The 122,779-nt window shown below is 47.0% G+C and overlaps 15 protein-coding genes across 19 annotated transcripts; 4 read left to right on the plus strand and 11 right to left on the minus strand.

The window, feature by feature from the left end:
- Positions 1 to 25,846: 25,846 nt before the first annotated feature.
- Positions 25,847 to 30,222, minus strand: LOC112876602. Its single transcript, XM_025940745.1, has 3 exons — positions 29,394 to 30,222; positions 27,823 to 28,021; positions 25,847 to 27,146 (listed from the first exon to the last, which is right to left on the minus strand). The coding sequence occupies exons 1-3, from the start codon at positions 29,943 to 29,945 to the stop codon at positions 26,485 to 26,487; spliced, it is 1,413 nt and encodes a 470-aa protein (XP_025796530.1). The 5' UTR covers positions 29,946 to 30,222; the 3' UTR covers positions 25,847 to 26,484.
- Positions 30,223 to 32,547: 2,325 nt separating this feature from the next.
- Positions 32,548 to 33,528, minus strand: LOC112877691 (ethylene-responsive transcription factor ERF027-like). The gene has a single exon (XM_025942050.1). It carries the CDS (start codon positions 33,517 to 33,519, stop codon positions 32,893 to 32,895), a length of 627 nt encoding a protein of 208 aa, XP_025797835.1. The 5' UTR covers positions 33,520 to 33,528; the 3' UTR covers positions 32,548 to 32,892.
- A 532-nt stretch (positions 33,529 to 34,060) lies between these two features.
- LOC112875535 (protein-ribulosamine 3-kinase, chloroplastic) lies at positions 34,061 to 37,208 on the minus strand. Of its 3 annotated transcripts, XM_025939415.1 has the most exons (10): positions 37,019 to 37,208; positions 36,501 to 36,654; positions 36,292 to 36,382; positions 35,872 to 35,946; positions 35,698 to 35,786; positions 35,487 to 35,605; positions 35,201 to 35,341; positions 34,903 to 34,979; positions 34,690 to 34,774; positions 34,286 to 34,411 (listed from the first exon to the last, which is right to left on the minus strand). In XM_025939415.1, the coding sequence occupies exons 1-9, from the start codon at positions 37,152 to 37,154 to the stop codon at positions 34,694 to 34,696; spliced, it is 963 nt and encodes a 320-aa protein (XP_025795200.1). In that variant the 5' UTR covers positions 37,155 to 37,208; the 3' UTR covers positions 34,286 to 34,411; positions 34,690 to 34,693. The 3 variants fall into 3 exon arrangements, with proteins under 3 accessions (XP_025795197.1, XP_025795198.1, XP_025795200.1); XM_025939412.1 differs by lacking the exon at positions 34,690 to 34,774 and having other exon boundaries at positions 34,061 to 34,411; XM_025939413.1 differs by lacking the exons at positions 34,690 to 34,774; positions 35,872 to 35,946 and having other exon boundaries at positions 34,061 to 34,411; positions 35,698 to 35,807.
- A 190-nt stretch (positions 37,209 to 37,398) lies between these two features.
- On the minus strand, positions 37,399 to 42,106 carry LOC112877352 (riboflavin biosynthesis protein PYRD, chloroplastic). The gene is made up of 4 exons (XM_025941646.1): positions 41,148 to 42,106; positions 39,827 to 40,125; positions 38,877 to 39,429; positions 37,399 to 38,348 (listed from the first exon to the last, which is right to left on the minus strand). The coding sequence occupies exons 1-4, from the start codon at positions 41,454 to 41,456 to the stop codon at positions 37,581 to 37,583; spliced, it is 1,929 nt and encodes a 642-aa protein (XP_025797431.1). The 5' UTR covers positions 41,457 to 42,106; the 3' UTR covers positions 37,399 to 37,580.
- A 115-nt stretch (positions 42,107 to 42,221) lies between these two features.
- LOC112877351 (peroxisomal membrane protein 11-1) lies at positions 42,222 to 44,429 on the plus strand. Its single transcript, XM_025941645.1, has 8 exons — positions 42,222 to 42,369; positions 42,820 to 43,015; positions 43,135 to 43,209; positions 43,290 to 43,364; positions 43,461 to 43,541; positions 43,619 to 43,693; positions 43,795 to 43,968; positions 44,074 to 44,429. Exons 2-8 carry the CDS (start codon positions 42,824 to 42,826, stop codon positions 44,113 to 44,115), a joined length of 714 nt encoding a protein of 237 aa, XP_025797430.1. The 5' UTR covers positions 42,222 to 42,369; positions 42,820 to 42,823; the 3' UTR covers positions 44,116 to 44,429.
- Positions 44,430 to 44,973: 544 nt separating this feature from the next.
- On the minus strand, positions 44,974 to 47,499 carry LOC112877348 (U-box domain-containing protein 4-like). Its single transcript, XM_025941643.1, has 2 exons — positions 47,070 to 47,499; positions 44,974 to 46,917 (listed from the first exon to the last, which is right to left on the minus strand). Exon 2 carries the CDS (start codon positions 46,874 to 46,876, stop codon positions 45,218 to 45,220), a length of 1,659 nt encoding a protein of 552 aa, XP_025797428.1. The 5' UTR covers positions 46,877 to 46,917; positions 47,070 to 47,499; the 3' UTR covers positions 44,974 to 45,217.
- A 1,367-nt stretch (positions 47,500 to 48,866) lies between these two features.
- Positions 48,867 to 51,709, plus strand: LOC112877350 (dihydrodipicolinate reductase-like protein CRR1, chloroplastic). The gene is made up of 10 exons (XM_025941644.1): positions 48,867 to 49,099; positions 49,196 to 49,318; positions 49,445 to 49,519; positions 49,589 to 49,654; positions 50,013 to 50,108; positions 50,194 to 50,310; positions 50,501 to 50,593; positions 50,749 to 50,850; positions 50,929 to 51,015; positions 51,126 to 51,709. The coding sequence occupies exons 1-10, from the start codon at positions 48,980 to 48,982 to the stop codon at positions 51,156 to 51,158; spliced, it is 912 nt and encodes a 303-aa protein (XP_025797429.1). The 5' UTR covers positions 48,867 to 48,979; the 3' UTR covers positions 51,159 to 51,709.
- A 1,295-nt stretch (positions 51,710 to 53,004) lies between these two features.
- LOC112874761 (F-box protein At4g00755-like) lies at positions 53,005 to 57,034 on the minus strand. The gene is made up of 5 exons (XM_025938273.1): positions 56,749 to 57,034; positions 56,187 to 56,609; positions 55,890 to 56,068; positions 55,179 to 55,297; positions 53,005 to 53,496 (listed from the first exon to the last, which is right to left on the minus strand). The coding sequence occupies exons 1-5, from the start codon at positions 56,900 to 56,902 to the stop codon at positions 53,208 to 53,210; spliced, it is 1,164 nt and encodes a 387-aa protein (XP_025794058.1). The 5' UTR covers positions 56,903 to 57,034; the 3' UTR covers positions 53,005 to 53,207.
- A 420-nt stretch (positions 57,035 to 57,454) lies between these two features.
- LOC112874762 (F-box protein PP2-A13-like) lies at positions 57,455 to 60,473 on the minus strand. Its single transcript, XM_025938274.1, has 3 exons — positions 59,723 to 60,473; positions 59,184 to 59,302; positions 57,455 to 58,156 (listed from the first exon to the last, which is right to left on the minus strand). The coding sequence occupies exons 1-3, from the start codon at positions 60,047 to 60,049 to the stop codon at positions 57,727 to 57,729; spliced, it is 876 nt and encodes a 291-aa protein (XP_025794059.1). The 5' UTR covers positions 60,050 to 60,473; the 3' UTR covers positions 57,455 to 57,726.
- Positions 60,474 to 63,524: 3,051 nt separating this feature from the next.
- On the plus strand, positions 63,525 to 67,691 carry LOC112877185 (COP9 signalosome complex subunit 1). Its single transcript, XM_025941402.1, has 6 exons — positions 63,525 to 64,011; positions 64,577 to 64,897; positions 65,506 to 65,622; positions 65,710 to 65,795; positions 66,962 to 67,196; positions 67,278 to 67,691. Exons 1-6 carry the CDS (start codon positions 63,622 to 63,624, stop codon positions 67,458 to 67,460), a joined length of 1,332 nt encoding a protein of 443 aa, XP_025797187.1. The 5' UTR covers positions 63,525 to 63,621; the 3' UTR covers positions 67,461 to 67,691.
- Positions 67,692 to 71,790: 4,099 nt separating this feature from the next.
- LOC112875759 (ribosomal RNA-processing protein 17-like) lies at positions 71,791 to 74,401 on the plus strand. Its single transcript, XM_025939726.1, has 5 exons — positions 71,791 to 71,965; positions 72,026 to 72,248; positions 72,328 to 72,433; positions 73,636 to 73,756; positions 73,872 to 74,401. Exons 2-5 carry the CDS (start codon positions 72,070 to 72,072, stop codon positions 74,147 to 74,149), a joined length of 684 nt encoding a protein of 227 aa, XP_025795511.1. The 5' UTR covers positions 71,791 to 71,965; positions 72,026 to 72,069; the 3' UTR covers positions 74,150 to 74,401.
- Positions 74,402 to 75,347: 946 nt separating this feature from the next.
- Positions 75,348 to 78,269, minus strand: LOC112875758 (RHOMBOID-like protein 2). Its single transcript, XM_025939724.1, has 4 exons — positions 77,839 to 78,269; positions 76,902 to 77,065; positions 76,356 to 76,773; positions 75,348 to 75,705 (listed from the first exon to the last, which is right to left on the minus strand). The coding sequence occupies exons 1-4, from the start codon at positions 78,117 to 78,119 to the stop codon at positions 75,594 to 75,596; spliced, it is 975 nt and encodes a 324-aa protein (XP_025795509.1). The 5' UTR covers positions 78,120 to 78,269; the 3' UTR covers positions 75,348 to 75,593.
- A 2,655-nt stretch (positions 78,270 to 80,924) lies between these two features.
- On the minus strand, positions 80,925 to 85,734 carry LOC112876029. 2 transcript variants are annotated; one of them, XM_025940058.1, is made up of 3 exons: positions 85,262 to 85,734; positions 81,884 to 82,095; positions 80,925 to 81,789 (listed from the first exon to the last, which is right to left on the minus strand). In XM_025940058.1, exons 1-3 carry the CDS (start codon positions 85,583 to 85,585, stop codon positions 81,240 to 81,242), a joined length of 1,086 nt encoding a protein of 361 aa, XP_025795843.1. In that variant the 5' UTR covers positions 85,586 to 85,734; the 3' UTR covers positions 80,925 to 81,239. The 2 variants fall into 2 exon arrangements, with proteins under 2 accessions (XP_025795843.1, XP_025795844.1); XM_025940059.1 differs by lacking the exon at positions 85,262 to 85,734 and adding an exon at positions 82,824 to 83,942.
- Positions 85,735 to 88,621: 2,887 nt separating this feature from the next.
- LOC112875169 (mitochondrial inner membrane protein OXA1-like) lies at positions 88,622 to 92,871 on the minus strand. Of its 2 annotated transcripts, XM_025938910.1 has the most exons (9): positions 92,243 to 92,871; positions 92,051 to 92,141; positions 91,200 to 91,244; positions 91,034 to 91,092; positions 90,574 to 90,649; positions 90,304 to 90,435; positions 90,121 to 90,228; positions 89,236 to 89,290; positions 88,622 to 89,148 (listed from the first exon to the last, which is right to left on the minus strand). In XM_025938910.1, exons 1-9 carry the CDS (start codon positions 92,731 to 92,733, stop codon positions 88,880 to 88,882), a joined length of 1,326 nt encoding a protein of 441 aa, XP_025794695.1. In that variant the 5' UTR covers positions 92,734 to 92,871; the 3' UTR covers positions 88,622 to 88,879. The 2 variants fall into 2 exon arrangements, with proteins under 2 accessions (XP_025794695.1, XP_025794696.1); XM_025938911.1 differs by lacking the exon at positions 90,304 to 90,435.
- A 129-nt stretch (positions 92,872 to 93,000) lies between these two features.
- LOC112875168 (mitochondrial inner membrane protein OXA1-like) lies at positions 93,001 to 97,150 on the minus strand. The gene is given in 10 exon segments (XM_025938909.1): positions 93,001 to 93,591; positions 93,679 to 93,733; positions 94,523 to 94,630; positions 94,707 to 94,838; positions 94,982 to 95,057; positions 95,400 to 95,458; positions 95,568 to 95,612; positions 96,399 to 96,489; positions 96,586 to 96,860; positions 96,863 to 97,150. Coding segments are annotated over 10 exon segments (1,365 nt in total). The 5' UTR covers positions 97,076 to 97,150; the 3' UTR covers positions 93,001 to 93,280.
- Between the last annotated feature and the right edge of the window lie 25,629 nt (positions 97,151 to 122,779).

Below are 122,779 nucleotides of genomic sequence, written 5' to 3' on the forward strand. Positions count from 1 at the left end.
CGGTGTAGGAGGAGAATGGGGAGAGGAGGGAGGGAGAAGAGAGAAAGGAAGAAGGAAAAAGAAAAGTTGAGCCATTGACAGATTATGTTTCAATCGTGATTTTTTAATGTTGCACTTGCCATTTCGTGATGTTGCAACTGTGCTTTTAGGCTTTTTTCAATTAACCAACATGTTGCAAACGGGATTTTACCATGTTGCGGTTGTGATTTTGTGATGTTACGTCAAATTGTTTGAAATGTCGCAAGTGGTAATTTATGATGTTGCAATAAGTTTTTGGTCACGAGTCTATCTCTTTTTTTTTGGTGATGTTGCAATTGTTGCTCTGAAGATGTCGCATATTTGATTTGTGGATGTTGTTCTGATGATTTGACCGATGGAGAATTTTTATCAACACAAGTTTGAATATTGCATGTAACATGACGTCGATATTATGGTGGGTTTTTCATCATCAACGGATGGCTAAGAAGTTTTTCGTAAATGTATTTTTTGATATTATAAAGGTTAACTTTTTATGTTACATGCGTTATTTTTTGATTTGATGTTGCATATGTTACTTTTAAATATTGCAAAAAAGTTTAATATTATATGCAATATTTACGCACGTTGCGGTTGGAATTTTCACTAAGCTACAGTCCGATGCTAGCCCCACACGACGGACGTCCGGGCGCTCCGATCCCCGACGATGGAAGGACAGTGAAAAAAATTTTATCTACGCCATGGGATATGTGCATGCAAGTCTTCCCGGTGGCGTAGAAGCGCGTGAATGATCCAGCACAGGGACAACTTTTTTCATGCGACGATCGAGTCGTTAAGCCAAAGGGATGCCAAACTTCCTTTGGACAGCTGTAACGTAAACAGCGTCCATCAAGACTCCAAAGAGTTGACTGTCACTCCAATTTCTTTCACCCATCACGCAATGGCACTGCACGCAACGCAACTGTACTGTTATGAAGAAAACAGATTAGTGATCGATTTCTATAATTAATTAATTAGTTAGTTAACGATGAATAATATCATTAAGTAGCTTACTAATCACGAAAGGGTCAACCCGAAGGATGCGTCCCTTCAGCCATTTGGTCCCTTGGGCATGTATATAAACAGTGGCCCTCATCAATAGAATACAACAATTCACTCTATTCATTCTCTCTTTCACTTTTACTCTACAATATATTATCAAACACTTTGCTCTCTACCGACGCAAGGCAATGTATAGAGGCCGACGGGCCTCACCCTCCTTCCCTAGGTAGAATGGACCCTATTGACTTACACTCTTTGCAATGGACGATGGATTTCTTATCCTTCCGCTTGGTGATCGCTGGCAATGGACTGCACACCGCCCCGGGGCCTCTACTTCCGCACCAGGAATAGCCACTTCTTCAGACGCCATGGTCATCGTCCTGGAGGACGCCATGGCCGAAGTGGTCGTCATGGCCGCTGCTTCCGTGGTGGCCGCGGAAGGCGCTTGAACAATGGCCGGGTGTGACAGTTCGTGTACTTGTAATGCTAGGCAAATATTTTGTTAGTGTGAAATATGTGTTTGTTTGTATAAATCTTATGTGTGTTTATGTGAAGCTTTTGAAAATTTAAAGTGCAAGTAAAAAGGGGTATTTTGTAATTACAGAAAAACCTAGGGTTGTTTTTGCAAAAAGTATTTGGATTAGGGTAATTTCAAAATAAGTGAAAGGTGGTTTTGGTAAACATGTTTTTCTTATGTTATCCCTTGTAAAAATGTATGTTTATTTGAAAGTTTCATTTGAAATGTGTATGTTGAAGTGTGTAAAAATTTTTTTGGGTAAAGTGGTGAAAATAAGGGTGTTTATGTAATTTTATAAAAGTACAAGTCTTTTTATGCAAATGTTTGATTTACAAAAGTAACTTTCAAATTTACTCAGGACTAAAGTGTAAAAGTGCAAGTCATCATGACATGTCTATCCAATCATTATGACGAGTCTATCCCGTCATCACGACGTGTTATAAATGCTTGCATTTAGGTCCTGAATTTTATAAAGTTTCATTCTTTAGGACAAAAGCAATTCAAATCCGACTTTTGTTCAAAGATTCACGTGCAAAAATATAAGTTTTGAGTTTTTGAACTTGGGCCCTAAAGCAATGTTGTAGAGTTTGAAAAACTCTCCAACTTTCGTTTTGGGCATTTCTTCATTAGGATTTTAAATTAATGATAAATTTATGTGTTACAGAAAAGTCCCTGCAGTTTTCTAAATTACGCACAAGTCCTTGGGAAGTTCTAATTCTCCTTCTCCTCTATTCTCTTCTCGCTGGCGCCTTTATCCTTTTCCCCACCGTCAGCATACCTCTTCCTGGCTCCATTCCTATCCCCACCTGGTTTTTCCCCTCCCTCTCTCCTCTAGGCCGCAGCAGGCAGGGCGGCGTGGGGGTGCTGCTGCAGGCGGCGCTGGCTCGCGGGCGCTGGTGCGGAAGCCGGGGCGGCGGCGCGCAGCTGCGGCAGCAATGCGAGCTGGCGGCTCCAGGCGAACGGCAACGGCTCGGCTCGGGCGCAACGCGCGGCTCGGCCGGTGGGCGAGCGGCAGCGGCCAGGCGCCGAGCGGGCTGGCGGGCCCAGGAGCGGAGTGCGGTGACTCGGGCCGCGGGAGCTGGGCGCGCGGGGGCGGCTCGGCTGGGCGCGCGTGCAGGCAGGCGCGGGCGCATAGACGCGGCGCTGAGGCAGACGCGCGGCGCAGCGCTGGAACGGGAGCGCGCGGGCGCGTGGCGCGGACGGCGGGAGCACGCGCGCAGGCTCGGGAGGCGCTAGGCGGCTCGGCGCGTAGGTGGGCGGAGCGCTCGCTGGAGGCACGGCTGGATACGCGCGGCGCGCAGCGGCGGCTCGTGGCCGGAGCAGGAGCAGCTCGGGTGGCGCGCGAGCACTGGGCGACTGGCAGGCGGCACAGGAAGAGTGGATGCGCAGGAGCTGAGGCGTTGGAGCAGGGCCATCAGTGCAGGAGTGGAGCAGCAGCGTGTGCAGGTGCGGTGCTGAGAGCTAGGCGTACAGGCAGCACTGGAACGGCGCGGGGTGGCCGGGCATGGTGAGCCCGGAGGAGCAGCGCGGCCGCGTCTAGGCGACTCTTGGGGTCATGCGCGAGATGCGGGAACGCGGTGGCCGTATCGAGGACGCATCTAAGGTGTTCGACGAAATGTCAATGCGCACGGTACCGAAGAACGCGAAGGTTCTACTGCTGGGCGAGGCGTCAAGGGTGCAAGACGCCGTCGAGCGGATGTTGCGACGGTGTGCAGGGCAACGGTGTGCAGGTGCGGCACGACAAGGCCGGGGCGACGCGGGTCCAGCAGATGAGGAGGAAGAGGAGTAGCGAGGAGTGGACGTGCGTGCAGCAGAGGCACGCGCAAGAGAGCAGAGGAGCAGCAGCACGAGGCGGTCGAGGCGGAAACAGCGGCGCGGGCTTGATATGCAGCGCAAGACTGGCGGCGATGGTAAGCTGGCCCTGATGGCGTCACAGCAGGTGAAAAGGGCGACAGAGTTGCAGAACCTGGAGGTCCGAGCGGAATCGAACCGGCGCGTTCGCGAGTGCGAGCGGAAGTGTTTTGCCAGTAGCCGGCTCGGCTCGATTCCGCAGGCGTGTGCGCGTGCAAGGCAATAGGCCACGCGCGAGCTAGTTGAGGACCAGTGGTGGGGGAGTAGTACAGGAACAGTGTGCAGGAGATGCGACCGGACGCGGCGATCCTGCAGGAGGCTACGCGGGTGTGCCGACAGTGTTTCTACAGCACACACGCGTGAGCAGTGGAGGTTTAGCTCGTGAGCAGGAAAACCCTGGGGTTCGCGGAAAAATCGGTATAGCGAACCCGTTCGGCTCCATCGTCTTACTCCATGGTCCATGACATCCAGCAACTCCTTTCCCTCGTCGATCGCCGAGCAAAACCACAACACCTCGAAGAAACCCCTGAACCCCCATCGAGTCTCTTCGATCCCTGAATACCGTTACATCATCACCGTGGCAAAGCCGACTATCGTCGCCACGGATCACGTGAGGAATATCTCTCCGGTTACCTTCCACCCACTACAATTCCCGGCAAACTTCTTCATCGCCCACGGAATCTCATCATCGTCGAGCTCATCTTATCGCCGATTCTGTTCATTGCGGGAATTCACTTTCCGCCCATTCTCTTCCACAACCAAGGCTACCCCAAGGTTTGCCCTGATTCACTGAATCTTCCTAATGCCGGCGATTCCTTTGCCGGAATATCATCGTTATCTTCCTGTTCTTGTTTTCCCCGACCAGGGACTTGATTGCTTTGATTTAGAAAGTTCTAGGGTGTTTTCTGTAAGATTTCCAGAGTCTTCTTTATTCCAAATCCGTGAACTTCTACATTTCATAGAATTTTTTAAGAAGTTCATAAAAATGCAAAATCAGTTTTGTTTGAATCCTTAGGTCAAAATCTACAAGTTTTATGTTATGATCTTGAATTGAAATCTTTGATTTGTGATCTAGGTTGAATATTAGAAAATGAATGCTTTATTTGTACCTTGAGTTGTATGCATGTGTTGTAGCTAAAGGGTTAATCATAAGATATATGTCTTAGGCAGAAAGGTGTGATGTCTAGTTAATCCTTTCACACGAGTGTTCCTATCTCTGCCATCAAGACATTGTCCTTGTCTTGATTTCAGTCTTCTTAAGGTCCTTTTCATATAAGAATCTTTGTTAGTTCATGTGCATCTGTTGCTTAGCCAATACATCTCGGCAGCTATACTTCAATATCGGCTATCAGTTCAGCCACTAAGCATCCGTTTCCTTGAGTCTATGATGTTTCTGTGTAATAACTGTCAGCCGATGCACTTCTTTTGGTATGTTTCTACCATCGGCTGGTTAGCTGATCTGGTTGTTACCCTTCCAATATCGGTAACTGCCGATATAATTCTTCTATTCTGTCCTACATCGGCTGCACATAGTCGATGTATCGAAGGTGCACACACGACCTCAGGAATCTTGCTATCGGCTGATCCAAGCTGATTCTAGTTGTTCTTCCATATCAATCTAATATGGCCGATCAATTCTTAGTTTTCCCATCCTTATCCACACACTTCCATCAGCCGATTTATCGACTGAGAGATCGGCTATATGTCTATCGGTCACATACCCTCAACCACACTCCAATCGGCTACACATCTGTAGAACATGTTCCATCGGCACAAACCCATCAGTCACATCCCCTTTAGTCTAATTCCGCACTGGTGGTTCCATCAGCCTAGACCGAGTGAAGTGTTCTGTCCACCTAGTTCTTGTAACAGGTCTAACTTAGATAACCCCATCGGCTATACGTCACTCATTTATTGTGCTGACGTAACCAAGCTGATACAACCACACCTAGTTACCTAGGATAACACTTAAGCACATCTCAGTTAAGACATAACTGCTTTAGTAATCACCACTCTACTAAAGTAATCGATGCTTTCATCGATCAATTAGGAAACCGATGCACCTTTCGATCGACTAAACCTCTGTTGTTTCCAATCGGCTTTGTTGTAATATTCAACGAGTAGCCGATTCCAATTAGTTGTCCACCTAAAGCTCTATCTAAGTTTAGTTTAAGATCTTTTTGGTTGTTATGTGAATAGTGTGTTATATGAGTGCTGGATTGCAACCTTGTTATGAATTAAAATAGTTTTATGTGCGCACTTTGAATGTAATGTTGCATTGCATGTAGATACGACCACTTCTGCAAACGGTACCTACGAGATCTCCTAGAAGTCTGCAGAGGATATTCCTGAAGACCAAGTGAACGTCGCCAAGGGATTATCTAAAGCCCCGAACCAAAGTTCGGAAGATAAAAATACTAACATCCCTAACTTCAGTCCCACCAGTAAAGGCAAGCCCCGGACATATCCCACTACTTTATTTACACTGCAATCTATGTCTATTTATATTATATCTTGCATTAAGTCTAGGAGTTGTAATAAAACCCTAGATGCATGAATCTTAGAAACCAATGCATTGAACCCGAGTCCTCATCGCTTAGATGCTCTGCTAAATAGGACCGGTAAAAGTCGGGTGATTTCCTATCACTCGTGCGATATAGGAGTTGCTTGTTTACAATTCTGCAACCATTATAAGGATGATGGACAGGGTCATGTGCTGTATCATGACCTAAAGTTTACCCTGTCTGTTTTGATAAAAGCTTTAAGGTCGAAATGTGTGGTAGTGGTGGCTAAGCGTTTGAAAGTACTAGCCACATACCGCGAAATATGGTAAGCGGTAAGCCTAGTACCCGAATGGCCCGGCAAATGGACGCGTTTCCACCACTCAACTTTTATTTTATGTTTACACGCAACGATGTGTGGGAGTACGTTCTGCGTGGCAGACAGGAATACGGGTTTTGTAGTCGCGCTACAGACGTATGTCCTACACAATTGGTGTGCGTACGGTCCTGCAGTCGCTTGTGGTGGCTTCGGAACGCCCTGTTGGTATTCCAAGCGTGTGTGTTAGGTTTACCTTGTAAGGTTGAATCTCGATTCAGAAATCGTCCGCCTCTCACGATGAATGAGACTGCTTATCCCTTTTACCACATCGAGTAAAAAGTGTAATGTTCAATGGAATAATTTTGATGGATGAGAATATCTACATTGCTTGCTTAGTATAAGTGCTTACCTAGAGGACTAATCAAACTAGAATCTGAAAGCTAATGCTTTTCAGCTGAAAATAAACCCAGAACCTTTACAATGCCTTCATGAGTCTAGTTACGGGCTAAAGTATACCCAATCCCAGGTAAGCCTTGCTGAGTATTAGTATACTCAGTCTTGCTAGTGACTTGTTTTTCAGGTAAAGTCTCTGAAGCCCCTACTCTATTCTTCCCCTGTTGTAGGATCAAGAACACCGACTAGAGGGTGGGTGAATAGGCGGTTTAAAAACTAAAACCAACAACACTAGAGAAATTTAATTAGTAACAAAAGAAAGCCCTATGTCATGCTACTACTATGTCTAGAAAGGTTTGCAACCTAGGGTGACAAAATACAATTCAAGCTCTAGTAAAGTAAATTTCTCAAAATAACAACAATTAAAGAGAGCTAGAGAAATAACCAAGCTTGACACACAAATTTATCCCGTGGTGTCGATGACTTGCCGGTCACCCCTAATCCACGTTGAGGTGGATTCCAAGAATCAACCGCTCCTCTATCAAGAACTTCTTGATCTTGAGCCGGCTAGAAACAAGGAACCACTCCACACCTCGATTTCACTAGAGTTGCTCTTCACCACTCCGGTGAGGTGAGCACAAAACCTCTCACAACCGAAATCGGGGCTTCTCAACAATCTCCTTCAAGAAGCTCCACGAAATCACCTTCTCCAAGCCGTCTAGGGAGCGGCAACTCCCAAGAGTAACAAGCCAATAAACCTTACTTGAAGATTCCCTAGTGCCACAAAGCTCAACCTCTTGATGCAATGCACTAGGAAGCACTCTCACTCTCAAAAATGCAAATCCTTAGCAAGTGTGTGAGAGAGAGGGATGTCTTAGCTCTAGAGGGTCAAGAATGCAGTCCAAATGGCCAAGAGAGTGACCCAAGGGCCGGGCAATGGGTATATATAGACATCCCATCAAAAACTAGCCGTTACAGTCTTTTCTGCGAGATCGCGGACCGTCCGGTTTCAAAAACCGGACCGTCCGCCGTTATAAACCAGAGAGTCAGAGAGCATTTAATGCGTGTCAGAACTAGCCGTTACAGCCCTGGCGGACCGTCCGCACACAACCAGCGGACCGTCCGCAGTTAAGTGTTCCACAACTCCAGAGACATGAGGGTCTCTGGAACAATCCTGGAATTAGCCAGCGGACCGTCCGCCACCAAGTGGCGGACCGTCCGCCGTTCAACCTAGAGGAACAAGCAGAGACAACAATGTTTCTGGATCAATTTATCAGAGTGCCTGCGGACCGTCCGCTCCACAGAAGCGGACCGTCCGCTCCACAGAAGCGGACCGTCCGCATGCCACACAATTTAGACAGATCAGAGAACATCCTTTCTGGAACGAAAAAGAGTTACAGTGGCGGACCGTCCGCCCAGGAGAGCCGGACCGTCCGCCAGCCACCAGATAAACCCTCTAAGCCTTTCTGAAACGGTAGCGGACCGTCCGCACCCAAGGGGCGGACCGTCCGCGCTAGAGCAGTCAAACATGTTCTTTTTCAAAACCCGGCAAAGTGTAGTTAGCCCTCATACATGCATTTAGATATTTTGAGCAAAATGGCACTAGAGACCTGTCAAGCACGAGTACATGACCCCTCTTGATAGTACGGCTATCTACCCAACAAATCCGGTCACTTATCATCCACTAAGCACCTTGTGACCGGTAAAATTCAAAAGACCCTATTTTATACCTTTGCCTTGAGCCCAAACTTTTCTCATCGTCTCCAAAAATCCACACGTTCGCAAATAACTCTCATTCATCCGTGGATCAACCTATACTCATTTTCTCAAAAAGAATTGTTAATCCACAAACCGTTGTCATTAATTACCAAAACACGAATTAGGGGCCTAGATGCTTTCAATCTCCCCCTTTTTGGTAATTGATGACAACACTAAGTTTTGGAGTGATAAAAGTGTTCAAGTCAACTTCATACGCTAGGCATAACGAGAACTTGAAATTGAACTTTGGAAAAACTTACTCATTTTCCTTAAAAATTTCAGAATATGTATGAATAAGTTCACCAAGTTCAATGAGTAGAGAGAACTCCCCCTTGATGTGTGCGTATAAATTTGAATGAATATCCAGAGCACACATATTTATATATGAGCATTTTGACGGAGTTTTCCCTACAAGTGGAAATCGAGGCATACAAGATACACAATATATATGACATGAATTTTAGCTTGATTACCATAGCCTCACAACCACAAGATGAACATAAGTAAATAGAAGTAGCGTACATCAACATAGTTCATCACAAATAACAAGCCAAATCCATGCAAGATATAAAACATAAGTCCATCCAATAAAGTTCAACACAAAATAAAATATCAGTGGCAAGCGGAAGCAAAAAAGCGAATGAGTTCCATGAGAAATCCATGAGCTCGCCCTAGATCAAGGCACTCCAAAGTTCCTTCTCCCCCTTTGGCATCAATTTCCAAAAGGATCAATCCATCGGCGGTGGAGGAGGATGCGGTGGATAGAACGGCTGATGTGGATAGAACTCCGGAGGCGGCACTGGAGCCGGGAACACTGAGTAGAAGTGGTCAGAAAACCCGGTGAAGGCAGTGCTGAAGGTGTCAAAGCGCTGCTCTAAATGCTGCTGCCTATGCTCGAGCTGCTCAACCTGCTCAGACGAAGGCAAATCCTCAAAACGGGAGTCAAGAGCTGCAATATCTGAGTGTAAACTCTCCTGAACACCCTGCATCTGAGCCATCATGGGCTGGAACATCTGCTGCTGCATGTTCTGGAAGTTGAGATCCATCTGACTCTGCATCTGACTAGTCAACCCGGCAATCTGAGAAGAGAGATCTGCCTGCATGGATGTAAAATACCGATCAAAATAGCCAGCTGGAGGAGCCCACTGCTGCTGTGCGGGAGGAGGTGGTGGTGGCACGCCATGCTGAGCTGCAGCCGCTCCTATGTGAGCATCATCGTCACTATCGTCATCACCATCATGCCCCTGTGCTTCAGCATCTCCAGGGAACGGAGTCAACGGCCTCATAAGAAAGGCATGATCGTTCTTGTAGGGCCTGAAAGGAGTATGCTTGCACTCACAAATGCCTCGGAAAGAGGTCGTTTCCTTGATGATGGACATAATGTATGGAGCAAAATATAAGTTCATCTCCATATTGAGCTTTAAATCTGCAAGCTGATCCATGATGAGGGCAATGACATCAATTCTATTCCCATTCATGACATGAGAGATCACATTCCAATAGAGCCCTCTAACCTTGTCCTTGTTGCCACTCTTAGGCATGAATGTGACTCTTGCAATTTTATTGATCACTGCAGGATGATGCCTCATACCCTGAGTTCCCCCAAAGCTTCTGGCAATACCAAGATGTACAGGCTCATAGTACATGGGGTAGTCATTCTCATCTAGAGGATTTTCCAAGACTACATTCATGCTTTGCTCACTGGTGATGAAATCATAGTCCAACTGATTAGCTGCAGCAAACTGGGCAAATGTGGCAAAATATGTTCTTTTCCCAGTGGTCCACCAAAACTTGCCAGCTACCATATCAATTTCTACGGTGGCATAGAACTGGCGTATGACTGTTTCATTCCAATTACATCTATGTTGCAGAAAATTTGCTAACCCCATTTCCTCAAATCTGTCTACTAGATCAGTCATGACAGGATGTGATCTCATATACCCCAGGTCAATGGTTTGATGTTTGAACACAGTCTTTTTAACCAAATGACCGAAGTAAGCATCTTGTTGTACCTTGGTTCTGAAAAAGAGAATGTTGGTGTCACAAGGCATTTCGAACTGATTCACTGCTCTAGCATTAGCATAGCTCTCAGCAGTCCACTGTCGGCTAGGAAGATCTAGCCCCATCAAGACAGTAACATCATCTTCAAAATCCTCAAGATCCTCCTCTGAAGAATCATCACCAACACCACCCACGGAGGATGCAGCAGCCATGTCACTAGGGTTAGGAGCATAGTCCGAATCATCGGAATTATCACCATCCCTTTGCCTCTTTGATGTTCCAACCTTCTTGATTTTTGAAGCGAAAGCTTTGAAGATTTTCCGAGGTGGCCTGAGATTAAGAATTGACCATTAGAACAATAAGATATCCAATCCATAAGCATACAAGTCAGTTCTGATTCTTGCTGAAAAAATTTGCCACCGGCGGACCGTCCGCGTGACACCAGCGGACCGTCCGCCTACTGACAGCGGACCGTCCGCATACTGACAGCGGACCGTCCGCGACGCATGTGTTCAGCGCATGAACACAGCAGTCGCCCCAACCTTTGATCCATCCATAATTTGAGTTTAGATTCAAATCCACCAACCAAATTAATACTACACCATCTCCTCATCACTAGAAACAAAATGCCCCAACTATTTGCAAGAATCCATGGCCCAAAAATAGATCGGAGCCACTAACCCTAACTCTTTCCAATGAGTAAATCCAAGAACAAGAGTTAGGGATTCATTTAAATACCGAGAGGACATGATGAAGAATGTTGATAAGAGTCCGGGGATGTGCTCGGACTGTCCGCGAATCACGCCAAAAATCCTTGACCTTGAAGTCTTCCCCACGTGCTTGAGAGAGAAAGAAAGAGGGCTTTTGGAGAGTATGTCTCGGGTTGGTGAGAGGAGAGAAAAAGACAGCCCAATATAAGGCAACCCTGGTCGGCCCCATCTTTCTGTCCGTCCGCGGTTTCCAGGCGAACCGTCCGCTTCCAAATTTTGCTGCTGTCATCAGTTCTGCAGAGCGTCTGGTGACCAATCCAGATGGCTCGCGGACCGTCCGCATATTACACGCGGACCGTCCGCTTAGTAACACTGCGCCCCAAAATTAACACTGCAGTCCCTCTGGTGATCAGTTCACATGACCGGCGGACCGTCCGCATCTGACAAGCGGACCGTCCGCTTCATAACTTCTGCGGCCCAAAACAAGTTGCAGTGTCTCTGTTGAACAAACCTCATACACGGCGGACCGTCCGCCTCTTACCCGCGGACCGTCCGCTGAACCAAATTTCAATCTGTTCAGAATACAGCCAATTTTCACAATTCCAACTTCAATATGGGATCATTGCTCATATAAAAATCAAAAAATCTCAAATTTTGCATGAAAACCTTCCAAACTCTCATATGAGCAAGTTATAACAAGAATTCAAAAATAAATCGAGTAAAATCATGAAAAGTCATAAACGGCTCAAAAAATCCCTCAAAAATTCAGAAAATTGAAACAAGGAAAACATGGAAGAACCATATGTCACATGTGCTAGCTTTCAAGCCACATTTGAGAAGTCAATGATGTTTAACTCATTTCTTAACTTGCAAAACCGAGATTCATCCAAGGGCTTAGTAAATATATCGGCTAATTGATCATCCGTGCCAATACCATCAATCTTGATATCACCCTTGTTTACATGATCTCTAAGGAAATGATGACGGATATCAATATGCTTGGTTCTTGAATGTTGAACCGGGTTAGTAGCAATCTTCACGGCACTTTCGTTATCACACAACAAGAGAATTTCATCAAAATTCACACCATAGTCAAGAAGAGTTTGCTTCATCCATAACAATTGTGCACAACAACTTCCGGCCGAAATATATTCCGCTTCCGAAGTTGAAAGAGCCACGGAATTTTGTTTCTTTGAAGACCAAGAGACAAGAGACCTTCCAAGAAATTGACAACCACCGGAAGTGCTCTTCCTATCAACCTTGCACCCCGCATAGTCCGAATCCGAGAATCCAACCAAATCAAAGTGAGCACCCTTGGGATACCATAAACCAATATTAGGAGTATATTTCAAGTATCTCAAAATCCTTTTGACGGCGGTCAAATGACATTCTCTAGGTGCGGCTTGAAATCGTGCACACATGCAAACACTAAACATGATGTCGGGCCTAGATGCGGTCAAATAAAGTAAACTACCAATCATAGAACGGTAAAGCTTTTGATCAACCGGATTACCTCCCTCATCTAGGTCGAGATGCCCATTTGTGGCCATAGGGGTCTTGATTGGTTTTGCATCTTCCATACCAAATTTCTTCAAGATATCTTTCACATATTTTGATTGACACACAAAGGTGCCTTCCTTGAGTTGCTTGATTTGAAGTCCAAGAAAGAAACTCAATTCACCGATCATGGACATCTCAAATTCCCTAGACATCATTTCACCAAATTCTTCACAAAAACTTAGGTTAGTTGAACCAAAGATAATGTCATCAACATAAATTTGACAAACAAACAAATCCTTACTGGTTTTAGTGAACAAGGTAGTGTCAACCTTACCAATTTTGAATCCCTTGGAAATAAGAAAGTCTCTCAATCTTTCATACCAAGCTCGTGGAGCTTGCTTCAAACCATAAAGAGCTTTAGAGAGCTTATATACATGATTTGGCTTCTTGGGATCTTCAAAACCGGGAGGTTGCTCAACAAAAACAAGTTCACTAATTTTGCCATTTAAGAAAGCACTTTTCACATCCATTTGAAAAAGTTTTATATTGTGAGAGCAAGCATAAGCTAACAAGATTCTAATAGCTTCTAGTCTAGCAACGGGAGCAAAAGTTTCACCAAAATCCAAACCTTCGACTTGAGTGAAGCCTTGAGCCACCAATCTTGCTTTGTTTCCCACAACCACTCCATCTTCATTTTGCTTGTTTCTAAAAACCCATTTAGTGCCAATGACATTATAATTTCTAGGCCTCTCAACTAGGTCCCAAACTTGATTCCGGGTGAAGTTATTCAATTCTTCATGCATAGCATTCATCCAATCCGGATCTCTCAATGCATCATCTACACGGTTAGGTTCAAGAAAAGATACAAAAGAATAATGTTCACAAAATGAAGCAATGCGAGATCGAGTTTGGACACCCTTACTAATATCACCCATAATTTGATCTATGGGGTGATCCTTTGCAAGAATATGATGAGTTCTTTGAAGAGCGAAGGGTTCTTGAGTTGATGAAGAAGGTACACTTGATGAACCAACTTGATCTTGTACTTGAGAATTATCGTTACTAGAATCTTGAACTATTTGTTGTGCTTGATCATTTGAGATAGACATAGAAGGATTAACTCTAATAGAGATAGAATGACCATCATCACTTTCATCTTCTTCTCTTGGTCTAACGTCACCAATTGACATATTTTTCATTGCATTTCTTAAACCATCACTTCTCACATCATCAAGATTTTCTTGTTCATTATGAGACCCATTTGTTTCATCAAATTCAACATCATATGCTTCTTCAACAATACCATATGTTTTGTTGTAGACCCAATAAGCCTTGCTACAAGATGAATACCCGAGAAGAAAACCCTCATCACATTTGCTTTGGAACTTTGATAACCGAGTTCCCTTCTTGAGAATGTAGCATTTGCAACCAAATACTCTAAAATATGAAATATTTGGTTTCCTTCCAATGAGCAACTCATATGGGGTCTTGTTATGGAATCTATGGCAATACAATCTATTGGACGCATGACAAGCCGTGTTGATTGCTTCGGCCCAAAAACTATCGGAAACATTGTACTCGGAAAGCATTTATCTTGCCATGTCAATCAAGGTTCTATTTTTCCGCTCAACAAGACCATTTTGTTCCGGAGTGTATTTGGTTGAAAATTCATGCTTGATTCCTTTCTCATCACACCATTCTTCAACTCTTGTGTTTTTAAATTCACTTCCATTGTCACTCCTCACTCTCTTCACCTTGAGTTCAAATTCATTTTCGGCCCTTGTCAAGAATTTTTTGAATATGTCATAAGTATCGGCTTTGTCATGAAGAAAGAAAACCCAAGTATACCTTGAGTTATCATCCACTACCACAAGATAATAACAATTTCCACCAATACTTCTATAAGTAGTAGGACCAAATAAATCAATATGCAATAATTCCAATGGTCTCTCGGTTGACATGACACTTTTAGTTGGATGAGCATTTGCAACTTGCTTCCCGGCTTGACATGCACTACATAACTTATCTTTTTCAAACTTCACATTCTTCAAGCCAACTACTAAATCATGCTTTATGAGACGGTTGAGTTGTTTCATGCCAACATGACCAAGTCTTCTATGCCATAACCAACCAAAAGATGATTGAGTGAACAAACATGTAGACAAGTTGGCCTCTTTAGTAGCAAAATCCACAAGATATACATCCTCATATCTAAATCCCGTAAAGATGTGATTTTTTCCATCCAAGCTAGTCACTACTACATCATCTTTAGTGAAACTACATTTATATCCAAAATCACAAAGTTGAGTGACCGCTAAGAGATTGAACTTGAGAGAATCAACCAACAATACTTTTGAAAGAGAATGATCACTTGAAATTGAAATTGTACCAACTCCTTTGACTTTGCCTCGGCTATTGTCACCAAAGATAATATCACTATAGCCATCCACATTTTCATCTAGAGAGGAAAACATCATCGGATCTCCGGTCATGTGTTGAGTGCATCCACTATCAAGTACCCAATGTCTTCCTCCGGACTTGTAGTTTACCTACAATAAAGAAATAACTCTTTTAGGTACCCAAACTTTCTTGGGTCCTTCAACTTTAGCAACCAAGACTTTTGGTACCCAAATGGCATTCTTTTTAGCACCATCTATAGGTATTCCAATAAATTTTGCACTAACATTGCCATTTGAATTTCTCATAAGAATGTAACTTGAATCAAAGGATATGACTTTCATGTTGGTGCAATTCTTCTCAACATGACCAACCTTCTTGCATTTTTCACAATATGACTTACCACTACTCTTCACAAAGGTAGTTTTGGTTTGCACAAAAGCCTTCTTCCCTTTCTTAGGAATATATCCAAACCCTTGCTTGTTCAAGGTGAACTTTTGACTTGCCCAACAATGATTAAACATGGCTCTACTATCATAGCACTTTCTCAAATCATTAGTCAAGCAAGTAACCTCCTTTTTTAACAAATTATTTTCCATAATGAGAGATTCATTGCAAGATGAGTCATTAATTTTGGTGCAAAAAGAGCTAGTAGGACTAGAACCACAAGGTTTATCATCAATTAAATCACAACTCACACCAATGCTCAATGTTGCTTTTCTTTCATGATTAAGTAGGGCATTGTGAGCTTCCTCAAGCTTCTCATGAGTTTCTTTGAGATTCTCATGTGAAGTCTTTAGCTCTTCATAGGAATCTTGAAAAGAAGAAAACTTCAACCTCAATTCCTTTAACTTGGCCTTTTCTTTAGTCATGAATTCATCGGCATCATTGAGCATTTCAACAAGATCATCATATGAAAGTTCATCAAGTTCATCATCTTGTTGTACCTTTGCACCACCTTTTGCCATAAGACAATGTGGTGTGGAGAAGAGAGATGGAGCCTCCTTGATGGCGATCCCGGCAACTCCCTTGGATGGCTTGTCATCATCATCATCATCATCATCATCGGAGCTTGCATCAGAATCCCACTCAACAAAATAAGCTTGACCATTCTTCTTCTTCTTGATGAACTTCTTCTTCTTCTTCTCATCATTTTTCTTGTCTTTCTTGTTCTTGTCATCTTTCTTGTTTGGATAATTGACACTAATATGACCCATTTCACCGCATTGGAAACAAGTCTTGTCCATAAAAGGATTTTTTCTTGATGATTGACCTTTCTTGCCAAAATTCTTCTTGCTCATCATTCTATTGAATCTCTTGACAAAGAGAGCCATCTCTTCATCCGATTCTTCATCTTGGCACTCACTTTTTTCTTCCTTTTTGCTATCTTGAGCTTTGAATGCCACACTTCTCTTTTTCATATCAATTTCTCCCCCATGAGCTTCATCTTGAGATTTCTTGAACATGTCATGAGTGAGAACTTCTCCCAATATTTGTGTGGGAGTTGCGGTCTTCACATTTGACCTTACAAGCAAGGTCACAATTGTATCATATCTTTCCGGAAGGCATCTAAGAAATTTGTGGTTGAAATCCGCATCCGGTACCTCAAATCCAAGTCCCTTGAGGTCATTCACAATGTCATTTAGCCGGTTGAACATCTCGGCTATACTCTCATCCTTTTTCATGGTAAATTCACTAAAATTTCCCTTAAGCAAATATAACTTGGCCTCTTTCACACTTGATGTGCCCTCATGAATTTCCATGAGCTTTTCCCATATGTCATGTGCATTTGTGAGACTCTTGACTCTATTAAATTCGGTCACACCAAGGGCACTAAAGAGCACATTGACCCCTTGATCATTTAGTATCTCATTTTCCTCTTCTAGGAGTGTCAAATTTTTTGAGTCCAAAATGATATATCCATCATTTACCACTCTCCATATCTTTCTACTCATGGCTTTGATATGAGCCGACATCCTAGTCTTCCAATAATCATAATTGTTCCCATCAAAGAACGGTGGCTTCCCAACATGAATTCCATTATCACTAGTCATTGTTCTACTCCAAGATGGTTAAATCCGCAATTAATGGAGTACTTAGCTCTGATACCACTTGTAGGATCAAGAACACCGACTAGAGGGGGGGTGAATAGGCGGTTTAAAAACTAAAACCAACAACACTAGAGAAATTTAATTAGTAACAAAAGAAAGCCCTATGTCATGCTACTACTATGTCTAGAAAGGTTTGCAACCTAGGGTGACAAAATACAATTCAAGCTCTAGTAAAGTAAATTTCTCAAAATAACAACAATTAAAGAGAGCTAGAGAAATAACCAAGCTTGACACACAAATTTATCCCGTGGTGTCGATGACTTGCCGGTCACCCCTAATCCACGTTGAGGTGGATTCCAAGAATCAACCGCTCCTCTATCAAGAACCTCTTGATCTTGAGCCGGCTAGAAACAAGGAACCACTCCACACCTCGATTTCACTAGAGTTGCTCTTCACCACTCCGGTGAGGTGAGCACAAAACCTCTCACAACCGAAATCGGGGCTTCTCAACAATCTCCTTCAAGAAGCTCCACGAAATCACCTTCTCCAAGCCGTCTAGGGAGCGGCAACTCCCAAGAGTAACAAGCCAATAAACCTTGCTTGAAGATTCCCTAGTGCCACAAAGCTCAACCTCTTGATGCAATGCACTAGGAAGCACTCTCACTCTCAAAAATGCAAATCCTTAGCAAGTGTGTGAGAGAGAGGGATGTCTTAGCTCTAGAGGGTCAAGAATGCAGTCCAAATGGCCAAGAGAGTGACCCAAGGGCCGGGCAATGGGTATATATAGACATCCCATCAAAAACTAGCCGTTACAGTCTTTTCTGCGAGATCGCGGACCGTCCGGTTTCAAAAACCGGACCGTCCGCCGTTATAAACCAGAGAGTCAGAGAGCATTTAATGCGTGTCAGAACTAGCCGTTACAGCCCTGGCGGACGGTCCGCACACAACCAGCGGACCGTCCGCAGTTAAGTGTTCCACAACTCCAGAGACATGAGGGTCTCTGGAACAATCCTGGAATTAGCCAGCGGACCGTCCGCCACCAAGTGGCGGACCGTCCGCCGTTCAACCTAGAGGAACAAGCAGAGACAACAATGTTTCTGGATCAATTTATCAGAGTGCCTGCGGACCGTCCGCTCCACAGAAGCGGACCGTCCGCTCCACAGAAGCGGACCGTCCGCATGCCACACAATTTAGACAGACCAGAGAACATCCTTTCTGGAACGAAAAAGAGTTACAGTGGCGGACCGTCCGCCCAGGAGAGCCGGACCGTCCGCCAGCCACCAGATAAACCCTCTAAGCCTTTCTGGAACGGTAGCGGACCGTGTGCACCCAAGGGGCGGACCGTCCGCGCTAGAGCAGTCAAACATGTTCTTTTTCAAAACCCGGCAAAGTGTAGTTAGCCCTCATGCATGCATTTAGATATTTTGAGCAAAATGGCACTAGAGACCTGTCAAGCACGAGTACATGACCTCTCTTGATAGTACGGCTATCTACCCAACAAATCCGGTCACTTATCATCCACTAAGCACCTTGTGACCGGTAAAATTCAAAAGACCCTATTTTATACCTTTGCCTTGAGCCCAAACTTTTCTCATCGTCTCCAAAAATCCACACGTTCGCAAATAACTCTCATTCATCCGTGGATCAACCTATACTCATTTTCTCAAAAAGAATTGTTAATCCACAAACCGTTGTCATTAATTACCAAAATACGAATTAGGGGCCTAGATGCTTTCACCTGTCTTGGCCCTATGCTCTTCTAGAAGGTTGGTCCGCGGAGTGAGATCCGTCCCCGGCCAACAATGAAGATACTATGTGGTGTCGTGCCCGGGCTTAGCATGACATCCGTCTTGATGACGTATTGTAAATCCTCGCGTATGTTTTCCACTGCCAAAAGTCAAAACTTCCACAGTTTGTACTGTTTTCTCTAAGTTTAAAATTTCGTACTACTTTTGGAAACTCTTGTAATGTAATTCCCTATGATGTAAAATATGATGGTGACTGTATCTCTGGACTCACCTTCGTGTGAGGTAACCTTATTTGATCCTGTATCGGTGGTTTATCAGGACGCTACTCGACAGACCAAGGGATTATACCGTTTGAAGCACGTTGGAGCCCTCTGGAGTGGACTCGCGTACTTGAGCCGGTATAATTCAGGTTGGTTCTGCCACACCGGGGATGATGGATGCCTCACCATCGGACTCCTCGCCATTGGCGAGGACCCCTGCTCCACCGCCGGCCTCAAACACCACTGTTGCCTCCTCCGAGCGCACTCAAACGGCAACGCCACTGACTGTACACCCGAACTTCATCCTTGTCACCACGGTGCTACGTCGGGCGCACCGCCGTTCTTCAACGACGACGGGCCCTCGTCGAAGCCCGCTTGGCCGCCATCAATGGCGCAGCGCGCACGAGTGGCCCCTGCATGGCCGCCATCGGCGGTGGCGATGCCCGCGCCTCCACCGCCAGCGGCGCCGCCCTCAGCAGCGACCACCCTAGAGACGCGTCTAAGGTCACCCTCGGTGCCCGCCCCTGTGACGCCCTAGGCACTACCATCGCCAACTCCCTCCCTTCCACCAGTGGGGGCTTCCGCCCGCCGCCTCGGCCGTGTTGCGGCCATGCACCACTGCACTTGGAGCCCCGCCGCTCTGGGGCTCTGCTCCGGCCGTGAATCGGCCGGCGGTGACCGCGGCAGGCGCCGTTGCACGGGGGCGGACCGAGGCGCAGAAAAGGGCGAGGCTGCTCTGCAGCGCCGCAAGAGGAGGAGAAGGGCACAGGTACGACACGACGCGCTCAGCAGCAGGCGGCGGCCACCAATGGGAGGCGGTGGGTAAACCCTAACCGTCCCTCCGCCCCTCTATACAGGCCGATCGCGGCCAGGCGGCCTGGGCCTCTTCGGGCCACAACCGGCCCGCAGGCCGGGGCATGTCAAAAACCCGAGCCGCTTGTAGGCTGGAGTCGGCAGTGGCCAAGCCGAGCCAACTGCCAGCACGCCGAACTGGCTGCACATCGCCCCTCTCTCCCTCCCATGCAATCTTGCAATAAGGCACTCAAAGTTCTATCTATTTACATGTTATAAACTATACAATACTGCTGTTTATATTTGAGGCCCTAGATTGTTCTATTTTAATCCTCTGACTATTCAGTATTTGCAACTATCTGACTTGGGCCATGCTTGCAAAAATCATGCTATCAGCAAAAGATTTTATTAATGCAACTAATGAACCTAATCCAGAAGCTCCTATTTCAGAAGCAGCAAGTTTACGACCATGCGTTTTCTAAGGTACCATCTTCATTCTCATCTTAAGAACGAATATATGATGGAAGAAGACCCTAAAAATTTTTGAGTTTCACTCAGAGAGCGCTATAACCAGCAGCAGGTTATAATTATGCTAGAAGCAAGATGTGAGAGGTCTATACTCCGCCTTATGGATTTCAAATCTAGTGCAGAATATAATTCTGCAATACATAAGATTTGCTCCAAGCTTCAAGTTTTGCAATCAACCTATGAATGACGTAAAAAAGATTGAAATATTTTGTCTACATTTCTCCATACAAATAGGCTATTGCAACAGCAATACAGCCGCCACAGCTAGGATAAATATTCTGACTTGACATACGACTTACTTCAGGCAGAAAAATATGATGAAATCTTAACAAAGAATCATCAATTGTGCCCCGTGGGCACATCACCTTTACCTGAAGTTCACTATAATAGTCAGAACACACAAAGGAAATTTGGTGGCAAGAAATTCAAACAAAATTTTAAAGGGAAATGGAACAATAACAGGCAGAATTACAAGGCAAGCAAAGGTCATAACAAAGGAAAAATCACTCAAAAATATAACTCTCAAGTTTGTCAAAGGTGTGGTTGTCACAACCACAACACCAAGAAGTTCCACATTTCCAGGCATTTGGTTATATTGTACCAGAAATCTATTGGTAAGCAAATTCAAGGGGACAAGTTTGAAGCTTACTTCACTACTCGACCTACTAACACCAGTTGCTCCAAAGATGTTCCTACGGAACACAATGAAGATGTTCTTACGGAACACGACAATTGGAAGATCCCACCGCAGTTGGACGATTTATTCAGCATTGGCGATATGCTCATGGAATTCCAATCCAACGACATATTTGGAGACACCAACTAGTTTCCATTACCCCAAAAATTGATTACCTAGCCATATTCATATAATATTATATTGTAATTATTGTCGCAAGTATCGTAAGACATACGATACTAGATCAATAAAGTATGTATATATATAATCTATGAGTTAAATCTTTCATCTTATTATGATTTACTCACTATAAATTATACTACGGAAACAATCCTACTGGAGGAAAAAACTTTTAGTGGACAGTTGCACCACTAATACAATACTTAGGGAAATTAAATGTTTCCAAACTCTCACTAAGAGTAAAGGAAATGTCACAACCATCATTTGTCGCGATATCATAATTGAGAGTTCAGATCGAGCCACATTAATTCTTCCTGTGGGTACTCAACTAATAATCGAGGATGCACTCTTGTATCCCAAATCAACTCATACCCCTATTGAGTTATAAAGATATCCGTCGTAATGGTTTCCATGTTGAAACACATAACGACAATAAGGATGAATATCTATTCATCACTAAAAATGATGGATACATCAAGCAGGTGCTTGAGAATTTCCTTCAGTATCATCAGGATTATATTATACATACATCAAATCCGTACAACATTGTTGCATATAAGATAATTTTTCAAAATCTTGATGTCTTCAAGCCTTGGCATGATCACCTAGGTCATCCTGGAATTGGAATGATGCGAAAAATTGTTAGCAATTTGCTTGGTCATCACATGAATACTTCAAAATTTCCCAAATCTTCAGATTTTATGTGCACTACATGTGCTATGGGAAAATTAATTTTAAGACCCTTCTTATCTTAAGATAAAGGTTAAACCACTAACATTTCTTGAACGCATTCAAGAAGATATTTGTGGTCCTATTCATCCATTGATAAGTCCATTGAGGTACTTCATGGTACTTATTGATGCATCAACAAGATGGTCCCATGTATGTTTATTATCCACTAGAAACCATGCTTTCGCAAGGTTCATTGCTCTAATTATCAAATTAAGAGCACATTATCCGGAAAATCTAATAAAATCCATCAGGATGGATAATGCCGTCGAGTTTTCCTTGAAATCCTTTAATGATTATTGTGTGGCTCTAGGCATTAATGTGGAACATTATGTACCTTATGTACATACACAAAATGGATTAGCCGAATCTCTTATCAAGAGAGTAAAATTAATTGTAAGACCATTACTACAGAATTCTGAATTACCAACATCTTCTTGGGGTCATGCGGTCTTACACGCCGCAGACTTGATTCAAATAAGACCTACTGCATATCATACGGTTTCCCCGTTGCAGTTACTATGTGGGAATCAACCAAGTATTTTCCATCTGCGAAAATTCGGTTGCGCTGTATACGTACCGATTCACCACTGCAGCATACATCAATGGCCCCATAGAAAATTGGGGATGTATGTGGGTATAAATCACCGTCAATCATAAAATACCTCAAGCCTCTTATAGGGGACTTATTCGCTGCCCGTCATGCTGATTGCATCTTCGATGAGGATAATTTTTCGGCATTAGGAGGAATCAATATGTACCATAACGAATGCCAGGAAATAAATTGGAATGCCTCAAGTATTCGGTCTTATGATCCGCATAGTATAGAATCTGAACTTGAAGTTCAAAAGATTACCAATTTGCAAAATATTGCAAATAACTTGCCTGAAGCTTTTAGTGACTACAAAGGTGTCACAGAATCATACAATCATGTCGTTAATGTACCAGAAACAGTAGAAATTTTGACTCAAAATCTCCCAAATAAAAATAAGAGGGGAGAAGTATGGTAAAAAAGGATAAAACTCTAAAATAACATCCACAGAAACAAAGGAAGACTGCTTCCAAAACGGTAAATACAAATCAACATCAAGTTGAATGACACCAATTGAATATTGAAAATCCAAACAATATGGATGTTCAACAGATACACCATATACCTAGCACAAAATGTATACACAAATATAAGTGCTAGGACATCAGAAAACTTTGACTCAAATATTTTGCAAAATATAGAAGAGTCACAAAGGGTAAATAAAATTTCCACCAATTATATTGATTCTGAAGAATCATTCAATAGAAAGACTACAATTATGGATATTAATTTCTACTCTAAGATTGTAATTGGCCTTCATTCTGATCCAGAGAATAAGTCCATAGCAGAGTGTATTAAGCACTCCAGCTGGATCAAATGAAAGGATGCAATTGAGGCAGAATTGCACTCGCTCAAAAAACGAGAGGTACTCTCATCGGTTATACCTACTCCTCGTAATATTTTTCCCGTAGGATGAAAATGGATTTTTATCCGTATAAGGAATAAAAATAATGAGGTGGTGAGATAAAAAGCGAGGCTTGTAGCACAAGGGTTCACGCAGAGGACCGGCATCGATTTTGATAAAATATATTCTCCAGTTATGAGTGATATAACATACTTAATATTATTGGCAGCTCAGAAAGATCTATCCATGCATCTCATGGATGTAGTGACAACATAAATATTTATAGGTCACTAGATTTGGATATTTATATAAAAGTTTCTAAAGGCTTGATATTCCGAACAAAAATTATTCTCGCAACATGTATTGTGTAAAGCTTCAAAAGTCATTATACTGCTTGAAGCAGTCGGGAAGAATATGGTACATTCGACTAAATAAATTTCTTCTGCAGAAAGATTTTTCCAATAATGATGTTTGCCCATGTGTATTCATCAAGAAATCCTTAAGTGGATTTTATATCATTTCCGTGTATGTGGATGATCTCAATATCATTGAAAATATACGAGATATAGATGGAGCACGCAACCATTTAAAGACGGAGTTTGAAATGAAAGATTTGGGTAAAACCAAATTTTATTTAGGCTTTCAGCTTGAATATTCCCCATCAAGGATATTAGTAAATCAGACTGCATATATACAGAAAATTCTTCAGAAATTCAATATAGATAAATCATATCCATCAAAGACATCTATGGTTGTTCGATCTCTTGATATGAATAAGGATCAATTCAGATCAAAGGATGAAGATGAAGAATTATTGGGACCTGAAGTTCCATATCTATGGAGCGCTAATGTATGTAGCAAAATGCACCAGGCCTCATATTGCATTTGCGGCAAATTTACTGGCTAGACATAGCGCAACTGCAACTCCAACAAAACGTTATTGGACGAGAGTCAGATATCTCCAAAGTACATAACTCCAAAGTACACAAGATCTTGGTTTATTCTATCAGTTTGACCAAGATAAAGCTATAATCGGATATACACATGCTGCCTATCTATCTGATCCCCACAATACCAGATCTCAGAGAAGCTTTGTATTTTTACATGGTGGAACGGCTATATCATGGAAATCATCCAAACAAAATCTAGTAGCCACATCCACTAATCATTCTGAAATAACTGCATTATATGAAGCTTCACGCGAATGGGTATGGCTTCGCAGAATGATCAATCACATACAACAATCATGTGTTATTGGTTCAATCATGAAACCAACAATTATCTATGAAGATAATTCTTCTTACATTACACAAATGAATGCTGGTTATATAAAGAGCAATATCAGAAAACACATTGCTCCTAAATTATTCTTGCAAACTAAGTCATGTGATAATCTTGCAAATTTGTTCATAAAGTCTTTACCTACATCATTATTCCAGAAATATATTTTTGGAATTGGTACGAGACGACTTAAATATTTGCAAGCATCAGGGGGAGTAAACCTTTGATATAACGTGTTTATAATCTTCTGATTATAAAATTACACTCTTTTCCTAATGAATTTTTCCTATCAAGATTTTCTCGTACATAGGTTTTTAATGAGGCAATGTGCTATTAAGCAATCATATATGTCATATCAATATTTTATCCTATTTTCTCAAAAAGGGTTTTAAAGAAGTTTTTCCCATGACATATCCACACTTCTCCTTATTTTCCTCATAGAATTTTTCAAGGAGTTATTCCATTATTTACCGGACCACGAGAACAAATTGATCAAGTGGGAGTGCTACGAAGAAAATAGATTAGTGATCAATTTCTCTAATTAATTAATTAGTTGATGATGAATGACATCATTAAATAGCTTACTAATCATGAAAGGGCCAACCCGAAGAGGTATTGTCGGTGTTTTACTGCCACGCCCACCGAGGGATACCCCCGAGGTGGTGAGTTTGTAGGTAGGATGTCGCCGAGATCAGGAACTCGAAGGTGCAAGAAACATAAGGTTTAAACAGGTTCGGACCGCCGAGAGCGTAACACCCGACGTCCTGTGTGGTTTGTATTTTCTTAGGTGGTAATCGGATGATCTCCTGTTTGGAGGGGGTCCCTGTCCGCCCTTATACAGTCTGGGGGACAGGTTTACATGAAAGTCGTAGTCGGATCCAAGCCCAGGAGTCCTACTCGGATAGTTTCCTACCGTGTCCGATTAGTTTCACTACGTATAGGTAGTCCTACTATTACAATAGATGTAGGGCGTGGGCCATATCTCATCTCTTATCCTATGAAAAGTACGCCACGTGCATAGTTCCGTGTGTCCGAGTCTGACAGGCGTGTCTCTTCAGCCCTTTAGCCCCTTGAGCATGTATATAAACAGTGGTCCTCTCAATAAAATATAACAATTTACTCCATTTATTCTCCCTTTCACTTTTACTCTGCAACATGTACAAACCCACTAGCATTAGCATCCGTGGTGACATGAACATGGGGGATAATTGTGGCCAGAAGACCGGAGAGGAGAATGGCCGACATAGGAGCCCAAAAAAATGAACTAAGCCCAGCTATATATTATCTGTCAAGGCTCACCACAAGGCCTATGGACCTGGTGAACTAAAGCTCGTGGACTTTGCAGGCCTGAGTAAAACGACTGCAGGAGCACGATTTTGGATCGCCTATAACATCTTTCAGCTCCACGACATCACTATTTGTTGTTTCTTTGTCTGAACAGCCACACCGAGCTTCAAGCTGAAACAGTAATGGCCCAGGACGCTTATAATTTTTCTTTTTTTGAAATATTCCTCAGATTCTATTGCCTTGTAGCAAACGCTAATGAAACCTTTGCTGTTCTGTTCAGCACATATCCCGGTCGTGGTAGCAGTGATTTAATAAGCAACGAGTTCGATCACCATGTGAGACGCACGGATCACAATCCCAGCAAAAACCACAAAAATTTGAGCTGCTAGCTCCCTCGGACATGTACGCGCGCGCTCTTCGTTCTGTCCATGGCAGGATGGGACCTCGCCGTGTTAACGTCACGGGGTTTTCGCCCGCCGGCGGCCAAAACCCCGTGACGTTAACACTGCACCATCCACGATCGATGAGCAATTCCTAGTCTAGTAGCTCCATCTACGGCCGGCCGTCACCGTGCCACCAAGGCACCAGCTCCGCGACCAGCTCGTCCAGCAGCCCGTCCATGACGAACCCCTCCACCGCCGCGCCGACGTCCCGCTCGTCCTCGCCCACGCACATCCACCGCCGGCCCCGCTCCATGTCCTCCAGCGCCGCCTTCCCGGAGAGCATCACGTCCCTGATGCCCCACTGCGGCCCCGCGCCCCGCAGCCACTCCGCGGCCGCCCCCACCAGCCGGTCGTCGTCCGCCGGCCGGACCGTCCCGACCACCGAGGAGCGGAGGCGGTCGACCCCCTCCGCGAAGAAGTCGAGCACGAGCACCTGGGAGACCTCGTCTACGGCCGCCGCCGTGTCCTCGAGTTCGAGGAGCAGCTGCGCGAGCAGGCGGTATTCGTCAAGCTCTTCTTGATCCCGTGATTTCTGCTCGACGCACTGGTGCTCCTCGCCGTGGCGTGGCGCCGTCGTCGTCGACGTCGCGCTACTGGTTGTGTCCGTCGATGTCGAGCTGGTGGTCGGGAGGTGCGTGCTCGCGCCGACGGATTCGCCGGACTCCGAGGTGGTGGTGGTGGTGGTGAACCGCGCCTCGAGATCCACGGGGTCGACTGCCGCCTGCGCAATGCCGTCGTACCGCCGGATCTTGTGCGCCTGCTTCGTCGTCCCTGCAGTCCCACCGTACCATGAGATCCAAATTAAAATCGGCAGTTAATTGATTGGTTAAACTGTTTGTCCTCAACCATCTCAATGAAACGAATTTACTTGTCCTCGATCTCCCAGATTTACTGTTGCTGATGATGAGTTTGTTTAACCGGGACGATGCACATCGCAATTACCTAAGTTGCTACTAGTTGACCTAGGCATGTACATGGCATGGTACTACGTGATGCGACAATCGTCGCGATCACGTGGCATTGATCAGTCATCATCATGGCCTTGTACTACACTACTCTATCTCTATACTTACGGTGCCATGTTAATGCGTGATCGAGGACAACTATTGACTATATACACGAATGAATGCAGAGATCGAGAGGGAGGGAAAGGCTACAGCCTACAAACAAGAGTCAAAATACTAATAAGGTCTCCAGCCAAGGAGACCGGGTTCGGCATTGGAGTGCTACACCATACCGTGGCGGCACACTAACCGAGCAATGGTCTGTCCTATATGTGACGGTTACACAGAGCAACCTAAGCGCGTTAGATGATTGCCGGATAATGTAGTAGCTATGCATCTCGTGTAACTCTGTAATAAGCATGAACAGTGGTGGTAGCAGAATGAAACCGAGCAAAAACCAGGAGGAATCGAAGCAGCGGAGAGATAGAATTAACGTGGCTTACTGTGGAGAAGAAGATCCGGCGGTGTCGTCGTCGGGCAGCGGTGGAAGGAAGGCGAGCACGTGCCGGCGTCACTCCGTTCGTCGCCGTCGTCGTCATCGAAGGGGAAATCCAGAACGGACACGGGGCTCAGCTGTTGCTTGTCCTCCATCCCCAACTTGCTGCTGACGCGCCCCACCGCGGGATCGCCACCCGCCTGCATCTGCATGGACATAGGAAAAAATGGGTTACGTTCGTCCGCACGTCATCATTACCAATCTCGTTAACGCTGGCAGGCACTAGTAAGTACATGGTGGGCTACCGTTAATTGTAGTATATCTACAGCAATGGCAGGCGAAGGTGCCGACGACGGCAGAAAGTCCAAGATGCATGATTGTGACCGATCCATCGTTTTGTTCTTTGAGACCACTCCACGGGTTATTTGTCCGATCCTTTTTGGGCCTGTGTTAATTATTTGTACCACAAGATCGACAGAGGCGCCATGATCGACGGCCCAAAGATTGCTCTACTACGTATCATGCAGGATCGATCCTACAGTCACAGGCATGAGGCATCTATCTAGCCTGTGTGTGTGGATTGGCCGGACTGCGTATCCCAATGAGGAGCAGTAAAGCGGTGGAGCAATCAGGCCTAGCTGCTCTCGATCGATCTTTTGGAGCAGCGCGACGGTGATATAGAGTAGCTAATCTCCGTGTCCACTCCGTTGGGCTCACTTCCCACCACGCCACTGAATGACTCAAAGGTCCTACGACTGAGAGTGCTTCGTTCCCACCAGTATTCTCCTCAACTCAAAGTTCGTGTCTGAATCCAGCCTTCTACTGCCGACTTCACAGGGCAAAACAGCAACAGAGCACTAGCTTAGCTGTATTGGAGTACCAAGTGGTAGCAGTAATCTACGAGGGTATTTTTACCATGGAATGGAGGGCCCACGTGCCAGGGAGTTGACGCCGCCTGTCAGACTGTCAATCCATGGCTGATCACCTGATCAGTTGGCGAGGCACGACTATTTTGGGCTTCACCGACAAACACAAAGCAAGCCCATCCCATCACCGTCTCCTCCTCCTCCTGCTGCTGCTGCTCAAGTAATCGATCAAGTTCTCTACGCTACTCCGCGCCACATGTAAAAATTCCTAATGCCGGCTGGTTTTACACACATACTAGTAGATGAATGAGCTAGTGGAGAGGACTTATTAGAGGGAGGGAGGGACCCAAAAAATAAATAAATAAAGGTCCACATGAAGAATCATCAAAGAGGGTTGAGATTCTTTTCTGGTAGATACGATCTGCAGTCTTAAAATACCTCTATGATTTAAAATTTGCACAGCTTTGCTCGGTTGAGCTGGGTGGAAAGGAATGCAGCAAGCAGATACTCCTAGCTAGCACTGGTAATTTTGCGTTGGCCCACATTGTGCTTGTGCATGCATCATGGGGGCGGGGCACAGCGATGGATCACCAGACGGTTTCGAATTTATGCTCGCCCAACCAACAAGACGCACGATGATTGAAGCAGCATTAAACACGGCAGGGGCCGAATGAAGGGATCGGAGAGAGCAACTGGGCAGGCGAGCACTAACCTTGTTCCCGTCTGCCGTGGCGCCGGGCGCGGCGTCCGTGCAGTCGTGGTCCGCCGAGCTTGTTGTGGAGGAGGACGACGGCTTCTCGCACTCGAACGCGGGCGGGCACGCCATCTTCTCACCAATGGCGGCTATGTCCACCTCGGACTCAGCGGCATACTCCGACCCCGAGTCCGAAGCGGAGCAGCTGCTGACGAGCGGCGACGGGAACCCGCACGAGTCCCGGTCGTCGAAGAAAAGGTCGTCATCCTCGTCGTCGCGGCGCCTCCAGAGACCCTCCTTGATCCGTCGCGAGAAGCTCCTGGAGAGGCTGGAGATCCTGGCGAGCGCGCCGGGGCCGGGGCTCCTGGCGATGGAGAAGAGCGAGGACGGCGACCGCGAGGGGCTCCGCCGGAGGTCGGCCTCGACGAGGAGCCGCACGGGCGCCTGCAGCGCGTCGTCGCTCCAGGGCAGGCAGCGCGGGTAGGAGCGGAAGCCGTCGCTGCTGGAGTCGCAGCCGAGCTCCAGGAAGTCACGCAGCGTGAGCGGCCCTCTCGCCGCCGCCGCCGCCATCGGTCCTCTTTCTTGCTGCCGCGCCGCGTGTCGGCGACGGAATGCTGCCGCTGCTGTTGCTATGGATGCCAGTAAGGAAGAGGAAGAAGGAGCATGTGGGGCTGCGCTGGCGCGGCAGAGGCCAGTGAGGCTTGGTGTTCGTGGGGGTTTAAATGAGATGGATGGACGGATGGATGGATCGAGGTGGAGGACGGAGAGGGAGAGGAGTGGAGTGGGAGTGGGAGGGGGCGAGATGTGGGGTGAGGCCGGGAGGGAGAGCGATCTGCCTGTGCCTGCTTGCCCGGGGGCCGGGGCGGATGATGAATGGCCGCGCCCCTTGGTCGGTTTAAGTAGACGGGGTAGGTGCGAGCAGCTGCGTTTCCCTTTGAAGAAGCAAGGCAGCCGTTTCTTCTGTGTCAACTCCATGTCAACCCGGGCGTGGTCTTACTGAATGCACATCGAGTCCGTGTGCTCTCGGTTTCGCGATCTTACTACTCGGTTTCTGCAATGTACGCTGAACAACGACCCAATGAGCAAGCAGTGCAAGTTTACCTACTTGCATTGCATCTTGGGATGATCGGCTCTTCAGTATTCAGTGGTACTAGTAGTAGTCTCCACCCGGACACCCTACTTGCTGCAGGAGTACTAGTAGCTCACCGCTTCACCTGCTGGGTGCATGGCTTATCCTGCGTGCTATTAGGTGAACAGCAAACAAGTCCGAGACCCGACGTGCTCCAGGACATTGTTCGTTCACCCATTCGTGGAACCAAGACTTAATTAGACAGGAAGAACATTTATTATCTTCATCTGAAGTTACGTTTGCATGCAGAGTGGTTAGAGGAGGGCTTGGGGCCCAGCCAAACCAAACCACCACCGTTGCTGTCGTCGCTCGCAAGTGTCTTGGTTGCCGTCTACAATACACACACATCCATGTCACCCATTAATCACGTGCATGATTGTTCCGGCCAGCAGCACACGATTTTTCGGTGCCACGGCCCACGGCCTGTCCGTGCACGGATGGGCCCCCCGAATTCACTGCCGTGTCAAGCGTCACAAAACAAACCGTGGGAGACAAGAAGGATCCCTCCCTGGCGATAGATTGTGGTTGACAATTCCTTCCTCCGTGGCGCTGGCGTGTCCCGTCGCCTGTGCCTGCGTGGGACACCGGAGATGGCCATGGCGATCGAGGCATTGACCTGCGGGCAGGCGAACCTTCGGCGCTGTTTCCGGGGACGCACCCGTCGCCGTGAGCGTGGGACTCGGCGATTCATCAGTACGGATGCTGCTGCCTGTGTAGGACTGGTGCCATTAATCGCTAGATGCCCCTTGCCTGCTTGCTTGTCAAGTCTCGGCTCGTCTCGTTTATTTTAAGTTAATAATATCCGACCGATGTGCCAGTTTGATCTACAGTCTGACTCGCATTTAAAAGTCCAGGGATCTTCCGTTCCGAATCGATTCGTCGTCGTTCGTGGACGAATGCAAAACCAGCCAGTTTTGAATGGGCAAGCCGCAAGCCTCGATGTCAATCCATTCGCAACACTGGCCTGGCGAGGACAGAAGCCGAACCCACCACTCCGCTCATTCGTGTTGCTCAAAGTGGTGGGCAACGAACGCCGGTCACGGTCACCCACACGCGTAGCGGCGAGGCGCACCGACACGTCGCGCCGACCTGACCTCACGGCACGCACGCCGGGCCGCGCCCGCCACTACCACCGCCTACACAAAAGCACAACGCGTCAAGCAGAACAAGGATCAGCCAGGTTTATTTGCGCGGCCATTGCATAACCTTTCTCTGCTTCCGCGTACCACCACAGGCGTGGTGCTGCCGTACGCCGCCGCTACGAGGACTGGAGGACACCGGCTGCTGTACGCCGTCGCGCCCGGTGGGGGCATGGCATTCCATTCACTCCGTCGTCCCGCCTGCAGTGCAGTACAGCCACCAAAACCAAACCTTGCGTGCCCTAGCTACAGGAGAAGGGTCTCTCTTACATTTCCAACCAATAACTTTGCACTGGTACAGATTCGCGGCCGATCCAGTGAGATCAGATCTTGATCGCAGCCTGGCTAGTAGTACTAGTAGCAGCAGTCCCTAGAATAATACTTACGAGATGTATGTACTACTGCAGAATTTGTACATCTGGGGCTGGGAGGCCTCCCCGCGCTCCCTTATGCTCGCTCTACTGCTCTCTGCTTTGCGGTGAAAGAACACGTTTAGGTTTAGGAGGGGCTCCTTGCACGGCGAAGCCGGAGCTGGAGCAAACGGAGCCACCACCGGCGCCTGAAAAAAGAACTCCAACTCTGTTTCACACCTCCGCAGAAACCCCTGTTTAGATTGCAAGCAACTTGCAACAGTGCTACTGTAGCACTTTCGTTTGTATTTGATAAATTTTATCTAATTATGGACTAATTAGGCTTAAAAGATTCGTCTCGTGATGTACAATTAAACTGTGCAATTAGTTTTTTTTTACATACATTTACTGCTCCATGCATGTGTCCCAAAATTGATGTGATGGAGAGAGAGCGTAAAAAGTTGGAATTTTGAAATCATCTAAACAAGGCCCCAGTTTGGCAGGGTTCCGAGCCGCTCATGGAGCCCTGCCAAATGGGGCTCAAAGTACGCAGAGCCAGGGGACGGGAGTACAGTACTGGAGCCGCAGATACATACACGTGTTCACCGATTTGGCGGCAGAGTATCAACCCTACGCTGTAACTCTGGTTACGGGTACCAGCTGATCCGCTACCACAGCATAGGACAAGCTCGGCGTCCCGTACAACGTACATTCTCTAGCTAGTAACATTGCCGTAAAAATGTAAAAAAACAAAAGGGGCTGCACATACAACAGAAGGTTCTGTATCCCCTACCCTGTTAGTCTCTGCCAACCATATCACGTAGGCGTGGCCGCAGCAAAAGAAACATACGCCTCGTCGTGGTCAGGTTCTATACATGCAGCGTGTCAGGCAGGATGGCTCAGGAGTGATCCCACAAGCTCATGCCGTTGTCGTTGTCCTCCTCCTCCAGCGACCCGGCTCCGTCCGCCGTGGGGCTCAGCCTCGGCGGGCTCATCATCAGCCCCTCGGCCATGCCTTCCAGCAGCCGCGGCATCTGGAAGACGTCGTCCTCGTCCACAATGCGCCTCTCACCCGCCCGCTGCTCCGACGCCGACGCACCCGCGGCCTCCGACCCGGACGTGCTCGCCGCCGCAGCCGCTTGCGGCAGATAGGAATGACCAGCGCATTCTCCGGGACGACGACCGGCCATCGCGGCAGCCGCAGCGGCCGCGGCCGCGGCCGCCGCGCGGATGTCGTCGGGGGAGCACGAGGCCGGCGCCGGGCGGGACGCGGCCGCGCCGGGGAAGTTGAGCGCGGCCTCGGCGCCGCGCAGCGCCAATGCGGCGGCGTCGTACGCGGCGGCGGCCATCTCGGGGCTCGGGTACGTGCCCAGCCAGATCCTGGTGGACTTGCGGGGCTCGCGGATCTCCGACACCCACTTGCCCCCGCGGTACCGGATGCCGCGGTACACCGGGTGGCGCGTGTCCGCGCGCACGCGCCTCAATGGCAATGGCGGCGCACCCGCCGCGTCCTGCTCCTGCTCCATCTCACCGGACATTCGAACACGCTGCACCGGAGGACACAAGCCTTTCCTACAAGAAACGTGCTGGAAATGCTACGATCACGGCCATGGATACCGCGACGCTAGGAGCACGAGGGTTTAAAAACAGGGGAGTAGGTGGTGGAAGAAAAAAAAACTTGGGACGACGCGTTTGAGTTCGAATTGCTTGTCTCGTTAAGGCTTAGCTGGGGAGCACACAGCACAGGATGCAACAGAAGCCTAAGCTTTTGAAGCTTTTCCCGGCAGTGGTCGAATGGCAGGCCGCCACGTTATGTGGTCGCCGGTTGTTAAAAATGCCTTAGTGCGCGGACAAGGATTTGGCCTTTTCGCCAAGGTTGTTAAGAATATCCAGGTCGTAGGCATACATCCCCTCATGGTGTCCTTCCAGTTGACTGGGCTAGTTTAGGATGGGTCAGAGGATCACTATCATGTTTGACTCGTTCTTCCTTGGACAGAACCATGATTGTCCACCCCGCAAACAGTGACTGGGGACGCGGAATACATTATTCTTCTGAGGCACCAAACGTATCCATAAACAAGATCACGATGCATTGACAGTGAGATATTTACATAACTGAGGATCTTTTAGTGATTGGTACAGGAATGTAGTGTGATCTATGCACAAAAGAGGAAGACATTTTACAAGAAAATGAACCCACAACATACTGACATACATAATGGAACATGTACACTGCTGCCTCAGTTTTCATGTGAGAGTAAATAGCGAAAACTAAGCCGCAAGCAGATACAAGTAGTCTTCGATTATGGACATCGCTGATGAGCGGTATCCAGAGCCAAAAAGATTGTAGTGATTCAGGTAGTGGTAGAGGAGATAGAGGTCCCTCCTCTTCTCAAATCCTGGCTGTTTAGGCATCACCTGTATGTATCAAAGTACCGTTAATATCTCCATCAAAATAATGAAGCCTTTAGTAATCCACCGACCATAAGGCCTCTAATTTAAATAGGACTGGACACTAGACAGGCACTCAGGAAGTAAAGCTGGCGGTGGGAGCTTTATTTTGTGGGAGTGATCCATAGACACTCCCTACGAAACAAGTAAGCGATTTCCACTAAAAAACAAGTAAGCAATGTCCACGCCTAACACATGGACGGCCATATTAGGTGGTGTAAGATAAGAACTATGCTTGCTGATACCACTTTACGGAAGGAACCTTCCTGCTACAATTTTTAGGCCCATGACGGCGTCTTTATAGGCCAACAAAAGGTAACTCTGCAGTCTCTGCAAAAGAAATCTGACCCATAACCAACAACCTCGGATGGTGGATCGTTATAAGTACGTCTATTATCGTTTTCATGTGCAGATTTGCCGGTGCTCCAATCAGATATGGAGCAAAAAAAAACAAATACCTGAAAATAGGCATTATAGAAGTCCCCACCAAATCCAGCACACCAGGACATCCCAAACTCTGCCTCATTGTGCCCATCTGCAGTTTTAGAACTGGTAAGTATGTCTTCATCAATTGTATATTGATTGTAAATTGCTACATTTCAAGACAGTACACAAATCCAGGAAATGTTCAGCAACAGCACAGTAAAAGTAGAATAACTTGAAAAAACTACCGGAAAGAATCAAGTAAATTCATTGTTTTGCAACCAGCATTCATGATTCTGAATTCAGATGCTAAAACCAGTGAATTTTACTTACAGTAGCAAGCAGGATCCAATATCACTGGATCTCCTTTAGTATCAGAGCTTATGTTTCCACTCCACAAATCACCATGAAGCAAGCAGGGCTCAAGAACAGCACCATCAAAAAGTGGACGGATATTCTTGATCAATCGCTGACCTGTGCATAGGAATTTATGCAAGAAACAAAGGAAGAGAGAAAAATTCAGTTATTACACTCTCAGCATAGCTTAGTTAAGAAGAACAATTTGGCAAACCGGAGAGAAATGATAAGTACTGACTTAAATCCACTTTGCCAACTGTACCTTTTTCATATATGGCTGAATCTCCATATCGTCTCGATGCCAACTCCAACTGGTAGCCCAATCTATGCTTAGAGTAAAACTCAATCCAGTCAGCAGTCCAAGTGTTAATTTGTGGAGTGCTGCAAAAAAATAATAGGTGGATTAGGGAGTCTGGGATAACATCCATGACGAACCTCAAGTAACATGCCAAGTTTAATCAAACTGATTCTACCTGCCAATAGTATTGTCAACATGGAAACCATATCCATTATCAGATTTAGCTGCCTTATGCATTTCAGCAAGCTTCCTTCCCAAAACTGACTGATGATTTATTTCTGTTAACTATAAAAGAGAGAAAGAGAATATACAGGCAAATTAAAGGTTAAAACATTTGGTATATAGTTACCTGGTCTCCTCTAGAGCGACCAAATTCTATAAACTCCATGATGATAAAAGAACCACCAGTGGGCAATGGTCCAACCTATACTAATGGGCAAACATAAAACAAGGATTAAAAGTTGAAAACAACAAGTGAATGCAGAGAGCTACTGAAATAAGTGAGCCTATATATATACACAACCATCGGCAGAGTTTGGGTCCCCTAGATGATTAACAATCTTCAGATCAGTGGCACAAAAATATGAACATGTACATTAATTAACTCGTAGCTTAAATAACTAGGGCTTAAGCTTTCAGAGTTACTATATGAGTATCTCCATTGTGTATGAGTATCACAGTGTTGGTCATGTAAAAGTATCACAACATTGATGCTAATGCATTCTACATATGCACTTGTACATATTGCCGAGTCTGCCATTTCACTCACCTTGTATGGCAAAGGAACACGGATCGACTTTGTGTCATACATTGCCTTCAAACCAAGAGCTTCTCCTTCAAACATTTCAGGACCAATGCGGCTGGCATGTGAAAAAATGTATCAATCCCATCATTTTGTCAGAACAAAACTCAAGACATCAGTATTTGCACAATTCAAGGACAACATTTATGAGTTGAGAAGAGATTCTTTTCGCACACCTATTGGTCTTCACAAAGAAGGGGCCCGCGTCAGTATCATAGCGCTGAGCGGAGTTAATGCAGCCACCACCAATGGACCTGGTCCCTTTGATCTGCGTGGCCTTCCCTTCTGTAAGAATCCATTCCCTGATTGGGTCATCGCCCAACGCCGCCACTGCCGTGGCATGAGAAAACAGATTACGGGCAGACAATTAGGGTAATTCAGAACTGAAAGATGCATACTACAGCACATGTAGTCTGAATCTAAGATGTCATGAATTGGGGTTCGAATCAGCTAGGCAGAAAACCACGCAACCAGCACTACCAAACGTCCAAACCAAATTTCTCTCAACATTCGACCGCCTGCATTTCAAATCCACCATCCAATTCCACCCGAATTCTCCCAGATGCTACTGAAACCGATCGAGACAGCACAGCACGGGGGCAGCTAAGCTAGAGATAGCAGCGAAGGAATTAAATCCGCGCGAAAACTCGAGAGGCTAGCTGGTACGGGCAGCGAGCGGGGAAGGTGAGCTTACTGATGGAGAGACGGGAGCTTGCTCTTCGGGGGGAGGCCGCGCAGCAGCGAGGTAGAGGACGGCGGGAGAGGAACGAGGAGGCTGCGGCGGAAGTCGAGGGCGAGGAGGCGGAGAGCAGCGCCACGTTTGCGGCCATCGCGCTCGCCAGAGAGAGCTGGGACGGGTGGCTGTGTGGGTGGGCAAATGTGCTGCCGATGGGCCTAGCCGTGGCCATATGCCACCTGGGCTCTTCATATTGGGCCGGTCCCATATTCTCCATTATCACGGAATAGCCATATTCAGCCCTCTATACCGATGCTCAAATCCATCATCCTCAACTACCAAATGGAAGTTTTTTCTTCATAGAAACGATCGACTGAGAGCAAATAATCATGCAGATACAGGGACCAAAGTTCAAAAATTCCAATTATTCAACGAGCCAATCACGACAGAAGAATATCACATTGCATATTACTTTCCTTTTGTTTGGCAAGGACAACAAAACGATAAGGCATGAGGATGACACCACATGGCTGCAACACACTGAATCATGATGGACAGAGCACCACCAAGATGGCAAGATCTATTCTTTGCCGGCTCCGGTGGTATCCACATTTTCTTCCACAGCAGCAGCGCCGGCGGCCGGATCATCAGCAGGCGCATCTCCGGCACCTGCATCTTGACGTTCTTCTTCCTCTTCCACCGAAAACGCAATGGTGGGCACCACTACGTCCTTGTAGCTGCAGACGTAGGGCGCGTCGCGGCCGTGGTACTTGCCGGTCCACCTCCCCTCGTCGATGTCGCTGGCGTCCCACACGGAGGCGTACAGGTACATTGGCTTCTCCGGCCACGGCTCCCCCTCGCGGCGCTCCTCCCGCCGGATCAGCTCGCCGTCGACGCGCCACTCGATGGCCTTGGCGTCCCAGGCGATGGCGTAGTGGTGGAAGTCGTCGGAGGAGTCGAAGGGGAGCGGGTGGATCTGCTCCCGGCCGCCGCCTCCTTGGACGTGGTAGTTGGTCTGGACGGCGCGCTTGTCGTGGCCGAGGAACTCGAAGTCGATCTCGTCCATGTCCCGGGAGCACTCGAGGGAGGAGAGGTAGAGGTTGTAGTTGAGCCCCGAGGTGTCCCCCGCGGGGGCGCGGATGGTGGCGGCCACGGCGCTGCCAGGGAGGAAGCGGCGGCTGGAGCGCCAGCGCGAGCCGTCCCTGCCGCGGTGGCGGTGGTCGTAGGTCACGTGGATCTCGCCGGCGTGGGGCTCGTGGCGGCAGGCCTCCGGGCGGTAGTCCACGGCGATGTGGGTCAGCGTCTCCGTGCCGTAGGGGTGGTGTGGGTGCGACACCGCGTTGCCGGACTCGGATTCTGACGCCATGGTGGATGGATTGGTGGTGAGCAGCGGAGTGGAAGGAGAGAGGAGTGGACTCCGTCGAGACCGAGCTGGGCGGAAGCGCAGGCATTCCCCGTGGGATTTTGTTGACCCGGTTCCGCTCCGCGACAGGAGCCGGTTCCGCCGCGATGGGCACGTGCCCTCCACCGGCCACCGCTCCCGTTTTCTCCCTCTTGGCGTTGGCTTTGCAGACGGAGCGTGGGCTCATTCTACTTCCGTAAAACCAAATCAGCCCACCATGGAAGCTGCAAGCTTGCAACTGTTAGCATGAAGCAGCTCGATGGAATGCATGATACGATTCAGACGATCAGAAGAGAACAGTGAAAATGGGAGGGCAGTAGTGCACAAATATCTCATGACATGGATTCAGCTCTATAACAAATCCCACGGTTGCAGTGCCAAAATTTACACGATTATCAGTTTAAAGGAGGAGAAGCAAACACTAGCATGAGGTCACCAATCAACATAGCCCTCCAGCAGCATAGCCCCATTCACCTCCCTGTACTCCACGTTCTTCAGCGGAAATGATTGCCTGCCGCCAAACGCCAGGTTGTTGAGCCCTTCGCTCGCTAGCCAAACAGGCAGGAACTCCAGAACAACCTTCTGCACCAGCTTGTCCTCCTGGAAGTCGTTCAGAAGCGACGCAAAGCTTTCCCCGGCCTCTCTGAAATCCACCAGCACGCTGCAAAGCCCTCGCTGTGCAAGGAGTAGAAGAATGGAGTCTAGATCTATCTGGCGAAGGACTGCGACTTCAACCCCTGCTGGCTCCACGGTGACAGGACTATCAGCAAGAACTATAGCCTTAGATGCATGTTCTTCGCTGAGGGATGGGATATGTAGTCGGGAACTTTCTCCTTGTGCTATGATGATATACTGAGGTTGGTTTGCTCCAGCTTCATGTGACACCGGCAAGGTTGACATTTTGGCCAGGTCGCTTGAAATTATGACTCCATCATATTCTTTCATCAATTGCGAGTAGTACCCACCTGAAAGATCAGCTCCCTTCCCAATTTGGTTTGTGACAATTCCATTCATTGAGAGTGTAGCTCTGTTATTCGTTTAAAAATAAAAACGGTCACCAATATTGCATATTTTATTCAAAGGAGGGGCATGCCCAGAGCACGCCTTTGAAACAAAGAGCAGGATACTGGATATTACTACACTACATAGGTGAAGCAATAACATTCAACATTTTGCCAGGGTGGATAAGACCACACTTTTGATACAGACTACAAAAATGAATATTATACCCTAACATACATGAAGCACTGAGCATTCAACATTTTTCCAGACCACAGTTTATTATAGGATCTATGGTCCAACTTATATTTCAGTGTCCAGCTATGGCACACTTGCATTGTCTACTACGTATCTATCAATAACCAGATTCCTTAGTGCAAATGCCAACACTGAATTTAGCAAGATACTAGGAGTAGGATATTTACCTCAACGTTGCAAAAGCCTTCCCAGTGAGCATCCGATGGATGTAAGCCTCATTCAGTCTGTGGCACAACGCTTCCTCGACGCCCACCCTCACATCTATCCCAGCATTTTGGAGCTTTTCAATCCCTTTGGATGCCACGATAGGATTTGGGTCAGTCATCCCCACGACAACTTCCTTCACTTTCGCATTGATGAGTGCTTCAGTGCAAGGAGGAGTCCTTCCATAGTGGTTGCAGGGCTCCAAGCTCACATAAGCAGTTGCATTCTCAGCTAAATCACCTGCATCTCTCAGAGCAAATACCTGCACATGATTTTTAACACTCTACTCAGTTATGATATTACATAGACAATGATATTTTGGCATTGTATGTTCTTAAGCCAGTGTAATACATATACATAAGTGTAGCGATTTGAGAATTTAAATTGGGAAAGTGACTAAAACTGTTTATAGGAGGGAATTTTTAAGTAGAGTGGATTAGGAAGATTCAGCATCTGCTGCCCCAAAATAAATCAATAAACATACTTCTAGAACCATTCCTACATAAAAGACAACTGTTGTCACTGTTATCTTCTGATGGAGCTTGACATTTTGTTTGTTTAGGAGTTATTTGATGGTTATTTTTATACACCATGATGTTCACAGCTTAAACAATAAAGTATCACTGTTTATTTCTTGCATAATATACATAACTGTTTATCTGATGGATATTCTTAGTTTTTTATGGCATAAAAAAAATAAAGTAGATGAGTGCTTGGGTACCAGCTACAAGTGACAACCACGAAGTAAAGAGACAAGCCTGACAAAACTAGTCACTCCTTAGAACATTGATAATAAACCGATGGATGACCATTTAATTGTTGTTGTGATATTCTTTGCTCAGCAAATAACTTTGCTGCTTCATACTGGTATATAGAGTGCTCTGTGTAAACTGAAAATTAGTGATTACTTTCCATAGATGTCAAGAGTAGATGTTTCATGTTATATGTTCGGCGTCAAATGTCTCATTGGTTAAAAGTGAAGAACTCTTGACAATTCAGTAATCAGTATAGCAATCAGTTCTGAAATACAAAGAACTCGTTCTTACTAGGATGGATAATTCAATCTACTGTTTTATGGTCTACAGTTTACTTAAGAAGAAATCAATCTGTTACAAGCAGCAGGTTTTTGACATGAAGCAGCCGAACCCGAAACACCTAATGTGGACTCTTCCATGATCAAAACTGATGCTAGAGGCAAATTCCATTATGCACCAACCATCGGAATCTTTCCTTTTGTGAAATTAATCATCCAACAAAAAAAAAGGAGAGTGTGAGACGTGTTACCTCGGCGTGTGGCTGGCCGGCTTTGGGGTGGAATCCCTCCCCGACGACGCGGCCGTCACGGACGATGACGCAGCCAACCATAGGGTTGGGGCTGGTGTGGCCGGCGGCCTTGCGAGCCAGCTCCACGCACCGCCGCATGTAGTGGCGGTCCAAGTCCCCCGCCGCCTGCGCTTGGCACCGCACGCTGGCCGCGACCCCGCGGCCGCCAAGGCCCCCGGCCGCGACGCGGGCGCGGGAAGGGGAGGCTAGGGAGGCAGCACGGACGGGGCGAGGGGTGAGGTGCGGGCGCGAGACGAGCGAGGAGGCCATGGGCGGCGCGCGGAGGCGAGAGAGCCCAATCCGAGGGGCAGCCGCCGGTCCGTGCGCGGAGGGAGGGAGAGTTTGGTTGGGGGTTTGGGACGGTTGGTTGCGGAGGGCGCGTTACCTTCAATCCGTAGCGAGCCCGTGCGTGCCACGCCCCGCGTGAGGAGCCGCACCCAACTCCAATCCCCCGCGCCGCCACGCGCCCCGTCCCGCCCCTCCACCCTCGCCGCCGGCTCCCGTGCCGCGCTGCCCTCCTCGCGATCTCATCGTTGCCGGCTGCCGCGGCTCCTCCCCTTCCTTCCCAACCGTGGAGCGGCGGTCATGACTTGCTTCATCGCGCTGCGAGACCTCGCCGGCCTGGATATGCCTCTCCCTCCCGACCTCCGTCTTCAGCCCCCCTGTTCCTCACCGTCCGTCGGCCGTCATTGGTTTGCCTCGCCGCCTGCGCCGCCGGCCACCGCATCGGCGCATCCTCTCCCGCCGGACCGCCCACTCCTCTCTCGCTCAGCGAATCAGGCTGTATCCGGCCCACGTTCACTTCTTGGCCCATTACATCACCTCTACGGTTCCGGCCCAGAAAATACACGTCAGTAAAGTGAATCCGGAATCCAACAAGTTTCCTCGTTAAATTCCTTGCTTCGTGCCGCCACGCGCCCAGCCCAACAACAAAGAGAAGGTTGCCACTTGCTAGACTCCAAACTTGTCCCTCAGCGGAGGAAGAGCGAGCTTGTCCCTCCACGTACTTGTCATCTCATCTCAATCCACACAAATCGAATGGTGCAGTGAAGTAGCTGAGGAAGCTGCTCCAGGACTGGCTTCCTTGGAAGGCCTCGGCTAACACCAGGTGGTCCCTCCTCTATCCACCCCTTACCTTGGCCTCCCAACTCAACCATTCTCCCTGTGTCATCACCAGCAAGAGGTAATTGCAGTTCCCTCCGTTTTGGTTCAGTACTTCAGTTCCAGTGATGCTCTTGAGTTGTGTTGCCTTGTCTGTGTGATGGATAGATAACCTACTTCAGAAGTGATACTGATGCTACGCTAGTAGTTTCTCCTCGGTCTAATGGTTGGATAGGCTGATTTAGAAAGTAGAAGTGATGTTCTGGGGTTTCTGTTGTTTGTCAGTCTAATGGATGGATAGGCTACTGCAGAAGCGATGCTATGCTAGCTGTTCATACTACATACTGATGCAATGCACTGATGCTTAGGATGCTTTGCTGTCTGCGCATTTCCACACCGGCTTGCTCTGTTTTTTTCAGTCTTTGAGAAACTCCACCTCAGAAACTAAATAAACAAAACAAGTAAAAGATTAGCGTGTTGTATTGTATATGCCTACGTTTTTCTGAATTCTCGAATTCCTCACGGAGTACAGGAAGATGGGCTCGTTAGATGCCACACGAGCTGAGCTCGGCCTCGTTGTTCTGTACCTGAACAAAGCCGAGGCTAGGGACAAGATCTGCAGGGCGATTCAGTACGGCTCAAAGTTCATAAGCAACGGGCAGCCTGGCACCGCTCAGGATGTCGATAAATCGACAACCTTAGCTCGAAAAGTTTTCCGTCTCGTCAAGGTCAGTCAGATATGATTCTTCCGTCGAATCAAACTCACCTGATCTCATTGTTGTATCACTCAGAGTTGTTTTATCACGCAGCTGATGCTTGTTTAATTTTTCTGATGATGCATCTCCAGTGGGTCAATGATCTTCATGCCCTTATCAGCCCACCTGCTAAAGGGACTCCTATCACACTTGTCCTGCTTGGCAAGGTACTCTATTACTCATCACTGTTCACCATGAATCCCTCCGTTTCAGAATAATAATTGACCTGCGGCTTCTACGATTTCAGTCCAAAAACGCGCTCCTTTCGACGTTCTTGTTCCTGGACCAATTTGTGTGGTTAGGACGAACAGGAATAATCAAGGTTTGTCGAGATTTAAAAGCTTAGTCGCCGGGCCTTATGATGAACAACTGCACAGCGTATGGTTTATTGACAGATTTGTTTTGCTTCTGTTGCCAGAACAAGGAGGCGACGGACCGGGTTGCGAGGATATCCCTGTACTGTTGGATGGCTTCTTCTGCCTGCGCTAGTCTAGTCGAGGTACGCATAATTTCTTCGCATACGCTTCAAGTTTTATACGGCACATGATGACTGATCGTGTATCTGCGAGTTTGCAGCTTGGAGAGCTTAAGAGGCTATCGAGATCGATGAGGAAGCTTGCAAGGGAGCTGAGGCGCACTGATAAATACGAGGTTTCCTTTCTACCACTGACTGATCTGATCACAAACGAGAGCATGAAGTGTATGCAATCCCTTCAATTTTCCACCTGTTTCTTTTCTGTGGCCATTTGCAGAATGAACAGTATCAGAGCAAAATGAAGCAGTCGGATGAGCGGCTCCTGGCCCTGGTGAAGGCGGCCATGGACGTGGTCGTGGCCATCGGGCTTCTTCAGCTGGCACCCAAGAAGGTGACTCCCAGAGTGACTGGAGCTCTCGGATTCGTCACCTCGCTCATCTCCTGCTACCAGGTAGTGGCCCCTGCCTGCCTCTGCGTTGTTGTGCAAGTGCTTTTCAGGGATGGCATTGCGACGCTAATGTTTCGTGTGCTCCGTTGCTTTCCGTGGCTTGTGCAGCAACTCCCTTCCCGTGCCCCCGTGGCCAAAGTCAAGGCATGAGATGTGTCGGTGTTCTCCTAGTCCCAAGGGAGCCGTCGCTGGACATTGAGCTGCACTTCAGCATGAACCGCACGAGAATAATGTCTATATGTGCCAGTGTAGAATACATGGATTGGCAGTCGTGCTCCTGCCTTATGCTTTCATGCGGTACTCATATTTTTGGTTGCCTAGTAGTAATGGACATGGTTATGTCTTGTATGTTCACACGTGGCTCCGACCTGTGCCACCGTGGATAATATTTTTGTAGCGTGTATATGCTCGAAAGTGCATGTCGCGACTGGCTAGCTAATGGCAATTGAACCAACCTTGGCCTTCGTCTCCTTGTCATCACCGGGAACTGGCAGCCTGCTGGCATGGCAGCACGGGGTTCGCGGGCGCTGCTTCGAGTCCAAGGACGCGACGAGCGGCGGCGATGATGTTGATCGCCCTGTAATAAGCGGCGCCGCCTGCTCCGATCAGCAATTTGTTGGATAAGTGAAGTCAGTGCCGCGCCGCGCGCGATGCCCAGCGTGCCCCCGTCTCAATGCCACCCGCCGCAACTGGCCTCTGGAACCCGAGCGGCGCTGGTACAGGTCCGAAGAGGTCATCGTCTACGGCCATGGCTGCTCCGATCCGATCCTCCCTTGCCTGTGGTTCCTCTGAATCGGGCGGCGGGAGAGGAAAACGCCGCTGGCTCTCTTAGTTCGAAATGCGCGAGAGGAATGAGCGGGGGATTTGATTCGTGCAGAATAATGGAGCTCACATGTACCAGTGCGTTGCACCTTGTCAAATCATTGATCAAACATGGCGTCAGATATCTGAAGTACATGCGAGATTCTGAGTTGATTCCCGCCTTCCTGGCGAGAGACAACATTCACAAAGGAAAAAAAATGCTACTGATCCATAATTTATTCAGAGCCTGAAGCTCCTGACTTTACAGCTCCATATATTCAGTTAACACGAACACCTGCACATCGACAGCGTTGTGTGTGTGAAACTGGACTTGATTTTTATACATGTTACAGCAAAAAGAAAAAAAATTGCCAAGGTATCATCACCATATAAGCAGAGAGTGAAGCTTAGGTTTTTTTTTTGTTTTTACTTTCTACAGCCGCTACGTACGCTAGTTCCTACTGAAGAGGCTGCGCAGGCTGCCGCGCTCCAGCCTCTCGAGCAGCTTCCTGGCGCCGGCGACGTCCATGTCGGACAGCTTCTTCAGGTACCCGATGGCGCCGTGCGAGATCATCAGCTTCTTGCACCGCTTGGCCGCCGCGAGCGTCAGCAGGCACGCGATGGCGTACTTGTTGGCCGTGTTCGCGGGGCTCGGGTCCAGCAGCTGCACCAGGCTCGGCACGCCCTTGTCGTCCTTCCTCACCTCCCGGGCGTTGGGAGGACAGCTCACCAGGCTCGCTAGGGCCTGCGCCGCCACCTCGCGCGCCGCGTTCGACTTGGCCTCCAGCAGCCGCACCAGCAGCGGCATGCACCCGTGCTCGCCGACCGCGCGCTTCATCTCCGCGGAGCTGGACATCCGGCAGATCGCTGCCGCCGCCACCTGCTGGGCGCCGATCGACCCCACCCTCAGCACGTGGGCCAGCCGAGGCAGCACGCCCAGCGACACCAGGCTGTCGGGCGACACGGCGCCCGCGAGGTTCCGGAGCGCGCCCACCGCGGACTCCGGCGGCAGCGGGCCGTCCAGGTAGAGCAGCAGGCTGCGCAGCCCGCCCTCGGACACCACGGCGCGCCGCAAGCTGTCGCTGCTCGACGTCAGGTTCTGCAGGCACTCGGCGGCGTGCTCCTTGGAGCCGGCCACGGCGCCGCAGTCCAGCAGGTTGACCGTGACGCGGACGATTCCTTGGTCGGCCAAGGCCTGCCGCACCTCCGGCACCGCCGAGAGGTTCTTGAGCGCGCCGGCCGCGGCGGACTGCGAGATGGAGTCCCCCGTCTGGCAGATCTCGATGAGCGGGCCGGCGCCGCTGTGGCCGACGATCGCGCGCGCAGCATCAGGGGACACAGACAGGTGCTGCAGCGTGATTGCGGCCTTCTCGCGCCCGACGACGCTGCCGGACTCGGCCAGCCTGATGAGCGGCGGCAGGACGCCCTCCGACACCAGCAGCCTCTCGCAGCTGCCCGACTCCGCGACCTGGCATATCACCGTGGCGGCCTTCTCCCGGACCACGGGCGCCGACGCCGTGAGCAGCTGCACAATCGCGGAGACATTGGCGCGGCCGAGCACGGAGAGCACGCTCTTCTCGTCGTTGCGCAGCGCGTCAAGGAGCCCGTCCACGGCCCGGTTCTTGGCCTCGGTGTGCCCGATCTGCAGCCTCGCGAGCAGCTCCCGGACGTCCGCGTGCGCCGGCGCCTCTGCCGGCGGCGAGGGGCCGGAGGCGTCGGACAGCACGCCTGTCTTGACGAGCAGCGCGCAGTCCCGGAGGTTGAGGTCCAGCTTCCCGGCGAGGGCGTCGATGGCGCTCTGCGTCCGCAGCTTCCCTTCCGGCGGCCCCCGGCACCGCCCCGCGAGGTCGGCCGCCTCGGCGAGCGTGGCGGCCACCGACTGCAGCAGCTCGCGGCACAGCGCGTTCTTGGCGAAGCAAGGGTGGCTGGACAGGTCGGACAGGCACGCCGGGAGCGTCTCCAGCTTGGCGGCGATCGCCTTCCACCGGCCCGGGAACCCGCCCGCCGCCCTCGCCGCCGCCAGTGCCGGCGGCACCATCCCCCGGACACGCTCCAGCAGCTCCTCCGCCGTCTCGTCCCCGGCCGCCGCCGGGTCGCCCCGCAAGCTCATTTCTTTGACACCTCCGCCGCTGCAGCACCAGCGGCCGTGATCTGGAGTGGTTGAGGAGTGGGCAGAGCTCAGTGGCGCGAAAGACTGGGACACTGGTAGCTAAATCAGCAGGGGGGAAGGGATGCTGGAACTGAGGAGGAGGAAGCGAACAAACGGAGCAGGACTGGATGGAAAAGGGAACAAGGGAACAAACGCTAGAGAAGAAACGAGCAGGCGCAGCGCAGGGGAAGGAGGAATCCTCTGCTGTTTTATTCGGGTAGGCACTCCGCCATTTGCAGCGTGGAAAGATGCCGGCAACCATGAGCGCCACACCAAGCCGAGCTATATGAATAAATTTTCTTTTTCCCCTTGATCCTACTACAGGAGATTTTATAGTCTGGTGAAATGTCAATTCGGAGGGTGCCCGTGCCGAGACGGCACGGGGATTTACGGGCTGCTCGAGGGGCCTTGTCGTCACAAATCTCGTTTGGGTTTGTTTGTTTATTACTAGTACTAGTTTATACTGCAAGCATTAATAAGTCAGATGAGAAGTTTTGGACTCGAGGGAATGACGAGCACCAAGGACAAGGCGATTGGGAACTGCTTATAAAAGAAGATGCTACTGCATGTTACCAGCCGTATCATCACTGTTCTTGCTTGGTGAAGCAGGCAATCGCTGAATGGGATTTTACCTTGGCGAGAGGGGCAAGATTTGGCAGCTCGTAATGTGACCAGCTGCTTCTTTGCCTTTCCTGTATCGTAATCAAATCAAATAAATAAAAGATCCCGTGCTTTGATGCAGCAAAGGAAAGAAAGAGCTCGTGTGGTCGCCATTCCCTCCCGATCTGAAAACTCATGACCGCCGCGGCGGGGCCCGCGCGTCAGCGACCGCACCGCGCCGTCGCGGGCAGCTAGTCCTTCTTGGCGCGCCCAATAAATAATGCGCCGATGCGAGTGCGCGACGCGACGCACATGCCCACGTACGGTGTTGGCGGGGCCCGCGCTGTCAGAAACCGGATGGCGTCGCGATCTCGTCGATCGACCAGCGAGACCGCGCGACTCCCTCGGCGCGGTCACTCGAGTGCGCGTGGCGTGCGCATCCAAAGGCGAGCCGGTTCCGCGGGGCCCGCATGTCATGGGGGCAAGCGGAGGACCGGGGGGCTTCTCTTCGCTGCTGCGAGCGCTATCACTATCACGCCTCGCCCCCTGCAAGAAAAGACGAAAACGCTGTTGGCGATGCTGATCCAAGATCTGCTATTTATCTCTCGATTATTTTCCCTAAAAATATCAGATGACTTATATATTTTCAAAAAAAAATCAATTCCCATCGACATCGAGATGTACGAAGAGCAGGCTGGCTGGTTTCAGACGACGCGTATCCCAGACGAGAGCATGCGATCTTGTAGGAAGGCGGAGGACGAGAACGCGGATGCTTGGCTTGCAAAACCAACAAGCACGAGGAAACCAGCAAAGAAAGCAACGCACGAGCAGCGGCGGCGGCAGCAGTAGATTCTACGACACAAAAGCGTATTGCCATTGCACAACCACTAGAAGCAGGCAGAGGTAAAATGTACTAGCAGCACACTCAAATACAATGCAAGTGTGGAGCTTGCGCCATTACTAATTAACCGCTGTGCTTTTTCTCAAGGCCGTGGCCGTGAGCGAGAGGGAAGAAGACGACTGGCTGTGCAAGTGGATAGGATAGGACCGGATGGGTTTTGTGTGCCGTATGTTGGGTTCCGTACCTGGGGCCGTCTTCCTGGACCGATAGCCATCGTGGTAAATGGGCAAGGGCAATTAGTAATTAACAGCCTCACAGCGCACAGCGCATCCAGAGTGCCTTGCTACGCTACCTGCTGCATCAAAGAATCAACAAGACACTGGATTAGTACACTAGAGTCCACGCAACGAGGCCGAGTCCATTTCAGGCATTCAATTAGAGTTGCATCAGTGCTAATCGGTCCTCTCCAAGAAGCTGACAGTTACGCATGCAAGCCAAATGGCTTCAGGACACTCGCTTCCAAACAACGAAGATAAGGTAGCCCAGGACACAAACGGGAGAGAGGGCAAGGAGAGCATACACCCACCAAACTCGAGCGCTCTCTCGCTCAGCGGCTCTGCTGAATGAAGATGGTTTCGTTATGCCATCCTGTTGGAATCAGAACATGCGGCAAATTTGCGACGAGGAATGCAGCCAAGGTCCTGTGCTCCATGGAGACGCCACCGTCCCAGAGCACAATCAAGGTACTGTGCTCTGCTGTTGCTTGTGTTCTTGGGAAAGCCAACTTCTCTGTCACCGTTAGCTCGCTTCCTTCTGAGGGCCGGTGTTATTATGTCCAGGTTGTTATCATCGGGGCCACAAAGGAAATTGGGAGGACTGCGATTGTTGCGGTGAGTAAAGCCAGGGGAATGGAACTTGCAGGGGCAATCGATTCCCAGGGCATTGGCGAGGACGCGGGGCAGGTGCTCACCGTTCACTCAATGTGCTATTCCCCCTGCAGCAAGCACTTGTTTCTGACTTTCAATTTCCAAGCTGCCGCTTCTGTTCTTTATCTCGGACTCTTTGTGAATGCTGGCATTGCACTCCAGATAAGTGGCATGGAGGAGCCGTTGGAAATTCCGGTGCTCAATGATCTCACAATGGTTCTGGGCTCCATAGCACAAGTACATACCTTCCGCCGCTGCAAATTTTCAGGCTGCTTCTTCCGCTAATTGCATTATCTGTTCTTTCAGTCGAGAGCAACTGGCGTGGTTGTTGATTTCAGCGAACCTTCAACTGTTTATGACAATGTCAAGCAGGTATGTCGATTGCCCACCTACAACATGGAAAATGATATGTAAGCTGCATCAAATTGCAAGGTACTTAAGCCCAAAGCTAAATAAATACAGCTATGCAAATCGTATGGTTTCAAATTCATCCGAAAGTCCCAGGGCGGATTTAAGCAGCAAACTGACTCAGGGCCTCAGCAACGTGTTTCAGTAATCCTGACAATGATTGAGAGAAACATAATTCACAACTAAAAATTAATTAACTAATTTGTCAGGTAAAGACCTAATCATGTCAAGGCTCATCAGATTGTGCTTCAGATTCTTTCCATGTCAACAGCCTGATAACAAATATAACAGTGCTTGTCTATCTGAAATGATTTGTGAACAGGCAGCAGCATTTGGTTTAAGCAGCATTGTCTATGTTCCAAAAATTGAGCTAGATACAGTAACTGAACTTTCAGCATTTTGCGAGAAGGCAAGCATGGTATATTGTCACTACCACACTATTTCCGAAATTTATATTGCCAGTGCCATTTAAGCATGCCAACTTATGCTGGTTCCCTGATCAGGGTTGCTTGGTTGCACCAACATTATCGATTGGCTCAGTGCTCCTTCAACAAGCTGCTATACAGGCCTCATTTCACTACAGCAATGTTGAAATTGTGGAATCAAGACCTAACCCATCGGTATGAAGCATTCGTGACAAATCAAACCCATCTGTTATCTGTTACCACGAAACAATATGTGCCCTGGAATATCACCCGTCAATGAATGAAATGCCAAAAGAAACAAATAAATTTAAAGTACTCAAAGTACAGTTGTCAGTATATGCTGTCAGGAATTTGCGGACTGATGCGGTAATGTTGACATCGACAGGACTTGCCATCGCAAGATGCAATACAGATTGCAAATAACATATCAGATCTTGGCCAGATATACAACAAGGAAGATATGGATACGAGTAATCCAGTAAGTGTCAATAAACGATATTGCAATTGTAGCTTCCGAGAGTGCTACAGCAACCTCTTCTTCGTGTGCATTTCTTACTAATTTTTCAACTCTACAAAAAACCCACAACACCAAAATGTGAGTTTAGAAACTAATTGACTGATATTTTGGAATAGGCAAGGGGCCAAGTACTTGGAGAAGATGGAGTGCGTGTACACAGTATGGTTCTTCCAGGTCTTGTTTCCAGCACATCAATCAATTTCTCAGGCCCAGGAGAGGTACTAATAAGCTCTACTGCATAGTGCTATTGTTTGACTGAAATACACTGAACTGGTCACATCACTCAATACTTTCAGATTTACACCTTACGACATGATGTCACAAATGTTCAATGCCTAATGCCAGGATTAATCCTGGCAATAAGAAAGGTGGTACGGTTGAAGGTAACTTTGCACCACACTTCCTGTATTATCCATGATTCGTGACTGAAGAGATACTTGCGCCTCACTATCTTTGGTTTTCTAACAAGACATTTCACTTGGATTATTTGCAGAACTTGATTTATGGCCTAGAGAAGTTCCTGTAGTGCACAGCCATCTCAGTATCAATAAGCCATAACTTCTGGCTGTTCCTGATCATGAAATGGACAGGAACATATCTATTTCCAGGCATAAGGTAAAAACAGTACCACAACCACAAGCAAGGCAGATCACATCTTACAAGGCAACCATATGACAAAGTTTTGAAACTAAAGACTGCACAGAAGACTGCTAAAATTTTCTCTGCACACTACCTAGGAAACACAATTTTGTTAAAAGGCATAGGTGGGAGAATGTATGCAAGAAGAGTCACAAAACGGTCACATGGATAACCACTGGTAGCAGTACCAAGCCAATGAATGGAGTGGTCAGACTGACATCAAGATTCAATTCCATCTTCACATCAAAGAGTTTCTAGTTGTAATTCAGAGATACTATAACTCAGCTTGTATGTGGCAAATTGGTGGCCAATTAAGCGCTACATTTCTCTAGACATGGTGACAATTCGATGCAGAAGACTGAACTGAAAGAAATTGCATCAGCCCAATGCAAATCCCTTGTGCCAATTTAATCCATTCAACTGCGGCCTACTTCTTCAGCAGAAATGGAGTTTAACGACAAGGAACTCCAGTCACGACAGTCAAGTAGAAGTTAGTAGCAATGTACCATAAACAACGTGATGATCCACATCCACGAACTGGTTGCTTCTCCTAAGAACATGCCATTGCCACGGCAAGGTCTTGCGGCCGCCGCACATTCTTTCCGCAGCAGCAACGGTCACAATCGTTCGCCGAATGCTCCCATTCCACCGCAGTTGTGATCATCGTGCAGCAGTACTCGTGGTTCCAGCTGATGGCGGTGGATTGGCGACGGTTACATCGGATCCGGCGAATCGCTCCTCCCGAACATTGCCCCATGATCAGAGGGGCCGCAAATATTCTTTGATCCGGAGGGCAGGAAATCCTGTGATAGGATTGGAGCTGGGGATGGATAGTTTGGACTTCGCGCCTGGAGTAGACGGAGGGAAGGTGCGGCGGCGGTCGCCGTCGGCCGATCCAGGGAAGAGGGAGGGGGACCTTTTGCAAAATATTGGATCCCGGTAAGGGGGTTATTTGTAAAAATCAGATCGCGATTTAGTCGCGATCCAAACTAGGGGTTATTCGTAAAATACAGGATCGCGATTAATAGCTGCAATCCGAATTACGGTGTTATTTGTAAAATATCGGATCATGATTACGATCGCTGGCTATTTGTACCGCACCGCCGCCAGCGACCGGCGCCAATTGCCATCGCCGCCATGGAAGCCGACGAGGCCGCGTCGCCGCCGGCGACCGACTCCATTGCCTTCTCCGCCATGGCAGCCGACGAGGCCGTCGCCGCCGGCCACCGGCGCCATTGCGGTCGCCACAGGCCCGTGCGCCCCTCGCCACCAAATCGATGCCATGTTGTAGCGAGGAAAGAAAATCAAGTAGAATCGGCGAACTTGGGGTCCTGCTGAACTGCAGATCCGCCGCGAATCCATGCCTCAGCAGGTCAGGGACTCCGTAGGATGCCTCACGTTCCGCCATTAAGAGTGTGGGGAGCAGAACGGCGGCAGCGGTCCGCGGAGCGTGCTCCACACTGCCGTCGAGCTGCTGGGTAAGGGAAGAGGAAGGGAAGGCTTGCCATAATGTTCAGCAATCTAGGAGAAAGGAGGTCAGAGGATAAGGAACAAATCAATGTAACAAAAAACTAACCAAAGCCGTGGATTCTGCGTGTACTCAAAACTTTTTCTACCTATTAATACAATAACGCACAGCTCTACTCGAAACTGTTTCTACCTATTAATACAATAACGCACGGCTCTCGTGCATCTTCGAGAGAGAGAAAAAGATAAATGAAAGTCAAGAACGTAGCCAAACCAGAACAAGTATTGCAAAACCAGAAATAGTAACCGTCTTGCACTCTACTCATCTGATACAACCTAGCCTCGTTCAATTGGGTAACCCGAACAAGCAGAGTTGCAAAAACAGAAACAGCAACAGTTTGCGCTTTCACTCATCTGAACAACCTTCGTTCAATTAGGTTACACAGTGCTCAAGTCCAGCAAATAAAGCCTACATGTACATGTCATCATCTGTGACACCACCCACATCGTCGTCTCCATCCATAAACTGTACAGGACCAAGCAGCATATTCACCATCGCCACATGCCTCATCTGCCTGTACCTAGAAACAAGCGAGTGCCACTCCGTCGAGTCTTTAGCGTCACTGTTGATTATGTCTTCTATGCGCAAGTTACTGGCCCCTGGTAAATACTTGAGGATTGAGTAATCAGCAGGATCGGAGATGTCGACCATGAATTCAGGTGAAAGCGAGCGCCCTATCACTTGGGCATGGCAGACACTGCCAACACACAAAAAGAAAACAAACTGTTAGCATCATGAGTTCATGCATATCCAAGGAGATGCTTCAGATGAATTATAGAAAGCAAACTCTACTTTAGATATAGACCAGAAAATTCACCATCACAAGATGGCATTTGTTTCTCGTGGATGAGTTTAAAGGGAAGAAATAAGAATCACACAGAAAATGGTTGTGATGTAGACATGAAAGTGCATTTGTCCCCTAAGTGGATTTTGGTGTTGATGACATGCATAATTAAGGAGCTAACATGTTTATCGAGCTATGGACAGGTTAAAGTTCAATAAAATGAAATATTTGCGTGAAAAGACGCCAATCTACTCGATATACGGTGATGGAGCTCAAAAGAAGATCTTTATTTATTTTCTATTTTAAATTTGAATATAGGAAACACCGTACTATTAAGAGGAATACGAATGCATAGCTTGAAGATGTCAAAGTGCTTAATTGAGACGCTAACTACACATGAGAGACATAAAATCACACAATTATGCATTTAGTTTTCTCACTGACTCAATGTGTGTCCGAAGTTCCGACCATGGGTCGGAAGTTCCAACCCCTGCCGGAACTTGCTTGATAGTTCTGAAGGGGGTTCCTCAGCCGGCTGTTTTTAATAGGGTCGGAAGTCCCGACAATCACTTGACCAGCACACTAACGGCTAGTTTTTGGGGGTCGGGTATTTATACCCCTCCGCCCCCCTCCTCACTTGCTGCTGTTCTTCCCCGAGAAAAGCACCTCCACAAGCTTCCACTACACTCCCCACTCCCTCCAAGAGCTAATCCTTGAGTTGATTCGAGTTAGGGTTTGGGTAAGAGCAAGATTGAGGTGTGAGGCTTGAGCATTTGAGTGAGAAGGCAGCCACGTTCATCTCAAGAGCACTTGAAGCATCTTCATCCATAGATTCGCGTTTGTTACTCAGCTTCAAGACGGTTCGGCGTCGTTCGGTTGAATGTCCTCTCGTGTGTGTGCGTGCCCTAGAAAGTTTGTATTACCTATCCTTTGTGGATTTCATAGTAAATGACTCAATCCTCCTTTATGGTTGATTAAGTGAGGTAAAGAGTTAGTGGAAGACCCGGCTCTTTGTGAGCTCCTCAACGGAGACGTAGCTTTCTTAGTGGAAGTGAACTTCGGGAACAAATCACTTGTCTCTTGTGCTTATTCTTGTGCTTATTGTTTTTATCTAGTTCTTATTGACCTACGGCTTGTTTTGTCTCGATCTACATACTCGTGTTGTTTTGCTTGCAAAGGTCACTTGCAGGAGTCTCTAAGCATCATTGCCGAACTTTTGATTCAGCCAGGTTCTTCGGTTTCAAGTTTATTTTTGAATTTTGTTTAAGAACTTTCCTGTTTGTCAGAAGTTTCGGTCCAGTGTCGGAAGTTCTGGTCCATCGGAAATTCTTACACAGTGTCGGAAGTTCCGACAGGTTTAACCGTTGCGAAGATTTTTCAGGAATTTTCATATACGCCTATTCCCACCCCCCCCCCCCCCTCCCCCAAGGCATCACCAAGATCCTTTCAAGACAAACTATTTCGAGGTTGCATAACAATCATACCAGTTCCCTCCTCGGAGCTAAATTATGACACTGACACTTTGTGAGAAGAGAACCATGAAAAAGAAAACAGGTGACCAATCAACATAGAAAATCAGAAGATTGAGAACTTACCAGATGTAATACTTATGATCTGAAGCTTGTTTCTGTATTCTTCCCAGCAGTTCAATCTTCACTACACCACCAATGCAAAGGACAGGACGCGGAAGCTTGAAGGTCTGTAACACATTTTCCTATCATGCCAACATAAGATGGCATCAGTAAAGTTGTCGTATCATCCATTCAGGTCTAACCGAGGAAAGCGAAAAATACAAGCTCGAACATTCAGTACCAAACTCCTTTTGCCAAGACTATTCGACCAGTGATGGACTCATACAATTCAACAAAAGTAAAATAAAAGGCAAGCTAGAACACCCACTTCTTGTGGGTTCGGTTATCGTTTCTTAACTGCAATGATACTGCATAGATTATTAAAAAAAACAAGCTGTTTCATTGCTGAAAGCTAACATAATGACTGGAAGTTTTCAAATTTCAATTAAACTTGTAGTACAACCAGTCTAGGATTAAGATCATAGCACCTGATTGAATATCTTGCAAAGGGAATGATCTCTCCAGCATATTCCAAACAGCCCGCTAAAATTGTCAAAGTGCCACATCTATATTTTTATGTATGTTCCATGCTCCCGAAGGAATCAATTGATCATGATAAGAATCAAGACATGATAAAGTAGCTTTACAGTGCCGGATGTCATCTTAAAAGAAGCTGCTGCCTGATGGTCGGTAGATGAGTCAACAAGAGGGGGAAAGATGCTGGCCTTGACTCACCGGCAGCATAGGGAACTCTGGTGACGTGTACGTCCACACGTAATTTTCATCAGCGATTGCCCTCCTGTTCTCATTCTCATCCGTAACAAAAGACTCTTCTCCAGGAGGAAGATTGGAATGGCCCAGCCGAATTCGCACCGCCTTTGAAGCGTAGATAGGATTGCCCGTCTGAAAGAAAGCTGGAAGCACAAAACCAAAAAGGGCATTGGAATTCACAGGACCAATGTCCCGGAAAGGCAAATCTAATTGTAGGCAACTAGAAACATGACGACAACCTAAATCAGGTGCATGTCCTACCTTCGAAGGGCTGCACCCTGACCTCATCAATCATGCAGAGATCAGAGCTAAGCCTGTATGTCAAGCTCTCCGGGGCGTCGGGGTCCTCGTGGCCGCCGCTAGACCAGTAGGAGGGCCGGTGATTCACCCGGTCCCGCGGCTCGAGCGTGTTGTCTATGGTCTCCTCGGGGAAATAGTCGGTGCTGGAGGCCCCGATGCAGTGCAGGATGCAGTCCATGGAGGGCTTGGCGGAGACGAGGGCGCCCCCGAGGTAGGAGTAGACGACGTGGTCCCTCTCGCGGGTCCTGAACTCGGTGTCGCGGCTGGACTCGGAGGCGCGCTCCGGGGCGGGCGGCGAGCGGGTGACCACGACCGCGCGGGTGAAGTTGGCGACCTCGGGGCATATCCGCCGGCACAGGGTCTTGCAGAATTCGTGGTCGATCACTGCATGGGAATGGGGAAATACTCCATAACGGAAGCGTGGAGCTCAGCAGCCAACCCAATTACGCAACCCGACGACGGACAGGGAGACGAGACGAGAGTAGGAGACAGGCGGGCAGGGCGATTGGGATGAGGGGCGAACCGAATCGGCGCCAGGAGCGCGAGACGGCGGCGGCGCGGGCGAGGTCGGCGGGGTCGTCGAGGAGCTGGAAGATGCAGGAGGAGGTGTCGGGGCCGACCCAGTCGAGGAAGTCCCAGCGGCCGCCCCCGCTGTCGTCCACCACCATCTCTTCCATGGAAACGGCAGGAGCGGTCAGAGGAGGGGAGGGGGTTCCTTCCGGCGGATGGTGGAGGTGGAGGGAGGGGAACCGAGTTTGGGGGCGCTGTTCCCTTTGCGTGGCCGCTTTTGCTTTGTGTTTTCGTGGCGCTTCCGGGGGACGGGACAGGCACGAGGGGGGAAGGGATGAGCGACCTGTGGCCGGCCGGTCGGGCACGGCCCGTCTGGTTTCTGGTATCAGCCGCCCGCCGAGTCCTCGCGTCGCGTCCAGAGGTGCGGCCGCACCCGCTTTGCGTGCCGACCGCTGCCGGCGCCGTCAAAGGAGTCCAGGCACATTGTGACGCAACGACTTTTGTCATGCAAGCAAGATACTCCAGGAAAGGTGAAAGATCGTGTCTCGCTGTCGGTTGGTAGGTCTCTTGGGGAAGATTTAAAGAACCAGATTTCGAACAGTTTGGTCTGCGCACCAATATTCTTTGAAGCCCCGCAGTAATCTCTTCCATTCAGCATTGCAACGTTCAATCATCACAAGGATCAGCAATAGCTGCGTGTACTCGAGGACTCTTAGGGAAAGAAAAGAAAAGCACGAAAAGTGAATAGTAACAGTCAAGAGCTACGACTTGGTGCAGACTACATTCTGAAAAGAAGTTAGAGAACCATAACCAATGTGGATGTACCTGAGCTCCAAAGCTCAATACACACAGTTATTGGCGTCGTACAAAAGAACACCATTCTACCATATACACATGCTCTCATAGTATACAACTAGCCCGAGTTAAAAATGGCAGGCTGCTCATACTTCTCTACAACTCTAATGTATAGTGACTCTATCAAGTGACAAACTCATTTCTGAGCCCTGATCACCCTTTCTGGCTCAAAGCCTTTTGGATAAATCAGAACTGAATCGACGCACAGACCACCTTTTGTATGAGTGCAGTCGATTTGGGCTAGCGAGAACTTCAGTTTGATTGCCTGCTCAGAGCTTGATGCAACGAAATCACCAACGTGGTACAAGATCCAGCTTCCAGGCTCATCTAAGTAGCACTGGGACACGGCGTGCTGACCATCTGATGTAGATAACTGAAACCGTACAGGCTTCTTGTCCCAGCCATGGATTTGCTCTGAGCTGCAAATACGCCGGCCATAACGTGTTGAAGACTTGCCAAGATGAAGCCTGAAGTACAGGCTGTAGGTCCCTGCAGGGAAGCTGAAATCCACTTCTCCGACTACCTCAAACCACCAGATTTGCTGGAGATATGCAAATGACTGGAACCTGCAGGATCATCCACAAAAGGTATATATGGTTCAGTTTATTTTCACCGTATAATATACAGAGCATTGAGTTCTGCAAGATGGAACTGAAATAATCAAAGGCAATGGATTTCTTTCAAATTTTCTATTACATTGGCATCACGCTTGACAGTCAATTGCCAGCTTTTAGTAAGAGTCACAGCAACCAGCCATATTAACAATTACCATGCAGATAACAGGCCATATGATCCACATGGCTCTCAAACATATATCAGCTCAGCAAACGTGGAACAAAGCTCAATACCTGCCATCCAAAAGTAAGAAGATACAAGCGTGCAGAAACAAACATTGTGTGCTCAAAGAAAGGCTTGTATAGTTGTGTTCACGCTAGTTGGCCTAGAAAGGCAGCCCCCAGTGACAAGAAGACAGCCAAAGGCGGTCGAGATAGAGCAAATTGTTTCCTCCTTGTTTTTATACTCAGAAGCTTTCAGTCCTTACATGTCTAAAAATACTTTTTGGGTGTCAGTGCGATGGACAGGTATTTCCTTAATTCACTGGACACAAACATACTTAAGGAACTAAGTAGTAGCTTCCTGTAACACGTTATAAAACAGGTCAGTCACATGCACAGATGATTGCACATAATTATAAATTATTCTGTGCAGTGTCTAAAAAGGTAGTCATCTGTAGGGAAAAGAGTGTAGAGCTGACCACACAAGACCAGAGAAATTTGGTGGTAAGATGGTACTAAAAACCACGAGTTCAAAGCTAACGAAATATTGACAGAACAACTGAATTTCAGCTCCACACACGGTGCTATTTTCAACCAATTATTTTGCTAGCGTCCATGCTTATATACCTCATCAATTTAGCAGCTATAGTATCATGAACACCAATTCATTCCCACAATACCGTGTTGACAAAAAAACATTCATTACAATCCCACAATACACAAACACAAGGCATAGATGTCAACAACCGTAGCAGCACAAACAAAAGAAATTTCAACACGGTAGGAACAAGGAAGTAAGATGCGAGTTCATATCTACCTAGATTCACTGGTTGGCATGTTGACCCAGTATCTTCTATCATCGATTCCTGTTATCACCAGGGCTTTCGACGACAACGCCATGCAGATCTCACCGTTGCTCTTCTCCAACCAGAATTCCTGCCGGACAAAGAAGAAAAAGCACACGTTGGAGAAGCTCTCTATAGACCAAACATTTAAACCAATTTCGCATAGAACAACAACAAAACTGCATAGTTCTCTCTCTTTTTTTTTCCCACTGGTCTATGCTAAGACAGGGAAACCACGAGATTTTTTTGAACAAAATATCAATTCCAAATTACCTAAACAGTTGAACTGTGATGGATCAAATTTATACATCTTGTTTTCCAAACAAGATTCGTTGAGAACTAGTATTCAGAAACTTTGTTTTCTTGCAAGGGCAGATAAACAAATTAGAAGTAAATCAAGGTTATGCATGCTCCGAGTGCCAATCAGCCCCATATCCAAACTCCTTGAGAAAAACCTTTTCAAAAAAAATCAAAATGGAACGAGACCGATCAAAAGAAAGAAAAATCTCACCCTTCTGCCACCGTCGAACGGCACAGGCTTGACGAGCCTTGCAAAGATGTCCTTCTTCCCCATCTCGCTCCTACTTCCCACCTCCTTCGCTTCATCGACGAAACGCAGGAGATGGCCGTAGTTCTCCGGCAGCTTCGCATCCCACACGAAGTCCGCCGCCGCCGCGCCGCGGAACGCACGGTTCAGCCGCGCGAGCCGGCATATGTCCGGCGCGTCGAGGTAGAGCAGCACCTCCGCGGCGCACAGCTCCGGCAGGTCGCCCAGCCCGGCGCGCGGGACCTTGCCGCCGGGCTCCATCCCCGCCAGGTCCGACGCGCCCGCGCCCATGCTCCCGCCGCCACCAGTCGCGACTAGCTACCGAGCAAAAGAGCGCGCCTTTATTGGATTCGCGCGCGCACGTAGCCCACAGGGAGCCGAAGCCGGTTCCAAGAACTCGACGCCGTGCCGAGCTCTCGCGGAAGCAATCCACAAAAGGCGCGATCTTCAGCGATTCGTGCGCACCCGATTCGAGCAACCAAGAATATAAACTTCCTCACCAAACGGCGCACCGAGAATAGCAGCACCGCACTAGCAAGCTCGAGCTTAAGGCTGTGGCTTTTGGAGGTCCTTGCAGGATGGAGAGGCACCGGATGCGAAGAACTGGGTTCGGGACAAGACCTTGAGGAATTTGTTCGAGCTCCTGCTGATCGTGTGCGAGAGGAGATGACAGACGAGGAGAAATGAGAGGGCGGAGAGAGTTCGTAAGGGAGCAGTGGGTGCCCATTTATGTTTGAGTTCTCTGACTATAAACACCCTCAAATGCTTAGCAATTGTCACAACTCCTCCGGTACTTGCGTTCTCTTAGGTTCAGAACATTGTCGTCTGACTGACAAGTTCAGAAACGCTTGTAGTACGACTGCTAATATAAAATCTCTGAAGGGGTTCCCGGGGAAAGATGTGGTATAGCTGGTTGTGGATTAATTAGGGTGTGTTCATTTCCTCCCGTCTAAAATTTAGACCCGTCACATCAAAAAGAATCTTGCTATTTAGAAGAATTAAATAAAATCTGTTTATAAAACTTTTTGCACAGATGGGTGCTAATTCGCGAGACAAATTTAATGAGCCTAATTAATCCATAATTTGCCACAGTGATGCTACAGTAATCATCCGCTAATCATGGATTAATATACCTCATTAGATTCGTCTCGCGAGTTAGCCCTGGGGTTCTGCAATTAGTTTTATAATTAGATTTTATTTAATACTTCTAAATGATAAGATTCTCTTTGATGTGATACCTCTAAACTTTAGATCCTAAGAAACGAACACACCTTAGGGCAGTTTTAGTATAAAATAAAAAACAGTTTCTTTGTTTGGCGAGACACGCATGCAGCTACCTAAGACCGATGTATGAATACTCCTATGTAGCTTTAGCTTCTCTCAAACATAATCTGCTGTTAGGTATTTCAAACGCAAGATGTAGCTTTCGGTCACAATAATAACTAAACTAAAAGCCGGCCTCTTTTCCTGTAGCTCTTCAGACAGTTGTGCCGATGTTGGCTCAGCCTAGATACCACATTGAAATAGTATTAATTGATTGGCATGGGGCATTTTCGGTTGTTAAGCGTCGGACTGATCCCTGCCTAACCTAAAGCTCATGAACAAGAGATCTAATGGAGCCAGAATCTAACAAGACCATGATTTGTGCATCGCTAGCCGCCTTAGCTTGGTGTAAAGAGGGCTTTCCGAATAATTTCATTTTTGCAGCGAAAGAACTTTAGCCTCCAATACTGATTGTTGCCTTTCATTCCTAGCCACGCCAATTCTTGCTTTATGCCATGTGCAGATGCAAAAGTGAAGCTGGCTAAATGTGTTTGTTCGCAGTAGAAAGCATTACTGGGTAGATTGTAGATTGTTTTGCACAAGAGAAATGGAGCTGAACTGGATAATAATAAACCCTGCATACTTTTCTTCTCCAGCGTCACAAATCGAGCACTTGGACAAAGTGCATCATACGCAGCTGCCACCAGAAATACAAATATGCTTACCAGTCGTCAGCGTGCCAAGTCATTCTCGAATTTATTTAAAACAAAAGTCCATGCACTTTTGGTCCCTACCAGAATTGAAAAGGTGCCACAAATGGACCTTTCCCTCCCGGTTCCCTCTCCAACTTGCACTTTCTTAATAACCCATCAACGCAAGGTCCCGGCTGTAATCAATCCCCCCAATCAGACGCGTCGCTGGGACCCCTGTCTCGCGCGTGGGGCCCCCGTTGTGGATAAAACCGTATCAAAATATCGCTGTGCCACTGCGCAGGTGCGTGGATCCGAGTCAGCACACGCTGGGTTGGGACACGTGGCGGCTCGTCGAGGGGGGCACAGGTGGAGGGAGGAAAGAACAAAGCCGGGCCCGTGCTGCATTGCGTGGTTAGGCCTCTGATTGTGTGGCTGTAATTCAGGGATTAGCTGGCTGCTGTTTAGGATTAGTGTTTGGAGCTTTGCATTACAGCGTTGATGCTTCTTTTACTGTCAAGTGTGTGGGATCTTTGCTCAATTAGTATCACATCCAACGTCAGTGTGGTGGTAAGTCGATGGCAATTGGAACAACTTCGGGTCTGCTTCTGCAGCTTCTTTTGTCAGTTGGTGCGAGTGCGTGGTGAGGAGACGGCAAACATTTGTGGGGATTGAATTCAAAGTGTGGGCAGTGTGGATCGAGTCGGCACTCGGCAGCGGCTAGTTGGCTGGCGACAGTGCAGCTCAGCTCGTCAGTCACTCCAGGGTTGCAAACATTCTCTCGGTTGTTGAGCAGGTGGCCGATAATGACTCAGCTCCGACGAAGATACGGTACCAGCGGAGGAGAATGAAAACGAACCAATGCCTCTCTTGTCTCTATGGATATTGTCGCTGGAATCTAATTAATCGTCGCGCCATTGGCCTCTCGAGAACATGTGTGTTTGGTCGTCGAACGGGCGAGATCCAGAACATATAACTAGATTTCCCCGCACAGAGTGCTCGGATCATCGTCCGCTTCCAATCATAACCTGGTTTCTAGTAGCCGCCGCCGCCGCCTCAATTTGTTGTGCGATCCAACAGAACCATACACACGCATGACATGTAAACTGTCATGCAGACAAAGATCAAGCTTGTACCATGAACGCAAGCAACAAAGTTTCCGGAGATTTCATTAGGAAAACAGCAACAAAGTTACCACGAATGCAATCATAATCAGGCGAAACAACAGGGGGGCATAGGACAAGAACGCAACAAGAGCACCACCAGCCAAACGCTCACACGGTCACACCAGAGCACAACCCGAATTACAACGGCTACACCCCAGTGTCGCCCCTCTTCCGCTTCTTGCGCCGCATCTCAGAGCTCTCTCCCGCCCCTGCGTTGCGGCGGAAGACGTGGAGCTCGGCGGCGGCCTCGGCTGCGGAGAGCACCAATGCGCCGGCTTCTGCGGGTAGCCCCGACGCCTCGGAGGCGGCGAAGAGGATGAACACCCGCGCCACCTTGGCCAGGGACACCGGCTTCGACGACACCACCTCTCCGGTCACCGCCCTCGTCGCCGCCGCCCGACCTCGCTCGTTGTAGGCTTGCTAGGTTACGAGTCCAATCGAACACGACGCATCAAGTCAACATAAACTGGCTACTTTCCAGCCCAGTAGCCCAGTTTCTTAGTAGGCCCACAATGGCCTACCTCGCTCGGCGTCTAGTAAAATCAGGCCTACTTTAGTTAACAACCTAGGCCCAGCCCAAGGCGTTTTTACGGATCTACCCACACCAATCGTATAATTTTAAGCCAAGTCCTCTTCTCCTCCCTTCTCGGCGAGTCGGCGTCTTCGCTTCTTCTCCATCTGCTTCCACTCCCCATCGTCTAGGGTTTTGCTCCAAACCCTAGCTAGCGCCGATCCCACCCGCTTCATGGACGTCGAGGGCGAGGTCCCCGCCGCGGCGGCGGCCGCGATCGCGAACGGCCTGGGCGGCGGGGAGGAGGCCTCCCCGGCGCCCTTCTCCGCGGAGCAGCTGGACGTGGAGGCCTACGCCGCGCAGTACTCGGGGCGGACCCGCCTCGCGCGCCTCGTCTTCGTCGCGGACCGGTGCGGGGTGGAGGCGATGCAGCTCGAGGCGCTGCGGATGGCGTACGACGAGATCAAGAGGGGAGAAGACGTGCAGCTCCACCGCGACGTCGCCCTCAAAATCAACGGCCGCCTCGGCCCCCGGTACGGGCTCGACCAGGCCTGGGTCGACACCGTCAGCCGCCGTGCCGAGCAGCGCAAGGAGAAGCTCGAGAACGAGCTCAACGGCTACAGAGTACGGAATCTCTGCCCCCCCCCCTCCTCCTCGTACCTGCTTAGATTACTTCCTTTGTTGAAATTAGTAGTAGGTAGGCGTCAGTGCCTGGTTATGTTACATGGTTTGAGTCCATTCGGGATCAATGGCATGGTGTTTCCTTCTTTGTGATTGTGCTTAATTTGCTTAGTTTGTGGTTACAGGGTGGCGTAGTGTGTGTTTGGTATAGTGTACTGACCTCTAAGCAGAGGCCTGCGAATTTGTTTGTATGAATGCTAAGCCTTGCTAACTATGTACCAAGCATTGCATTTCTTGCTCGTGCAAGTTTTGCTATCTTGTGATTGCTAGAGATTTTTGGAATTTAGGTATTATTGGACATACCGCACATTCATTGAAACTGTTTGCCATATTTGAATGTGCATGCCATATACGAAGTTTGTTGTGATTTTTGCTGTATGTCTTCTTTTTTGGCCTTGTTGGGCATATCCTGTTCTAAGGTGAAGAAATGCTTATCAACCAAATGATCTTGTGTGTTATGTTAATTCATTCACTTAACTTTCCATTTATGTTCATTCTCTTACTACAGACTAACCTGATCAAAGAGAGCATCAGAATGGGTTACAATGACATTGGGGATTTCTTCTATGCTCATGGCCAACTTTCAGATGCCTTCAAAAGCTACATCAGGACACGAGACTATTGTACCACTTCCAAGCATATAGTTCAGATGTGCATGAACGTGATTCTGGTTAGCATTGAGCTAGGGCAGTTTGCACATGTTTCAAACTATGTCAGTAAAGCAGAGCAAACCCCAGACTCTTTGGATCCTATCATTGTCGCAAAGCTGCGTGCAGCTGCAGGATTAGCCAACTTGGAAACAAAGAAATACAAACTTGCTGCTCGTAAGGTTAGTCATCTGGAATTCCAAATTCCCCTTCGATGCTCATTGTTTTCGTGATGACCTTTATTAGATGCTTAAAATGTTAAGACAATTCTCTGGACATAATCTCTACCAAAAAAAAACCTCGGCTTGCAAGTCATTTTTCTGCTTCATGGAGTCCAGCATTGCTTTATTAGGATTTTTTTTATTTTTTATACTGGTATTGCTGTATCTTGCTTGTGTGGTTCTTATGTATGCTACCAGTAAGTACCCTAGTTATAATGTAGCTAAATAAGATCTGGATGGGTCTACCTCTACTTTGTCCATTTAGACAATCTGGCTGTTTCGTTCTGTTCCATTACGTTCCTATGGAGCTTCCTAAAGACCTAAATAAACCAGGTTGATCCATTCTATTTGAATTTTGTAAGCATTACGCGTTGCAGACAATGTAATCATTATTAATATTCCTCCCAGAACTCTGCAGGTAGCTGGATAAAGTGAATTTGGTTATTGACATAATTGTGTTGTCCTACGACCTGTAGTTCTATCATTTCTGTCCAGAAATGTGAAGTTTGTTGATCTATTTTGTCATCTACCATGTATTGCTTCTTACCAAGTTATGCTTTCTCCTCTAGTTTGTCGAGACAGGAATTGAACTAGGAAACAATTACTCTGAAGTCATTGCTCCGCAAGATGTGGCTGTCTATGGTGCCCTTTGTGCACTTGCTTCTTTTGATCGTTCAGACCTGAAGGTTCACCTTTTCTGCATTACTTATTTTCTGGTGGATCGTTCTACTTATACTGTTCTCAAGATGTGGTTGCTTGCATATATTTTATAGAGCAAAGTCATTGACAATATTAACTTCCGTAACTTTCTGGAGCTGGTGCCTGAAGTAAGGGAGCTGGTTAATGATTTTTATGCAAGGTATGATGCCATCAGAATATCCTTATGTATTATTGACCATCTCTATCTTATCAGGGTGTTGGTTGTTCTTGCACTATTTAGCTTGTGGCATGCTGTCCTGCAATGTATGTCCTGTGGAAATTATGGTTGCGTAGTTCATTAATCATTCTAGATATATTTCTATTTCAAGTAGGCGCTGTAGGATTACTTTTTGGCTAATCAGAAATATCTGAGTTATATATATTTTTTCATCTCCTTTTTAGTTAGCGATGGAAAATCAAAACCAGTGAAAACTTAACTGCTTAGTTAATACCATACCACAAGATAAGAGTGGCAGTGAATTTCAGTGTCCAAGCGACTCATATTCAATTTGTCTCTAGACTCTCTACCTTTTCTACACCACTTTTCTCTTCTATAGAAAGGACTCAAGTAGTGTTTATATGATATTCTGGCAACTGCTTTCCTATTGATACATTCTTTTGTACATTATATATATTTAGAATAGATAGATCTAAAGAGTTGTAAGTGAATGGGAGGTGGCCACCCCACCTTGTAGCATCATAATAGCTGTATGCAGCCTTCGAAGGGCTCAACAATTACAAAATGTCAATAACTGCGATGTAAAGAGAGGCACACGCAATTATGCAAATGAGTGCCATTTATATCATTTTTTGTTCTGTAGGTTGAGTTACTTCTAGTTTGAACTTGAGAACGATGGAAGGAGTCTATGTGACTTGAAGCAACTTAATGGGTTCCTGAGAATTAACATTTCTTTTCCTCGGACCGATATCATGACCTCCTATAGAATTTCTAGAGGTGCCAGACTTGCCAGTTAAACTGTGAAATTGAATTCTGTGATTATATCCTTAAGGTAGAGTTGTATCCTTGATAGCATCCATCAGCAAGTTGCTATTTAGAAAATGGAATATATTATCGTGATTTTGGGTCGTCATCTCAGATATTTTGGATTAAGAAACCTTATTGTAGTGAAATGTTGCTTGGTGTATCCTGGCTGAGCTATTCAGTGCAAGGAGCCAAGGACAGCACATTCTACCATTTCCAAAAGTTGCGTTTCAAGCCTTTCCAACTATATGCAACCATCCATACACAGTGCCAGGATGAGCTATGTTTTGTTTTAAACTTTTTTTTTGTAAATTATTCTAACCTTGGAAATTGCCATATTCCAGTCGCTATGGATCATGCTTGGGGCATCTTGAGAAGCTAAAGCCGAACCTGCTACTGGATATTCATCTGCATGAGCATGTAGAGACTCTGTACACAGATATTCGCCACAAAGCTATCATACAGTACACACTCCCATTTATATCTGTTGATCTCAACACAATGGCAACTGCCTTCAAGACTTCTGTGTCCATGTTGGAGAAGGAGCTGGCTGCTCTGATCACGGAGAACAAAATACAGGTTCTTTTAAAACTCTGAAGTTGCCCATTCTGAGATACTTGCATATATATTTTGTGTTGCTTCTAACTGAAATCTTTGCAGGCCCGGATAGATTCCCACAACAAGATTCTTTACGCAAGGCATGCTGACCAGAGAAACACAACTTTCCAACGTGTGCTCCAGACTGGCAACGAGTTCGAGAGAGATGTCAAGTCTATGCTTCTGCGAGCCAACCTCCTCAAGCATGAGTACAGCCAGAGGACCTCCGGATCAAGGAAGATGTGAAATTGTGAGCATCACCGCTAGACATTGCTGTCTGCCTCTCCTTTTGGAAATATTTGTTTTGCCGAAATGTCTTGTTGAGGGTATGGATGGTTGAGCATCTGGAGATGTGATGATCTGCCATGCTCATTTTGTGGGCAAGAATTACTTTGAACTCTTAATGCTTTGGAGGTGGTACATATGAGTCGAGACAGTATCATTCGGTGGTTTTTAAATTAAACTAATCTTGCTATAGTATTCCCTCTTAGCGACGCGCTATATCGGAACTCGGGTGTGGTGTAATAGCCATGACAATCGTTGAATGTGCGTGGGTCTGGACCAACTTTCTAATAGGGTGAACTAGCCCGAGAACTTGGTTACTCGATCTTGCTTTAAAAACAAGTCGAATTCAGAACAGAGGTTCTCTTCATAGCGGATAAGGAATCCCAGATAGGTAATCTCGATCACCATTCTAAGCTATTTTATTTTCCACCTGCCAATCCTATAATTTTAGAGGTGACCAAAGGAACCACTAAAATAGATGATCCAAGTATCCGACCAAAGGGAGGAATTTCACTTAATAGCAACCATCCCTCCGGGATGCCACTCTCATCCCTCATCAGAGGGATGCCTCTCTAAAAATAGAAGTATCCGACCAGAGGGAGGAATTCCATTTAATACCAACCATCCCATTGTACTGGGATGACTCTCTCCGGAACAATAGTGTAGGCCTCTCTCCATCCCTCCGGATGAGGGATGCCTCTCTAAATACCAAGTACATAGATTCTCTAGTGGAATACTAGAGTTCTGGGCAAGGGCCGGGTCGTCAACCCCTCAGGGGCGTGTCGTATCGTGATTAGGGTACGATGATAAGTGAGCAAGGTCGGGTCGTCGCAGTCTCTGTGGCGTGCTACATCTGCGTCCGGGTGTAGTGAAAAATGAGCAAGGGTCTTTGCATTTCTCTCGACGGTTAAAGTTAAGGAAGCTAGCCGAGCCAACTAGGATTCGTCTAGGCAGTTGGAACTAGGATTCGTCTACACAGTTGGAACGTAGGGTCTCTAACAGGTAAGTTAAGAGAACTAGTCGATGTAGCAATTAGGAGGCGTGTAAATATTCTATGCGTGCAGGAGACTAAATGGAAGGACCAGAAGGCGTAGAAGGTGAAGGAGGTGGAGGGTTCTGGCTTCAAGCTTTGGTACACAGGGACAACTTCGGGTAGGAATAGTGTAGACATCTTGATCGATAAGAGTCTTAAGGATGGAGTTGTAGATGTTAGGAGGCAAGGCGACCGGATTATCCTAGTGCGGTTGGTCATTGGAGATTTGGTTCTGAATGTGATCAGTGCCTATACACCTCAGGTAGATCTTAGTGAGAGCTCCAAGAGTCAGTTCTAGGAAGATCTTGATAGCATGGTTAGTACCGTGCCTATCAGTGAGAAGCTTTTTATAGGAGGAGACCTCAATGGCCATGTGGGTGCGACTAATGTAGGATATGAGCGAGTACACGGGGGTTTCGGGTATGGTAGTAGGAACGAGGGGGGAGAATGTTTTGAATTTTGGGTTGGCCTACGACCTGCTGTTAGCGAATACCCTCTTTAGAAAGAGAGAGTCCCATCTAGTGACCTTCCATGGTGGACAATACTCGAGCCAAATCGATTTTATCCTTGCTAGGAGAGAGGATAGACGTGCCTGCTTAGATTGTAAGGTGATACCTGGGGAGTGTGTTGTCCTCCAACACAAGCTTGTGGTGGCGGATTTTCGCTTTCGGGTACGTACCCATCGGGACAAACGTGCCAAGATTGCGAGAACGAAGTGGTGGAAGCTTAGAGGGGAAGAGACACAAACGTTTAAGGAGAGGATGCTAGGTGAGGGGTCTTGGGAAGAAGGAGCAGATATAGATGATATGTGGCTAAATATGGCGACATGGTTTCGGAAGGTGGCCTCAGAAGTGTTTGGTGTGAGTAGGGGAGGCAAGCAGGAAGTGAAAAAGAGTTGGTGGTGGAATGACGAGGTGCAAAGGGCTATTAAGGAGAAGAAGGAGCGTTTCAAACGCCTTCACCTCGACAAGAGCGCAACCAACATCGAGAGCTATAGATTAGCGAAGAGGTCTGCAAAGCGAGCTGTAAGTGTAGCGAAAGGTCAGGCTTTTGATGACCTTTATCAACAGCTAGGTACGAAGGAAGGAGAGAAGGACATTAATAGGATCGCTAGGACCCGCGAGAGGAAGACAAGGGACATAAACCAAATCAAATGCATCAAGGATGGGACAGATCGACTTCTGGTGAAGGATGAGGAGATCAAGGACAGATGGCGAGAATACTTCAACAAGTTGTTTAATGGAGAAAATGAGGGTCCTACCTTCGAGTTGGACGACTCATTTGATGATACCAAGAGACGCTTTGTGAGGAGGATTCAGGAGGCAGAGATCGGGGAGACTTTGAAGAGGATGAAGAGAGGTAAAGCGATGGGCTCCGATGGCATCCCCATTGAGGTGTGGAGATGCCTGGGCGAGAGGGCGGTAGTATGGTTAACTAAGCTTTTTAACCTAATTTTCCGGTCAAACAAGATGCCGGAGGAACGGAGGAGAAGTATATTAGTACCGATCTTCAAGAACAAGGGAGATGTTCAAAATTGTACTAACTACTGGGGGATTAAGCTGATGAACCATACGATGAAGCTTTGGGAGACGGTTATCGAGCATCGTCTAAGAAGATTGACAAGGGTAACCCAAAACCAGTTTGGGTTCATGCCTGGGAGGTCGACCATGGAGGCGATTTTCTTAGTAAGACAGTTGATGGAGAGATATAGAGAGGAGAAGAAGAACTTACACATGGTCTTTATTGACCTAGAGAAGGCGTATGACAAAATACCGAGAGACGTCATGTGGTGGGCCTTGGAAAAACACAAAGTACCAACTAAGTATATTACCCTCATCAAGGATATGTACAAGGATGCGATAACTTGTGTTCGAACATGTGACGGCGATACCAGTGACTTTCCATTTAAAATAGGGCTACATCAGGGGTCAGCATTAAGCCCTTATGTATTTGCTTTGGTGATGGATGAGGTCACAAGGGACATACAGGGTGATATCCTCTGGTGTATGCTCTTTGCTGATGATGTGGTGCTAGTTAACGAGAATAAGGCAGGGGTTAATATGAAGTTAGAGTCGAGGGGGTTCAGACTGAGTAGGACCAAGACCGAGTATATGATGTGCGACTTTAGCCCGACTAGGCATGAGGATGGGGACGTTAGCCTCGAAGGTCAAGTGGTGGCTAAGAAGGATACTTTCTGATATCTAGGATCAATGCTTCAGAAAGATGGTGACATTGATGAAGATGTTAGACATAGAATTTCAGCCGGTTGGTTGAAGTGGCGGCAAGTTTCGGGCGTCCTCTGTGACAAGAAGGTGCCATAGAGGCTAAAAGGTAAGTTTTATTGGACAGCGATTCGCCCGGCGATGCTATACGATACTGAACGTTGGCCTACAAAAAGGCGGCATGTCCAGCAACTGTGTAGCAAAGATGCATATGCTGCGTTGGTTCTGCGGGCATACAAGAAGGGATAGAGTACGGAACGAAGAGATTCGAGATAGGGTAGGGGTGACACCTATCGAGGAGAAGGTGATTCAACATCGGTTGAGATGGTTTGGACATGTACAACGGAGGCCCCCCGAGACGCCGGTGCGTAGTGGATTTTTAAAGCGGGCCGATAATATAAAGAGAGGTAGAGGTAGACCTAAACTAACTTGGGACGAGACGGTTAAGAGAGACCTTAAGGAGTGGAATATCGCTAAGGAATTAGTTATGGATAGGAGCGCTTGGAGATTAGTAATTAACGTACCTGAACCGTGACCTTTGTTACTTTTTGTTTAACTCGTAACTCTTCCTTTGGTTTGTGTCCTTTTTATATTTCTTACTTATTTTCTGTGGGTTTCATCTCTAGCCTACCCCAATTTGCTTGGAACAAAAGGCTAAGTTGTTATTGTTGGTGTTTGCTATAGTGTTCCAACTTCCAACACACGCGAGGCTTGATGTCACAGATCATACTAAAATAAAATGCAGCATCATTGCAATTTCCGCCCCAGAGAAGTCAGAGCTGCTCGAGACTTTCCAGAATACACCATGTCCAGTGGCCGGACAGAACATTTGATATCCTCGGTAAGCAAATGAAGAGAAGATCAATCCATGTGCGAGCACTTCTGGGTATCCATGTACAGTTCCCACGAATGCTAGTCCACCAAATGACTCGTTGACGCACTCCTGAAGAAAGAGGAGTTCCAAAACGAAAAAGAACTTGCTCGATAAGAAGCACAAGGCTGAGAAAAAGAGAACGAAAAAAACACCCGCGTCCGGCGTGGAATTCCGGCGGCGAATATGTGTGGGCCGCATCGTTATTTTTGGGCCGAAGACAGAACTGGGCTCTCGCTGGAGTAACGAGTTCTCTCTGTTCGAGTCTCCCCTAACGTACTGTCTGGTCACCGCAACTCCGCAAGGCGGCTTCCCAAGGCGGCGGCGCTTCCTTCTCTCCGAGAGAGAGAGAGAGAGAGAGAGAGAGAGAGAGAGAGAGGGAGGGAGGGAGGGAGGGAGGGAGAGAGAGAGAGAGAGAGCAGAACAGAGTAGAGCTGTGTAGCCATGGCATGGGAGGTGGCTGTAGAAGAGGAGGATTACGGGGAGGAGATGGCGGCGTCGGAGTCGGAGGCGGAGGACGTTGTGGTGGGGCAGATGCCGACGGTGATGGTGCCCAAGCACATCAACAAGCGTTCCCTCAAGAACAAGGCGCTCTCCGTCACCCTCGACAAGAAAGCTCTCAGGTGCCACTTTGTCCTTCGACAACTCACCATCCCCTATCCGAGCAACCGCAAGATTATCTGACGGATCTTGGTTTGGCAGGGATTTCGTGACTGGGTTCCACAAGAGGAAGAAGAAGAGAAGAAAAGAAGCACAGAAGGTTTTGCAGGAGAAGGAGAGGAAGAAGAGAATCGAGGAGCGCAAGAGGGTGAGAAATTCGCGTTCACAATTTTTTTTCTGCATTCTGGTATCCGTTTTTGAAAGATAATTTTGGTTCTTGCTTGGTGAAAGGCAACACAGAGAACCGTGACTGACCATGGAATATTTCGTGCAATCACTTACCTGTCAACAGATTTTAGGATTCTTCTAGGTGAAGATTCGTTTCATTTAGACGTATGCGATAGATTTATTTCATTTAGACGTGTGTGGTGTATATCAAATGCGGTGTATATCAAATGATGCAGCATGAGCTCATCAGTAGAAATTTAAGAAATTTAGTTAAAAAAGAACTTTAAGAAGAAAAAATAGTTGTCGGTCTGAAAGACAAAAGGGTGTGCGTGTGTGTTTTTCCTCGAATATGCAGGTGAAATGCATATCATTGCATTAAGGCCACGCAATCAAACCATGTCCATCGTTTGCCTCTTTTCTTCCCCTCCAAAGAAATATATGCTGAACTGAGAAGCCTTAGATGCCGAAAATCACCAAGTTTGACTGCCATCAAAGCTGACATAACACCATTGTTGATCTTAGGCCAACAAGTCTTGTAGAAGGGGCCTGTATATCCATCTGGTCTTGCGGCTTTATCGGAAGGCAACTCTTTGATTGTAGTCCAAACCTCCTCCTCTGAGAAAGGTAGCTCGAGATCCTCAAAATTATCTTGCTGCAATAACTTGATCTAGAGCTATGGATAGCTCACACTGCAACACTGGTAAGTAGTACTCGATAGGCATCACAAGTGAAGTAGTTACCATGTACTCCCTCCGTTCCAAATTATAGGTCGTTTTGGCTTTTCTGAATACATAGATTTTCCAATGTAAGTGGACATAATATATATCTAGTTGCATAGCAAATGCTATGTATCTAGAAAAAGTCAAAATGAACTATAATTTGGAATGGAGGGAGTAGATAGCTAATATTTACAATGCTGTTTGTGGTATATGGAAGATGCAGAAGTGCAGCATGTAATGCAGCCTTGATTGCTGAATTATATGTCAGCTGGTATTTTCTAGTACGGTGTGGATGCCTCAAGGTTTTGCCCAAACAAGATTTTGGGAAGACTGTGAAAGGCTTTAACGTTATTTTCAGTCAGCTTGTGCTGTGTTTCCCGTGTCACAATGGTTGCGTAGATTTCCAGTCGAAGTTACTGGTTACTGCCTGTTGATTTTGCTAAACTATATCATTTTGTTTCAGAGAAAACAAGAGAAGGAGATTGCTCTATATGGTAGAGTACTATCATCAGATGATGCTGGATTAGAAAATGAAGATATTGGCGATGATGGCGAGGAGGTGGAAAATGATGAAACTTTGTCTGGTGAGTACATGAACAAAATTTGTAACTGTCACAACCTGCCATGCTCCATGTCACTGTATTATAATGCTGTTTCAAGAAATCAGCTCCTAATTCTGGTAATTTCTTCTGTTTCCAGAAATCAAAACTTATGAAGATGATGCAACTAGAATCACAGTGACCACTAGTGAAATTACTCCTGAAGATGATGACATTGGACCGAGAACTGTTGGCTCCATGTCGATGAGCTACACCAACAAGAATCCTAGCTCAGTGGCCAAGAAGAACTCTAGCTTAGGCGTGAAGAAGAAGCCACAGAAGAGAACGTTCAAGAACAAGAGCAAGAGCAAGGCGAAAAAGGGCGACAAGAAGCGGGCCGCGGTAAAGGGTAAAAAGAAGGGCAGAGGACGGAACTAGTGTTTCCAGTCTGTAGAGAAGAATGGTATGGCTGACTGGGTCACTGGGCTGTGGGTAACCTCATATAATTTGCTCTGCTGTCTGCACTTGCTTGTTGCTCATCCATACGGGGCTGGTATGCTAAGCTGCGAGTTGTGCTGCTAAGATGTTGAGTTGAGCTCTGCATGTCGGCTGTCAATCTCAGGGTGTCCATCCATGAAAGAACTGTTTTAATCCTAGTTGAGATAATTTTCGTGATAGTTTTTTGCCCTTTGGAACCTTTCTGACATGGACACATGGTTGTCTGAGCCAAGTGCTGATTTGCTCCTAGCTTGCCAACAGTAGCACCTGCCATATACTGCCAAAAAAAGTTTTTTTTTCCTTTTTTTTAGTCAGATAGATTTAAGTGTCGAGATTAACTTGTGTGTTAGTAATTGTTAAAATGAGGTGGCCGGCTATGTTTCTGTTGCCAAGTGGCTTCAAAACGGACGCCTATGTTTTGTGCAGCTTTGACTCTCATGGTCAATTTTAACTATAACTAGTGTGTTAAGTGAGTTGACTGGGTACATCGATCGTAAAAGAGACAAGATGACAGGCCCCTAGATAACCAGCAACAGCACTTGCCTGAACTTAAACTGTCCTTATGGATGGTTGAGTTGAGCATCTGGAGATGTGACTATCTGAGATCTGTCATTCTCATATTGTGGGCAAGAATTAGCTTGAACTCTTAATGCTTGGGAGGTATTACTCGCTCGGTGATTTTTGAATTAAACTTATGTTGCTATAGTGTTTCTTTACCCTTTTTTTTTAAAGAAAGTGTTTCTTTACTTGGATGCACGCTAGCTAGTAGCTTCTTGTGCTGCAGACCTGTTATGCTGCATCCGTGGATGAAGATGCCAAATTAAAACTTAGGCGCATGTGCCGATCTGCGCTGTTTGGGGTTTCCAATGCAGTTTTGACTTGAGTGGAGACATGCAGTTTTGACTGCGTTGGGAACTTGGTTTATGGAGTTGTTTACTGGTTAATCTGGTCACGCCATGCAGTTGGTCAAATGGAATCCCGGGTCCCCATGGGCATGCATGTGCTATTCAAAGCCGACATGTTCTCATCAAGAAACATGCTAGTAGTCTAGCACTACAAGGCAACTTGCAGTGTGAGAAAGACACTGCGCGTTGGCGCATTGCTTGTCCACCCACATGTTGGAAGACGATGCAGTCAGGGAGATTCCAAACCTCAATAATTCACTGCATTGCATTATGTAAAGAATGAATCAAATGAAACAAGAGATAAGATCTGAACGAGAACTCTACAGTTCACAATAACCCATCAAGATCGAGTGCCTTCTTTTTTCTTTACGCTATCTACAGTGCCCGGAAGGAACATGTGTGTAACGCCGCTGGATGTGGTAAGAAAAATTGGAGGAAAATGAATCTGTCTCGTGTTATGTATCTTGCTCGTGGATCGATCAGTTGGTGCATGTCCATCTGGCGGTGGGCACGCAGCTGAGGTAGTGGCACCAGGAGCAGCTGTCGTTGGCGTTGGCGCCGCGGAAGAGCATCGCCATGCCAACCGCGAATCTGCAACCCAAAAAGGCAACACAATTTAAAACAACACGGAAAGAATAGAATGACTCGTCCAGCCCTTTTTCATTTCTGCGTGCAATTTTATTTATTTGCCACCAACTTGAACTCACCGACACAAACTGAATGAATAATCGCTTAGTTAGTGCTTGGTAACTCGAGATTTAAAATGCAAGAAAGATTTTAGCCAAAAAAAAAGATAGTGTGTACAGCGTGGTTTGACAACACGGTGCACGTTGGGTAGTAGGCTGGAGGAGAAAAGGGAGAATCAAAACACGTTACCCCTGTCCTTGTTGGACGAAGGATGGCCAGCTACGCAGGCATATGACAATCTAGTAAATTATTAAGATAGCGAGAGGGAAAGAGGGTGTCTCTTTCTCTGTACTATCGTGCTACTAGACTCGCTGGCTGCCATCTGATCATCGCTTCACATGATGACATGAGGCAAATCTCTTTCAACACATGTGGATCGAGCACCCAATGCAAGCAACACACCTAACCCATCTAGCTAAATGGTCAGTGCCTGATTTCCTTGTCAACAAGTAACACTCAATCATCAGTGACGACTCGTTGTACGCGTGTGTCCTTGCTGAAGTTTCAGTTCAACGGAAAGCACTAATAGCTGTGATGGATGCTTATTTGCTTACCCGATGACGAGGAGGAGGAGGGCGATGGCCATGAGGATCCACTGGTAGAGGAGGTACTTCCTGGAGGTGCAGTTGCTGCCGGCGGGCATGCCGTAGCGCTCCATCCAGCCGAAGTGCGGGCGCATGAGCACCACGAACCCCAGCAGGAACCCCGTGAGGAAGCCGCCGATGTGGGCCAAGTTGTTCACGTGCGGGAGGATGCCCAGCACCATGTTCACCGCCACCACGAACAGGAGCGTCAGCACGGCGGCCACCTTGTTGGTGTAGATGGTCCAGTTGGTCAGGAGCTCCGAGAGCATGGCGCCCAGGAGGCCGAACAGGGCGCCCGAGGCGCCCACGGAGATGTGGTTGCGGATGAACAGGGACGACAGGACGCTGCCGCCGAGGCCGGAGAGGAGGTAGACCACACCAATCCTCACTGCAAATGCAAATTGGGGTCGCCTGTCGTTAACATGCATTATTCCACAGGCTGTACGTAGTGTTGCGATTGGTGATCATACATCAATATGTGTGTGTGTGTGTGTGTAATTGGGCTATCTAGCTCACCGTATCCGAACTGCTGCTCCAGGCGCATGCCGATGAAGAGGAGGCTGATCATGTTGGCCACCAGGTGCACGACACCGGCGTGCAGCCACATGCTGGAAAGGAGGCGCCAGCCCTGGTGCTCGTGCACCACCTTCTGCCAAACAAGGGCCCCAAGCTTGGTGAGCCTGCATGCAAAACGGAAACGGCAAGTCAGTCATCTCCGGCCCCCCATGCATCCGATTTCATCACCACATTCTCATCATGTTGCCAGGTTACAGAGCCCAAATGCATGCATGGAACTGTTGTGATTTATGTGACCCACCGCAAACTGATCCAGCGCTAGGTTCGTGCTCCACTAGCTGTTCGTGTTACACTGAACAAATATGATTGAGCTGACTGATGTGCCCTACTTATACTTTTCTAATAAGTGATCTAGTCATGTTGGGTATAAATTAAATCATTTGATTGGGTTCTGGATCTGAACTAGCTGCAGTGGGAATAATAGTTCAGGAAGGAAGTATACAACTATGTATACAAGTATATATCCAGATATATTATTCGACAAAAGATGAAGCAGAAAAACTAGTGAAAATTGCATGTAAAACTAGAGATACCACGCAGGTCATCTCATCTGTACTAAGTAATTGCGGCTACTGGTTTGGAAAGCTCCTGTGATGAGAAAGGAAAACAGGTTGTAAATTAGAAAGGCATAATAATCTGCGGTGATAGAGCTCTGAGATACTAGTGCTAAGAACTTTGCAGGCAAGCAAAGGTAGCGACCAGTGGGTTCTGTTCTGTTCTGTTCTGTTCTGCTCTGCTGCGTGGACAGATAGATCCATGCATGTCCCCGCTCATAACTAGCTAATAACAGTCCCAGATGATGGACTTCTTATGCATCGACAGGAGGAAGAAGAAGCTAAGAGCAGCAGGCAGCAAATATAATGTATGTAGTACTCACGTGGCGGAGGATGGTCCGAGGAGCGGGTTCTGGCGCAGCGGCTGGAAGGCGAACCGGCCGAGGAAGCGTCCGATGCACTTGCCATCTCGCGCGGTGGTGTGGGCGGGGCAGTTGTTGGCGTACATGGTGATGACGAAGACGGTGATGTTGGCGACGAAGAAGACGGGCACGATCCACGGCACCCACTCCCGCTCCCCCTCGTGCTGCGGGTACAGCGGCGACGGCACCTTGCCGGCCTCCTTCTTCACGCCGCCCTTCTCCACATCCCCGCGCGTCGCCATTGCTGCCTGCCTGCTAGCTACTGATCGTCGAGAGACTAGACCGTGTGATTGGATGGAGAAGCGGAGGGAGCTCTCAGCAATGGAGAGAGAGAGAGAGAGAAGAGAGAGAGAGAGAGAGAGAGAGAGAGGTGGTGGGGGTGGTGGAGTGATCGAGCGAGGAGGAAGAGGACGGCGAGAGGAGAGGCGCGGCAGGGAATAAATAAACGCGCGGGCCGGACGGCGGAGGCGCGGGCGCGGTGGTTTCTTTGAAGTTTGTTTGATGAGGGCCCGGCCGGGTGGAAAACCGTGTGCAAACCGTGTGGAAAAAAAGGAAACGCTGCTGCTGACCTCTCTTTTTTCACTCTCAAGCCAACAGCTTCCGGCCTCGGTTGATTGTAATATTGTTGGTGAAGATTTTGTACATCCGATGGATCGATGTGCTACGCCGTGCTGTTGGATCTGTCACTCGCTCGCAGCGAATAAAACTGGGAGGCCTGCGAGTGAGTTGAGTCCCGGCCGGCCCAATCAAATCAGTCATGAGAGGATTCTTTTCTTTTTGTTTAATATTCGCCGGAGAGGAAGAGGAAGAATCATGCTGAGAAGGTGGCTTGCCGGAGCAAGCTAGGCATTTGTTTAATGGCTCGCATCAGCGGCGATGGATGTGATTAGATCTGGAGCTAGCTAATAATGATGGGACGCTATCACGCTGGTACTAGCAGCAAACGATTGTTTCGGCAACTTGGGCTCTTTTTGGGTTGCGGCGAGACTGTAACTTGGTTGCCAGGCACCGACAGGCAGACATGAAGCATGCATCCGATGCCTTCCTTCATGGAACTTGTGCCAAATAAAAACAGCTGGTGCCGGTCTCGTAATTTCAGTCAGCGACGAGAGACAGGACCGGAGCAACCAACCAAACGGAAAGAGACGTGCGGTTTCTGGGCGCAGAGGAAGGAAGGAAGCCGTGGCGAAAGCGACCGGAGTCTGGAGCTCCTGGCGGGCCGGATCCGGATGGACGAGCTGCTCTACCTCTAGCTAGCTGGGGCCTTAGGGTCTTCTACTTCAGGTCCTCTTTTCTTTGGTACATCTTCGCCTGCCTCCGGCTCCGCCACTGCTGAAGACGAGTTGCAATCATCACCATCATCGAGATAAAGATGGAAACCAATCAGGAGATTGGGCACGGTTTCTGGTGTGTGAGTTGGCAGGAACAGCAAGGTATGCTAGCTGCCGAGTATCTGTATGGAACAGCTAGCTCGTCGGGGTGGCGTGCCGGATTTCATTTGGTCGATGCGGACGCGCCGTTTCGGCGTGTCGGTTTGGGCAGAGACGGTGGTGCGGTGGGTGTTGGCTGCGTTGCCGATTTGGTTGGTGGGCGCCGCCGCCGAGCTGGTTCTGCTTGTTTGCGGCGGCCGCCCTGCCCGCCGGCCATGTGCTGCGAATGATCCTCCCAGTTCGGCGGGCTCCATCGCCGTGGTATGATGTAGTGGCCATCTTGCGGGGGCTTAATTAATTTGGCTAAAGCCTACTGGCTGGACGAGCTGTGTGCCAGGCGACCCTGTTTCAATGCCGAGATTCTGCCACGTATGCAATAATTGAGGCCTAAACATATTAGTGGAATACTAAGAACTTTGGTTATTTCTCTCCCGTGCGATTCCAATCACCCGGCTTCTTTAACGTTAATCAGGAACCATAATAAGCAGGGTTACATGTGCGGGTGTTAGAGCATCCAACAGATTACCTATCCCTCTTCTCAATACGGAAAAATTAATATTTTGATGATTGGAGCCGGTCCAACAGATTACTACTAATCCAACCCCCTATTACCTAAAAGTTTAGTTTTTGTAATTATCAAAATACACCTCTCTCTCACCTAAATGAAGAAGGGGATTCATCTCTCTGCTCTATTCTTGGTAATTGGATTTTGATAGTCTGCTGCAGCAACTCAAGTAGTTATTAGTATATTTTAAAGTTTTTGGTAATCACCAAAATCCACCGCTCTCTGCACCTCTCTCTCACCTAAATAAAGAAGAGGATTCATCTCTCTACCTTATTCTTGGTGATTGGATTTTGATATTCTACATCAACTAAAGTAGTTATTAGTAATGAATGAAGAGTATACTTTGGATACGAGGTACGAGTAATTCGTTGGAGTTCTCTTAAAAACCTACCTTTCGAGCTAGTACGCAACAACATACGGAGTAGCTAGGTAAGTCAGAAATGTTGACCGCTCGAACTAGTGAAATGTTTCTTTCAAAAAAAAAGGAGAGTCAAATGCCTATTGGGCACTATGTAATAAGGTCCTAGTTTGAAAGACGGCCCACGAAGGCCGAAAAACTTATGGGCTCGGCAGTTGTCCATGTCGAAATAACGGACACCGAGACACCGACATGACGACATCACGCGTTTCCCCAACTGCCTAGTATTCGGCTCTGAAGTGTCGGCCGAAGGCCCATTACGAATATCGTCCCAACGGCCCCAGCGCTTGTCAGGCTGGCCAGACCGGTCTCTTTCGCAGCGGCCTCCCTCCCTTGGCTGGCCATTTCTGTTCCGAATGATGTGGGCCTCATTGATGTAGTTGTTTCAAATTAACGTTTTAACTTTTCTACATGCATAAATTTTATTTAAATATATATTATATCTAAATGCAAAGTAAAATCTAAAATCTATGCATTAAAAAAAATCAAAACGACTAATAATTTAGAACGGAGGAAGTAATTAGTCAAGTCATTCTAATTTTATGCTGAATAAAACTATTCTAAATTTGATAAAGTTTATAGATAAAAGTAATAATATTTATGTTATCAAATATGGAGTTCTATATTCTGTAGGTAATAATGGAGAAAATTCCGGTTTTCCTTCTTTCAAAACATATCTATACTATCTGATATCTTCCCTTTGAACATGAGAATTCTAAACATATACTTTGCAGGCACTGCGACCTTGCATCTGCTATATAGGAGTATATCATCTTCATGGTCATTACCATCGCTAATCAGCGACAACCAACGAACTGGCCTTACAATAAATGAAACTAATGCACCACGACGCTACTTAGTATACTGGAGTAGGTTTTATAATTAGCACCCGTCGATCCATGGCATGTGTTGTTCCGAAACTGCTGCTGCCTGCTGCGTCTGCACATCATCAGCCGAAGAGGGTCCTGAGGACGGTGTCTCCCAGTCCGGGCACCGACGACAGGAAGTGGCCGGTGCCGGGGAGCTCATGGTAGTTGACCCAGCTGAGGCGGCTGGCCAGGTGCCGCTGCAGCACCACGGGGACGAGCCCGTCCTCGTCGCCCTGCCACAGGTGCACGGGGCACGCCGGCTCCGGCAGGCTCATCGGGTCGAACTCCCACTTGCCGAACATGACCATCATGTCCCGGTAGTAGGACTCGTGGATGCCCTGCTGCGTCGCCTGCTCCATCTTCTGCTGGAACGTCCCGTCCGCCTTCATCTTGCTCCGGATCTCCGCGTCGCGCTTGTTGGGGAGCGGGGTCGTGCCGGCCACCACCGTCGACGTGGGCAGCCAGCTCTGCTCCATCCACCAGTGGAGGATGCCCGGGGCGTGGTGCGACACGCGCAGCGCCCACTGGTCGCCAACCTCCTGCTTCGCGTACACCTCCGCGGCCAGGTCCGCAGGGAACCCCGGCCACCAGTAGTTCACCACCGGAGCCATCATCGCAGCGCCAGCGATCCTGCACGCATACACATCATTTCATTTGTAAGAGGGTTCTCTCTCTGTTAGAGTGTTGGCACTATTCTCTACGCGATCCTGCTGCTTAGCTTTACCTGTTGGGGATGTACTTGAGGGCGCCCCAGACGGCATGGCAGCCGAGGGAGATGCCGATCAGGTAGAACTTGGGGCCGAGCCCCAGAGCGTCGGCGAGCTCCTCCACGTCCAGCGCCGCGCTCTTCACGGAGCGGTTGGGGTTGGGGTCGCTCTGCCCGTACCCGGCGCGATCAAACCCCACCATGTACACGCCCAGCTCTTCGGCCACTTCCTGAAAGTTTTCACCGTAGAATTGAGAGCGTGTTGAATATCACGGTACATCACATTGACGCAGCAACACAAAGAACTTTCAAGGGTACCACTGTTCAACTATGATATGGTCAAGGTCAAAAGGAGATTTTTTTGCCCCCTTCATTGTCAGTTTGACAGGTATGCGTTCTGGTCATCTTCAGATGGTTAGGTTCGTTTGGACCTAGCTTTCCCTCTGATTAAAAGTCTCTGCTTTAGCTAGAATTGCAATTCATTTCGACCGACATAATTTTTAATTGGTAGCGACTTTCCAGCTGCTCAAGCGGATGCAGAGGAAGGATGCCATGAAACAAATCAACAATTGTGCTACATCTGAATATCTGATACAGTATACACTGCTAAAAGCCAATGTGCTGGAAATGAGTTGTCAGCAGCTGAGAGGAGGAGGAAATTGCATCCCCCCCGATCGAGAACGAAGTCCCCTACAGCGAGAATGATACTGCAACCTATCCATGACGCGTTCGTGTAATCGTACAAACTGCATAATCACACAATGCAGCTAATTTGCCCAACGCACTGGCCAAGAACAATTGAACAAGAATTGGGGGAGAAAAAGATCCGTAAAAGCTTCGAGCTTTTCAGTGGAGATTCCACATTCCCACGCGCGTGAAAAGAAAAGAGTAATCAATCCAAGCCACGAAAGGCGCCGACAAATCGCAACTGGGAACGGCGAGAGGTCGGCGTACTAACCGGCGCGGCGCGGACGGTGTCGAGTCGGGAGCCGGTAAACCCGTGGGAGATGACGACCTTGAACCGCGCGTCCTCCTTGCGCGCCCCGGACTCCGCGTAGGCCAGGTGGCGGCCGTCCCTGAGGCGCACCCTGGGCGCCGTCACCGGCGGGCCCCCCGGCGTCCCGCACGCCCTGGGCGGCGGCACGGCCGGGCGGATCCACCTGCCCAGCGCGCCCACGACGGAGCCCATGGGGAGCCCGGGCTGCCTCTTCCCGGCGCAGCCCAGCACGGGCGCCTTGGCCAGCAGCTCCATTGCGGCGCGGCTGCGGCGGCGGGCGCCCGAGTCGGAACTGCCGAAAGAGACGAGAGGGGATGGAAGGCTCGGAAACGGGGCGGTGTCTCTGGTCTGGCTCGCTGGCCTTCTTCGCTGGCAGCGATTGCTCCTGCTAATTACTTCGGGCGGCGTTTTTTTTTGAAATAAAAATTCGAGCGGCGTTCCCGGGCGCGAAACGTGACGTCTGACGATCGGGCCTCGGTTGCCGTGGCGCGCCTGCCATTTCCTCTTTCTCCACGGAGCTGGACAGCTTGCAGATCATCTAGAACACGAGGCCGGATCGACCGATGAGCGGTAGCCGGTTGGTAGTTGGCCACCATTGTGGAGGGCCAAACTAAACCGAGACACGGTTGAGACTTGAGACCGGTTAAGCTACTACTCTAGTTCGGTCGAGCTTGCATGTGGACAAACAGTGATCGAATAATGGCGAGAAGCAATCAGCAAGGGGTACGACAGTTGTTGGGTGTGTAGGGTTAGACACGGACGTCTCGACTAAGCAGAGATAAGAGGTGTACTAGAGAAGATGTGGTTTTCAGGCCTGATTGGGTGAGCTAACGTACCTTACTTTGGTCGAAAATGGCGTGCATTTAGGGCAAAGGTTGGGTTGGAATCCTTCTTATGAGTTCTGAACCTTTTCTATGAGAAAATTGGCTTGGTGACTTTGAAATAACTAAAGGGCGCGCCATGAAAACTTGGTGCTGTCAGAGCACCCATATTCAGCTCAGCACTGGGGGCCCGTTTAGATTGCAAGTTTTTATAACTTTTGGAACTTTTTGATACTGTAGTACTTTCGTTTGTATTTGACAAATTTTATCTAATTATGGACTAACTAGGCTTAAAAGATTCGTCTCGTGATGTACAATTAAACCGTGCAATTAGTTATTTTTTTTTACATACATTTACTGCTCCATGCATGTATCCCAAAATTATGTGATGGAGAGAGAGTGTAAAAATTTAGAATTTGGAAGCGCCTGGATTAGATAATCCACTGTAGCAAAAAATTTTCAGACTGTGATCTGACATAGAGCAGGTGCCCACATGAACATTAAGTGGATGATCCATGCCTTTTTTTTTTGTCACTGCTTGATTTAGAGTAAGGGGAAAGAAGTAGACTCGACGCTTATATAGGAGTAGAAGGGAAAAGAGGAGAAGATTCCGCAGGATCTGGCTGCTTTCCGAAAGGCAAAGGACAAAGCTAGCTAGACGACAGTTTTGGCAATCTTCCTAGCTTCTAGAGGCGCAGGCTCCAAAATTGCCATTTGTCCATTGCTCACTCAAGATAGCAACATGTACCGAGCAAAATGCGCTTGCATGCATCTATCTTTAATTTTAATTTGCAAGATGGATGGATTGGATGGTGTCAGCAGTCGATGCGTGCGCGCATCTTCTTGTGCTGCTGCGTGCGACCCCGTTCTAGAAGACTAGAACCTGCTGTCTCCCACACCACAAGGCCGTGGAAAACTAGGGTGAAAGCAAAGGGAACAGATTATTCCATCCCAGCCCTTGCGAACAAGAGGATCCTATGACTTGGGACGCGAAGCACGCAGCTGGTACAATATAAAATCCGAAAAGAAAAATAACTTGGAAGAGTTTCTTTTTTCTTTCGGTTGTTCCATCATGTTCCAAGCTAACGGCAACTTGACCGGCCAACCATCAACGTCTTGGAGAAAGCTTGGCAGGTTCATACAAGAAGCTAGCTATCTATCAGGAAGTGGGGCAGATAATTCGGCAGGCCAGAGAAAATGGTGCTTGACCTAACCAACGAATCCCTTGCTTGCAAGGGCCCAAGTCCATGTCTGAGCTAGCTGTGCCTGTGCGGCACCAGCTCATGCCCGACTTGACCTTTCCCTCCTTTGAGCTTCCTCTCCAAGGACGGGACGGGACGGGGCACCGACAGTCCCTCCGTCCACCTCTCCTCTCGCCCGAGAATACGGCTCGCTTAAGCAACCTAGTTAATAACCGCACTAGTACTAACTATGTGTATTTACTGGAGTACAGTAATTTTGTTTTGCAATTCTAATTTGTTCACTTATTAAGCAACTGATGATGATTTACAGTCCTAGTGGCCTAGCAGTAAGTAAGTAAGTCGCGTGATCAGAATGGAATCGGTGGACGGACGATACCTGTGATGGTCTGACGCTGTCCTCGCGTGAGCCGGTGAAGCCGTGGGAGAAGACGACCTTGAAGCGCGCCTTGTCCTTGGGCACGCCGCTCTCGCAGTAGGCGAGGTGTCTGCCGTCGCGGAGGCGGAGCCTGGGCGCCGTCACGGGCGGGCCGCCCTCGGTGCCGCACACCCTGGGCGCCGGCGGCTGCGGCTGGATGGTGCGGGAGAGCCAGCCCGCGAGGGAGCCCAGCATGGCCGCGGCCGGCGCCGGGGTCACCGCGTCGGCGGCGCCCTTGGCGACGCCCTCCTCGTCCCACACCTGCGGCATCGACGTCACCCACATGCTTGCTTGCCGAGCTGCTGGCCTGGCCTAACGGATGAGTTCCTTTGCTTGGACGGGAGGTGTGGCTGCCTGCCTCGGCTGGTGTGGCGGTGGGGAGGAAGAGACCGAGCCGTGGTGGTGACGGTCTCTGCCGGGCCTCCCGCCGTGTGGCCGCTGCTTATATACAGGGAGAGGGAGTCTGGTGCTGGAGGCGCGCCGGGTCGGGGTCAGAGGTTGGTGGGTGGGCCACCACCCGCGCGACTTACCAACTCCCGTGGTCCGAGCACGAGCTCTCCTCGACCAGTAACTGCAACCCAAGACTTGATCTCTGGCTGCTCTGCGTTTTGCTGTTTGACTCGTCGCCGGCGCCCGGCGGGCGGCAGGAAGATATTGGCCGGCTCGGCTGGCCTCCGATGTAAAGCCGCCGCCGCGGATTTTTCATATTCTTCTTCTTCTTCTTCTTCTTCTTTATTTCTTTGTTCCGCCGATAAAATTGGGTGAACCACACCACACAGTGCGCGCGGGAGGACCAGCTGCCCACCAGGAAAGGTTGCCGGAAAGGTTGGTCTTCCTGGTGGCATGGTGCGGCGGCCCTGCGGTGATCATGGCATACATGTGGATCTCTTCCTATCTGCACGAGCAGTCAGATATGCGTCCGCGAGCGGGGCCGCGCGCAAGCCAGCGAGACAGGCGCCGCCCAACTTGCATTTTCTGGTCAGGAATCATGGCATTGGGTGGATAGATCGCACTAGATGCCTGACGACGTAGGATGCACGAACGAGCTAGTCACTGAATGGCGTGCGTACCACATACAGGATGTGGCTGCTGGCTGGGCTGTGGGTTGGGCATGGTGGAGGACGCATCGTCGTCGGTCGGTCCAATACACACACACACAGCACATGAATCACGCGATCCTCGTGCTCCTGTTCTTTAGCCTCTCAAGCAGCTAGCTGTGTGGATCAGGCCCAGGAACACATCACATCGCGCTATCGCTAATTTGCTGGTACGTCCGGCTGCGCCGAGCTGCCTTCTTCAGTTATTCCTGCAGACTACGTGCATACACGAACTGACACTGCTGGATTCACGGTCTCTTTCGACCATTCTTTCAAACAATACTTTCAATTGGTGCGTTTTTAAAAGAAAAACAATGCACTCATCAAATTGGGAGCAAATTTGACAGTTCACTAGTCTAAGGCATTTGGTTGTAATTAATTCCCATCCTTTGAAATAGCGCACAACATTTCTTATACCTCGTGTGCTGTGCAGTGCGTGACCCCTATTTATTCCATTGTTAGAATCAAACCCTCCAAATGCTAGGGGGGGGGGCTCCCTCTAAATTTAGGGGCTTGTAAATTTGCTTCTAACTTCAGCAATAGTCTTTAATTCTAACTTATAATAAAAGGCTCCTCAGAGATCCCTTAAGAATAAAAAGTGGAGTAGTGAATTTGGAGGCCTATTCAAAATAGAGGGAGGGTACGCTGCAGTGTATTTTTTTTTATTTCATTCTCTGAACCAGCTAGCTGCGGATCAGGACTGGGAACAGTATGTCCGACAGATCACGCATCACACTCGCTCATTCATATACGAAACCATAATTCATTGGTAGGTCCAGCCGGCTGCGCCTAGCTTTCTTCAATCATTTCTGCACAGTACGCGACTTAATTATCCTCTTTTCTTTTTAACAGTATTTTTTGTGGGTTCATTTCAGTCACTGCCACACTCAACAGTTTGAGAGCAGATTTGGCTGCTCACTAGCCTAGGCATTGGTTACTTGACACGCTTTTAGCGCATCACACATCTTCCTGTACCCACAGGCCACAGCCCCTATACATGATTAGTATCAATCAATCAAACGAACCCCCCCAATCTGTGGATGCTTTACAAAGGCTAATAAAAAAAAGGTGATGGCTGCATCCATATGATTGAGGGCCTTGCCTCTGCTTTATCCCTTTTGCTTTCACCCATCGCAGCGTGTGGTGTGCCACACCCTGGTGTCACTGCTTGTTGACACGGCAAATATAGCGCTGAAACGTGTTTGGTCAATTGAATAAGAAATGGGGAAGGAGATAGACGACTACGTCCTAGCTCATTGTTGATATTTTTTTGGGGAGGCAGGTGGGCACATTGTTGCTTTCATATGAGCTGAATGAGCCATGCCTTCAACCTGTGCTTGGACTGGAGGAGGATATATCAATTATCAGGCAGATAAACAATTATTTCTTAGTCGGTTTTGTGGTGAAAGCGAGCTGAGAGGAGCCGCTGAATGTTCTCACACGTTCATATTTGCAGGTCAAGCAAAAGAGGGAAGCCATGTGCACATGAGCAACTCTATATATACAGGCGTGGTCAAATGACATCTGGTAAAATGCCAATGGAGAGAAAGCAAAGGTTGACAACTTTGCTCTTCACCAAATACATGAATATGAATGCGTATCCTTCAGGGGTTCCAAGTCAAAACTTGGCCTAATTGCTTGTTTATATGATCAGCAAATACCGTTGAAGAGGTGGACTGAACTGTGTACAGAAACCCTAGCTTTCTCGGCTTGTTTATTTGTGAGCAGGAAAGCATTTCTATCACATCCCGAGCAGGTGAACGCCATTTTCATATATAGACCAACTAAAGAAAAGGAGCCATTTCGTTGAAGAAGGCAGTCATAGGGCAAATCTAAAGGAGCAATTGCTTTCTGACATTGCGTGGCTATAGACTTACACTCCTTAATTTCGTCCATCAATCTAAGGCCTATTACTAATCATCTCTTGTTTCTATTATTGTAAATCGATACAAAACACCATATTAGATTGCGTGGCTTCCGTAGATTTATAGATTTTGTTATGCATCTAGACATACATTATATCTAGGTACACAACAAATACTATGATTTGAAAAAAAGCCAGAACGGCCTACATTTCAGAACGGAACGGAGGGAGCAAGGGATAGAATCATAAGTCACGTCAGAATTTCAGTTCTCCAAAAATACACAACGTTGCAAATTTACAGATACAAGTGTATCTCATTTGAGCTTTGAGCATTAAGGAAAAAAAACAATCAGTGGGCGCTGCTCGGCAGAATCACTATACTTAGCTATGGTTAAGCTAGTTAGGTTATATCGTATTATGAAACAATTACAGATGCCAAAATTGCTCCAATTTATTCACTGAAACGACAGTGGACCCATGATCTGAAAAACAGCCACCTCTCCCAAATCAAACCTCAATACAATGCACACAAACCGGGTATCCTTTGCCCCCACCATGAAGTTACAAAACCCAAAAGGAGTTGTGCTTCTTTAATTCCATGTGCACAAAAATCAGGAACTACTCTTGAGACTCACCTCTAGATTTTGCCCTGTTCTCGAGATCTCTGATACGGTAAATGAGCACAGAGCTAGATTGCTTGCGCTCCTTGTCGGCAATAGGAGAATCAACTCCAGATTGCTCGCCCTCCTTGTCTGCGATAGAAGAATTAACTCTAGGACTTGGCTTAGGTCCACCAAAGAGGCTTAAGGCTTGCATTCGTGCAGGTGTTGGCTGAGATTTCAAGGGAGGAAGATCCAACCATAGCCTTATGGCTGGTCTCCGGATAACTGAGAAAAGCAAGATAACTTTTATCAGTTAAGGAATAGGCAGAGGCTATGAAACCACAATAGATCCCAAGGTGGCAAGTAACATACCAACACCGGATACAAGTGAGAACAAATTCGATGTGACCCAGTAAAAGAAAATTGCCTGTAAAAGAAAAAAGATTAATGGAAGCACAGATGTACAAATTATGATGTTATAGTTCCAAGGTAATCAAAGCTGAGCATATCTGGGATGAGAGTGAATGCTAAATTTGGATTATCCTCAGGATAAGTATAGACTTTTTAGGAAGTAGGAACAACTAGCAAAACTTGCACCACAAATAGCCCCCTTACCACCAGTCTTTTCGTTCATTGCAGCATATACTTTGACAGTATTTTGGGGTAAAACAACTAGCCGTAGCTTCTAGAGCAGTAGCAAAATCTAAATGGCTGCTCCAAAATGTACAATACAAATTAGACTTCCTCTCTAACCCATTTCGAGATGATCTTAGATGGCCCCAATACACCTCCCCTGAAATTATTTTGAATGTATGGCAAAAGTAGGCAGCCATAGCTTTCAGTCATGGTAGTAGAGAAGCACAGACAGTCCTAATTCTGGTTGTGGTTGTAAAGAAGTTCAGACAGTCATAATTCTCGTTATGGTTGTAGAGAAGTACTAGGTAGACTTTCCCGGTCCAGGCCTGGTATGGCCAGTTTCAGAACCAGACTGTCTGTGTCCAAAAATGGGCTATGGCGGTACATATCCAAATCACCCTGCAGACAGTTCATACATCTATTTTGAGAGGGCCACATCTAGTGTTTGGGAGGGAGTACCCAGAATGAGAGCTTGCCCTTATTGAAATATTTTTGAACCCTTATAGAAAATTTCTTATAAAGTGATTTTAGAGTTTTGTACACTAGTAAAGCTCATTGTAAATGAAGCAAACAGAACAGCAAATTGGTACTTCAAATCCTGAGTAGTTCATATTTACATACCTTTGGATAGCCTATTGTAAATGGAACAAGGATAACACCAAAAAATCTGAAGAACTCTTTCATTGATTTTGCCACAGGATTTCCTTCCTTACCATCTTGCATATTGATCTGAAATAAAAACAATAATGTCTTGAAAACAAAATAAAGATAAGACGCCTGAATTACAGCGGCCATAATGCAAACCTCTACTGTAGCAAAAAATGATATAGATGTTAACACTGGCAGGATGAAAAGATCATCACGAGTTGTCAAATCAGTAAACCAATATGCACCACCTCCTTTAAGAGAAGGGACTTTCTCAACCATGTTAGATATCTACAATTGGAATAGAAAACACAAGATGTTAAGTAAAAAAAAATAAGGCAAATGCTATTGCTACATGATACAATATAATTCGGTGACAATGAAATTGCTGATTAGAACTTTGGACGTAACAAAGTGGTGTAAACTTACAGCAAAGAAAACACTCATGAATATAGACCCCTGTATGAATAGACCCTTCAATGGTGTAAATGGAGTCACACCATGTCTGAAGCAAGAAAGTAATGAAACAATTGTTTTAGTAATATCTCCCATACAGTTCATATGACAGGAGGAGGAATAGACTAATTACAAAAGCTAATCGAAGGGGCGGTCAAGTTAGTTAAGATGTTCAATGATTTAGGACAGCGGAGGTTGCTTTCATATTGCACGCACAGACGATGGCATGAGGAAAATAACATCCAAAAGTCTTATGTGAAGCTAGCCAATTAAAGGAATAAAGTTAAGTTCGAGGTGTTGAATAGGCCTGGTAAAAATGATGAATTTGTAACATTGATACACAAAATATTTCGAATCATGCATAAATGAAACGAGAAAGTATCTTGCAGTTTTGAAATTAAATAAAAACTCAGATATATATAAAGCTGCATACCTAGTGAATAGCTCACGCAATTTCTGTCTCCTCACTTTCTTTGATCTTGGATCAGTTGACTGAAAGGCATAAATAGTAAAATAGTATATCATTACTAGCATACCCAGTAAATCCTACAAAGATACCATATAAACTGCAAGGTGAACTGAAAAAAAAATGTACTCACATTTCGCATCTCTTCATTGATGGCTTCAACTTCTGGTCTCATGTCCTGCATCATATTGTTGAAGTCCGCTTAGATGTGTATGATATGATATTTTTTTCTAAAAAAACAAAATGACATCGCTAAAGGAATACATAGCAGAAGGAATATCCAATGCCTCTTCCTCTTTAGCACTGGAGGAGCTCTTGAATTTCAGAATTTCGAGTGCAACAGAATGACTTCCTACGATTTACTTCATGCACCTTCAAAAACTCACTGCACGGTATTATGTTTCTTATTAATGCCTTTAACTACACGTTTACAGCCACAACTGGACGCTGTATATGCTACTGTCAAGGTTCAAAGCCATCGCAGTCATGATTCAAGAACAAACACCATAATCAGATTGTTTTTCTCCCCCAAATAATATCCATTCTGGCTATTTTAGGCTAGAGATTGTTGGATGCGAGAACATTGAGCCACAGCCCGAAGCAACACGCCTTTAAATTTGCCTGTTCCAGTTCAGGGTTGGGTTTGAGATTTCCTAGGTAGTTAAAGCATACAAAAGCTTCACTTTAAATCCACTTTTGTGATAGCTACATTCAAATCACACCAAAACAACATGCATCCATCCAGCAATATGCTGTAAGTTTCTACTTTCTAACATCAGCATCACTAGAAAATTGCACAGAAATGGTGTGATCCTTTGCTTCACCTAACTCAAGTTCGATTTTGAGAAGTTTTAGACGTTTAGGTTCGAATTTGATAAACCGAACAGGTTTTGTGCGCTCTCATATGACACCTCTGCTATTAACAAACATGAGTGAAAATAGGGCATTTACTAGGAACATAAGGTTCTAAAGTGCATGCATTACTTTTAACTTCATAATGGACTTTTCCCGGTTGATGAGCATTGGGACTGTCAGTAACCGGATGAGCACTGCCGTCAGCGCAATAGTAGCCCACCTACACATCACCGAGCAGGAAGATGGAATGGAACCACATGACAGGACGTTTACAGGAAGAAACCAAAGCTAAAACCTTGCGCAGCACCAATGAAGGCATACCAGTTGAGGCCAGTGAAGGACCGCACGGCGTCCAGGAGGTATTGCAGGGCGGCGACCGGGGGAAATGATTCGGCTGCTGCGGCAGCCACCTCCCCCGCGTACGGCGCTGGAGGCACGGGTACGGAGGCTGCGGCGGAAACCACTTGGTCCGAGACAGGGACCGAGGAGGCGGCGTCGGTGAGCATGTCTGCCGCGACATCGATGTCTGGTGCTGATGCGGAAGAGGTCGTGGAGAAGTTACGGTGGGCCGCGAGATGGAGCGCGAAGGGGAGGGGGAGGCTGGTAAGGGCTCGGGATCTCGACGGCCGGGCAAGGGAGGAGGGGATCGGCCTCGCGGGCTGTGATTGAGGTGAAGGCGGGGCGGCCGAGGAGGAGGGGCTTTCGGAGCGGCCGTGGTGGGGCGGGATGAGGTGCGAGATGGAGGGGTGGAGGCGGCGGGAGAAGTGGTCGGAGAGGCTGGTGGCAAGTCTCCTCCGCGCGGCGAAAGCCATGGCGGCGGCGGCGGGCAGATCGCGAGATGGTGGGAGGGCCGGAGCCCGCCGGAGGGGAGGTCGACGACAGGTCAGGTCGAGGGGAGAAGAGAGGGTTTAAACGGGTGAGAATCTCTCTCTCTAGCATTACTCGTATAATACAAGCACACCTGTAAGACTGTAATGTAATTCAGAATTTCAGTGCTCCAAAAATACACAACATTGCAAATTTACAGATACAAGTGTATCTCATTTGAGCTTTGAGCAATAAGAAAAAAAATCATTCAGTGGGTGCTGCTCGGCAGAATCACTATACTTAATCCAAGGAACAGCATGCTATTGTTAAGCTAGTTAGGTTATATCGTATTATGAAACAATTACAGATGCCAAAATTGCTCCAATTTATTCACTGAAACGACAGTGGACCCATGATCTGAAAAACAGCCACCTCTCCCAAATCAAACCTCAATACAATGCACACATACCGGGTATCCTTTGCCCCCACCATGAAGTTACAAAGCCAAAAGGAGGTGTGCTTCTTTACTTCCATGTGCACAAAAATCAGGAACTACTCTTGAGATTCACCTCTAGATTTTGCCCTGCTCTCGAGATCTCTGATACGGTCACTCAGCACAGAGCTAGATTGCTCGCGCTCCTTGTCGGCAATAGGAGAATCAACTCCAGATTGCTCGCACTCCTTGTCTGCAATAGGAGAACCGACTCCAGATTGCTCGCACTCCTTGTCTGTGATAGGAGAATAAACTCCAGGACTTGACTTAGGTCCATCAAAGAGGCTTAAGGCTTGCATTCGTGCCGGTGTGGGCTGAGATTCCAAGGGAGGAAGATCTAACCATAGCCTTATGGCTGGTTTCCGGATAACTGAGAAAAGCAAGATAATTTTTATCAGTTAAGGAATAGGCAGAGGCCATGAAACCACAATAGATCCCAAGGTGGCAAGTAACATACCAACACCGTATACAAGTGAGAACAAGTTCGATGTCACCCAGTAAAAAAAAATGGCCTGTAAAAGAAAAAAAGATTAATAGCAGCACAGATGTACAAATTATGGTGTTGCAGTTACAAGGTAATCAAAGCTGAGCATATCTGGGATGAGAGTGAATGCTAAATTTGGATTATCCTCAGGATAAGTACAGACTTTTTAGGAAGTAGGAACAACTAGCAAAACTTGCACCACAAATAGCCCCCTTACCACCAATCTTTTCGTTCATTGCAGCATACTTTGACAGTATTTGGGGTAAAACAACTAGCCGTAGCTTCTAGAGCAGTAGCAAAATCTAAATGGCTGCTCCAAAATGTACAGTACAAAATAGACTTCCTCTCTAACCCATTTCCAGATGATTTTAGAAGGCCCCAATACACCTCCCTGAAATTATTTTGAATGTATAGCAAAAGTAGGCAGCCATAACTTTCAGTCATGGTAGTAGAGAAGTACAGACAGTCCTAATTCTAGTTGTGGCTGTAGAGAAGTACTGGGTACACTTTCCCAGTCAAGGCCTGGTATGGCCAGTTTCAGAACCAGACTGTCCGTGTCCAAAAATGGGCTATGGCGGTACATATCCAAATCACCCTGCAGACAGTTCATTCATTTATTTTGAGAGGGCCACGTTTGGTGTTTGGGAGGGCATACCCAGAATGAGAGCTTGCCCTTATTGAAATATTTTTGAGCCCTTATAGAAAATTTCTTATATAGTGATTTTAGAGTTTTGTACCCTAGTAAAGCTCATTGTAAATGAATCAAACATAACAGGAAATTGATACTTCAAATCCTGAGTAGTTCATAGTTACATACCTTTGGAAAGCCTATTGTAAATGGAACAAACATAACACCAAAAAATCTGGAGAACTTTTTCATTGATTTTGCCATAGGATTCCCTTCCATGCCATCTTGCATATTGAGCTGGAATAAAAACAATAATATCTTGAAAACAAAATAATAGATAAGACACCTGAATTACAGAGGTCATAATGCAAACCTCTACTGTAGCCAAAAATGACAATGATGTTAACACTGGGAGGATGAAAAGACCATCAGGAGTTGTCAAATCAGTAAACCAATATGCACCACCTCCTTTAAGAGAAGGGACTTTCTCAACCATGTTCGATATCTACATATGGAACAGAAAACACAAGATGTTAAAAGTAAAAAAAAAGAATAAGGCAAATGCTATTGCTACAAGATACTATATAATTTGGTGACAATGAAATTGCTGATTAGAACTTTGGATGTAACAAAGCGGTGTAAACTTACAGCAAAGAAAAAGCTCATGAATATAGGGCCCTGTATGAATAGACCCTTCAATGGTGTAAATGGAGTCACTCCATGTCTGAAGCAAGACAGTGATGAAACAATTATTTTAGTAATATCTCCCATACAGTTTATATGACAAGAGGAAGAATAGAGTAATTGCAAAAGCTAATCGAAGGGGCGGTCAAGTTAGTTAAGATGTTCAATGATTTAGGACAACGGAGGTTGCTTTCATATTGCACGCACACACGATGGCATGAGGGAAATAAAGTTAAGTCCGAGGTCTTGAATAGGCCTGGTAAAAATGATGAATTTGTAACATTGATAAACAAAATATCTGGAACCATGCAGAAATGAAACAAGAAATTATCTTGCAGTTTTGAAATTAAATAAAAACTCAGATATATATAAAGCTGCATACCTAATGAATAGCTCGCCCAATTTCTGTTTCCCCACTTCCATTGATCTTGGATCAGTTGACTGAAAGGCATAAATAGTAAAACAGTATATCATTACTAGCATCCCAGTAAATCCTACAAAAATATCATATAAACTGCAAGGTGAACTGAAAAAAAATAAATGTACTCACATTTCGCATCTCTTCATTGATGGCTTCAATTTCTGGTCTTAAGTCCTGCATCATATTGTTGAAGTCCGCTTAGATGTGTATGGCATGATATTTTTTTTCTAAAAAAACAAAATGACATAACAAAAAGAAATGCATAGCAGACGGAATATCCAACGCTTCTTCCTCTTTTAGAACTAGAGGAGCTCATGAATTTCAGAATTTGGCTGTGCAACAGAATGACTTCCTACAATTTACTTCATCCACCTTCAAAAACTCACTGCACAGTATGATCTTTCTTATTAATGCCTTCAACTACATGTTTACAGCCACAACTGGACGCTATACATGCTAATGTGAAGGTTCAAAGAATCGCAGTCATGATTCAAGAACAAACACCACAATCCGATTGTTTTTCTCCCCCAAATAGTTTCCATTCTGGCTATTTTAGGCTAGAGATTATTGGATGCAAGAACATTGAGCCACAGCCCAAAGCAACACGCCTTTAAATTTGCATGTTTCAGTTCAGGGTTGGGTTTGAGATTTGCTCGGTAACTATACTAAAAAAATTTAAAGCATACAAAAGCTTCACTTTAAATCCACTTTTGTGATAGCTACATTCAAATTAAACCAAAACAACATGCATCCATCCAGCAATATGCTGAAAGTTTCTACTTTCTAGGATCAGCATCCCTAGAAATTGCACAGAAATGGTGTAATCCACTTCACCAAACTCAAGTTCGATTTTGGGAAGTTCTAGACGTTTAGGTTCGAATTTGACAAACTGTACAAGTTTGTGCGCTCTCATATGACTCCTCTGCTATTAACAAACATAAGTGAAAATAGAGCATTTACATTTAACTTCATGGTGGACTTCATCTGGTTGATGAGCATTGGGACTGTCAGTAACCGGATGAGCACTGTCGTCAGCGCAATAGTAGCCCACCTACACATCACCGAGCAGGAAGATGGAACCACATTACAGGACGTTTACAGGAAGAAACCAAAGCTAATACCTTGCGCAGCACCAACGAAGGCATACCAGTTGAGGCCAGTGAAGGACTGCACGGCGTCCAGGAGGTATTGCAGGGCGGCGACCGGGGGAAATGATTCGGCTGCTGCGGCAGCCACTTCCCCCGCGTACGGCGCTGGAGGCACGGGTACGGAGGCTGCGGCGGAAACCACTTGGTCCGAGACAGGGACCGAGGAGGCGGCGTCGGTGAGCATGTCTGCCGCGACATCGATGTCTGGTGCTGATGCGGAAGAGGTCGTGGAGAAGTTACGGTGGGCCGCGAGATGGAGCGCGAAGGGGAGGGGAGGCTGGTAAGGGCTCGGGATCTCGACGGCCGGGCAAGGGAGGAGGGGATCGGCCTCGCGGGCTGTGATTGAGGTGAAGGCAGGGCGGCCGAGGAGGAGGGGCTCTCGGAGCGGTCGTGGTGGGGCGGGATGAGGTGCGAGATGGAGGGGTGGAGGCGGCGGGAGAAGTGGTCGGAGAGGCTGGTGGCAAGTCTCCTCCGCGCGGCGAAAGCCATGGCGGCGGCGGCGGCAGGGAGATCGCAACAAGGTGAGAGAGGCCGGAGGGGCGGTCGACACGTCGAGGGGAGAAGAGAGGGTTAAACCAGAGAGGATATCCGGCCCAATATGCTGCCAACATCTGGGCCCTACCCAGAAAATGAGTGAGAGAGCTGGGCCTTTATCCAGCACCAGTCCATATGAACAAATAATTCGGGCCTCCACAATTTTACTCGCCAGTTCAAGGCCGCTCGGCCCGTCTCTTGTTTGGATGTCGAATGGCCCAGAATCGCTAGGCCAATCGCGTCGTTGTTGGCTTGTTGCCGTCAGCGTGATGATGGTCCCTGGGACTGGGCCATCACTCAGACAGTGCTCAGCCTGACATCACCTAAAATTTCCATCACCCGGAGGTAGGAAAACTGGCCCACGAACTCCTCTTCTCCTTCCTCGTCCGGTCACCCCCATGCCGTCCACCATCTTCATCTCTGGCAGCTCCCGCCGCCGGATCTGCAATCGGCCGCTGCTCCAGCCTCAGCAAGCACTCGATCGTCCTCGCATCCTCCCCCGCCCCCGCGCTGCCACCCTCCTCGACCCCAGCAGCTCCCGCCGCCACTGAATCTTCCGCCACCAAGGTTCGCCGCCGTCTCCACCACCGGCGAAGCCTCCCGCACTCCTCCGCCACCTACCCCGTCCAACCGGGTGTCCTCCTCCACTCGCGGCCGGCGGCGCCCCGTCACGTCGCCGCCCCACTCATAACTCATTACCACCGTCGGTCCGCCGCCGTCCAAGGGCCTTCCCTCTACAGCTAGAGAATAGCACCGGCGATAAACACCGACCTCAAAGCCTCCCACCCTAAAGCCCCTAGCCTAACCGTGGCGAGGAGTCCGGCGACCACCACGAGCTCAAAGAGAGAGAAGAAGTCGCTAGGCCATTTGGGCCGAATTGCCTTCGCTTCAGGTGATGGCTCGTGCGGCGAGCGATGTATAGCCACGGCGTCCACGGGATCCTCTTTTTTTTTCTTTTGCTAACCTAACCACTGCATTTCCTCTCCCTCTTACCGCAGCCGCTGCGGTGATTCGTTCGTCGTTAATTGCATTGGCCTCGCACCCGATTGATCGATCCATCACCAGGTGCGTGGGGTTTTGGGTCATGCTGGCCATGGCCTGGCCATCACCACACCAGGAGCCGAGCACCGTCCCGGTGACATGATGCATGGTATCTATGCCGCCATGCCCATGCATGATGCATGCACACACCTTTCAGCTCAGCCATGTGACACGTACGTAGCCCTAGCCGCCTAGGGTGCTGTTGATGTCTGGCTGGTAATCGTTGCATGCATGTACAGGCTTTCAGCTAGCCCTTTGTCTCTCCGTGTGCTTGCACTGCTTTTTCCTGCAGTGATGCAGTGCATTGCATCCAACGGGAAAGCTGCCTCTCATCTCGTCTTGCTAGTGGCAAAGGTTGGGCATGGCTTACAATTGATAAAACACACAAAAACAAACAGAAACAGGAAATTAATCATGGAGACGGGACGCGTATGGGATATGATGGATCGAGAAACAAATTAAAGTGAACAAGCGACGCTGCAACTCATCGAGAGAAGCAAAACTGAGCTCATGGATGGATGGAGAAACAAACTTGATGATCGGCCGATCGCCCTCGCCCATGCCCATGCTCATGCCCGCTAGATCGACGAGGATCATCCCAGAGTAATCATTGATTATTCCGGTCCATTGCGAATCATCTCTCTTCTCATGTTGGTCAATTCTCATTATAAGATGACGCTTTCTCACTTGTATGCTTGCATCATCACGGCGTGGTGTGTCTAAATACGATCATCACCTATACTGAACTGGAACTATGCTTACACTTGGGTGAGTTGTTCTTCTGACTATGAATCATGCATAATCTAGGAGCAGAGTGAGCAGAGCAGGAGATAAAAGATGTGCTCGTAGAGCGTCGGTCGATTGGGCTGGACTGCAGAGACGGGCATCTTGTACTCTACTCCATGATCTACCCATGGCATGGGCGGCGCATGGCCGGAGAGAGGACAAGGCTGGGTGGTTCCGGGCCCAGCCTTGAGTGACAGTCCGGGTAGTAGTAGTAAACAGTATGCAAGCCGTGGCATGGGCAAGAAATTTAGCCCATAGTGGATGGGAGGAGGGAGGGAGTGCTTCCCTGCTCACAGAGACTTTCTTGCTTGACTTGGCAAGAAAGGTCATATGGACGTGTGGGCCCCAGTCGTCAGTGAGTTCACTTTTTTCGATACTAGAAGAAAATATCGATCCGATTGGAGCTCAGTTTTTCCCATCAGGTTGCAGGCAGAGGAGAGACGAAATGAGACGCGCCTGCATGCTGCTGCAGTTCTCTTCTCTTGTCGTCTCTCTGGTCAAAGGGCTGGCTCCCCGCTCCGCGCCAAGGCCAAAGCAGCACAGCAGAGGCAGGGCAGGGCAGGCAGGCTCCTTTTGACTCTTCCGGCTCTCTCCCTCTCTCCCTACCTAAATTTTAGCCAACCCGCCTCCCTCTCTCCCCTACATGACGCGTGCGGGACCCAGCCGTCGGTGACTGGGGTGGGAGCTGGGTCCGAGATGGCCGGGCGCCAGAAACCGCCACCCTTTTCCGTGGGCACAGGCGCAGGCAGCCTCGCCCTCCCTCGCTCGGCTTCGTCTTCTCCACCTCCCTCCCCCAAGCAGCGGCAGCGGCAACCCGGCCATGACGGATCCCTCCTCCTCCCGAGGCGCAGGCCCCGGCACGGCGGCCTCATCCGCCCCGAGCAACGGCGGCAGTGCCGTTGCGCGTTCCTCCCCAGGCGCAGGCGCAGGTGCAGGCGGCCGGGCCGTGCAAGCCCAGTTGGTTGCTCTGGAGGCTTTTGCTGAAACCCACATCCAGCACGCCCACCAGACGAGGGGTCAGTTCGAAGACGCCAAGGCTGAGTTTGAGCTGGAGCCCGAACAGCTTCAGTTCAAAGAGATGGTGACCAAGGCGTCCGTTCATCTCGTGGCAAGGGATGTCGTGAGCGTCGCCCCGTACCGTATGCTCCCACATGCCCATGGGGATATATCTGTTCAGTGTGCAATGTCTGCATGTTCTGGATGTCCTGACATACAAGTCTGCATTGGGTGTCTGTTCTGTCCATTCTCAATTGCATCGCCATCGCCCACAGCAGCAAATGGATTCCACCTCTATCATCTCCTTCAAAACTCTGTACAACTCCAGTGTCAACCGTCAGGCTACTGGCTTCACTGTTCAACATCCTCTCCTCTAAACAAAACTAGAAAATGTTGCGCCACGTTAAAAGCTGATGTTATTTTCTTTTTGAGTCGACAGATTAGAAAAGGGGATAATTACAAACTTTTGTTTGCAGTTAATATTTCCATTTTTAATAGCTGATGTTAAATCACACACAAGTGATCAAAAAATATGTCAGCTACAAAGGGCAAAAAAAATCCTATTTGAATAGTTGGGAGTTTCAAAGTTTGTTAAAAAAAAATATGTGTGTGGTTTGTTAAAAAAAACAGATTTTTTCGTATTACAGACAAGTGATCAAGACTCCTCTAGATGCTCCTGAATGTTGAATACGCTGCTAATTACATATACATCATGTTGCGCATTGCAGCATATCATCGTCCTACTGACAAGTCAAATTAAGGCCTACAATTTTCAAAACACAATGGTACACCCCTTGCGGATCTAGGTACTTCTTTGCAAATTTCTCCAGTTCTGTAAAATAAGTATAATCTGACTTCAATAGTTGTAGTATTCGATTCCTTCTAGATTAAGAGACATAGATTCAAGAGCTTCAGCACTCAGCGGAATGTATTTTGCCAACTCCAATTGACCTGATAATCCAAGCACCCCTGTCATTTGGACCGTCTTCAGGTGATGGTGCGCTCGTGGATGGATACAGTCAGGTGTCTTCAGATAAAGGGGTCTGATATCAAAACTATCCATCGGCATCAAGAAGACACTAATTACCATATTTACGATAAAATGTACAAATGAAAGAAAAGATGAAAAAAGTTATATGTAATAATATCATTGTGCCACAACCAAAAGTTAGTCTGAAAATGAGTACAGAAAAGAGGGGTTGGTGTGGTTCGGTGCTGATTAACAACTGGTTCAGTTCTGAATACTAACATTTTTTTAGATGTTTAAAACTACAACAAAAGGACTTAAAGGGAAAAACTACCTAATTAGCTTATACAAATTTATCTATAAGGAAGACTAAGTGACCAAACGGATCCTAAGACTGAATCTGAACATTCAGCACTTCAAGTTGCTAAACAAATTTTAAGGATCAATGTTACAGCAAGCAACTTATTTACTCCCTAACCATTTTCTAGCAAGTTTTAGTGATTGAAACCTAATAGCCATATTTTTATGAAGAAAATTTACTGTGAGCATGGTTCTGAGTTCTAATCAGCAAAACCTAATTTCCAGGATTTTACCAGCATTTTACCAAACTGTTTTCTATTTATTTTAACAGCCACTAGTTGCCAGCAGTTAGAAAATCATAAGTAAATCTACAAACACTTTATGGAGCTGAAAATTTTACTGGAACTAACGTTTCACCAGATTACTCTACTGTGAATTTTCCAGATTTTTCTAAACTCCTAGAATTTGTGGTGATTTACCTACACTAAAACGGCTAGAATAAGGATTAAATCATAACTAAAATTCCACATGCATTCTGGAGCTGCGTATTTTTCAGAGGGTTTCTATTCTCCAGAATGATTCTACCAAAAGTTGACAGATTTTATTGTGCAGTTTACATATTTATTTCTTTTTCTCCTTTACTTTCTCCACTAAAGCTAGATCTAATATTCAATCATGTAAAAACTCTGCTGAACAGCTAATCTATTCCACTCTATTGTTCATAACCTGGTTAACAGAGGTGGATTCACATTTTTAGCACATGCAAGTGAATTATTATGCATTAAACAAGTTCACTAGCACATATTCTTGCATAAATAAAAACAGGCATCAAACAATACTTTTCATGAGTGCAAGACATACAATGTGTCCCCGAATTTGTAATGTGTCTAGTGCAGTGGTAATTCTTGATTGTAGGTGTTGGGGTTGGGGGGGGGGGTAACAGTAGCTGTTAATTTAAGAAGGTTTCTCATTAGTGAAACAGCAAATGGTCAAATTTTCTTCGGAAGGGCAAATAGAGTCCGACCCCCCTTTTTTTAAAAAAAACACACTCACTCTATTTAGGACATAAATTTTAGGGGGTATGGAAAGTAATATATATATATATATGAAAAATCCATTCTACACGCGTACTGTAGCTACTCCTCCTACATGTGTATCTCATAATATAGGGCATATCTGATCCAACGAAAGAGATGTACGAGTAGAGATGGCAATGGGTACCCGATACCTGAAATCCGGCGGTTTTTTACTCTATTAGGGTACGGGTACGGGCTAACATCTGTACCCGTGGGTTTTCTTAATGGGTGATAATCTGTACCCAACGGGTACGTGAGCACGGGTATGGGATCGTAGCACCCTAACATGCAAACCTACGGATTTTTTAAACCCGACATAATATAAAGAATGCAAATCATATACTCATTTTATTAGGGCCCAATAACTTTATTTTGGAACTTTGATGTCTAATGTAGTGAACTAGTGGTGCTATGCTAGGGATGGTGGACAGTAACTGGATATTAATCTAGCTGTGAACTTGTGATGTCTGATGTGATCAATGGTGTTATGATTTATGAAATACTCTATCAGTCTTATGGTTGATGTTTATCATATATTATTGCCTCAGTTTTATGTATGTGTTTATTGACGGACATATCTGAGTGGTTGAGTACTTAATAGATTGTCGGGCACGGGCAGCCCGCGGGTACCCGCCACCCATGCGGGTACAAGTTTGGGACATAATCTGTACCCGACAGCGGGTATGGGTTTTTTAGCGGGTGTATTTTATCCTGACGGGCACGGGTATAGGCAAGCAATACCCAGCGGGCGCGTGCCCGTTGCCATCTCTATGTACGAGGTATATGTGATCATACTAGACCATCCGTGATGATATATATTTTAAGTATGTGATCATATATGGAGTATATGGATATACTCATTTTTATATACTAGTACTAATATATAAAAAATAGGAATGCTTTTAAAATTTTTCATACATATTCCTTCGAAGTATCTTAGAATTAGTATATGAACATACTCAAAGTGATAAATGAGTACGTGGACATACGAATGGTGGTATAATGATAGTGAAAGTAGCTATAAGCAAGTGTAGATAAAACTTATTATATATACATATATAAAATCCTTTTGTACACTCGCTTGTAGCTACTCCGACATGTTTATCTAATGATGTAGGACATATATGACCGAACAAAAAGTATGTACATGGAGTATGTGATCATACCAGAACATCGTGATGGTATATATATTAGGTATGTGACCATATATAGAGTATATGGACATATTTATTTTCACATACTAATACTAAGGTATAATTATAAAATATTTAAAAAGCAGGGATGCTTTTGAAATTTTTCATATATATGCCTTGGAAGTATCTCAACATTAGTATATGAATATACTTAAAGTGATAAATAATTACGCGGATATACGCATGGTGGTATATTGATGATGGGATAAATAAGTTTTATCTAAACTCGCGTGTAGCTATTCTCACCATCAGTATACCACTGTGCGTATGTCCGTATATTCATTTATCACTTTGATTATGTTCACATACTAATTCTAAGATACTTCAAAAGGATATATAAAAAAAATTCAAAAGCACCACTATTATTTAAATATATTATAATTATACATTAGTACTACTAGTATATAAAATTATAGTATGACCATATACTGTATATGAGTATGAACATAGTCAAAGTGATTACGCACAGTGGTATACTTATATATATATATATATATAAGGATCAAAATATTTAATATGATATATGGACATGATCTACTCACATGCAACACAAAATGCTCTAGTTGAGGTGCTGACTCTAGAATTTGAGTCAACCGGAGGACGACAAGTGCGCTCTCGGGATCTCCAAAGATATTACAAAATAGAACCAGATGCCTCAAGTGAATAAATTTGGTAGGGTTATTGATGGATCTCGTTGTATGAAGAAATAGAAGTGAATGTTACAAACAGTACATTACACCCCACCGGGCAGATAAAAAACTTTAATAAAAGACAATAAAGTGCCTTCCGCCCGGAATTACTGCCCTGAACAAAGCAAACCAACCTTTGTATCCATGCTGAATGCCAGGACAAGACGATGAACGGGAGGTAACCCGCAAGAGAGTTGATCCCAGAAGTAGTCGACAATATCGAGGCGCCAGTAGAAAAGGATGTTTGCCTGTGATAGCTTCAAGGCACCGTTAGTTTTGATTCGCACGGATGCAGAACCGAAGTAGTTGTCAGGCTCGTAACATTTAGATGGATGCTTTGCATGCCAGCACGCTCAAGGCGCAGGTGACGCAGGCAGGCTGCCTGATGAGGTATAACAAGATGGGGAATGGAGGACTTAGAGATGCTTAGCCGCTCAAGAGCAGGACAGTTGGCTTTGAAGGGTGTGAGACCCCCTAGATCAAAAACAAACTTGAGCTCCAGCTTCTTCAAGGTTTTGAACCCATCGGACACTGGTGGCAGCTCTAAGCACACGTAGCCAAGGAGCAGAGACACAGTACGACCGGCAGTACTCCAGCAGCTGCTTGAGGATGACGACCCCCTGTTGCCAACAAGTTGGTTCGAGTACTTGATTGGGCTGGCAACATTGCGATCGCAGCTCGAACCTTTTCCACCACCATGCGGCTGTGCTGTTGCAACACCGTGGTGACATGATGCACGAATCTATCCGTGTCGTAACCGGCAAACTCGGAGCTAATCCCGTCGAAGCAAAGATTGGAGTGATATGTCCAACGTTTCCTCCATCGAGAGGATAGTACGCTTGTTCGTCCTGCTTCTTTAACGGTGAGTCCCGATGTTACTTATTACTTTGTGTAGTGGGTCCTGCATTATATTCCGAATACGTTTCTCATTAAAAAAAGGGACTACCAATCCTGTGGTCGCGATTAGCGATCACAGTTCATTAATTGCATGCATGTTAGTAGGTGTATTATTAAGGATTTAGAAAGGTATGTATATTTAGAAGTATAATATGCTTTGGCACCAACAATTTCCCTTACTATATATATACGAATCATCAACCAATCCATCGCCACAGAATTAGAAGATATTTAAAATATGAATCCGCTCTTAATTCATATATGAGTACTAATTCATAAGCATGCAATGCAGCAGACAATTAATGTTTCTAACAACGAATAGATCAAGCCTTATAAAGCTTGATTGATGACTTGTACTTAAAGTACTAGTTAAACAGATTATTAAGTAATAATCTGTTTAACTAGTAGTAGTTTAATTAAAGAATGGGAAGAAAATTATAACCTCGGGAAGGTCCTCCAATGGCCTGGCATGTCAGACGACACTGCACACACCGGCGGATCAAAGCTGAGATCCTGGATTTTGCTACACTAAGATTTCTGTACATGATAGTACGTACGTACCTTGAGACGGCGAGAAGCACAGCACCCAAACTCATCAAGCTTCCGGTTCCGGCGCCGGCGCCCTTCCACGGCGCTAGCGAAACAGTTCTTGGTTTTATTAGGAGTGAAATATATAGTCGAGCAAATTCTAATCAAGATTGAGAATTTTATTTTAGCCTTTGATAATCTTCCCTTGGTCTTTCATTTCATCATACTCCAATCTAATTACAACCGTAATGCACTTTTTTTATCAAATCTCAGAGACATGGTCTAATGATGTGGTAGTATTTTATCCTGTCGCTCCACGATGCTAGGTAAGGTTAAAAAAAAGCTAGATATGCATATACTTTTCCAGTTGAATAATTTTTAATAAATTTTAAAAAAATAAAAAAAATACTTGAATGTTGGGCCTTCGGACCTTACGCAGTAGCAACGCACAGGCATAGTTGCTAGTATATAGAAAAAACAGCAAAGAAGCCTTTTGAATTATATAGTCTATACTATAATCTATACTATATCTATATCTATACGGTAAAAGAGGAGCAAATTGATGTCAAAAACCACCCATAAATCTACTCCCTTACCGCTCAGAAAAGGGCCATTTGTCAGGGCTGACGGGTCCACAAAATTTGACCAAGAGGGGCGGAGATTGATTTGGTCGAAGATTTTCCCTTGCCGCCATTCTATCCCTATTCTTTTCAGCGACCAATTTTTGTACATATTATATAAAATTATTCTACCGGTTTTATATATTTTTCAGTTCCCTTAATTTTATCCCACAAGTTCTACAAATTTTGCTCCAGCAGTTATATGAAATTGTTCCATCAATTATTTAAATTTGTTCCACATGTTCTATAAATTTTGTTCCACCGGTTCTATAGACTTTGTTCCACTGGTTTATAATTTTTCCAGTTGCGTAAATTTTTTCCCCCACCAGCTATATAAAATCGTTCCCACCTTTGTATAAATTTGTTCCACCAGTTATAAAAAATTGTTCCAGCTAGGTATATAAAGTTTTTCCACCAGTTATATGAAATTGTTCTAGCATCATATTTTCTTAGATTGTGGCAAGATATTAAAAACTGGAACGAAAAACTATTTGAAAATCTTTAGTTCAATTTTTTTAACTTCAACCGTCTGAAAATCTGGAATGAGTAAGATCTCGAATTACTTCTTCGAATCAGTTCAATTACTTAGCTATTTTTTTAGGCCTCACAAACTACACGGACATGCTGTAGTATCTGAACGTACGTCTAAACGCATACTGTTAGATTGATCTCGACCCGGATCGGTCCAACGACCGATCCAGAGTCCGTTAGACCCGCGCCCCGATCGGGGGCGCACGGCCAAGTCAATGGCACGTGGGCCCCCGTCGCGCAGCGCCATATTAAATAGTAGGTGGGGGGCCGGGGCACGGGACACGAATTTCGCCGCCGTGCTTGATCCCCACCAAAAAACCCTAGGTGATCCGATCTAAGGGGAGGCGTTGAAGCGACGAGAAGCGCCTCCGTTGCCTCTACACCGAGCACCGCCGCCGCCTCTGTGCCACACGCCGCCGACACTGCTCGACTACATCGCCGCCCGCTCATCCTCACCGACTCCGGCCCCATCTCCTCATCACCATGGCCAACAATGTAGAAGCTGGGACTTCAACCGGGGGTATGGAATCTAACCCATCTCTCTCTCTCTGTTAATCTCTCAATTAGCCCTAAATTGCTACACTGTCTAGTTATCTACCGAGCCAACTAGAACACTTAGTCGATCCCTAATCCATCAATGGTATCAGACAGCCTAACTAAGTGTAGTTAGGCTCGGGAACAGATCTCGCAAAGCAATTAGAAGGAGGGGAATTGCATTAAGTCAGAAGTAAGCAAGAACAGACCGGTTCAAACCCTTCGGGGTGAAAGCATCAAAGCATCCCGTGCAAAGCCAAAACCTAACCCTAACCCTAACCCTAACCAGGGGCAAGATAGACCTCTTACCTCGCCACCGGGAGATCCTTGCTCCACGGGAAAGCACCGCCGGGGCCCAGGAGCTCCGGCGCTCCACCGACCTCGAATGGACCGAGGCATCCTGAGCCGTCGCTCGTGGATCCCACCGTGCCTCGCGCGCGGGCAAGCAAGCCACCTCGGGCCCACTCGACGGCGGCGCGCTACGCACAGGCGAGCGCGCACGCCGGCGAGGAGGCCCGCGGCGGCGCCGTCGCCTCGGTCGCCTCGGTCGCAGTCACGCAGAGGAAGAGGAGAGGCCGGCGGAGGCGCGGGCGAAGGAGAGGGAGAACTGAGTGAGCTAGGGTTACGGAGAGGCGCTCGCGGGCGGTTTTGATCCGCCGGGATCGACGCGCGACCGTCGATCTTGATCGGACAGTCGCGGTCAATCCGCGAGCGCACGGGCCACTTCAGGCCTAGGCGGGGTGCGGCTTTCCCGGCCCAGGCCCAGGTTGCGGCCTGGTGCGCGGGTAAGCCCCCCGCGCGCACGGGTGTTTGCGTGGGCCGGGCTGCAGTGGGCTGCTTTGGGCCATTTTGGGCCGTATGAACAGTAATATTTCAGTATTTTTTCTCAGAAACTTTTCTACACATTTCTTGTATGGTTTAATCTCTATTTTAATTTCACCAACGTGATAAATTTTATAGAGAGCGAGTACGTAAGAATGTTTCTGAAAGTTAGCACAATTTTTTTTTCCGCTGCAAATTTAATTAAAGTTATATCCTTTAATTATTTTAGATCCAACGAGCTATTATAATTAAAGGAGTCAGTTTTCAGCTTTTTCTTCAGTTATAATATTGTTATTTTCTGACCAACGTTGATAATAGCAGTATTATAATTTTTTAAGTAAGTTTTCCATGCATTTGCTCTAATTCTGCCCAACGGTGTTTTAGAATTAATGCAGCTAGTTAATTGTATATCTTAATATTGACCAACGTTAAATTGAGATATGCAATTATTATTTTATAAAAAGCAGTTCTCACCCTTCTTGATTTAAATTTCAGGATCTAATGCAATGACCTTTATTAATGCTATACCACCGTTGGATGGTTCCAACTACGGGATATGGGCACAGAAGCTAGAAGTGGCTCTCGCACTGTCAGATATCGATTTCGCCATCACCTCACCGTTTCCCGTTTGTCCTGAGGAACTGGTGAGGGACCCGGAAGAGACCTCTGCCGCTTGGCAAGCTCGTCAGAGAGAACATGCAAATGTTCAAATGAAGTTTGATCTTGAGAAAGCAAAATGGATCTCTTCCAACAGAAAGTGTTTGATGGTTATCAAGAGTTCCATCATAGATAGTATCAGGGGAGCAATCCCAAATTGTACCACCGCAGTCGAGTACTTAAAGAAAGTTGAGAGTCAATTCGTTGGCTTCTCAAAAGCGTATGCACAAACTCTGATTCAGAGGTTAGTTAATGATAAGTACACTGGCGGTGGTGTGAGAGAGCACATACTGAAAATGAGCAATATGGCATCTAAGCTAAAACGTATGGATATGGAGCTTCCTCATGCTTTTGTTGTCCATTTGGTTCTGGCTTCTCTGCCAAAAGAGTTTGAGACTTTTGTTGTTAACTACAACATCAGCACAGAGACATGGGATCTAGAGAAGCTCATTGCAATGTGTGTGCAAGAAGAGGAAAGACTCAAAGCCTCGCATGGTGACACGCTCAACTATGTTAGGCATAACAAAAGAAACAACTCTTCAGATAAATATACGAGGCCACAAGGGAAACCTCAGTTCAAACGAGGTTCCGCTTCTTCTTCTTCTTCGACTCACCCAGGCAAGGGTGGAAAGAAAGATCAACCACACATTGAAAAAGATCAATGCATGTGGTGTCACAAGACGGGACACTACAAGAAAGATTGCCCAGATTTTCTACGGCATTTAATTAAGAAAGGTGAGGATGTTATCACATTTATCGATGAGACCCTGTACGTAAGTTATTCTAAATCTACTTGGTGGATTGACTCAGGTGCAACTGTTCATGTTGCTAATTCTCTGCAGGGTATAAGTACAAAGACGATGCTACAAAGAGGGGATAGATGGCTGAAAGTCGCCAATGGAGTTAGAGCCGACGTTGAAGCAGTTTGTCAACTCACGTTAGAATTAGAGAATGGCTTTAAACTCCAGTTACATAATGTTCTTTATGTACCCTCTTTGTCTAGAAATTTAATTTCAGTATCATGTTTGGCAGATGATGGTTATAAGTGCCATTTTGGCAAAGAACAATGTGAGATTTTATTTGAAAGTCAGTGTGTTGGTCTTGCCATCCGACAAGACAAACTTTATATGTTGCCTATGCATGAGACTGTAAATTCTGTTAGCAATACCACGAGTATTGAACGCACGTCTAACGACGCAAGTAATAAGCGCAAACGATGCGACAACGAAAATTCAGCGAAATTATGGCACTGTCGTTTAGGCCATATTTCGAGGGGGAGAATTGAGAGATTAATTAAAGAAAATATTCTCCATCCGTTAGATTTTTCTAACGAAGAATATTGCATCGATTGCGTTAAAGGAAAGTACGTTAAGAAAATAAAGAAAGGAGCCAAACGCAGCTCAGGGGTTCTGGAGATAGTGCACACAGACATCTGTGGTCCATTTCCCATAAAGTCTGTAGACGGTTATGATTCGTTCATAACGTTTACGGATGATTATTCGCGTTATGGATATATTTATCCAATTAAAGAAAGATCAGAAGCGTTAGATAAGTTTAAGATTTTTAAGGCTGAAGTAGAAAATCAGCAAAATCTTACAATAAAAATAGTAAGATCTGACCGTGGAGGTGAGTACTACGGTCGTCACACCCAGTATGGCCAAGTTCCTGGACCTTTTGCAAGGTTTCTACAGGAAAATGGAATAGTAGCCCAGTACTCTACACCGGGCGAGCCTCAGCAAAATGGAGTCGCTGAAAGACGTAACTGTACCTTAATGGATATGGTGAGAAGTATGCTAAGCTACTCCACGTTACCGATTAATTTGTGGATGGAGGCGTTAAAAACCGCTATTCATATTCTTAATCGCGTACCGAGTAAGTCGGTGCCTAAAACACCGTATGAGTTGTGGACAGGGAGAAAACCCACACTAAATTATTTACATGTGTGGGGCTATCCAGCTGAGGCGAAAGTATTTAATCAAAATATCGGAAAGTTAGACCCTAAGACAGTAAGTTGCCATTTTATTGACTATCTAGAAAAGTCGAAAGGTTATCGTTTCTACTGTCCAAATGGATATACAAAGTTCGTAGAAACGAGACACGCTGTCTTCTTGGAGGATCAGATGATGAGGGGGAGCACGGTAGCTCGAAAGATTGACCTTGAGGAGAAGCGGGTTTTCGTACCTACTCCGATGATCCAAGATCCATTTTTCGTGTTGCCTGTTGCTGCTTCACCTATGGTGTCAGCACCTGTTGTTAGTTTTTCACCAGTTGCTGCGTCACCTACGGTACCAGCACCCGTTGTTAGTTCTCCTGCTGCGGCGACGAGTCAGAATCAGGAACTTGTCCTTCAGGATCCGACAGAACCGATAGCCGCACATCAGGGGGAGCAACAGCAGCCCCAAGTGGAAGAAGTGCCGATAGCTGAGGCACCGAGAAGATCTCAAAGAACAAGAAAGCCCGCTATTTCGAGTGATTATCAAATCTATAATAGCGAGGAAATTCAGATGGAGGGTGACCCCACTTCATTTGAAGAAGCCATGAGAAGCGTCCACTCGTCTGAATGGTTGGAAGCCATGAAAGACGAAATGAAATCGATGAGTACCAACGATGTTTGGGATCTAGAAGAAATTCCTAAAGGAGCCAAAACAGTAGGCTGCAAATAGGTCTACAAGACAAAATGTGACTCCAAAGGGAATATAGAAAGATATAAAGCGCGACTTGTGGCGAAAGATTTCACGCAACGAGAAGGGATAGATTACAATGAAACATTTTCTCCTGTTTCATGCAAGGACTCCTTCAGAATTATAATGGCGCTAGTGGCACATTATAATTTAGAGTTACATCAGATGGATGTAAAGACGGCGTTCCTCAACGGGGATCTTTATGAGAACGTTTACATGGCACAGCCGAAAGGTTTTGTCGTGGAAGGAAAAGAGAAGATGGGATGTCGTCTAAAGAAATTCATTTATGGATTAAAGCAAGGCTCCAGACAGTGGTACTTGAAATTCGATGAAACCGTAAGAAAGTTTGGTTTCAAAGAAAATGAGGAGGACAACTACATTTATGCAAAATTTAAGAATGGAAAATTCGTTTTCCTTATTCTATATGTGGATGATATTCTGCTTGCTAGCAGCGATATTGATTTGCTATTAGAGACAAAGAAATTGTTGTCCTCAAAGTTCGATATGAAAGATTTAGATGAAGCCTCATTCGTTTTAGAAATTGAAATTCACCGAGACAGAAACAAGGGGGTTTTAGGATTATCGCAGAAAGCATACCTAGAAAAGGTACTAAAGAAGTACGGTATGCATTCGAGTAAGACAACACCTGCTCCTATAGTCAAGGGCGATAGTTATGGGAAATTTCAGTGTCCCAGAAATCAGTACGAAATCGATCAGATGAAAGCGGTACCATATGCTTCAGCTGCCGGAAGCCTGCAGTATGCTCAAGTATGTACGCGCCCTGACTTAGCTTTTATCACCGGGATACTTGGCAGATTCCAGAGTAATCTAGGGATAGAACACTGGAAAATAGTTAAGAAAGCCTTGCGTTATGTGCAAGGAACGAAAGACCTCATGCTAACATACAGGAGATCTGAATCTCTAGTGATAGAGGGTTATTCAGACTCAGACTTTGCGGGAGATAAGGATGATAGAAAATCCACGTCAGGCTATGTGTTTACTCTCGCAGGTGGAGCTATATCGTGGAAAAGCTCCAAACAGACAGTCACTGCATCATCTACGATGTATGCGGAATTTATAGCTTGTTACGAGGCATTGGGGCAGGTTAAATGGCTAAAGAAATTTAAACCCGGATTAAGAGTGGTTGACAGCATAGAAAAACCACTAAAGATGTACTGCGACAATGAGCCTGCAGTATTCTACGCTCACAACAACAAGTCGAGTGGAGCTGCCAAATACATCGACATAAAGTTTTATGTTGTTAAAGAGCAAATCCAGGATCATACAATCAGTCTTGAGTATTTGAGCATAAAGAAAATGTTAGCGGATCCGCTCACAAAAGGCTTACTTGCCAATGTGTTCAGAGAACACTTAGCCGGCATGGGTTTACGGGAAAGCCTATGATTCCTGGACAGTAAGGGCCCAAAAGTAAGGTTCCGTTTCAAACGGAAAAGTATGTTGTGGCTGTTAATCCAATGGTAATAACTGTTGAGACGAGGCATGCTCAATATATTAATCTGAATGGAATCGGACGTAAGAAGTGAGTAAGTTGGTAGAGATCAAAGGGGAGAATGTTAGATTGATCTCGACCCGGATCGGTCCAACGACTGATCCGGAGTCCGTTACACCCGCGCCCCGATCGGGGGCGCACGGCCAAGTCAATGGCACGTGGGCCCCCGTCGCGCAGCGCCATATTAAATAGTAGGTGGGGGGCCGGGGCACGGGACACGAATTTCGCCGCCGTGCTTGATCCCCACCAAAAAACCCTAGGTGATCCGATCTAAGGGGAGGCGTTGAAGCGACGGGAAGCGCCTCCGTTGCCTCTACACCGAGCACCGCCGCCGCCTCTGCGCCACACGCCGCCGACACTGCTCGACTACATCGCCGCCCGCTCATCCTCACCGACTCCGGCCCCATCTCCTCATCACCATGGCCAACAATGTAGAAGCTGGGACTTCAACCGGGGGTATGGAATCTAACCCATCTCTCTCTCTGTTAATCTCTCAATTAGCCCTAAATTGCTACACTGTCTAGTTATCTACCGAGCCAACTAGAACACTTAGTCGATCCCTAATCCATCACATACCACACTCCACACTCTCGCTAACTCACCCCTTTAGACGCATGCTAGACCTACTAACCCATACCGCGTGTCCTTAAAGAGATCACCAAAGTCCCGCAGACTCCGTAGATGGCGGGCACATCGCTCTACCCTTGTGGCTCCACGCGCGTGAGGCTCCTGCAAATTATTGGGGCAAGCTCCGGTGAGACACCCGGGTAGCGATGCTGGGCATCGAATTCAGGTGGGTGGCCTGCACAACCGCAACGTTCAGCGCTGGGCTACGAGCCCGTTCTCAATTACATCGCTTAGTTTGAAGAGCTAAACTGAAGAAGAAATGGCAAAGAAGAAGAAGAAGAAGCGTGGCTAGCGGTAAAAGCAAAGAGAAAACGAAGCTTGTGGCCGGCGGCCCGAGAAGGACGGAAGAAATCATCAGCCTAAGAAAATTAACTGGCTCGAACCGCGCTTCCGATAAATTCGATCGTGCGTTACTGTGAATCGGACCTGGCCGTTGGGGTGGTCGACGACAGGTCGAGGGGAGAAGAGAGGGTTAGACCGGAGAGGATATCCGGCCCAATATGAAAATGAGAAGAAGCGTAGAACTAGATGGGCCCTGGTCCAGCACCAGTCCATACGAACAAACAATTCGGGCCTCCACAATTTTACTCGCCAGTTCAAGGCCCCTCCCAGAATCGCGAGGCCGATCGCGTCGTTGTCGCCGTAAGCGTGGTGATGGTCACCGGAACTGGGCCATCACAATTCACACAGTGCTCGGCTTCTCCCCGCCTGCTGCACTGTTTGGTCTTGCGCGTGCCGGCCGACCACTGCAGCAGGCAACTGGTGTAGCGTCTCGCGGCCGGCACATCGCCGTCGCCATCTCTTCTGTCGCCTGCCTCTCTCTCTCCCCCCCGGTTCCCTCCCTGTTCCTCCTTCCTTTCTGTCTCGCACATCTGCTGAAAGAAACTCTGAAGCTTGTCGTAACAAGACAAGCCCAAGGATCTTCGACCTGTCCATCTCATGTACATTGTACCGCCTGACAACTGTGCCGAGTCTACGGTCCAAGCAGGGCAATGCAACATTGAATGCTTCCTTTATACATACTACATCTCTTGCACTGTGCTGAGAAAGCCCTTGCCGTTCCTATACAGTGATACCACTGCACAGTAGTAGTAGCTAGCAAGGCTCTGAAGTCTGATCAGCACAGCAGGAACGAGAAGCTGTCGTCTCAGCTTCCCGAGCTGTACGTCCTGTCTTATCTGAAAACCCTTGTCTCCCTCTTCACTCATCAGTCATGCTCATGCATACAAGCTCCTGGTCTTCTAGTCTGCAAAAGAGAAGATCGAGCCGAGCTGCTATGTTCGTCTTGCCCGTGGTGCTGGATGCATTGTTGACCTCGTCTAGTACGTACAGTGTCTTCTATCCCTGTCCCCTGTTCAGACTACTGAAACATTTTCGATGAGTTGGAAAATGTAGCACATGTCGGCTTTGGTTAATGAACCAGTAATATATAGTCAAATCAGCTAAATTTATAATATATTCCCTCCATTTCAAATGGTAGCAAATTTATATATATTGATTTATCAAAACAAACTACAAATTGAAACGGATGGAGTATCTCAATATTGAGGTCGATTTCAATCACAAACCAAGAACCTGTAAGCTCTCAGCCAGACAGAGGCTTCGACTTGTGACGGAACATCGTCACACGGGCCCTCAGACAGGAGTTAATTGCATGCCATGTGGTCAAGATGGATAAACAATGATCCCATCGTCTTAATACCACACCTAAACCGCAGACAGCCAAGCATAAGTTAGCATTCCATTCCCCTACCCTGATCTGAAATGATTATTCAAACAGATGATAGCCCTAGAAAAATTAAGAAATGCGTAGATCGATGCTCCATGGGAATCAGGACAGGTTGACCATTCCTCAAGTTGTTTTCACACACTGGGTTAGTTGTTTATCTTTTTCCCTTTTTTTTCACTATGGCAGAGCTAGCTAGGGCATCACCTGCCAAGAGTTCAAGACAGGACAGAGCTAGAAAACGAGAGGCTGGCCGGTTTACGTATATGCTGACTAAATGGCGACTTTTGCTGGTGAATTGGTACGCGAATCTTGCAGTTTTGTCTATGCATGCATGCCCAGTAGAGCTTTTTGATAGTTTGTACTCCGTATGGCGGACCACTGTCTGACTCAAACATTTTATAGTTGGACAGGTTGCAACGGGACAATGGCATAGCGCCACACAACTGTTTTGTCAGTTTGGATTTATGATATACAGAATACAGATAGTACTTGCTCGTGAGATTAGCTTGGCAAAATTCAGGATTCTTTTTGGCTTCTCATGCATGTCGCAGAAGGGACGCGAAACTAATCAGAGAATCAACACAACAGCAGTCAGCAGGCGTAGAGGATGCAATCGCTTGGTACCAATCTGTGTGATCATCTATATATAAATTTTCCAAACAAGTTAGATGCATGAAACCAGCAGAACGACGCAATCAGTCAAGCCAGGACTGACATAAACAAGTAGCTGAGCCACATGATCGATGCCTGCAGACTAATTTTGCAGCAGCGTAGATAATTAACAAGGGATTTGGTGGCGGATAATTAAGTGAATATATATTAAGCGATAGATCGAGGATGGGATACTCCGGCCGGTTAATCATGGGATCCAACGAACCTCTGATCTCCCAAGTGGCACTACGACGAGCTAGCTAGCATGTGAGGTTGATTGGTTTATTTACTTGTTTATAGATGGCAAGAACTCTAAGACTAGGAAGGAGATTTTGCCGCATCAATTCATTGATGCAGTAGCAGAACTAGCATGTGGATGTTGAACTACTCAAGTGCTAGTACCATGCAACCGCTAGTTGCAACATGCATACTCCTATATATAATAACAAAACTGAACAGAGATAAACGTACTGATAATGCTTCCTGATGCATCAATTTTAAGGACAACGAGCACTCGACTCTATGATTAAATTGTTTCTGAATCTGATTAGTTGTGGGAGGAACTAACCTGACGACAAGCACGGTTAGGTATCTATCTGATGATGGGTCTGTTTTCAGTTGTTATTAGAACAAAGAAAGACACCGGAGGAGACGCTGAACCGATGAGGAGAATCAACAAGGCCATTGCATGGCACGGTTGGGGTCCTTTTGACATTCATGCATGCATCTTGACAAACTGACATGACATGGTTACGCAAAATGAAAAGGAAAAACACTGACCAGAGATGTAAGTAGACAGACAGCTTCCCTGATTCTCTCATCCGGTCTGTTTTTATCCTATGCCTTTTATTTATCTTTTTTTTTCTTTTTTTTGGGAGCGTACTCACTTTATTTTCAGGTTTGTCAGTATCATGTGAACCAAGACACGTTTGGTTTGGACTTTGGATACTGCTGATCCTTTTTTTCCCTATCTTCTTTGGTTCAAAATTAATTAACTGTATAGTACCACATGTCACAACCTATCCATGCAGGACCATCTGGACTAGTTGCTCTTTTTACAAAGTGATCTTTCATCCAAGGCATGCAATGCATGCTGCTCCCTCAGGCCAGGCCGGCCCCTACTCTCATCTCAAGATTTCGATTTGCTAGGCTTTGACCCTGGAATGGAAGTAGGAACGCAGGGTGCAATAATTGCATGTCTTGACAGTAAAGTCTGCATGCAGCGTGCAGCATTTGAGCAGTGCTACAGTGTCTAGGCTGCATGCATGGCCGGCCTAGCTACCTAGGAGATCTGATGGCATCGCCTATGTATCGCATGTGATGCCGCACTTCAGTCCAGTCCAATTCAGTAGTTGTTGGCCTTGTACCTTGATGTCCTCCAAAATACAAATACCGTGCTGAGGGTTGCAACTCTGAAATTGCTTCTTTCTCGGTGCTTGCCAAGCAAGTCATGCATGAAACCATCCTAAAAGTCCACAGGCCTCCTTCTCGACAGTGACACCAAAGGCAACGGTGCAGCACTGCTAATAGACGTCTCTAGCTAGCTAGCTGCACGCACCATTTGTTTAGCAAGAGCTAGCAGTTTGACAGTGACACCAAAAGAAGTTGACAGCCTGATGAGCCCTGGCGACACGCATCTTTGGCGAAGACGACAAGCGCATGGATTGGAGACCACCGCTTTTGACAAGTGCGCCCACGGAGAGGAGAGCATGTGCCCGCGTGGCGTCATCAGGAACCGTGCACGCACGGCCCTGCTGTTTCCTTGTCGATCTCAAGGACATCGAAGAGCCACCTGGTCAGGTAACGTCAAGGACGCGCCTAGCCTATCTATACCCTGCTGAACCCCAACACATGCATGCCGGTGTCTTACGTACCAGGACACGTATAGTAATTGTAACCACTACCAGTAGGTGATTAGTGGATCCTTAATCTAATGTCGCTACCTTAGTGACTTGTTGACCCATCTAGCTTTTGACAAACAACGCGGCAGTACACGTGAAGCCAGCCAGATTGACTGCATGCAGGAGCTACGACTCGCATGCATGAATTATCCTATACTATTATTGGCTAGTACGAGCAGCTAGTGTCATTGGTGTGCTAGCATCCGTAGCCACGCGCATCGATGCGATGACGATCCATCAGTGATGCGGGAGCCGGTTGAAGCCAAAATAGTTCTAGCTTTTTTAGGCTCCGAATGCATTTCGATGAGCCCTTTTGCTACAGTATTTAAAGAGTATGCTTACACTTGGTTAGTGCTATGCTATTTGTGACGACCAACACGAGCATTATTGAGCAGCATGTGTAATCATCATCATCAAACCTTTATTTCACGTCCTTAAAGGGAGTCCAAAGAAAAACATGGTCAGTCAAAAAAGGCCGCGAGCTACTTGTAACAATGACAGCCTATGCTAATAAGCTAAATATTCTGTCGTCGTGTATAGCGGCATCTCTAGCTGCTACCACCGCAGAATAGAAGGTGTGGCTGTGCATGCATGGGAACAAGATTACAGCAGGTGAGGTGAGGCGAGGTGACGGTGACACACACACAGAGGACACACACACGTACGTACGCGCGGTCGACGTCGAACCCATTCGTGTGATGGTCTGATGGACGGACGCGTGATGCGTCCATGCATCTCCATGCGACTGCGATAGTGTAGTGCGATGCGACCTGTGCTACGCGAGCCTCGTGAGGCGCGCCCGGCGCCATGCATGTCGCCCAGGCGAGGACGACGACGAGATGGGCTCCGTTGCAATGCCAATGCACGCTCATCATGGTCGTCCTGCGGCGCAACAGCCACCAGCAACAGCGAGAGCTTGATGCATGCATGGCAATGCGGCCGCACCAAGGGAATAGATGGTTTGAGAGCACTGCTACTGCTAGGATGGAACCACTCCCTACGGTAGGGCCCACGGCTTTACTCCATCGTCTTCTTCCACGGCGCGCATCCCGACGTGGCACGGCTCTCAAAGCCAGGTTGAGGCCATGGCCCGTCGTCTAGAGTCCGGTGATGTCAAACTCAAGCAGATATTGAAGCAGAGAAGATGGCCGCCTGAAAGTTGAAACCTGCAACTGATGATGTTGATCAGATTTATTTCCCAGTCCCTTCGCGGCCGGCCTCACCGTGTTGCCGTTGTAGCAGCACCGAATCTGTCCATGCAACTGACGAGACAGTGAGACATGCAGTGCAGCTCTGCCCTAGCTCATATGTGCAGGGCAAACAAGCAACATGGAGGGCGTCGTGGTGTGTTTCCATCCCTGTCCCCAAATCGCGATGTCAACCTTTTCGAAAAAATAAATGGCGATGTCTATGCGCCGATAGATGCAACTCAAACTCACATGTACCACTGTGCAGTGTGCTCTCTGACCAAAACCTTATCGGAGTCCGTACCGCCGGCTGCTCTCTGATCCCTCCCTTATCCGTTTCCTTCTCTCTTCAAAGCTCAGTCATCCAGTCCCCACTCAGTTCATTCTGCTATGGAATGGTACTAGATTAGTAATGCCATGTTGCGTTGTGATTAGCTCAGCATAACATCACGCTGACCATTTCCGAACCCTAGCTCGCTTGCTTTGATCTCATCATCAGGCCTTTCTTAGGTTTGATTATGTCCTTTTGTCATCGAGCACCGGGCGCAAGGATTAGTTCAATTATCCGAACCCGATGCGATCGAGCATCAGTGACGATGGAGGTTTGCTTCTGAGTACTATGAGCTCGTTTGGGAGGGCTTCGGCCGTCCGGCTCCTCTTAACAATATACTGTTTATCAGAGCCGGTTTAAAATTTTCTATTTATAATTTCACCAGCTTCTCCTAACTCTGAGAGGAAGGGAAGTGAAGTGCTTCGCCGGGAGGAGCCAGAGCCGGCCGGAACTGTTGGAATAATGGGCTTGGCCCATTCATTCTATTACAATTAAAAGAATTTAAAGCCTACTATTAATGCTAGGGAATCAATGCTTAATTCCGTACCGGGAATTGAGGAGGATCTCAACCGACTTAAAAGGTGGACTTCGTGTACACCGCTTGAGAAGCCGGTAAGAGGAGGACGGTGAACCACACGCGCGCGCGCGCTCGCTCGCCTCGCCGAGCCGAACCAGATGGTACTATTGAAAAGTACAAGGCTAGGCTTGTGGCCAAGGGTTATACCCAAAAAGAAGGAGAAGATTTCTTCGACACTTATTCACCAGTTGCCCGATTGACCACAATTCGAGTGTTACTTTCCCTGGCAGCCTCTTATGGTCTTCTCGTTCGTCAGATGGACGTTAAGACGGCTTTCCTCAATGGAGAGTTAGAAGAGGAAATCTATATGGATCAGCCGGATGGGTTTGTATCAAAGGGTCAAGAAGTAATGGTTTGTAAGTTGTTAAAATCTTTATATGGTCTCAAGCAAGCGCCTAAGCAGTGGCATGAAAAGTTTGATAGAACTTTGACCTCTGTCGGCTTTGTTGTGAACGAAGCTGACAGATGTGTGTACTATCGCTATGGTGGGGCTGAAGGAGTGATTTTGTGCTTGTATGTGGATGACATACTGATCTTTGGCACTAGCCTTAATGTGATTAAGGAAGTCAAAGAGTTTTTATCTCAAAATTTTGAGATGAAGGATCTGAGAGAAGCTGATGTTATCCTTAATATAAAACTGGTAAAAGAGATCAATGGTGGGGTGATTCTTACACAGTCTCACTATGTGGAGAAGGTGTTAAGTCGCTTTGGTTATAGCGACTATAAACCTGTCTCAACACCATATGATGCCAGTTTAATTCTTAGAAAGAACAAAAGGATAGTGCGAGATCAGCTGAGATATTCTCAGATCATTGGTTCATTAATGTATTTAGCGAGCGCTACAAGACCTGACATCTCGTTTGCTGTAAGCAAACTGAGCCGGTTTGTTTCAAACTCGGGAGATGATCATTGGAAGGCTCTTGAAAGAGTAATGCGCTATCTGAAGGGGACAATGAACTATGGAATTCACTACACCGGGTACCCAAGGGTACTAGAAGGGTATAGTGATTCAAATTGGATTTCTGATGCTGATGAGATAAAGGCCACAAGTGGATATGTGTTTACACTTGGTGGTGGAGCTATTTCCTGGAAGTCTTGCAAGCAGACCATCTTAACGAGGTCAACTATGGAAGCAGAACTCACAGCATTAGATACCGCCACTGTTGAGGCTGAGTGGCTTCGTGAGCTCCTTATGGACTTGCCGATAGTTGAAAAACCGTTACCGGCAATCCTAATGAACTGTGACAATCAAACGGTAATTGTCAAGGTGAACAGTTCAAAGGATAACATGAAGTCATCTAGACATGTGAAAAGGCGGTTGAAATCTGTCAGAAAATTGAGAAACTCCGGAGTTATAGCCCTGGACTATGTTCAGACGGCTAAAAATCTGGCAGATCAGTTTACAAAGGGTCTTTCACGAAATGTGATAGATAATGCATCTATGGAATTGGGCTTGAGACCCACGTGAGTCGTTCTTTAGTGGAAACCTGTCCTATGTGATCGGAGATCCCGTGAATTAGGATGGTGAAACAAACTAAAGTCTGACTGTGAGAAGAGAACCTTTGTAAAAAGGGCTCATTCCGTGTATAAGGTGCATTTCTCTTCTAATCTGTATAGCAGGTTGGTCTATACCTTAATGTGTGCCAGGTGGTTTCTTTTAAACAAATGAGTTGTTTTCTTGAAACAAAGATGTTGTCCTACAGAACATCTGAAAGGAAACACACCTATATGAGTTTGACCACTGGTCATGGTCTATGAGAACTGGGTATTCTCTAGAAACTCATGAAGGGCATGGAGTATGACTTATAAGCTCCAAACCGCGGGGATGCTTTTGCAGCCAAGTACCAGTGTAGGGCTCTGGTCAAACTTGTTTGCACAAAACTGGCAATTCAAGGCATAGTCCATTGCACAGTTGTGAATAAGTGTAGCCTTTGTCCTAGATGGAAGTTCAACTTAACAGTCTCTGTCGAATACTGGTATATCAATGAGGGAATGAGGGCATTTTTAGTGCGGCTTGAATTTCTTGGTGGGGATTGTTGGAATAATGGGCTTGGCCCATTCATTCTATTGCAATTAAAAGAATTTAAAGCCTACTATTAATGCTAGGGAATCAATGCTTAATTCCGTACCGGGAATTGAGGAGGATCTCAACCGACTTAAAAGGTGGACTTCGTGTACACCGCTTGAGAAGCCGGTAAGAGGAGGACGGTGAACCACACGCGCGCGCGCTCGCTCGCCTCGCCGAGCCGGGCCGTGGCCGTGGCCGTGGCCGAGGCCGAGCCGAGGCGCGGCGCGGGCGGGCGGGCGGGCGGGCGGTGCGATGAGAACGTTTTTGCAGTAAAGAGCATTAAAACAGAGGGTTAATGTCGATACTAATGACCAGACATTGAAGGCTCTTTACGACGTCCAGGTTCGTTGAACCTGAGGCACATTAACTGCCATTCGTGACGTCCAGGTTCGTTGAATCTGAGGCACATTAAGGCACATTAACTGCCGCTCATCAAAGCCATTCGTGACGTCCAGGTTCGTTGAACCTGAGGCATCTCGAGCCTATATAAGCCAGCACCCTCTCCTCCCATCCTCACTCATCTCAAGCTCTCATTCAGGTACTCCTCTTCAGGAGACCTCTCCCTTCTCCCTCAGCTGCTTTCTGCCTTCCCCATCGCTAGCACTGCGCGCACAGGTCTAGCGAGAGCAGGGCCTCCGGAACCTCTGCTCGCTGAAGGTCCTGCACGGGACGCGGGCAATTAGGTTTTTGGGGAGCGTCTTGACGCGACTGCTCGCTCCCTGAACGACTCCTTCGTCTACGCTCGTGCGAACGACTACTT

This window comes from Panicum hallii, chromosome 9, assembly GCF_002211085.1.
Source record: "Panicum hallii strain FIL2 chromosome 9, PHallii_v3.1, whole genome shotgun sequence".
Taxonomy (NCBI): Eukaryota; Viridiplantae; Streptophyta; class Magnoliopsida; order Poales; family Poaceae; genus Panicum; species Panicum hallii.

Excerpts from the sequence above, each read along its gene's own strand:
- LOC112877185 (XM_025941402.1), top strand. The coding sequence starts at position 63,622 with ATGGACGTCGAGGGCGAGGTCCCCGCCGCGGCGGCGGCCGCGATCGCG. Across the intron at positions 64,012-64,576 it reads ACGAGCTCAACGGCTACAGA|ACTAACCTGATCAAAGAGAG; the intron begins GTACGGAATCTC and ends CTCTTACTACAG. Across the intron at positions 64,898-65,505 it reads ACAAACTTGCTGCTCGTAAG|TTTGTCGAGACAGGAATTGA; the intron begins GTTAGTCATCTG and ends TTTCTCCTCTAG.
- LOC112877352 (XM_025941646.1), bottom strand. The coding sequence starts at position 41,456 with ATGGCCTCCTCGCTCGTCTCGCGCCCGCACCTCACCCCTCGCCCCGTC. Across the intron at positions 39,430-39,826 it reads AAGGCTTTTGCAACGTTGAG|AGCTACACTCTCAATGAATG; the intron begins GTAAATATCCTA and ends AACGAATAACAG. Across the intron at positions 38,349-38,876 it reads AGAACGTGGAGTACAGGGAG|TCCGGCAACGCGGTGTCGCA; the intron begins GTGAATGGGGCT and ends TCAGAATCCGAG.
- LOC112876602 (XM_025940745.1), bottom strand. The coding sequence starts at position 29,945 with ATGGCGGCGGCGGCGGCGAGAGGGCCGCTCACGCTGCGTGACTTCCTG. Across the intron at positions 28,022-29,393 it reads CCACGGCAGACGGGAACAAG|ATGCAGGCGGGTGGCGATCC; the intron begins GTTAGTGCTCGC and ends ATGTCCATGCAG. Across the intron at positions 27,147-27,822 it reads GCCGGATCTTCTTCTCCACA|GGACGACGAAGCAGGCGCAC; the intron begins GTAAGCCACGTT and ends GTGGGACTGCAG.
- LOC112875758 (XM_025939724.1), bottom strand. The coding sequence starts at position 78,119 with ATGGCGACGCGCGGGGATGTGGAGAAGGGCGGCGTGAAGAAGGAGGCC. Across the intron at positions 77,066-77,838 it reads CTCGGACCATCCTCCGCCAC|GCTCACCAAGCTTGGGGCCC; the intron begins GTGAGTACTACA and ends TTTTGCATGCAG. Across the intron at positions 76,774-76,901 it reads GGAGCAGCAGTTCGGATACG|TGAGGATTGGTGTGGTCTAC; the intron begins GTGAGCTAGATA and ends TTGCATTTGCAG.
- LOC112876029 (XM_025940058.1), bottom strand. The coding sequence starts at position 85,585 with ATGTGGGTGACGTCGATGCCGCAGGTGTGGGACGAGGAGGGCGTCGCC. Across the intron at positions 82,096-85,261 it reads ACAGCGTCAGACCATCACAG|GAAGTGGCCGAAGAGCTGGG; the intron begins GTATCGTCCGTC and ends GAAAACTTTCAG. Across the intron at positions 81,790-81,883 it reads CTCAAGTACATCCCCAACAG|GATCGCTGGCGCTGCGATGA; the intron begins GTAAAGCTAAGC and ends GTATGCGTGCAG.
- LOC112875169 (XM_025938910.1), bottom strand. The coding sequence starts at position 92,733 with ATGGCTTTCGCCGCGCGGAGGAGACTTGCCACCAGCCTCTCCGACCAC. Across the intron at positions 91,093-91,199 it reads TCAATGAAGAGATGCGAAAT|TCAACTGATCCAAGATCAAA; the intron begins GTGAGTACATTT and ends TATGCCTTTCAG. Across the intron at positions 90,436-90,573 it reads TCATGAGTGTTTTCTTTGCT|ATATCTAACATGGTTGAGAA; the intron begins GTAAGTTTACAC and ends TTCCAATTGTAG.
- LOC112877691 (XM_025942050.1), bottom strand. The coding sequence starts at position 33,519 with ATGGAGCAGGAGCAGGACGCGGCGGGTGCGCCGCCATTGCCATTGAGG.
- LOC112877348 (XM_025941643.1), bottom strand. The coding sequence starts at position 46,876 with ATGAGCTTGCGGGGCGACCCGGCGGCGGCCGGGGACGAGACGGCGGAG.
- LOC112874762 (XM_025938274.1), bottom strand. The coding sequence starts at position 60,049 with ATGGGCGCGGGCGCGTCGGACCTGGCGGGGATGGAGCCCGGCGGCAAG. Across the intron at positions 59,303-59,722 it reads CGTTCGACGGTGGCAGAAGG|GAATTCTGGTTGGAGAAGAG; the intron begins GTGAGATTTTTC and ends TTTGTCCGGCAG. Across the intron at positions 58,157-59,183 it reads ATGCCAACCAGTGAATCTAG|GTTCCAGTCATTTGCATATC; the intron begins GTAGATATGAAC and ends ATGATCCTGCAG.
- LOC112875759 (XM_025939726.1), top strand. The coding sequence starts at position 72,070 with ATGGCATGGGAGGTGGCTGTAGAAGAGGAGGATTACGGGGAGGAGATG. Across the intron at positions 72,249-72,327 it reads CTCGACAAGAAAGCTCTCAG|GGATTTCGTGACTGGGTTCC; the intron begins GTGCCACTTTGT and ends TTGGTTTGGCAG. Across the intron at positions 72,434-73,635 it reads GAATCGAGGAGCGCAAGAGG|AGAAAACAAGAGAAGGAGAT; the intron begins GTGAGAAATTCG and ends ATTTTGTTTCAG.
- LOC112877351 (XM_025941645.1), top strand. The coding sequence starts at position 42,824 with ATGGGCTCGTTAGATGCCACACGAGCTGAGCTCGGCCTCGTTGTTCTG. Across the intron at positions 43,365-43,460 it reads GACGAACAGGAATAATCAAG|AACAAGGAGGCGACGGACCG; the intron begins GTTTGTCGAGAT and ends TTCTGTTGCCAG. Across the intron at positions 43,542-43,618 it reads CCTGCGCTAGTCTAGTCGAG|CTTGGAGAGCTTAAGAGGCT; the intron begins GTACGCATAATT and ends GCGAGTTTGCAG.
- LOC112875535 (XM_025939412.1), bottom strand. The coding sequence starts at position 37,154 with ATGGCCGCAAACGTGGCGCTGCTCTCCGCCTCCTCGCCCTCGACTTCC. Across the intron at positions 36,383-36,500 it reads TTCTTTGTGAAGACCAATAG|CCGCATTGGTCCTGAAATGT; the intron begins GTGTGCGAAAAG and ends TTCACATGCCAG. Across the intron at positions 35,947-36,291 it reads GTGTTCCTTTGCCATACAAG|GTTGGACCATTGCCCACTGG; the intron begins GTGAGTGAAATG and ends CCATTAGTATAG.
- LOC112874761 (XM_025938273.1), bottom strand. The coding sequence starts at position 56,902 with ATGGAAGAGATGGTGGTGGACGACAGCGGGGGCGGCCGCTGGGACTTC. Across the intron at positions 56,069-56,186 it reads CAGGGTGCAGCCCTTCGAAG|CTTTCTTTCAGACGGGCAAT; the intron begins GTAGGACATGCA and ends TTGTGCTTCCAG. Across the intron at positions 55,298-55,889 it reads CAGAGTTCCCTATGCTGCCG|GAAAATGTGTTACAGACCTT; the intron begins GTGAGTCAAGGC and ends TTGGCATGATAG.
- LOC112877350 (XM_025941644.1), top strand. The coding sequence starts at position 48,980 with ATGAAGATGGTTTCGTTATGCCATCCTGTTGGAATCAGAACATGCGGC. Across the intron at positions 50,311-50,500 it reads AATCAAGACCTAACCCATCG|GACTTGCCATCGCAAGATGC; the intron begins GTATGAAGCATT and ends TGACATCGACAG. Across the intron at positions 50,851-50,928 it reads ATTTCTCAGGCCCAGGAGAG|ATTTACACCTTACGACATGA; the intron begins GTACTAATAAGC and ends CAATACTTTCAG.